The sequence below is a fragment of the Chiloscyllium punctatum genome, chromosome 8, assembly GCF_047496795.1.
Source record: "Chiloscyllium punctatum isolate Juve2018m chromosome 8, sChiPun1.3, whole genome shotgun sequence".
In the NCBI taxonomy this organism is placed as follows: Eukaryota; Metazoa; Chordata; class Chondrichthyes; order Orectolobiformes; family Hemiscylliidae; genus Chiloscyllium; species Chiloscyllium punctatum.
The window spans coordinates 23,183,497-23,305,392 of record NC_092746.1 but is presented as its reverse complement, the minus strand read 5'-3'; the positions used below and the strand labels follow the sequence as shown (position 1 = coordinate 23,305,392).

At 41.7% G+C, this 121,896-nt stretch overlaps 2 protein-coding genes across 4 annotated transcripts; one reads left to right on the top strand and one right to left on the bottom strand.

Moving 5' to 3' along the window:
• Positions 1-3,004: 3,004 nt before the first annotated feature.
• Positions 3,005-41,417, bottom strand: ngly1 (N-glycanase 1). 2 transcript variants are annotated; one of them, XM_072575234.1, is made up of 12 exons: positions 41,094-41,416; positions 36,561-36,675; positions 34,377-34,601; positions 33,689-33,851; positions 26,207-26,426; positions 19,363-19,484; positions 18,186-18,331; positions 12,374-12,484; positions 10,620-10,790; positions 5,127-5,312; positions 3,488-3,665; positions 3,005-3,391 (listed from the first exon to the last, which is right to left on the bottom strand). In XM_072575234.1, exons 1-12 carry the CDS (start codon positions 41,189-41,191, stop codon positions 3,207-3,209), a joined length of 1,920 nt encoding a protein of 639 aa, XP_072431335.1. In that variant the 5' UTR covers positions 41,192-41,416; the 3' UTR covers positions 3,005-3,206. The 2 variants fall into 2 exon arrangements, with proteins under 2 accessions (XP_072431335.1, XP_072431337.1); XM_072575236.1 differs by lacking the exon at positions 5,127-5,312 and having other exon boundaries at positions 41,094-41,417.
• Positions 41,418-41,467: 50 nt separating this feature from the next.
• Positions 41,468-69,966, top strand: oxsm (3-oxoacyl-ACP synthase, mitochondrial). Of its 2 annotated transcripts, none has more exons than XM_072575237.1 (3): positions 41,468-41,519; positions 50,445-51,462; positions 69,157-69,966. In XM_072575237.1, the coding sequence occupies exons 2-3, from the start codon at positions 50,480-50,482 to the stop codon at positions 69,557-69,559; spliced, it is 1,386 nt and encodes a 461-aa protein (XP_072431338.1). In that variant the 5' UTR covers positions 41,468-41,519; positions 50,445-50,479; the 3' UTR covers positions 69,560-69,966. The 2 variants fall into 2 exon arrangements, with proteins under 2 accessions (XP_072431338.1, XP_072431339.1); XM_072575238.1 differs by lacking the exon at positions 41,468-41,519 and adding an exon at positions 43,080-43,588.
• Positions 69,967-121,896: the final 51,930 nt, after the last annotated feature.

Here is a 121,896-nt window from a genome sequence, read left to right as displayed (position 1 = left end):
CTGTATTTTGCTTCAATTCTGAAGTCACTAATCAATGCATAAGGCTTCCAAGTTGGCTCAAAGGAAGGTGCACTTAATTGTTCTCAAAACATTCAACAATTCTTTAACAGTATATGCGAGAGAAGAAAATTCAACAGCCAGGTTCTGGAAGATTCTCAAAGCAACACTTTTTTTGCCTAAAAGTCCAGGCACAATCTAAGTTCAATGACTGCTTCTCTTTAGGACCAAAGAACCATAGAAATGATACAGCATAGAAGACGGCCATTTGGCCCATCCTGTCCATGCCACCTCAAACACACTAGATGCCCTTTCTAATCCCATCTTCCTACACACAGCCCATTGCACTGCAGCTTACAGCACTTACATTGAAGATCCAGATACTTTTTTAAAAAAAGTTTAAGATATTTTCCATCAGCACCAGCTCAGGCAGTGAATTTGAGACACCTACCACCTTCTGCATAAGGAAGTTTTTTCTTACAACCCCTCTAATCGTTATGTTAATTAGCTTGAATCTACGACCCTGGTTTCTGAATTCTGTCAAGGGAAACAGAGTCATAGAGTTGTAAATATCTCTACCCCTCAATCATATTATTCCTCAGCCTTCTCTGTTCAAATGAAAATAACCCCCACCTCTCCAATCTCTCCTTATAGCTACAATTCTTAGTTCTGGCAACATTCCAATAAATCTTCTCTCCACTCTGCAAAGCAATTATGTCCTGCCTCAAATGATGACCAGAACTGCACACAACACTCCAGTTGTGAGTTTCCAGCTATCCTCTATAATATCAACTGCCTGGCCATATTTGTCAGCTGCAGGTTTTCCAATTGTGCCTTCCAAGTTCAAGTCCAAACTGTTAATGTAGAAAACAAACAGCAAAGGTCTCAACACAGAGTCCAGCAGAACACCACTTGAAACAGCTTTCCACTCAAGGACACCCACTGACCATTACCCTTTGTTTCCAGCTATTCGACCAACCTTGGATCCATTCGACATGGGCTCGTATTTTTTGGACCAGTCTACCAGTGGAACCTTTTAAAATGCCTTATAAAGTCCATGCAGGCGACAAAAAAATTCAATCAAATTTGTAAGACATGACCTTTCCTTAACAAAGCCATACTATCCCCGACAAATCCATACCTTCGTAAGTGACAAGTTTATCTAATCTCAGTGTTGATTCTAAGTTTGCCCACTACTGAACACAGACTTGATGGCCTAAAATTGTTTGGCATTTCCTTTGCACCCTTTTAAAACAACAGAACACTTGTAAACCTCACTTCTCCAGCACCTCACCTGTGTCTAGTAAAGATTGAAAAATAATCCTTAGAGCATCTGCTATTTTCTCCGACCTCTATCAACAACCTAGGGAACAATCCATCCAGCCTTTTTATTTCTAACATTGTCTCAGTGATTGGCTGGCTAACATGAGCCTCCCCAGTGCAACATCCAATCAGCTGCCAGTCTTAAGCATAACACCTTTTGATGCTGAAACATCTGCAGCATTGTCAAAACAATAACTAACCTGCAATTATCTTTCCAAGCCAGTTCCCAAATATAAACGTTTGTTTGTTCTCCTTCTTAAAATCAACATGCTGTTTAAGTTAGATTCTCAACTTCAGCTCACAGTTCCAAACCAAAACTGAGAAACAAAAACGGAGATAATCTCAACACTGTTCAATGGTAGCCCTCAGGACGCTGATAGTGGGGTATTCAGTAATAGTTACGTGATTGAATGTTAAGGTACAATCGTAATTTTCTGACACTTGCGTGCTGCTGGCGTTACTTACCACTTGTCAGTCCAAACATGGATATTATAGTGAACTTTGTACGTTAGCAAACCCCCCTACCTCTGATCTTATAATTGAGAAGAGATAATTGATGTATCAGCTGCAGATGGTTGGGTCAAAGACACTGTCCTAAAGAACAAAAAAGGCTCCTGTAGTGCAGTTGTAGTGTCCCTGCATCTGGACCAGGACTCAATAGGTATATCAAATCATAACCTGCTCCTAAGGTAGATCATAACATCCCTGAACATGTTGATTGGAAACTACCGATCATGGAGAACTCCTGCAAAGACGTCCAGGAGCTGAGGTGACTAACTTTCTCCAACCACAACTGTCTTGTTATGGGCCAAATATGACTAATGAACAGGAAGCTTTTTGCAACCCACCTTTCTCTGCATCTGTCCACAACATCTTAAATAGCAGCGTTTGTTCACAGTATATTTAATAGCTCATATTTAGTTTATGTTAATTTTTTTTTACTTTTCTAATCTTATGTGATGATGTTTATTTTGTTTGTGCAAAACCCTAGAATTGCAGTTTTATTCTCTTACACAGTACCCGAGGTTTCAAACTTTATCCACTTTAAATAATCAGCCCTAAACAAATCATAACAAATTTAGTGATCTTGTCAGTGGTTAGCTAAACAGGAAGGATATTGATTTAATATTTCAGGAATGAATGCAGCTCAAAAGAATGTCAACTGTGAATGGGGGAAGCAGCACTTGCAGAATTCAAAGTCAAGGAAAGCTGTATAATATTATCAATATGCCATAATAATGGAATGCAATAATAATAGAGAATTTCTGTACGCTTCTATGTATCAATTCAAATTACCTACGTTAACAGTTGGTTAAAGATACAGTCAAGGCCATATGATTATTTTTTTCTCCACTAAGAACGAATAGGAGTTGTTGAATCTTTATGAAAAGAAATCCAGGAGAGATCCCAAAATACTCATTATTAATATATATATAATATATATATTTGACTAACATAGGTTAATATTATGGTGTAATAGTAATTTAAAAATGTAATATGAAAATAAAACCCTGTATTTCTATATTGCCTCATCATATTCTGAAGATAGCTAACCAAAGTCAATATCTAATTACTTTCTTTTAAGGTGTGGTCACACAAATATATGGAGAAGTTAATCTGTGCTGCAACATTTTTAATTTGAGAGGCCATTAGATACTTCATCAACACTTAGAATGGTACAAAATACAAGTTATCAATTTTTATTCACCACATAGTACAAGTATTTTTCTACAGGTGATCCCATCACAAGTTCTAATAAAGAATCAGAAAGTCTCAACAACATCCAAGAGTACGGTCATAAAAATATTGTTTTAGTGCAAATGCTTCTATTGAATAATATAAAAAATACATGGTTTGAGTAATTTGAAAACTATGCTAATGATAATTCACACAGTCGAAATATCCTTAAAAGTTATAATGATTTCCATGGGATATTCCTGACGATCAGTCAAACTTTGCCTGAAGAGTTGGGTGTGCTGCCATGCAATATCGCCTTCTCCACCACTTAACTCTGCCTCCAAAATTAATTCAGTCGATCCATCAAAATCAGGAAATGAATATGTATTTTCATCTAATTTCAAGAAAGACATGTAAAAATTAAGAACTTGTTACTGTACTGCATTTAAAAAAAATAAATTGTCAAACTCAATAATAGTGCAATACAGACCTCCATTTAGGTCTACGCTGACCAAATTTGAACTTAAATGCCATTGAACATTTCCAGTTTGAAATGTCTGGCTTCTGGATCGAATTGAGACATTGTCAATCCTTAGACCCACTGAACCACATTCAATCTTCCAACTCACTTTGGCACATGATGACCCTTCTGTGCGAGCTAAGTACACCTGGGCAAGACAAAGAAATATACTGCATCAAGTAGTACACAGCTTTTATAACAAATCAGATTATGCTAATATTACAGAAGGAGTCATGTTCAGCTATAGCAGTGATAAGCATCAACTGAATGACCAAATAATTCAAAAATCTTTTCACCAATCTATACCATTGACCTGTGTCTGTAAATAAAGAGGTCAATTTCCATTAACTGCCATTTAAACTTTGATACTACTTTGGTAAAGCTGAATTATTTAGTAATTAATTATTTAAGAGTAGGTGGTGGCTACTTGGCTCCACCATTCAAAACCTAGTGAATGGTAGCCATTAACTGATCTGGTAGTGGTCTCAAATTCAACTTTGTGCCTGCACCTCCACCCATGACCTTTGTCTATCAACAGTCCATCTAATTTAAACACACCCTCCATTCCTTTCTGAGGAAGAAAATTTCACAGAATAACAATGCTTGGAAAGGAGAAAAATTATTTCCATCTTAAAAAGGAGACTTAATATTCTTAAAACAGCATCACCTAGGTAAGTATGTAAGGGGATAGAGGTACCAGATGGGTGATTTTTTTTTTCCTCTTTTTTGTTAACACCTGAGTGGCCAGTGACAAGCAGTGGCCCTTCTTATCAAAGGGCAATCAAATCTCCTGGTTATTTTTTTTTCTTTTTTCTTTTTTTCTTTTTCTTTTTTAACCCCCACACTACCGCCTAAGTGCGGTAGTGCTTATTTTTTCCCCAGCACCCATGGTGTGTGTGTGTGTGTAGATGTGAGACACAGTGAAAGACACACAGTGCACAAATCTTTATTCAATTTCCAACCAGGTGGGTGATAGGGTACAGTTGCCAATTAAGTAAGTCGGAAGATTTTGAGGAAGAGGTGGGGGATGGGAGTTAGACTGGTGATGGCAGAAGAGTCAATCTTATAGTTGGCCAGGATCCAAAGCAGGCTTTAATCCCTACAACCTTTCCTGGTTAGCTAATAATAGTCAGGACTCTCCAAAGTCTGTACTGCTAACTCAAGCATTTGGGATTTTTTGGAAGTGTAACAGATGCTAGGAATTGCCCAGAGGTTTCCCAAAGAGTCAGCGGTGTCAGGACATGCGACATGGGACCCATCTACTTTGCTGCAACTATCTTTTCATTAGAAGATCTGAGCCAATGAATCCTTACAATAATGAGTTGCAGCCAGACTCATATGAGGAACTTTTGTTTTGTTCATATGCCCTCCACAACACTATTCCAATCAGACAAATCGATTTGCTTCAAAGGGAATTAATCAGAAAACACAAATATCCTTTCAGACATCCTGATGCAAAAATGCTCAGAATAAAGTTTATCATCAGAGACTCTAATCTGCTTCATCCACTGAGCGTGACCTTTGAATAGAATTCAAAATTTATCAGAATTTGCACTGAATCTACAAAGATATGCTCAAATGAAAAAAAAACACTGTTGCAAGCCCATACCATTTTCCAGTCTTGTTCCACTTTCCGAATCACAGAATCCATTTTCCATACACCTTTTTCCCAGTCATTAATGATTTCATTATTGTTGGAAATTCGAATATAATAATTTTCTACTACATTGTACTTAAGATGAAAAGACTTTGCTGATTTTTCTTTCTCAGTAGCAATGAAAGTGAATCCAGTATTCTGTTCAGAAAAAAAAAGTGGTGAAAAATCATGCCTGATACAGAGTCAGAGATGTACAGCATGGAAACAGACCCTTTGGTCCAACCTGTCCACGCCAACCAGATATCCCAACCCAATCCAGTGCCACCTACCAGCACCCTGCCTATATCCCTCCAAATCCTTCCTATTCATATACCCATCCAATTGCCTCTTCAATGTTGCAACTGTACCAGCCTCCACCACATCCTCTGGCAGCTCATTCCATACACGTACAACCCTCTGCATGAAAAAGTTGCCCCTTAGGTCTCTTTTATAGCTTTCCCCTCTCACGCTAAACCTATGCCCTCTAGTTCTGGACTCCCCCACCCCAGGGAAGACACTTTGCCTATTTACCCTATCCATGCCCTTCATAATTTTGTAAACCTCTATAAGGTTACCCCTCACCCTCCAACGCTCCAGGGAAAACAGCCCCAGCCTGTTCAACCTCTCTCTATAGCTCAAATCCTCCAATCATGGCAACATCCTTGTAAATCTTTTCTGAACCCTTTCAAGTTTCACAACATCTTTCCGATAGGAAGGAGACCAGAACTGCACACAATATTCCAACAGTGGCCTAACCAATGTCCTATACAACCGCAACTCCTGTACTCAATACTCTGACCAATAAAGGAAAGCATACCAAACGCCTTCTTCACTATCCTATCTACCTGCAACTCCACTTTCAAGGAGCTATGAACCTGCAGTCCAAGGTCTCTTTGTTCAGCAACACTCCCTAGGACCTTACCATTAAGTCCTGCTAAGATTTGCACAAAACATATTTGTTGTAGTCCACATGAAATTAGCAAGACTTTTAAAAATGCGTAACATGGTAGACTAAAAGCTACAGGAATCCAAGGCAATGTGAAAGCAAGATCAAAAATTGGTTCAGCGGCAGCAAGTGTAATGGGCAAAAGAGGTTTGTGTGGCTGGAAGGCCATTTTCAGTGGAGTTCCATGGTATTGGATCCCTATCGGTTTGTGTCATGTCATTTATTTTAAACAGAGGCAGCATCTTTTAAAAATTTATAACATGTATGAAAATGATTCGTGTCATTGATACTGAAGAAAAAAATTGTAGAATGCAAGAAAATATCAATAGACAGCCTATTCATGTGGCCAAAAATGACATTCAATCCAGAGAGATGTGTGGGGATACATTTGAACAGGTTAATTAAGAGAAGGAAATACACAAAAAAATAGGATATTGAGAAAGGTACAAAGACAGAGATTTCAGAGTTAATGTCCACGGATCCCATAGGATTTCAGGACAGGTAGATAAAAGTGATCAAGATAAATAGGACATTATTTCTTCTATGGATTACCCAAAATTCACAAACCAGGAGCCCCCCCCCCCCCTCAGACCCATAGTCTCGCTACCTGGAACACCAATTTACTGATTAGCCAAGGAGCTACACACCAAAGACAAACACTTAGAAGACTCATGCAACTCCATCCACTCCACCCAAGAATTCCTGAAGACCAAAGACACCAAAATAGAAGAGGTTGAAATAATGGTCTCCTTTAACACAACAGCCTTATTCACATCCATTCACATCAACCTAGCCAAGGAAACACTGACTACGTTATTAGAAGAAGCAAAGACACATACACCAAACACCACCAACTTCATTGGCAAGGACAATTGGCAAGCTAGTGGACCTATGCCTTTCCACCCACTTCACCTTCAACAAAACCTACAAACAAACCAACAGAACACCCATGGGATCTCCAATATCAGGGTTCTTAGCACAGGCAGTAATGCAGAAACCTGAACAAACAGCTCTGCCAACCATCCAACCCAAACTTTGGGTCATGTGGACATCACCTTTGTCATCACTAAATGAAACAAATTAAAAGAAACCTTCAAGACCATTAATAATACCCTTACTGGCATAAAATTCACTAAAGAGGAGGAAAACAACAACAAACTGCCATTCTCAGATGTCACAGTAGAGCGAACAGCCGATAGGGAACTTCAAACCAGCATCTACAGGAAAACAACACATATGGACCAAATACTGAACGACAGAAGCTATCATCCCAACATCCACAAACAAAGCTCCATTAGAACATTATTTCAATGAGTCACCACACTCTGCAGCACAGAGGAATTATGAAGAGCTGAGGAAACTCACCTATAAATTATTCCAATGTATTCAAAAAGAACGGGTACCCAACGAACACAGTCCGCCGAATTCTCAGCAACAAACCCAAACAAGCAGACAAGACATGTCCAGAAACTCTAGCCACCCACCTTGATGTCAAAGACACCTCAGAAATGACTGCCAGACTACTCAGATCTCTTGGCATCATGGTAGCCCACAAACCCACCAACACACTAAAACAGCAGCTAATGAACTTGAAGGACCCTATACAGACAACAAGCAAACCCAATGTCATTTACAAAATACCATGCAAGAACTGTAACAAACACTACACTGGACAAACAGGCAGAAAACTAGCCACCAGGATACATGAACATCAACTAACCACAAAAAGACATGACCCATTCTCACTAGTATCTTTGCATACAGATGAGGAAGGACACCACTTTGATTGGGACAACACATCCATCCTAGGACAAGACAAACAGAGACACACACAAGAATTCCTAGAAGCATTGCATTCCAACCAGATGTCTCTCAACAAACACATTGACTTGGATTCCATTTACCACCCACTAAGAAAAAGAACAGGAAATGATGTCACCACAGGAAATGACATCACCAAAGGAAATGCAATGACTAACCTCAGGAAATCAAAACAATAATAAGCGGGCCATACCACCAGTGCTTCATCCAGAGGCTCACTGATGTTACCTGGTATGGTGACAAAAAGGTCTGTAACTGAACCTTCCAGCTCAGCAAGCAAACCTACATCCAGAACCTCAACCTGAGCTACAAATCTTCTCAAAACTTGCTAAGATTTAAAAGTAGTTGGTAGAGAGACTAAAGCTGAATTAGAAAAAGAAAACAATTCATCCATAGGGTGGTCAGCATCTGGAAGTCAACTTCTAAAAGGGTGATAGAAGCAGAATCCCCAAATGCATTTAAGGAGTATTTGAAAAACACTTGAAATGCTGTAATTTACAGGTCTGTGGATCAAGATTGACAGCATTGATATGAGTGAGATGGCTTGGCCCAATTAAACTTGTAGTTGGGGAGAACAAAAATCAAGACAAGGGGCTAGTTTATATTTCTGTGTTCCTATGTGTGAGAGGAGCACATATCTTAATACAACTGCTATTTTTCATCCACAGTCCCAGCTAGGGAGGCTAACATCTAGTCAGAAGAACAAACACAAAGTAGATTTTGTTCAACTGATATCCTCACAGGTAGGCCACAACAGCAACCAAAAACAGCAACCCTTTTTTTTCCCTGACTCCAAGTCAAGGCATACAGACTTTTAAATCAAAATGTACAGCTTTTAATAGGGCAGCACTGCTGTCCCACAGTTTTTTTCTACCCACGCCCGACTATCTGTATGGAGTGTGCACATTCTCCCCTTGTCTGCAGAGGTTTCACCCTGGTGCTCTGGTTTCCATGCACAGTCCAAAGATGTGCAGGTTAGGTGAATTGGCCTAAATTATCCATAGCGTCCAGGGTGTGCAGGATAGGAAGGTTAGCCATGGTAAATGCAGGGTTACATGGATGAGCTGAAAATGTGTTGCTGGAAAAGCGCAGCAGGTCAGGCAGCATCCAAGGAACAGGAGAATCGACGTTTTGGGCATCAGCCCTTCTTCAGGAATGAGGAAAGCGTGTCCAGCATGCTAAGATAAAAGGTAGGGAGGAGGGATGTTGGGAATGCGATAGGAGGAAGGAGGTTAAGGTGATGGTGATAGGCTGGAGTGGGGTGGGGGCGGAGAGGTCAGGAAGGCGGTGCTGAGTTCGAGGGATTTGACTGAGACAAGGTGGCGGGGGGGGGGGGGGGGATGAGGAAACTGGAGAAATCTGAGTTCATCCCTTGTGGTTGGAAGGTTCCCAGGCAGAAGATGAGGCGCTTTACCTCCAACCGTTGTGTTGCCATGGTCTGGCAATGGAGGAGTCCAAGGACCTGCATGTCCTTGGTGGAGTGGGAGGGGGAGTTGAAGTGTTGGGCTACGGGGTAGTTGGGTTGGTTGGTCTGGGTGTCTCAGAGGTGTTCTCTGAAATGTTCCGCAAGTAGGCAGCCTGTCTCCCCAATATAGAGGAGGCCACATCGGGTGCAGCGGATGCAATAGATGATGTGTGTGGAGGTGCAGGTGAATTTGTGGCGGATATGGAAGTGTCCCTTGGGGCCTTGAAAGGAGGTAAGGGGGGAGGTGTGGGCGCAAGTTTTGCATTTCTTGCGGTTGCAGGGGAAGGTGCCGGGAGTGGAGGTTGTAGACCTGACGAGGTAGTCACGGAGGGAGTGGTCTTTTCGGAATGCTGATAGGGGAAGGGAGGGAAATATGTCCCTGGTGGTGGGGTCCATTTGGAGGTGGCGGAAATGACGGCGGATGATACGTTGGACATGGAGGTTGGTGGGGTGGTAGGTGAGGACCAGTGGGGTTCTGTCCTGATGGCGGTTGGAGGGGCGGGGCTCAAGGGCGGAGGAGCGGGAAGTGGAAGAGATGTGGTGGAGGGCATCGTCGACTACGTCTGGGGGGAAATTGCGGTCCTTGAAGAAGGAGGCCATCTGGATGGTACGGTTTTGGAACTGGTCCTCCTGGCAGCAGATGCGGCGGAGACGAAGGAATTGGGAATATGGGATGGCATTTTTACAGGGGGCAGGGTGGGAGGAGGTGTAGTCTAGGTAGCTGTGGGAGTCAGTTGGTTTATAATAAATGTCCATGTCAATATCTTAGCCTGCTGGACACACTTTCCTCATTCCTGAAGAAGGGCTGATGCCCGAAACGTCGATTCTCCTGTTCCTTGGATGCTGCCTGACCTGCTGCGCTTTTCTAGCAACACATTTTCAGCTCTGATCTCCAGCATCTGCAGTCCTCACTTTCTCCTCGAAGATTTTTACATGGATGAGGTAAGGAGTTGGATTTGGGTGGGATGAGCTTCGGAGGGTTAGTGCAGACTTAAAGAGCCAAAAAGAGGGTTTAGATCAGAGTGGTACTGGAAAAGCACAGCAGGTCAGGCAGCATCCGAGGAGCAGGAAAATTGGCATTTCGGGCAAAAGCCCTTCATCAGGAATAGACACTTTTGCCTCAAAAGCCAAAAAGCCTCTTTCTGTACTGTAGGGATTCTATGATTCTAATAATCTGAATACAATGCCTTGAATTAGAAGTTAAGCTTAAGCAGCAACTTAAATCATTACCAACCTGAACAAGGGCTCCAGTTTCTCCTCTGGCTACTCTCCAAAATACAGAACCTGATGTCCTCCCACCAAGTTCTCCTGGTTTTGGGGTCTTTGGTGAAATGAATTCTACAAGTTCAACAATCTGCCTTTCCAAAAGCTCCTGTTTCCTGTCTTGTGGAAGGAAGTGTTTTCTCTGAAATTATAAAACAATGTACATGGAACCAAGTTTCAACTTTATCAAACAGATTAGTGGTGTTTCCCAAACTGTTTCATTCATTTTATACGACAAATTTTATTAAATAAATCCCACTCAATAAATATCTTACTGATTAGGTTTAATGCAGGAACAGCAAGTAATTAGGAATGCAAATAGTACATTAACTTAATTGCAAGGGGGTCAGAGTAGGAATAAAGAAGTCATAGAGATGTACAGCACGGTAAAGATTATTAAGTGCAACTCGTCCATGCCGACCAGATATCCCAACCTAATCTAATCCCATTTGCCAGCACTAGGCCCTTGTCCCTCTAAACCCTTCCTATTCAAATACCCATCCAGATGCCTTTCAAATGTTGCAATTGTACCAGCCTCCTCTACTTACTCTGGCAGCTCATTCCATACATGCACCAACCTCTGCGTGAAAAAAATTGTCCCTTGGGTCCCTTTTATATCTTTTGCCCCTCACCCTAAATCTACGCCCTTTAGTTTTGGACTCCCTCACTCTAGGGAAAAGACTTTGTCTATCCATGTCCCTCATGATTTTATGAACCTCTACATGGTCACCCCTCATCCTCCGACGCTCCACGGAAAATAGCCCCAGCTTATTCAGCCTCTCCCTATAGCTCAAATCCTCCAAATGATCTAATTATGGGCTTTTGAAGTTAGTTTTGATATTTTTACTTAAGAATAGAAATATTTGTCTTAAAGGAAGTGCAACTGAAGTTCACTGGACTGATCCCAAGGATCGGAGGACTGGCCTCAGAGAGAAGTTAAAATGTAATTGTCTTCTATTCTCTGGTGTTCAGAAGAATCATAGGGGGATGTCATTGAAATTTTGTCAGGAAATAAAAGAAGGGGCCTAACAGGGCAGATGCTGAGAGGTTGGTTCCAAAGCTGGAACATGGTGTTGGCTATTTAGCACACCGATCTGGAGAAAATTTGTCACTCAAAGCATTGCAAATCTTTAGAATTTTCAATACTACGGGGCTATGGATGCTGAGTCGATGAGTATTCCAATCTCCGTTCTGAATAAATTTTTGGGCACTAAGGAAGTGGGGGCTTATTAGGATAGGAAAGTGCTGTTGAGGCAGGACTGAAGTTGATTCCTGACCATTTCCTGTTTATACAGAAGGCTAAATTTGAGAGATTTAAGAATGCATCTGTAAGAGACCTGGTTTGAGAGCAGGAAATGAAAGATGTACTTTTTGGAAGAGTATCATAAATAATTGAACTATTAGTAACATTACATTTACATTTTCTTAAGACATTGAATCAACTGAAACTGATTCAAACTGAGTTTAACAAACAACGCTGTAACTTATATTAAGCAACACAAACAGCAAATTGGAAAATAAATGCTCAAAAGTTCAAAGTCAGTTAATTGCAAGAATTGACTTTGAATCAAGAGTTCATTGTATATATTACTTGTAGGAACCGGTGGCTTGTTACCTTTTGCATAGACAATTTATATATCATTTCTCAAGAAATAAAATCATGAATACACATGTGCATTCACACATAGCATTGAAACTAGCATGCAAACAAAGTGAGACACTGACCTCAGAATTTAACTTATTAATAGTTTCTCGCAGTAATCCCTCGTGGAGTTTGGTTCTGCGAGTCAGAAGCTCTTTATGCTTGCAGGAGTATCTCCAGGTAACATCAACCAACTGAAATGATATAAGGAGCTGCATTGTCAAACAGGAAAGTTTTATTGAGAGACTTAAAGGAGAGAGAAGCTTTGGGAGGGAATTCTAGAATCCTGGGTCTGGATAGATGAGATCTGGCCACCAAATAGTAATGGTAAAGAAAGGTGGGTTGCACAAAGGTCTAGAGTTCAAAAGAATAAAGAGTATTCTTGGAGGTCTGTAGGGCTGGTAACAGTTACAGAAACAGACAAGGGCAAGGCCACAATTGAACTGAAATTAATTTGCACATGAAGATGAGAAGTTTAAATTTGAAACATGGTTGGACTGGCAGACATGACAAGGTGGTTGAAGACAGTAAAGTTTTCAATAAGCTCAAGTTTATGCAGGGAAAAAAAAGATGCGAGAATGACCAGCAAAGCATTGGAACAGTTGAATCTAGAGATGACAACATAGATAATAGCTTCAGCGGTAGATAAGTTTAGACAAGATTCAAACTCAGCAATTTAAGTCATGGAGATGGAGGAGATAAAGGTGTAGAAGTCACAAATGACTGCAGATTGCAAACTGTGTACGGCTTCAGACATTGCGAGTATGGTCAGGGTCGAGCATGTAATGAGTGAGACAGAACAGAATTTGCAGTGTGGTCAGAGCTTCCCAATATTGAAAAAGGAGGAAACCATAGCTCATCCAAGTCTACATGTTAAATACACAGGCAGTAGAAAAGTTGAAAATTGGAATTGTTGAGGGTGAGTCAAGTGTTACGAGTTACACTTGGAATCTTGCATCATATCTTGGCTGATGGTATGTAGCAGCATGTAACTTACAACTAGTATAGACAATAGACAATAGATGCAGGAGTAGGCCATTCAGCCCTTCGAGCCTGCACCACCATTCAATATGATCATGGCTGATCATTCCCAATCAGTATCCTGTTCCAGCCTTATCTCCATAACCCTTGACTCCACTATCTTTAAGAGCTCTATCCAATTCTTTCTTCAATGAATCCAGAGACTGGGCCTCCACTGCCCTCTGGGGCAGAGCATTCCACACAGCCACCACTCTCTGGGTGAAGTAGTTTCTCCTCATCTCTGTAAGAATAGATCCTTGGATAAGAGGAATGGATATAGGATCAGTATGAGAAACTGTGGCATTAAGACACTATGGTTATGATTGAAATGTGAAGAATGAAACTAGTCAAAGTCATCTGAAAAACAAAGAGAAATTAAACAAATATGAAGTAATTGACCATATCAAATTTAGAGAGGTGGAGAAGGACAAACAAAAAGTACCACAGTCACAGTCATATTATGACATACATAAAGGTGGCATCAGTGCTGAAAACAAGCTCTTAAACTGGATTTGTGAAAAGATAGTAATGGACTTAAGAGGCAAAACACACATGGATTTTTCAAGGAAAGGCAAGTTGGAGACAAGGTGTAATGGATTTTTTCAGAAAAAGCTGGTGTCAGCAGATTTAAAACGGAAGGAGAATAGGAAGTAGATCTAATGGACAAGATGGGTTTGAAAGGGCAGATAGGATGCAAATACAGAAATACACAATTCGAGGGCTAGAAACAGTGATGCAGCAGAACAGATAATTTTAGTCTCAGTGTCAAACTTGTGTCGGTAGAGATGCGAGTGGAAGGAAAAAGAATTTTGTAACATACGTAAGATAAGAAGAAACTAATAATTAACTGAGTATTTCAGGATAACCCAAGAACACTCAGCAATTTGGTAGAAGAGTCCTTGGCCTGGTAATTCTTGACATGGTCCAGACAGATCTGGCATAGATGGCTAATTGATTCTGTGCTATAAACTTTGAGGTCTGCAAACCTTTACCTTCAGAAACTGAAATTGAGATTGCAGCAAGACATTATGAGAGTAAATATTTGACAAGAGTCAGAGATATGTACAGTGCAGAAGCAGACCATTAAGTCCAACTTGTCCATGTTGACCAGATATCCCAACCTAATCTCATCCCACTGGCCAGTCCTTGGTCCATATCCCTCTAAATCCTTCCTATTCATATACCCATCCAGATGCCTGTTAAATGTTGTAATTTTACCAGCCTCCACCACTTCCTCTGGCACCTTAGTCCATACACGTACCACCCTCTGCTTGAAAATGTTGCCCCTTAGGTCCCTTTTAAATTTTTCACCCTCTCCCTAAACCTATGCTCTTTAGTTCTGGACTCCCTCACCCCAGGGAAAAGACTTTGTCTATTTACCCTATCCATGCCCCTCATGATTTTATAAACCTCTAGAAAGTCACCCCTCAGCCTCCGACACTCCACAGAAAACAGCCCCAGCCTATTCAGCCTCTCCCTATAGCTCAAGTACACCAACCTTGGTAATATCCTTGTAAATCTTTTCTGAACCCTTTCCAATTTCACAACATCCTTCCCATAGGAGGGAGACCAGAATTGCACACGGTTCTCCAAAAGTGGCCTAACTGATGTCCTGTACAGCCGCAACATGACCTCCCAACTCCTGTACTCAATGCTCTGACCAGTAAAGGAAAGCATACCAAATGCCTTCTTCACTATCCTATCTACCTGTGACTCCACTTTCAAGGAACTATGAACTTGCACTCCAAGGTCTCTTTGTTCAGCAACACTCCCCAGGACCTAAGCATTAAATGTATAAGCCCTGCTCGGATTTTCCTTTCCAAAATACAGCACCTCACATTTAGCTAAATTAAGTTCCATTTGCCACTCCTCAGCCCAGTGGCCCATCTGATCAAGATCCCATTGTATTCTGAAGTAACCTTCTTCACTGACCACTACACATCCAATTTTGGTGTCATCTGCAAACTTACTAAATATGCCCCCTGTGTTCACATCCAAATCATTTATATAAATGACAAAAAACAGCGGACCCAGCACCGATCCTTGTGGCACTCCACTGGTCACAGGCCTCCACCACCACCCTGTCTTCTACATTCGAGCCCATTCTGTATCCAAATGGCTAGTTCTCCCTGTAATTCCATGTGAGGTAACCTTGCTAATCAGTCTACTATGAGGACCCTTGTCGAATGCCTGACTGAAGTCCACATAGATCAAATTCTCCACTCTGCCCTCATCAATCCTCTTTGTTACTTCTTCAAAGATCTCAGTCAAGTTCGTGAGATATGATTTCCCATGCACAAAGCCACGGTGACTATCCCTAATAAGTCCTTACATTTCCAAACACATGCAAATCCTGTCCCTCAGGATTCCATTCAACAACCTGCCTGTCAGGCTCACCAGTCTGTAGTTCCCTGGCTTTTCCTTACCACCTTTCTTAAATAGTGGTACCACAGTAGCCAACTTCCAGTCTTCTGACACCTCACCTGTGACTATTGATGATACAAATATCTCAGTAACAGGCCTAGCAATCACTTCCCTGGCTTCCCACAGAGTTCCAGGGTACACCTGATCAGGTCCTGGGGATTTATCCACCTTTATGAGTTTCAAGACATCCAGCACTTCCCTCCTCTGTAACGTGGACATTTTTCAAGATGACACCATCCATTTGCCCACATTCTATAATCTTCCATGTCCTTCTCCACAGTAAACACTCTTGCAAAATACTCGTTTAATATCTCCCCCACCTTGTGCTGTTCCACACACAAGCTGCCTTGCTGATCTTTGAGCGGCCCTACTCTCTCCCTAGTTTTCCCTTTGTCCTTAATGAACAGATCTTAAAGCAAATTTCCCAACAATTATTCGATTACAGCGATGCTATTCGACTAATTTTGAGAGCTGTTTGAAGCTGTATAAGAGAAAATAAAAAGTCCTAATTGATACAGCAACCCTGGATATGCATTAGTGCATCAGAACTGAGATGGCTACAAAATGACACGTTGTAGTGAAAGTTTGAAATTAAGTAACCCTTGCACAATAACTTTGATGAAGTCTATGCCTCAGTGAAATGGTTCACAGTAATGCAGAATATCCTTAATGATTGACTCATTTATGAAAATTGGAGGGATAGATCAGTTGAATGGCACTAGGATTGTTCAAACAGATCTTCAGATAAAACAAAGTCCGTGCTATCCTACTCCAGAGGTGTGTCATAACATGTTTGAACAGGTTGTTTAAAAATATCTTTGTTGAACTGACAAAAACTACATTTGAGGCAAATAGAAATTGGTTGTGTGCTTTGCTGAGTTGCCATAATCCTTGTGTCAATGATGTCCTCACAATGGTGATAGTTTGGGAAATCCTGGGATGGAGGAATGTTAATTTATGTTAAATCAGGTTAGGGCATGGCTTGGAGATGAGGTGTTTCCCCAATATTAAAGTTCTTGTCTTACTAGAAGTCAAAATGTAGGACCGTGATGAAGTGATTACATTGAATACTGTAAACGATTCACTAAAATTTGTGTCCAGTAGCAGTGATTGAAGATATAGATATTAGTCAAATGACAAAGGCACCAATGAGTTACCCTACTTGGAACAGTTTTTGAAATGGTGCAGTTAAACCCACTCAGAAAATAACCAGTAGTCCACTACATTCCTGAATTGAGCCTTGTATATGATCAAGAGCCCTTGTGGTGAAATTAGAGACTTGCTGAAGCTTTTACCCTCCTTTTGGTAGTTATATTGATATGATTGGTACAATCAGGTCCTGATCAGTTGGGCCATCAAGATGCTAATGGTGACAATTTTGGACACCATGGTGCTATTGATATCAGGGAGATAAGTGAGCTTCCCTTTGTTAGAGCAGGTTACCTGTCATTCATGATATGAGCTTATCCCTCACTATATTGCTAAATGCGATAGCTAATAAATAGTTTAACATGTTTCCATATTCTCATAGTCTGATTGGGAAAGTCAACCAAGACTACACTTCCAGATACAATAAATGAAAAAATTTAGATGTAGGGTCAGGACAGAACAGATTTAAAATGTGAACATAAATAAAGATAGATAAATAGAGTCATACAGATGTACAGCATGCAAACAGACCCTTCGGTCCAACCTGTCCATGCCGACCAGATATCCCAACCCAATCCAGTGCCACCTGCCAGCACCCAGCCTATATCCCTCCAAACCCTTCCTATTCAGATACCCATCCAAATGCCTCTTAAATGCTGCAATTGTACCAGCCTCCACCACATCCTCTGGCAGCTCATTCCATACACATACCAACCTCTGCGTGAAAAGGTTGCCCCTTATGTCTCCTTTATATCTTTCCCCTCTCACCCTAAACCTATGCCCTCTAGTTCTGGACTCCCAGACCCCAAGGAAAAGACTTTGTCTATTTATCCCATCCATGCCTCTCAATTTTGTAAACCTCTATAAGGTCACCCTTCACCTCCGACGCTCCAGGAAAAACAGCCCCAGCCTGTTCAGCCTCTCCCTACAGCTCAAATCCTCCAACCCTGGCAACATCCTAGTAAATCTTTTCTGAACCCTTTCAAGTTTCACAACATCTTTCTGATAGGAAGGAGACCAGAATTGCACGCAATATTCTAGATAAAGTCACATTGTGAATATCAAGTACGTTATTTATTTAACTGCTAAATAAGATTTTAATCCACCGATGAAAAAGTAAACAACTGATTCAAATAGTATTTATTAGTACTTTGCTACTGCCATGTCTCCCCTTATTCCCAGAACCTGCATCATGTTAAAGACCAGAGGAACACAATTCACAAGTCCTTTAAAGTCATTGTTATCAAGCAATAGATTCAAGGGATTGTCATCTAATCAGGATTTATTTAAGCATAAACTTACCTCATCCTTTGAAAATGCAAAAATATAAGACAGCTTTTTTCCCCATCCAACTTCATACAGGAGTGGTTTATCACAGACATTTTCACAGGGATCACAATGCAACCATCTCTTCTGGGAGTTTGAGTATACCTCAGTCCATACATGATCTGAAAAGACAACGAATATCAAGTTACATTATCAAAACTAGCCTTCTGCTTACAGCTGCAATAACAAACTGAACTAGGTGAAAGGACTTTCGAATATTCCTGTTGTTTTCTTACTTCACACGTCCAATATTGTGGATGACCCCACCTCCGCAGTTCATTCGGAACAATGCCAAAAAGAACCTATCAACTACACCTGATTGAATTTAAATTGCAGTTAAAGCAGTTAGCTATTGAGCAATTATTTTATATTATCAGATTTTGGTTAATTTTACAAAAGGCTGATGCCAGGGATTGGAGTGCATTAGAATTTGCAAGTATTTGTGTAGTTTTATTCTCAAAATCTTTAAAAATATGTAATTAACATAGCCATGAATTAAACACAGTTTTAACTCAGAGGCAAACATGCTGAGTCAAAGTTGAATGGACATAAAAAAAAACCCATAACCAAATAAAGAATATAACAATTGGCATTAGACATTTATGCATAGGACATTTGTTTTTTTAGGAATGGTATCAGGTAAATCCAAAGGCAAGTCTATGAATAGAAGAAAGTGTGACAACATTACACATTATGGGAAAGAAGGGTGATTAGCAAAAAAAAAATCCATTTTCTCGGCACAGACTACAGCAAGATTAAGAAATGAGGAAAGTAGTGATTATGTTACAAGTCCATTTATTGGAAAGGTTAGAAATTAATTTTGAGGGTGTGGTGTAACTGTAACAATGTTATAATTAACTCTACATTAGCATAAATGATAACAGATGTTTGAGCTCTCTCTTTATTTTAGCAAGTAAATGTATATTTTTCAGCAAAATATGTATACAAAAGCTTGAAATGGCATGATGTTATGCAGAAAAGTGAAACATTATGTTTATCCTGTTCTGCCATAAATTAACTGTCTGAATGTTAGAAAACCACTACTCAGTTATTCTGATAATTTCTTGAAATTAGTACAAAATAGCTGTCATTTTGAAAAGTAAACACCATCTTCACTATTAAATTTGCACTTTACAAATACACAGTATTTTACCTGTTGTACACCAAACATATCTGGCTTCAAATCCCATGGCTCTGCAGCAAAGTGTGAAACAGTTGGCCCACTCTCCACAACGTCCCCTCCTGGTTTCCAATAACTTCTCAGCATGATTATACCTACATATTTGAGAGCATAAAAGACAAAGTTAACGTACTGTCAAACTTGTGTAAACAAATTTGACTGAGAATAAACTTTCAAAAAAATATTTTCACGTACACAAAAGCAGATTACAGAGGAACCTCATTATCTAAAGGACACTGGCAGGGAATATTTTGTTCAGTTAATTGAATACCAGATAACCAAATGCCAGGTAACATAGTTTAGCCCATCACCGGGACCTTGTGATCTTGCCGGATAATCCAATATTCAGATAATCATATGCCAGATAATCGAGGTTCCTCTGGATAACAAAAGTGAACGGTTAGAATTATTTCAACTTCCTGAAAATGGTGGCACATTGTGTCTATATTACTAGAGTGATCCAACATCAGTACAGTCAACGTAAATCAACATTCAATTTACTATGTGGGAAAAGCACAAGTAGTAAAATCAAAATCAACATGTAGCATGAGCAACTAATCTTCTGCAAATATTCTCTTTTTATGTACATTGTTCTGCTGTCCTTCCTGATCCTGCCTCTTCTTATAAAACTTCCTTGCCGCTGTTCATGGCTCCATCTTTAGCCTTACTATTTTAGTCTTGATTCCTAATTACAAGGAGGCCAATTCTAGTCATTTTCATACATCCATCCATTATTTCATTTCACATTTCAAACCCTGAATAAAATCCCTCCAAGTCATTAACTTCCAACTGTCTTGCCTTTGGTTAGGCCAGTTTTGGAATACTGTCTGCAATTCTGGTCTCCCTCCTATCAAAAGGATGTTATGAAACTTGGAAGGGTTCAGAAAAGATTATAAGAATGTTGCTAGGGTTGGAGGATTTGAGCTATTGGGAGAGGCCAAATAGGCTGGGGCTCTTTTCCCTGGAGCATTAGAAGCTGAGGGTGACCTTATAAAATCATGAAAGGCATGGATATGGTAAGTAGGCAAGGTCTTTTCCCTGGAGTGGGGGAGGCGAAGAGAAGGGAGTTCAGAACTTGAGGACATAGGTTTAGGGCGAGAGGGGAAAGATTTAAAAGGGATCTAAGGGGCAGCTTTTTCATGCAGAGGGTGGTGAATGTCTGAAATGAGCTGCCAGAGGAAGTAATGGAGGCTGATACAATTGCAACATTTAAAAGGCATCTGCATGGATATATGAATAGGAAGGGTTTAAAGGATATGGGCCAAATGTTTCTGTATTGTACATCTTTATAACTCTAGTTCCTCCATTAGGAATGATACTCCTGGAGTTGATGTATTCTCATTTACTTCCTTGCCTACTCCATTAATCCTATCACTCTCCTTTACCAGTCCCAATGATACTCTTTGCTCAAGAAAATTCCTGGTTAGCCAGTCAAGCTCAAGGGTTGCAGATTTCAATTTATCTTGCACACAACTAGTTTGATCATTCATCGAGAGATCTGTCTAGGCCATATCATGCGTTAGTGTTCCGTTGCCTTCACCAAAATCTAAGCACCATATATCATGGTGAAGTGTAAACATCCACCTGACTTTTCTCCACCAGTAACAACTGTCCTCTTAAACCCATCGCTCCCTGCCCTTTCAACAAATAGAACTTAGATTTATTTATAACTAAGATCAAGATCATCTACTCAGCTGCCTTCAGCACAATCAACCTTCCCATTACCAACAAAGCTTAAATTTTCTATAGATCCCCATCCTGAACATGTCCATCATTAGTTTTTCTCCAGTCTTCCTTAGCATCTTTTGGAGAGTACTGCCTTTCTGCGGAATCCACCCGACGCTTTCCTGAATTGGGGACCATTCCTGAATTTAAATAGCCAACAGCATAAACAGTCTGCTCATCTTTCACAGCATCACCTTCCCACACATTTCTATTATTGTCACCTCTTCCTCAAAAAAAGGTTAGTCCTCAGTTCATGTAAATTAGATGGAAGAAGGTTTGAGTGAAGCACTAATGGTGACATGTTAGTGAAGTGGTGAGTTTCTGTGCTGGTAAACAATTCTACGTAATCCTATTCCAGCATCCCTCTCCCACTGTGCATTGTTATGGGATGGAGTTTTCTCTGCTTTGTTCAATTCAAACTTATTTAATCATAGTTACAACACCTCATGTGGTAATTCAACTCCAACTCCATTATTCCTGAATCAATTTCTCATATACAGCCAATTCTTGCAACAGGCCCCAATAAAAATTCTAATGCCTCATTACTTTGAGCTGAATAAAACTATTACCAATCTCAACATCCTCGACTCCGAGCTGAGCTTCTGATCACATATTTTCTTCAGCACGGGGACTACTGAGTCATCCATAGTTATTCCCACTGCTGCTGCAACACTCATCCATTGTTTTTCACTTCCAAACTTGACAACTGCAAGCCTTGTCTCGTTGAACTCCCAAATTCCACCTTCCATAAAACTACATTTCATTCATTATTATACTACGAGTATAATAAGCTGCATCAAGTTCCTCTTCCCCATCCCCCCCAGGCTTGCTGACCTATCAATACCTCGACTCCAAAATGATTACGTTCAAATCCATTCAAGGTCTCCCTCCTTCAGCCCTACAACCTTAAGAACGTGATATTCCTCAATTTCTGGTATCTCAGCCCATGACATTGCTTTCTTTTCACCTGCATGGACTTTATTTTCTATCTCCCACTTCATGGATTTGGTTTGTGAATTTAGGGAACTCTGGAAGATCAAAAGCAATGTGTTCACCATTTCTGTAACAATCTCGTTAACAGCCTAGAATGTAGATAACAAGCTACGGGTGCTTATTGATAAGTTCACAATGAAGTAGCTTTGAAGTGGAAGTCAAAATTTAGAAATTCTATAGTAGACACGCTGGAATTGTGGTTCATGTTTGCATTTGGGCCGAAGGGCCTGTTTCCACACTGTAGGTAATCTAATCTAATCTAATTTTATTTGTGATACGAACAATTCTGTAGTTAGCTACAAGCTAATTTAATTGGGAAAATAGAGCACAACTGCTGTTGGAAACAATGATGCTTAACCCAATTAAATGCCAATTGCTTAAAAGCAGTTAATTCTTGGCCCACTTTAAAAGGCACTGAGAACAGGACAGAATAAAAACAAAAATCAAAATTACAGCACAGGAACAGGCCCTTCGGCCCTCCAAGCCTGCGCAATCCAGATCCTCTCTTTAAACCTGTTGCCTATTTTCTAAAGGATTTGTATCCCTCTGCTCCCTGCCTATTCATGTCTATGTTTAGAGACATCTTAAATGACACTTTCATGCCTGCATCTACCACCTCTCCTGGTAGAAGTTTTGGGCACCCACCATCCTTTGCATAAAGAACTTTCTTTGCACATCTTCCTTAAACTTTTCCTCTCTCATCTTGAACCTGTGACTCCTAGTAATTGAGTCCCCCACTGTGGGGAAAAGCTTCTTGTTATCCACCCTGTCTACACCGCTCATGATTGTGTAGATCCCAACCAGGTTCCCCACCCCCCAACCTCCATATTTCTAAGGAAAATAATCTTAATCTACTCAATCTCTCTCGATAGCTAACGCCCTTCATACCAGGCAACATCCTGGTGAACCGCCTCTGCACCCTCTCCAAAGCATCCACATCCTTTTGGTAATGTGGTGACCAGAACTGTACGCAGTATTCCAAATGTGGCTGAACCAAAGTCCTCTACAACTGTAATATGACCTGCCAACTCATACTCAATAACCCGGCAATGAAGTAAAGCATTAGTAATATCACTTAAATTTGACTGCTTATATACAGTCCTAAAACAACAGTGCAAATACAATCAGAAACATAATATTCAATTCAATGTTGTGAAATGATACTCTTTGAAGCAAGAGTTTTTAAAAATTTCTTCATGGGATATGGGTGCTGCCGATTAAGCCAACATTTATTGCCTATTCTTAGTTGCCCTGGAGGTGATGAGAGTTCTCCTTTTGAATCTCTGCAGTCCATTTGCTGTGGGGAGACTGTGTGTTTTTAGGGAAGGAATTCCAATATTTTGACAACTCGGCAGCATGGTGGCTCAGTGGTTAGCACTGCTACTTCACGGTGCTAGGGACCAGTGTTTGATTCCAACCTGGGGTGACTGTCTGTGTAGAGTTTACACATTTTCCCAGTGTCTGCATGAGTTTCCTCTGGGTGCTCTGGTTTCCTCCCACAATCCAAAGATGTGCAGATTAGGTGAATTGGCCAAGCTAAATAGCCCATAGTATTCAGGAATGTGTAGGTTAGGTGCAATAGTCAGGGGTAAACATAGGGTAAGGTATTGGTCTAGGTGGGTTACTGAGGGTTGGTGTGGACTTGTTGGGCCAAAGGGCCTGTTTCTACACTGTAGGGATTCTAAGTTCTATTCAGACTTAACTTCTAACACTGAAAGAATTATGATATTTCCAAAGCAGAATGGCGAGTGGCTTGAAAGAGAACTTGCAGGCAAGTAGTGATCTCATATCTGCTGCCTTTGTCCTTGTAGACGTTAGTGGTCGTGAGTTTGGCAGGTACTAAGGAATGCTGATGAATTTCTGCAATACCTCTTGTAGATACTACACAGTACTGCTACTCAGCTCAGTATTGGAGGGAGTGACTGGCACTGTATCCACAAACATTCAATCAGATTGCTGGGTCTTGGATAGCACATTAAAAACCCAGAAAAGGAAGTGGGCATCAGGGACAAGATGATTAGGCCAAGGAGAAGACAAGGGACAGCAAAGTTTGTAACCATCAGACTCAACAGAGGGCAGTCTCAGACAACAGCGACAATAGAAGATAGTTTCTCTGAAAAATGTTTGCCTTTTTCAATGTCAAACAAACAAACAAACACGAATAAAACAATATCTTGAGCAACTAACAAGTAATGAGGGTATTTTGGATCTAGCTTTGTGGAAGAGACCACATAATAAGTAATTTCACTAGTAACAATTCCTTAGTGAAGAATGATTGACATGTGATGAATTTCATAGAATTTTAGTATGATGTGGTTGAGACAAAAATTAAAGGTCTGGGATTCAAACAAAGCTGATTACAGAGGAGCGAGGGAAAACTGGGCAATATAGATTTGGAAACTGGATTAAAAGATAATGACATTTAAGCAGTAAATAAATCATTCATAATTTTTAAATAAACATATTCATTTAATGGAAGAAAAAAATCCATGGGCAAAAAGTGGTACAATCAGGACCAGCTAGGAGAAGAGTAGTTTTAGTTTAAATGAGCCTTACAATATTGTTACAAAGTGCAATAAATTTGAAGACTGCAAATTTTAACAAAAATAGCACGTTCAAGTAACACTCAGAGGAAACAGATTGAAAGCAAATTATGCAGTATTTTGAAAAGATCATGAGTTTTTACAATATAGAAAAGATTAGCGAAAATGTGGGTTCCTTAGAGACAAATACTGGAAGTATTTATAACAGGAAGTAAATGGTAGACATTAAGTATTTTATATCCTTTTTCATACCAGAAGACTCAAAGACATAATCAAGGGTACAGTGCCAGGAATGCATTTTGTAAACTGTTATGAGTTTTTTGAGAACAAACAGGGATAAAAGCTGATAAATCATTATAGACTGACAGCCTACATTCCATAGTTTTAAAAGCAACGACTTCAGTTTTAATGAATACATTGGTCCTAATCTTGAATTGCCTAGATTCTAGAACAGGTTCACTAGATGGGAAGATAGCAAAACAGCTGACAAAGATTACAGAGGTTCAAGAACATAGGTGACCACACCTTCAAAGGATAACAGGGACAGGAAATAAGTGCTAGCTTTGTCAGTAATGGCCGCATCCTGTGAACAAAAATTTAATCTCACTATTTAGGTCATCATCTGTAGGAAGTGTGTGTAAATACAGCAAACCTTGTTTTAACCAGCACTCAAGGAACCAGCAAAAATTACCTGGAATACCGGACATTTACTACATTATGATGATCCAAGTAGTCAGTTTATGGTCTGAATGAGAAGGATTTCTGCTGATAAGTTTTATTTAAATGTTTTATACTGTAAAAAAGTATGTATACTCCCTGTATTACCCTTTCCTTAGAATGTTTACATGGACCTTTTGATCAACTGGAATATTCAATCAACCAGTAAACTTCTGGTCCCATAGGTGCCAGTTAATAAAAAACTTATCATAGTTTGTTAGGGACAGTCCCAAGTCCAATAAGGCAAGATCTCATTTCTGAACTAACTACCTGTTCCCAGACCTGTTGAGTATTTTCAGAAGTTTCTGCTTTTATTTCAGATTCCCAGATGTTGTGTTGTAATGAAATTGCTGGTGGGTGAAACTCCAAGATTGTAATTATTTCAAAGACAAACCTACTTAAAAGCAGTGTGCAATACAGTGGAAAAGGTTTGCGTGTCTTATTTCTGAAACTACTGGGACTTACTTATATTCTAATCAAATAATCAAGGAATACAATAGATTCAGGAAGGGTAGCAAACTGCTTTTATTGTGAAAACAATCCATTCAAAAAAAGGTTCTTATTCCTCTCCCTAATATAAATAAGAACAAATGGAAACCGATTAATACTTGAAGCCAAATTTACATTTAAGAATTATTACTTGCTGCACTTTTTAGCTGAAGATTTGAATGGCAAGGAAGGCATTTTATAAAATTAATATCCAATGTGCCCTAAACAAAGTACAAAGTACACAGTGTCTCAGTCAGCTAAATGATTATAGTACACAAATCTGAAAGTGAATTCTGCTGGTTGAATTATGTTATTCTTCTACACAAACCTTACTTTATAGAGATGTGTACCTTGGAAATCGATTGGAGGTGTGACATTTATTGCAAAGATGATTTTCAACTCTTTGAGCACCCCATCTTAGATCTTCACTGGACGGTGAAAGTGAACCTGATGCCTGTGTTGCTCCTCCACAATTGTTACAGGGCAAAGCATCTACCCATTGGAAAAAGTCCTGTTTAAACCACTGCAGAAGCTCCAATAACAGAAAATCTTCCAGCTTTACTGTGGCCCCTAGACGATAGATAGATATTAAATTTATATGGGTTCTTCTGTAACCTCAATATTTTACAAGATAGCTCTACAGCAAGAATCAAGATTGGCTACAGGAGACACTAGGAAGAGGGCTCCCTGCAAAGTAAATCAGAGTTATGGCAGAAAGCAGAATTACCACATAGTGCTCCTCTTGCTGGTCCATGACAAATCAAGAAAACAACAATACCAAGCAGATAGCCAAATGTAATCCATGCAATTGCTTATCACACAGACAGGTAGATTCCCGGAAACAATGCCTTCGAAAAAAATTCATAAAAAAACAACACCTAGGTTAAGGTACACTTTCACAATACCTTTCTTTTCCTCTCAGGCTATGACTGAGCTAGAATAATTAGCTTCTCCGTTTCATTTAAGAAATTAGATAAGATTAAAAGTCCTTGGAAATGATTTAGTGCCAATATTGGCATAAATTTGTCAATATTTCATAGATTTTCTACACTATCACACTTTGGTGTGGCAAGAAGGTGTGCACTCTCATGACTCTGAAAGTGAAACTTGTAACAGCATAAATTCTAGACACGACCATCCAAACTACATAGGACCAAAAGTAGAAATCTGGAGAAAATCAGTTTACCAGTCTACCATTAGGGGGTTGAGATTCAGGCTAATGACATGTAGAAGGATTTTTTTTTAAAAAAGCGCTTCTTCCTACTGAAAGATATTGGAAACAAGTTGTGCCTGTTACAGACTTACAAATATGATCAACTGCAGAATATTATTAAATGCAGCAAAATCATACTGTTTCTCTGAAATATCATGCCTTTAGATAGACAGCAGTGGAAAAATGAAAAGAAAAAAGTGATTATCAAAATTGAAGGCCAGGCAACTAATGGTGCAGTAGCAGCTTTGATCTGAAATTGGTTAAGACCAAAAGAGTAATGGCGAGCATGAAAGAAAGTATACAATGATGTCCACCAGGGGTCAGCAACTGGACCACTTCTTAACAAATTATCTACAGTTAGGCAAATAGGTCTGAATTTAAAACATCACATTTGGCACAATGCTCAAAAATATAGCAAATAGTAAAAGGGGGAGAGCAAGAGATTCCAACAAGCTAGGCACAATAATGTAATGAGGAGAAACATGACTGAAGTGGCCTCACAGGCCACAAATTATATTCAGAAAAGTGGCTCTCCAACACACAAGGTCAATTAGGGACAGAAAACATATGCTGACTTAACTATGCATGCTGTCATCCAAAGAATGAATTATAAAAAGTAAAGTAACAGACAGCAGAAATAAGACACTCACTTTGTGGAGTTTTACTGAGCAAAACGAAATGGCAAAATAAGCTCAACCGTATAATTTTAACATGAAAAGAGCAAAAATACCTGGTTTGTATTTTTTCTATCTTCAAAGATTAGTGCAACTTGAGAAGGATGGTTTTAAAAAGCCTATAGATCTTGCCTTTAATACCAAAATAAACAGTACAAAAAGCAAACATTTTATGCTCAATCTTAATGAAACATTGCTCAGGCTCAACAGACACCCAGAATGGAGGGTGGGGTGTTTTATTGTACAAGGAGAGGTTGGATAGTTGCAGGCTGCATCCTTTGGAATTTCAAAGAACAAGAGGTGATCATATTTAAGCACATAAAACCCAAAAGGACTTGAGGGGGTTGATACTGAAAGGATGTGACCCCTTGTGGGAGAAAAAGGGAGGTAAATTTTATTCTATTAAGTCTCCCATTAAAGATGGAGATCAGGAGGAACCCTCCGAGGGTTGGGCGATTTGGAACTTGCTTCCCCAGAGAGCTGAGGTAGGGTCATTGAATACTTTTAAAGCACAGGTAGCCAAATTCCTGGTTAACACCGGAGTCAAAGACATGCAAGCACTCCCAAGGTTGTACCATCAGCACACCAAGCACAGCACTGACTTCTGGTTCCAGATGTTCCTACCATACATAGGCCTCAAACACAAAAAAAAGAGGAGGATACTGCTCCTGCTCCTAATTCATATGTTTAGATTTAATCTAATTCTTGTTATTGACACCTTAGACGGGGGTGCAGAGGAGATTTCCTAAAATGCTACAGGGGATAAAGGACTTTGGTGAAATGGACAGAGTAAACCAGGTAAGGTTGCTCTAAATAGAGCAGAAATGTTATGTTTAAGAGATTATTAAATAGTCCTGATAGTGTCAACAAAGAGAGACTCTATCCAGTGATAGATGGATTAAAATATCTAATTAAACAGATTTAAAATAATTGGTGCAAGTATTAGAAACTTTCTTAAAAAAACAATTTGGAATACCCTATCATATGGAAGCAAATTTACTTATAACCTTCAAAATGTAAATGTATAAATTTGCAGAGCTACGAGGAGGGAGTACTAATTGGAGAGCTAATTCAAAGAGTTGACATAGATAAATTGGGCCAGTTGGCCCTCACCTGTGTTGGATTATAAATCTCAATTCAGATAAAAGGAGTTTAACACCAAAATAATTAGATTGGTCTTGAATATATTATAAAATATGCATCCCAGTGCCAATAAATGAGCACATTCCATCATTTTGTTTCGTAAAATCATACACTAATGAATTAAATACACATTCAGGAAGGGGAAAACGACTTCTCTTAAATACAACCAATTTTACAAAACATTTAACAGAGAAACAAGACAGAGATTGTACAATCAAATACCTTAAATTCACTTGCCCATTTGGAAACCTTGGGATAGAAAACTGACATCCCAAGTGGCTGAATATCCCAGTGATGTTAAAAGGTGGCAGCCATGGAAACAGTGGATGTGTACTTTGTCAACTTCCAAACTTCTGGAGATTTTGGATGTCCCAGCAGGTTGGAGGGTGGCAAATATAACTTGACATTTAAAAAATAAAGGAAGAAAACTAGGTATTGTAGGTAGGTTAGCCTAACCTCAGTGTAAGGGAAAATGCTGGAGTATTATAACAGTGATACTTAGAAAATATCGACAGGATTACACAAAGTCAACAGGGTTTATAAAATGGAAATCAGGTTTGACAAGACTTGCTTAAGGATGTAACTAGAAGTCGATGCAAGGGGAGACCATAAGAAATAGGAAAAGGAGGCGGCTATTCATCTGTTCAAGTTCACTTTGCCATTCATTAGGAGCATGGCTGATCTGACTTTCCTCATTGTCACTTTCCTATATTTTCCCTATTACCCTTGGTCCCCTTGTTAAACAAGAATCTATCAGAGTGTTAAATATACAGAAGGACTCTGGCCCCAAGATGTTTTAGAGTTATACAGCACAGAAGTAGACCCTGTGGTCCAATTTGTCAGTGTTGCCCAGACATCTCAATCTGACCTGGTCAGATTTGCCAGCATTTGACCCATATCCCTCCTAACCCTTCCTATTCATCTACTCATCAAGATGCCTTTTAAATATTGTAATTGTACCAGCCTCCGCCACTTCCTCTGGCAGCTAGTTCCATACATTCACCACTCTCTGCATTACCCCTTAGGTTTAGGGTGAAAAGGGAAAAGATTTTAAAAAGGACTAATGTCCTCTAGTTTTGGACTCCCCACCCAAGAAGAAAAAAAAAGACCTCGTCTATTCCTACCAATGTTCTTCATGATTTGAAAAACCTCTATAAAGGTCACCCCTCAGCCTCAGACGCTCCAAGGGAAAAAAAAACAAACCACCCTACTCAGCCTCTACCTATAACTCAAACCCTCCAGTCCCAGCAATATCTTGGTAAATCCTTTCTGCACCCTTCCATGTAAAACAACATCCTTCCTATAGAAGGGCGGTCAGAATTGAAAGCAGTATTCCCAAAGTGGCCTCACCAATTTCCTGTACAACTGCAACATGACACCCCAACACTTATACCAAAGTGTTCTGACCAATGAAGGCAAGTGTGCCAATTGCTTTCCTCCCCACCCAATCTATCTGTGACTCCATGTTCAAGAAACTATACACCTGCACCCCTAGGTCCCTTTGTTCAGCAATACTAGCCAGAGTCCTGTTTGCCATTCCAAAATGTAACAGCTCACATTTATCTAAGTTAAACTAAATTTGCCACTCTGTGGCCCATTGGTCCCTCTGATCAAGGTCCCATTGTAATCTGAGAATCTTCTTCACTGTCCACAACACCACCTATTTTGGTGTTACCTGCAAATTTACTAGCCACACCTCCCATATTTACATCCAAATCATTTATATAAATGATGAAAAGCAGTGGACGCAGCACCAATCGTTGTGGCACACTGCTGGTCATAGTCCTCCAGTCCAAAAAACAAACCTCTACTATCATGCTAGTTTTGTACACAATTGATTATCTCCAAGAATCCCATGTGATCTACATGCTTTGATGCAGTCCATAGAGACAAGATCTCCTGGCCTGCCTTCAATTTTCTTTGTCACCTCTTCAAAAAAAAAACTGAGACATGATTTCATACACACAAAGCCATGCTGACATCCCTAATCTATCCTTGCCTTTCTGAATGCACATAAATCCTGCCCCTCAGAACCCCTCTAACAGTTTAACCACCATTGACTCCAGGCTCACCAGTCTATAGTTCTGGCTTTTCTGTGGCAAAGAATTCCAAAGAGACTCAACATTCAGAGAAGAAATTCCTCCTCATCTCAGTCTTACATTGACAGCCCTTTGACCCTAGACTCTCCATGACAGGAAACATTCTCACAGCATTAACCATTTCAAGCCCCTTAAGGTTCAATGCTATATGCTTCAATGAGATCACCTCTCATTCTTCAAAACTCCAGTGGGTACAGTCCCAATCTGTGTAGCCTATACTCATAGACAATCCCTCTATTCAAAAGGATCATTCTAGTAATTTTATTGACAGATTGCCTCCAATGAAATAATGTCTTTCCTTAAACAAAAAGGGAACCAAAACTGCTCAATACTCCACATTTGGTCTCACAAACACCTTGTATAGTTCCAGTAAAATCTCTCTACTTATATTCCAACTTCCCTGGAAATAAGGACCAGCATTCCATTAGCTTTCTCTGCATTCAGCACAAGTACTCCCAAGTCCCTTTGTTTTTCACCTTTTTACAGATTTTCTCCATTTAAGTGGCACCGTTCTTTTGTTCTCGCTTCCAAAATGAACAATTTCACATTTTCGTACATTATGCGCCATTTACCAAGTTTTTGCCCACATAACTTATCAACTGCTAGTATCCCTCCTGTAATATGTCTTTCTATTGGTTTTTTGGTGTTGTCAGCAAATTTGGCTACAGTACATTCACTTCCTTCCTCCAAGTCATTAATATTGTAAACAGATGCATTCCTAGCACTGATGACTGTGCAGCCCCACTGGTATAGGTCACCAACCTGGAAAAGAACCTCTTATTTCCACTTGCTGTCTCCTGCCCATTAACCAATATACTGTCTCCAACACCATAGGCTCTTACAACTTATCTTTTTGTGAAGTATCTTGTTGAACGGCTTTTGGAATTAAAAATACAACACATCTACTCGTTCTCCTCCATCCATTCTGGTCGAGAGACTCAAAAAATAAAGGCTAATAAATTAAACACACACTATTTCCTTTTCATGACGCCATGCTGGCTCTGCTTGTGTTATGATTTTCCAAATGCTGTATTACTCCCTTAATAGTGGAGTCCAATACTTTCCAATAATCAGCAAACAGATGCCTGCCTCCCTCTTGAATATCGGTGGCACATTGGCAGTTTTCCAATCCTCTGGTAGTTCCCCAGAATCCAATGATTTTTCAACACCAATGCATCCTCAACGCCATAACTACCACTTCTACATCCTAGGATGCAAATCATCAGTGCCACTAGATTTATCTGCCTTTACTCCCTTAGAAGGTAGAGGCAGTACAATGTGGATAAATAGTAGGGAAAACACTTGCAGAATATTATTTAAATCATGACAGATTGGCACAGGTAAATGTCTAAAGCCGCCTGAATGTCCTGTATAAAAAAAGTCATTGAAAGCAAGCATAAAAAAAAAGGTACAGCGAACAGCTAGGAAAGCACATGCCTCTATCCCAAGAGGGTTTAAGTACAGGAGCAATGACAACTTACTACCACTGTACAGGGTTTTGGTGAGACAACACTTGTCTATGTGTAGTTTTGGTCTCATCTATTAAAATATATACTTGCCATAGCGGAAGAGCAGTGAAGATTCACCAGACTGATAATTGGGAAGGCATTTTATCATATGTAGAGAGATTGGATCGACAGGGACAGTATTCACCGGAATTTTAAATTAAAATTCTAACAGGGCTGAACAGTTTGGATGCAGGGATGATGTTACCCCAGGTTAGGGAAGGCAGAACAAGGAGTCACCGTCTCAGTGTATACAGTAGATCACTTTGAACGAAGGAGGAGGAGAAATTGCTCCACTCACTGTCGTAAGCTCATGAAATTTTCTGCTCCAGAAGTATGTGGTAACCAAGTCACTGAATTCATTTAAGTAGATTGATTTTGGAAGCTAGAAATCTCAAGGGGTGAGAGTAGAGTGTGACAATATGACAGTGAGATACAGGATCATCATGTTGATCAGTAGAGTTAGCCCTTATTTTCTATGTTTCTTTCACAGCACAGAAACATTATTTTATAGTAATCACCTCAGAATGGATTGAATCATTTACGTATGGCCCAAAAGTAAAAACAGACATAACTTGGTGATTGACACACTTAGGACAAGCAGTAAAATGGTCACACAGATGATGCATGCTGGACTGTTAAAACACTGCATACTGTAACAGTAACATCAAGACAGAAGAATGGTATGTAGTAGGTAATTCAGCCCTCAAGCCTGCTCCACCACTCTAATATCATAGTTGATGCAATTCTGGCCTCAATTCCACTTTGTCTCTATCAACCCCTACCCAACAAGCATGAAAATATTTACTGACCCAGTCTCCATTCTTTGCAGAAAATAATTCTACAAAATATGCATCAGTAAGCACTTTGCAATTAAGATTAAACGGTGTTTATTTGAGACTGCCATTTTTCAATCAATTGTTACAGTCAGTTTTAAAATATGAAATCTTGTCAAAAATCTTTAACCTATAAATTCAGGGTTCTAAACTCTTATTTTAAAAAGTTATAAAGACTCTACTGGAATTGTAATAGTCATTTTCACATATGTTTTCCAATATAGAGATACATTTGCAGAAGTAGACTCCCAAACACTCCCTTCTAGCTCAAAGAATGTGGCACGGTACAGGAGTCATTCTTTCACTCAACCACAAGAAAAAAAAAAGGATAAAGTTGGACTTTATTTTAAAACAGAACATACCTGAATCCAATTTTATGGCATGCAACAGCTTTTCATTAGCTCTTTTCCTCAGTTCCTGAGAAGGAATACAGGCCAGGGCTTTTCTTTGCAATGTAGTGTCCTCATACGTTAAGACGTCCTGAAAATGTGTTTGTAAAGTTGCCAAGAAACTCCTTGATGATGGCTTTAGGGATACAAGTAAAATTTTTTAAAAAATTTATCTTGTATTCAAAATGCTATCAAACATGCAAATTAACTAATTTTAATTTTAAATTACTTTGTACACATTTTTCACTTTATTATTTTGAGTTTTGTCAAACACCCATCTTTTCAGACTTGCCATAATCATTGAGATAGCACTGATGTCACAAATGGCATTCTCTACAGCTGAGTATAGTATACTATTCTTCCATCCCTTTCTCTCTATAACTTTTGACAACCATCTTTCAAGAGATATCAGTTACCACAGCAATAGGGTTTCACTGACTTAAGAGGTCTAGATCAATAGTCACTAAGAGAACACATAATGAAAGTGAATACATAATGAAAGTGAGACTTAGCAGAGCAATTTCATAGATTTTACTTTACAGATGATTTACAAAGCATTCAGTTTTGCTAAATGACTCCTCAACTAGTGATTTTAAGTTATTCCATTAGTTTGTTCTAAACTATTCTAGCCATGTTTAATAATTTTGTTTAAAGATCTTACCACAGTCACTGGCCTCAATAGCGGAGAAGGAATTTCATTAAAAAATGGCATAGCACGGAAGGACGCTCCAGGCTCTCTTGGCTGGGCTTGGGCAGCTGCAGAAAGTGGTTGCGATATAGATTTATCAACAGTTGTCCTACGATTTCTTTCAGCAGCAATTAAGTCTCTTACTTTTTGCAGCTTTTCCACTGAACCATTTTTAGGAAAGACAAGATGGGTTTCCTCCTGCAGATTGAAAGATCATAAATAAATTTAATTTATAGCATGTTTCATAGGAATTCATTTTTTTGTTAAATGACAGTATTGTCATATACTAACTTACATAATTTGGATATTTATTCAAACCAATTAAGAGTACACAAACACAAGACAGTTCCCCACTTCCCCTTGAAGATTATCCCTTATGAAAACAAATATCAGTCAATGTATTGGACAGTAACTAATTACGGATTTTAAAAGCTTGCAATTTCAAAGTCATTCTCATTCCTTACAAAAATCTTCTATCGCATTAATATATTTATTCTGAATAAAAGAACATTATACTCAAAAGCACAATGCATAATGTATTTATGTTCTTGTCTTCTGTTAGAGTTTTGCAGTCCATTCCTGTCAGTTCACTTGCTACTGTGACTATACCATGACTAGTCCAATTTAAGCCATTTTCAAATTCAAGTTTCAAATGCTTTGTTCAGAACTGTACAAAGACTGATGCAGAAAGTTCACGTGAAGAAGTCTCAGAAATGCCTTACTCTGTCCTTCGTTACCATTTGTTAATGTGCGAGTAGGCCTAGACCAAAATGCAAATAAAGTCAGAGCTGTACAGCACAGAAACCAACCCTTCGATCGAAGCCAACCAGATTTTCTAAATTAATCTAGCCTTATTCGCCAACATTTGCCCTCTTAAACCTTCCTACTCATGTATCCATCCAGATGCTTTGTATTGTGTTGTATTACAATTATATTGTAATTGTACCAGCCTCCACCACTTCCTCTGATAGCTCATCCTGCATGAACCATCCTCTTTAAAAAGTTGCCCCACAGGTCCCTTTTAAATCTCTCCCCTCACCTTAAACGTATGCCCTCTAGTTTTAGATTCCCCTACTCTGGGAAAAAGACCTTGGCTAATCACCCTATCCGTGCCCCTCATTTTATAAACCTCTATAAGATCACCTCTCAGCCTCAGGCACTCCAGAGAGAATTGCTGTAGCCTATCCAACATGTCCTTGTAGCTCAAACCCACCAACCCTGGCAACATCCCTGTATATCTTTTCTGAACCCTTTCAAGTTTCACAACATCTTTCCTATAGCAGGGACACCAGAATTGCATGCAGCATTCCAAAATTGGCCTAATCAATGTCCTTGTTATAGAGAATGAAAAATTGAAATCACAGGTGCAATCTGAAATAACTCCATGGCAGCTGGTATGCTGCCACCAAGTCACCCTTTACTGACATGAGAAAAGTCCTTGACACTGAGCCAGCTCCCTCAGTGACAGAATGTCTGATAATCCTCTTTATCTGTCAGCTAGTGATTCCCGACTGCGGCTGTTAATCTGGTCCAATCAGGAAGCTTATTCTAGGAGGTCCACCTGGCTGACTTTGTTACAATCACTACATCCCTCCCCAAGTTAGGGGACACTGGCCCAGTTCTTTTTTTTGTAGCTCCTGCTGGGGCTTTTACGCAATAGGTCAGGTTCCTCAGACACGGGTGGCATGTAATGCATAATAAGTCACCTCTCACACCCACAGTATCTCAGAAATTCATTCTCTTCTTCAGGCTGCAAAAGGCGATGGAAAGTGAGTACCTACTGGTTCCGCCAGCTTTTGAATGTTCCGAGGAGCTCGGCATGTTTTGCTCCTGCTTTGTTTGCAGCTTTCACGTGGTCCACATGCTTTTTCAGGATCACCACATCTACATCACTGGACCAGACCTCACATCAACAATGCCTCTGGTACAAGTCTACAAGTTCTCTATCTCATTTTAGGTCTCTTGCAGCTTTTTAGCTGCCTCGAGCTCACATACTAGCAACAACTCCAATGGCTTGTAGCCCAGATCCTGAAGAAAATATTCCACATCTCAGTTACATCATCTTGACCTACTCCTGCTAGCTTAGTGTACTGCATCCTTAATAATACCTATTTTATTTAAGAAATTATTAGCTTTAATTAAAAAGTATTACCGCACCTCTTGAAATCCCATTTCAAAGAGACACTCAACAGCTCCCTTAACAGGAAGCAGTCTGTTTGAAAAAGTTTGATTCCCAATCTTAATTGATTTGTACTTGTCTTCATTCGGGTTCCTGTTAAAGAGAGAGAATATCATGTGACAAGCTACAGGAAGTATTGAATATGTACGTTCCTAATTTGAATAATGAATTATTTTTCAAAGTGATCAAATATCACTTATTCTCCTTTTGTGGAGAATGTTTCATGGTATTTGGTGCCAGAATGTGTCATATTTATCCAATAACCAGCTTCCTTTTAAAGGCTACTGCTCAGGTCCAGTATTCCCTGTGGGAATATTACCAATGTCTTAGCTCAGAAATGGTTATCATTCATTTTGACAATTTCTCTAGATTAACAGTAGTCTGCCTTCTTTTGGCAAGAGTATCTCCCCCACCCCCTCCCCGTAGAAGGGGGCAGCAGGAACCAATTTCTGCATTGTCTTGCATTTTGTTTTCAAGTCGTGTCAATTGTGATTCCTTGATGTTTTATGAAAGTACATCATTTGGAATGTGGTGGATGCAACAAACTGGCTCTTTTGTGGTGTGGCTCACTGTAAACTGGATAATATGCTGTTTGAAAAAATGCCTTGAAATGCATAATGCATTAGATAATTCATAAGAAAGACAAAATATCTAATGGGAAGGGAGACTTTTAGCAATTTGTTTTCACTTGCTCTCTCAAATTGGCCAGAAAAACTGTAATGAGCCTTCAAGGCAGAGATATGTTAGGTACTAACCAAGCAGCTTCCTATAAAGATGAAAGATGGGGCATTCAAAGTTATTGCTGTCTGGATGATAAAAGAAATAGTGGTTAAAAGGGAAAAGGTTTATCACAAATGCCAGCTAGGAAATAAAATTAAAATTGGATGAATATGGGCAGTAGAAGGGAAAAATAAAAAAAATCTAAGAAAGGCAAAATAGATAAAAAGGTTAGCAATTAACAAATTAAATTTTAAAAAATTGTATCAACATACTACAATGATCCTAGCTGAAGGTTATACTGGATAAAACAGATCCAAGAATGAAATTTGGCTTGAAAGATCAAAAGGTTTATTTTTGCAGTAGCTTACCATGGCGCAGTCACTTGAACATATTCACTCAAAGCCGTCAAGGTTCTTTTAATAAAAGAACTCAAACTTATTAAAATAAAATACCTATAAAACAACTTATTTTAAAAGTTAACATAAACAGCAAAACAACACTTCAAAGTTTGCCAGCTATTATTTACAGATATTCACCGTTTAATATAACCCCTAGCCTAACTATTTTCTTAGCTAACTCACTCCCTCCAGTTCTGATGGCCCAGGGGCTTCTCTCCAGCTTCAATGATAATACTAAAACTCCGAATGCTTGGAGACGTCACAAAATAAAAGTCAATCATTCTGCTGTGATGAAACTGAAGTCTGATACTTCTGAACTCAACTTAAACCCAAGCACTAGTTCTTCCAGATCATTTGCTTTCCTGCACGTCATAAACTCATCAGTGTTGACACCTCAAAAAGTAACATCACTGGTATCAGGCTTGGCACTTACTAAGCCACATGCTTCCTTAAAAATTCTACTTAGATCGCTTTTGCAAATGACTTTCTGACTTCTCAAAAAAAAACCAAACAGAACTGAAACCCAAATCCATTTGCCTCTACTTTAAGAATTCAAATTTCCAATTGGTAAAAGTGCACAATATTTTTTTTAAAAAAGCCAGTTGAAGAAATTATAAATTGGTTAAGGAGGGATAAAGTTGAAATGAGGCACACTCAAAAGAAAGGGATAACATTAAACTCGGAGTGAGAGGGCAGTCGAGATGCTGAATTAAGAAAAAAAACATAACTAAATAAGTTGGCAAAGTTACGGAGACAACAAAAGCTCTGATCACAATCAATTCCTCTTTGGATATGAAAGTACTGGCAGAAGGTTAAATGTTATGACTGTCACCTCTTGGTTCAACAACATTTGGGGAGAAACCTGGTTACTGCATCAGTGGTAGGAAAGCTAATAGAGACAATTCTCAAGACAAAATCAAAGCTAACTAAACTGGACTGAGTTACTTGACGAACTAACAAAGGACTGATGAAGCTGATGCGACATATGAACTTTCAAAAAGGCATTTGATAAAGAATTATCTAATAGACCTGCTTGGAAAATATAACTACACAGAATAAAGGGACAATGAATATAGGTTTGCTCATTGAGCTGGAAGGTTCATTTCCAGATGTTTTGTCTCCCTACTAGGTAACACCATCAGTTGGCGTCCAGACGAAGCACTGTTGATAATTCCTCCTTTCTATTTATATGTTTGAGTTTCTTTGGGGCGATGTCATTTCCTGTGGTGACGCCATTTCCTGTTCTTTTTCTCAGGGGGTGGTGGATGGGGTCTAACTCAATGTTTTTGTTGATAGAGTTCCAGTTGGAATGTCATGCTTCTAGGAATTCTCGTGTGTCTTTGTTTGGCTCGTCCTAGGATGCATGTGTTGTCCCAGTCGAAGAGGTGTCCTTCCTCATCCATATGTAAGAAAACTAGTGAATGAGTGGCTAGTTGATGTTCATGTACCCTGGTGGTTAGTTTTCTGCCTGTTTGTACAATGTAGCGTTTGTTACAGTCTTTGCATAGTATTTTGTATGAACATCAAACTAGCCACAAAACGACATGACCGTCTCTCACTAGTATCCTTACATACAGATAAGGAAGGACACCACTTCGATTGGGACAACACATCCATCCTAGGACAAGCCAAACAGAGACACGCACGAGAATTCCTCGAAGCATGGCATTCCAACCGGAACTCTATTAACAAACACATAAGAGTTTGACCCCATCTACCACCCCCTGAGAAAAAGAACAGGAAATGACATCACCACAGGAAATGAAGTCACAAGAAGTGACATCACCAACCCAAATAAACCCAAACATCTAAATAGAAAGCAGGAATTAACAACAGAGCTTCGGCCGGAGGCCCACTGATGGTGTTGCCCAGTATGGTGACAAAACATCTGGAAAATGAACCTTCCAGCTCAGTGAGCAAACCTACATCCAGAATTTCAAACTGAGCTACAAATCTTCTCAAAACTCACAAACGGGACAATGATAACTTGAATATGAAATTGGTTAAGAGATAGCAGGCAAAGACTGAGTTACTTTTCTGATCGAAGGAACCATGCAGGAGGGTGCCTAACCACTCACCTCTCCACACTAGGGTCAGTATTAGGACTGCCACTTTTTGTCATTTGCATAAATAACAATTTTGATGTTTGCAATTGCTACGTGTGTCAGTGCAATATACAGTAAACAGTAGAGCCAGATTTTATCAGGACGTTGACTGATGAAATGATCTCACCCAACTTAAAACCAGTAGGATGCACTTTGGCAGAAATTACCTGGACAGGTAGCATGATATAAATGATACGATTCTAAAGGATGCAGAAATTAGGAAATGCAGGTTCTCGGTGGCAGGAAAGGTCAATTAGGTAAATAAAGCATGGATGCTTGTTTTAATGAATAGTGAAAACGAATACAAAACTGAGGGAGGTTACTCTCAACCTTTACAAGTCTACAATTAGACCTCAGCTGCAGCACTACAAACTATTCCCGGAAATACACCTTAGGAAGAATGTCACAATCTTGGAGAGCCTCACAGGACGATTTCCACACTGTGGGTCTCGACGATACGCAGGAATGCGAAGGCAAAATATCGGGGGGGGGGGGGGGGGGGGGGTCTCCAAGCAGTCCTGGGCAGGAGGGATTTGAGCTGATTCCTGAGGAGACATTCCTTGAAACCCTCTCTAGAGTGTTTCCCCTCCCTCCCTCGGTGTGCACCGCATAATGGAATGGGATGGGGTGGGGTGGGGAGGGGAGGTCGAGTTCTGATTACCGCCGCAGAAATGAACAAGCCTCCGAAACCAGAAGCGTGTGTCCAAACACAGCTGAAACCTCCCACGTATTCAGCCCAGGACATAACATCCGAAACGTTTCCTTCGAACTTGGAGGAATTTAACAAAATCGGGAGCGCACTGACCAACCCGGGGTGTGGGGGGATGGGGGGATGAGGGGTGTGGGGGATGGGGGGATGAGGGGTGTGGGGGACGGGGGGGTGAGGGGTGTGGGGGACGGGGGGGTGGGGGGAATGGGGGTGGGGGGGGAGGGGGGGAATGGGGGTGGGGGGGGAGGGGGGGAATGGGGGGGGGGGGAATGGGGGTGGGGGGGAGGGGGGGAATGGGGGTGGGGGGGGAGGGGGGGGGAATGGGGGTGGGGGGGGGGGAGGGGGGGAATGGGGGTGGGGGGGGGGAGGGGGGGAATGGGGGTGGGGGGGGGGAGGGGGGGAATGGGGGTGGGGGGGGAGGGGGGGGGATGGGGGTGCGGGATGGGGGGAATGGGGGTGGGGTGGGGTGGGGTGGGGGGGGATGGGGGAAGAGATCATCTATTTTACCCTTGAACCCAACTTTCCCATCGCCGAGGGCAATCTGACACGCCGTGACTTTTATCTTTCCCCCGCCCTTACCTCAGGATGTTATCAGCATATTTCAGCAGCAGCTCCGAAGCGTCCAGGAAGATGTGCTCGGGGTTCTGGCTGAGCTCGCTCACAGCCACCGACACCATGGCGCCCCCGCACCCCAGGCCGGCCCAGCCGAGCGGGCGCTTTCACTACACCTCTTCCCTCACGTACACTCAAGACGGCGGACAACCCACAGCCCCAAAAACCGAAGACCACCTCTCAGCAAGAGACCTCAAACAACCCGCACGTCGATTCAGACGCGACAAAATGATGACGCCGCAGTCCGCCTTCCCCAGCCCCCGAACGCCGCTCTTGCCCTCTCGGAGTTGACGCTCTTTGGTGTTGGCGGGGAAGGACCTCCAGCCCCACCCACTCCCTAACGTCACGGCGCAGCGGCAGGTGAGTCACGCCTGCGCGTCAGGGAGCCGGCGGGTGAGTCTGTCTCCTGAACTGTAATGTTACCTCCGCTTCTCTGTTCACGGGTCCTGCTTCTGAATGTTTCCAGTGTTTTGTTTTGGGGTGTTTATGTTTCCTTGACAGGACGGTTCCTTCCCAGCCTTTCTTATTTTAGTAACTAAAAATGTTAGTGCTGACCCAGCTCAGAGGAGATTGGGGGCCCAAGTGTTTCTGTTGTTAACAAGAAGTCCACATTTGAAATCCACCATCTGGATTTAACTGGTTTTGACAACAGGTCACTGAGCAGTTTTTCTCTCCACTTGCTGAGCTTTTCCAATACTTCCGGGTCCTTTTGGAGCTTCCAATATTCTCCAATATTTCCAATGTATTGGTGGTCTTCCAAAAAAGTTCTCAGACTTCTTGTGAGCTTCTCTTTCCTCTTTAACAATGATCATTGCAACACCTACCTGAGATCTGTTTCGGGTATAGAAAAGGAACAATTTACCGAGCAAATTAATTAATAAAAAAATACATTGATTGTTTAAAAGTGTGTAATTCATAAAATGACCATTTAAACACTGCCTAGAAGATAAACAAGCCTTATTTTTTGCCTTTTCGCTTCACTTCAGAAGCAGAGCTAGAGAGAGATAGGCATGGCTCCAAATCGTGACCAATGAGGAAGGGAAGGAGACAGGGGATGACACTGGGACTGGTCATAGAGATGTACAGCACTGAAACAGACCATTTGAATCCAACTCATTCATGCTGACCAGATATCCTAAATTAATCTAGTCTCATTTGCCAATATTAGACCCATATTCATATATCCATCCAGATGCCTTTTAAATGTAATTTTAGCAGCCTCCACTACTTCCTCAGTAGACAAACAGGAGGCTGGAAGAACACAGCAAGCTGGGCAGCATCAAGAGGTGGAGAAGTCAATTATACCTGCAACGTTGACTTCTCCCCTTCCTGATACTACCTAGCTTACTGTGTTCTTCCAGCCTCCTACTTTTCTACCTTGGATTCCATCATCTGCAGTTTTTTGTCTCCACCAGTTCCTCTGACAGTTCATTCCATACACTCACCACCCTTTGTATGAAAATGTTATCCCTTAGGTTACTTTTAAATCTTTCCTCTCTCACCTTAAATCTGTGCGCTCTCTGATGTTGAGTTGATCTTGGGTGGCATGCACTCCAGACTAACTTTGGTGGGATTCATAGGAAAGTGTGTTGGAAGTGGTTTGTCTTTCATCCTGTCCTGGTTTGGAGATGTGGTATTGGACTGGAGTGTACAAAGTTAAAAATCACACAAAACCAGGTTATAATCCAACAGATTTATTTGGAAGCACTCTGTTTCGGAGCCCTGCTGCTTCATCAGGTGGTTATCAACCACCTGATGAAGGAGCAGTGCTCTGAAAACTAGTGCTTCCAAATAAACCTGTTGGACTATAACCTGGTGTTGTGTGATTTTTAACTTTGTAATCCTCTCCCAGTTTACTGTGTAAATAGACGTTTGTGGAGTGAGGCGGAGGTTGGGTGTATGTGTCTGCAACGCGTATCCTCTGTCTTGTGTGTGTGTCTGGGTCACTCCCAGCCTCCAGTATTTTCTCTCTCTCGTTCTCACGCACTTGCTGTCACTTTCTCACATACACCCGCCCCTGACTTGGACTTGGCGGGGGCGGCAAAGCATCGCACTGCTCTGATTTCTGATTGGGGACAAAGTCACACATGGAAGTAACTGGAAATAAAGCAACACACCGAACCATCTGAGGCAAAGTGTCTGACAAATTGTGATGACTGCAGGGAAAATCACCCTGGGTATATAAATTCAGATCTGAATTGAAACTGACGCTGCTCCTGCACAATAAATGGGAAAGATGAAGGCTGGGATATTTGAACTATTTGAGGAAACTGTCTGGTCACCCTATTGATAGGCTCATGATGGTATCTCATGCATGGTATCTTCTCTCCCTCCAAGGTGCACATCTGGGAGTTGGTGTTTAATATTTCTGGTCTACAGCAGTGGCAACCTTATTGTGGAGTCAAACTGATGGGAGCAAATTTAAGAATGCTTTACAGCTTGGTTACAAATTCACAACATAGGTAATGATTCCTTAGTTGTAATTTTGCATTCAAGAAACACAATTAAAAGGTGAAATAACAAATCACATTCTTACTATCAGCCTGTAGCTACTAAGTGGACAATTTGCTGCAAAAATTAGTTTTAATGAATAAATTTGAATAATCATTACAATTTGTTTAACTGAATCAGGATCAACCCTAAATAGCCATTCTGAATAATATCTATACCTATATTGTATTAAAATGTATTTTATTTATTTATATTACCAATCTAGTTAAAACTTTGTGTAAACTATCCTCATTATAAATTCCTATATCCTTGTTTATTAATGAGAATTATTTTTGTAAATGTCATATTTAAATTATACCTTTCATACAATAATGGCATTGTGGCCTCTCCATCATAAGAGTCATAGAGATGTACAGCATGGAAACAGACCCTTCGGTCCAACCCGTCTATGCCGACCAGATATCCCAACCCAATCTAGTCCCACCTGCCAGCACCCGGCCCATATCCCTCCAAACCCTTCCTATTCATATACCCATCCAAATGCCTCTTAAATGTTGCAATTGTACCAGCCTCCACCACATCCTCTGGCAGCTCATTCCATACATGGACCACCCTCTGCGTGAAAAGGTTGCCCCTTAGGTCTCTTTTATGTCTTTCCCCTCTCACCCTAAACTTATGCTCTCTAGTTCTGGACTCCCCGAACCCAGGGAAAAGGCTTTGTCTATTTATCCTATCCATGCCCCTCATAATTTTGTAAACCTCTATAAGGTCACCCCTCAGCCTCCGACGCTCCAGGGAAAACAGCCCCAGTCTGTTCAGCCTCTCCCTGTAGCTCAGATCCTCCAACCCTGGCAACATCCTTGTAAATCTTTTCTGAACCCTTTCAAGTTTCACAACATCTTTCCGATAGGAAGGAGACCAGAACCACACGCAATGTTCCAACAGTGGCCTAACCAATGTCCTGCACAGCTGCAACATGACCTCCCAACTACTGTACTCAATACTCTGACCAATAAAGGAAAGCATACAAAACGCCTTCTTCACTATCCTATCTACCTGTGACTCCACTTTCAAGGAGCTATGAACCTGCACTCCAAGGCCTCTTTGTTCAGCAACACTCTCTAGGACCTAACCATTAAGTGTATAAGTCCTGCCAAGATTTGCTTTCCCAAAATGCAGCAACTCATTTATCCGAATTAAACTCCATCTGCCACTTCTCAGCCCATTGGCCCATCCAGTTCAGATCCTGTTGTAATCTGAAGTAACCCTCTTTGCTGTCCACTACACCTCCAATTTTGGTGTCATCTGCAAACTTACTAACTGTACCTCTTATGCTCGCATCCAAATCATTTATGACAAAAAGTAGAGGAACCAGCACCGATCCTTGTGGCACTCCAGAGGTCACAGGTCTCCAGTCTGAAAAACAACCCTCCACCACCACCCTCTGTCTTCTACCTTTGAGCCAGTTCTGTATCCAAATGGCTAGTTCTCCCTGTATTCCATGAGATCTAACCTTGCTAATCAGTCTCCCATGAGAAACCTTGTTGAACGCCTTACTGAAGTCCATATAGATCACATCTACTGCTCTGCCCTCATCAATCTTCTTTGTTAGTTCTTCAAAAAACTCAATCAAGTTTGTGAAACATGATTTCCCATGCACAAAGCCATATTGACTATCCCAATCAGTCCTTGTCTTTCCAAATACATGTACATCCTGTCCCTCAGGATTCCCTCCAAAAACTTGCCCACTACTGAGGTCAGGCTCACCGATCTGTAGTTCCCTGGCTTGTCTTTACTGCCCTTCTTAAACAGTGGCACCACTTTTGCCAACCTCCAGTCTTCCAGCACCTCACCTGTGACTAACGATGATACAAATATCTCAGCAAGAGGCCCAGCAATCACTTCTCTAGCTTCCCTCAGAGTTCTCGGGTACACCTGATTAGGTCCTGGGGATTTAGCCACCTTTAACCGTTTCAAGACATCCAGCACTTCCTCCTCTGTAATCTGGACATTTTGCAAGATGTCACCATCTATTTCCCTACAGTCTATATCTTCCATATCCTTTTTCACAGTAAATACTGATGCAAAATATTCATTTAGTATCTCCCCCATTTTCTGTGGCTCCATACAAAGGCCGCATTGCTGATCTTTGAGGAGACCTATTCTCTTCCTCGTTACCCTTTTGTCCTTAATATATTTGTAAAAACCCTTTGGATTCTCCTTAATTCTATTTGCCATAGCTGTCTCATGTCCCCGTTTTGCCCTCCTGATTTCCCTCTTAAGTATACTCCTACTTCCTTTATACTCTTCTAAGGATTCACTCGATCTATCCTGTCTATACCTGACATATACTTCCTTCTTTTTTCTTAACCAAACCCTCAATTTCTTTAGTCATCCAGCATTTCCTGTACCTACCAGCCTTCCCTTTTGCCCTGACAGGAATATACTTTCTCTGGATTCTTGTTATCTCATTTCTGAAGGCTTCCCATTTTCCAGCCGTCCCTTTTACCTGCGAACATCTGCCTCCAATCAGCTTTTGAAAGTTCTTGCCTAATACCGTCAAAATTGGCCTTTCTCCAATTTAGAACTTCAACTTTTAGATCTGCTCTATCCTTTTCCATCACTATTTTAAACAAATAGAATTATGATCACTGGCCCCAAAGTGCTCCCCCACTGACACCTCAGTCACCTGCCCTGCCTTATTTCCCAAAAGTAGGTCAAGTTTTGCACCTTCTCAAGTAGGTACATCCACATACTGAATCAGAAAATTGTCTTGTACACACTTAAGAAATTCCTCTCCATCTAAACCTTTAACACTATGGCAGTCCCAGTCTATGTTTGGAAAGTTAAAATCCCCTACCATAACTACCCTATGGTACAGATAGCTGAGATCTCCTTACAAGTTTGTTTCTCAATTTCTCTCTGACTATTGGGGGGTCTATAATACAATCCCAATAAGGTGATAATCCCTTTCTTATTTCTCAGTTCCACCCAAATAACTTCCCTAGATGTATTTCCAGGAATAACCTCCCTCAGCACAGCTGTAATGCTATCCCTTATCAAAAATGCCACTCCCCCTCTTGCCTCCCTTTCTATCCTTTCTGTAGCATTTGTATCCTGAAACATTAAGCTGCCAGTCCTGCCCATCCCTGAGCCATGTTTCCGTAATTGCTATGATATCCCAGTCCCATGTTCCTAACCATGCCCTGAGTTCATCTGCCTTCCTTGTTAGGCCCCTTGCATTGAAATAAATGCGGTTTTATTTATTAATCCTACCTTGTCCCTGACTGTTTGAATCACTTCTGTTCTCAGCTGTACCCATCTCAGGTCGATCTCTTTCCTCACAATCTCCCTGGGTCCCACCCCCCATGATATTACTAGTTTAAATTCTCCCAAGCAGTTCGAGCAACTTTTCCTGCCAGTATATTAGTCCCCTTCCAATTTAGGTGCAATCCGTCCTTCTTGTATAGGTCACTTCTACCCCAAAAGTGATTCCAATGATCCAAAATAACACACCATTCTGCTTTTTCCCTGCTGGCCACAGAAATGTCTGTCTGTACCTCCTGACTACAGAATCCCCTAACTCAATTGATCTCTTGGAAGCCAACATACCCCTCGTTGCATTAGAGCCAGTCTCAATACCAGAAACTTGACTGTTCGTGCTACGTTCCCCTGAGACTCCATCACTCCCTATATTTTCCAAAACAGCATACCTGTTTGAAATGGGTATATCCACAAAAGAATCCTGCCCTAGGTGCCTACCTCTCTTACCCTTCCTGGAGTTAACCCATCGATGTGACTGTATTTGAGACTTGCCCCCCTTCCTATAACTGCCATCCATCACATACTGTTGCTGTTGCAAATTCCTCATCGCTTCTATCTGTCTCTCCAACCGATCCACTCGATCTGATAAGATTCGCATCCAACAGCATTTACGGCAGATATAATCTGCAATAACCCTTAAGCTCTTTAAACTCCCACATCTGACAAGAAGTACATATCAGTGCAAAGGCCACTTTTGCTCCTTCACAATCTACAGACCCAGAAAATTATACCGTCTTATTCCTCTACAAATACTGCCCCAGTTTAATTAATAGCTATGGCTTATATTTTAAGTTTAATCAAGAGACTTATCTCCAAAAACATATAATCAAGAAAGAATCCACTATACTCACTACTGCAGCCTTTCTCTTGGACAGACTTAAAACAACAATTAACTTGTAAGGTAGTTGTAAGGTAGTGGCATGTTTGACAACCTTAGAAACTTTAAAATTGGGCTAGTTTTGATAGTATCAAACATTGTATGACATTTGCATGTCAGAAAATGTAATGAATTAGAAGGGGCAGTTGAAGATGGAGGAATTAGAATGTTGATTTCATGAAAAATCTAAGTGGAGAGGTGAAATAGAAACCACAGTATTAATAAGGATTTCAAATGGGGTGAGGAGTAACTGGCACAGTGATGTTGAGTAGTGCCAGCATTTTAGATATTTGAATCCCATACACTTCTTGCATTCGATTGAAGTGAGCACAGATGAGCAGGGAATAAAGATATGATTTGTGATGGGCAAAGGCTGAGGGTTGTCATGTCTTCCAAGATGACCTTATAATGTTTTTTTTCCTTATTCTTTCATGGAATATGGGTGTCACTGACGAGATAGTTAAGAGTCAACCACATTGCTGTTGGTCTGGAGTCACATGTAGGCCAAAGCAGGTGGGGGTAGCGGATTTTCTTATCTAAATTACATTAGCGAACCAGGTAGGTTTTTATGACAACCATTTTCGCTAAGATTAGCTTTCAATTCTAGATTTTTATTAATTGCATTTGAATTCCACCAGCTGTTATGAAATTTATCTGAGAGTCTCCAGACCATGAGCACGTGCTTCTGGATTAGTCGTCCAGTGACATTATCACTGCCACCATCTTCATGAAGTATGAATATTTGGCTGAGGAGATTGGGGTAGATGTTCAATCAGCATTGTGCTATGTTCCCAATTGTGACTGATTTGCTTAAACAGAAAGAAAATTAAATATGGGGTCATAAATATTAAACATTATCCTGTATCTGTCAACAACAAGATATTAGGAGAAAATGAGGACTGCAGACACTGGAGATCAGAGTCGAAAAATATAGTGGTGGAAAAGCACAGCTGATCAGGCAGCATCTGAGGAGCAGAAGAGTTGACGTTTTGAGCATAGCAACAGATGAAGACCTTCTGCTCGAAGCGTTGACGCTCCTGCTCCTTGGATGCTGCCTGACTGGCTCTGCTTTTCCAGCACCACACTTTTCGACATCAATAAGATACTAAATGGTATTGGTATATCACAACCCCCCCCCAATTGATATGGCTAAGCAGGTGGAACATTGAAACGTACTGATCCTTTTTTCTTTAAATTACATTTTTGCAATATATTTTTTGAAAAAATGATTTATAAATTTGAAAATGAATACTATTCATATCATTGGAACCTAGGAGAAAGTGCGGACTGCAGATGCTGAAGATCAGAGCTGAAAAATGTGTTGCTGGTAAAGCGCAGCAGGTCAGGTAGCATCCAAGGAGCAGGAGAATCAACGGTTCAGGCATAAGCCTTTCTTTAGGGCTTATGCCCGAAACATCGATTCTCCTGCTCCTTGGATGCTGCCTGACCTGCGCTTTTCCAGCAACACATTTTTCATATCATTGGAACCTACCTGATACATTTATCCTGAAAAATATGCTTAAGGTGCTGTAACTTCAGAATTAATAGTTGGGATTTTAATTCACTTAAAATTAGAGCGGCATGGTAGCTCAGAGGTTAGTACTGCTGCCTCACAGCACCAGGGTCCCGGGTTCAATTCCAACCTCGGATGACTGTTTGTGTGGAGTTTGCACATTCTCTCTGTGTCTGCGTGGGTTTCCTCCGGGTGCTCTGGTTTCTTCCCACAGTCCAAAGATGTGCAGGTTAGATGGATGGCCATGCTAAATTGTCAATTAGGTGCATCAGTCAGAGGGAAAAGGGATTTGGGTGGGTTACGGAGTTTCGGTGTGGACCTGTTGGGTCGAAGGGCCTGTTTCCACACTGTAGAGATTCTAATCTAATCTAATCAAAATTCCTTCACTCGCATCATTAAAATCTGACCCAAAGTGATAAGGCAAACTAGCCTTGGGCAGACTGTACTATATGTTTCTAACAAATTATTTCAAAATGTTAATTTGCTTTAATAGTCTTTTTTTGCAGATTATAACAATACATAAGTATTTTAGACTAAACTGTATTCAAGTAAGAGAGCCTTTTATGCGTTCTGTCCTAGAATAATAAGACACAACACAACACCATGATCTGTTAGGACAGATACTGAATACAGATTAGGGTGTGGTCCACATATTTTCAATGTTAAATTAAAAGGTAAATTAATCAGCTGCCTGTCTCCTCCCACCACTACCATCACCTTAAAAAACTTGTTTTAAGGCAGCATTGAGGGAGGTCGAGGACTACATTTGAGTGCTCCCTAATTTTTGTCAGGAATGGTGATCTTGGGGGGGGGAGGGCGAATTTTAAAAAAGTTGCATAAAAAATAAACACAACAAAATAAATACAGAAAAATAAGAAGCAGTATAACATTCAAGGGTGACTTTATTTCAATGTTACTTTGAGTTGAACTTGAGCTCTTATTAAATGTTCTGTCACAGTTTAAAATGGAACAAGTTACTGCAGTTTGTAATTAAACATTATTGTCCAAAGTATGCATTCTGTCCACCAGAAAACATAAAGTGCAAAGATTTGAAATGTATTCTTTTACAATGACTACTTGCTTACCTCTTTTAAAATAGTGTTTCTGTGCACCTTTACTGTTTACAGTGAAATCAAGTGTATTTTCTTTCCAGAGTTGTGGATAAGTTGTGGTTAAAAGCTATCAGAAATGTTGCTGCAAAGCAACAAGCTGTTCATGAAGGTCTTCTGGTATCAGCTATTGACTCTCAAGAATACAAGACCAGAATTGAATACACGATGTTTCACAAGCACTAACCATCCAAAACGTCGAAGGCGAGTTGTGATTACTGGGGTTGGCCTAGTGTCTCCACTTGGAGTTGGCACTCAACTAACGTGGAGCCGCATCCTGAAAGGAGAGAGTGGTATTATTTCTTTGGATAAGTCACAATATAAAGACTTGCCTTGCACTATAGCTGCTTGTGTGCCTCGTGGTGACAAGGAGGGAGAGTTCAATGAAGAAATGTTTGTTTCAAAATCTGAAGGAAAGTCTATGTCAACTGCTACAGTAATGGCAATAGGAGCAGCAAATCTTGCACTTGAAGATTCTGACTGGTATCCTCGGTCTGAACAGGACCAGCTCAACACTGGAGTTGCTATTGGTATGGGTATGGTCCCACTTGATGAAATTAGCAATACAGCTGTGATATTAGCAACCAAAGGTTATAAAAGAGTGAGTCCCTTTTTTGTTCCCAGGATTCTTCCCAACATGGCAGCCGGACATATCAGTATTAAATATAAACTTAAAGGTCCAAATCATGCAGTATCGACTGCATGTACCACAGGAACTCATGCTATTGGGGATGCTTCAAGATTAATTCTCCACGGGGATGCAGATGTGATGCTAGCTGGTGGAACCGAGGCCTGCATTAACCCATTATCTATCACAGGCTTTGCAAGAGCACATGCTCTCTGCACCAGCTTCAATGCTACCCCCAAATTGGCTTCACGTCCATTCCACCCTGATAGAGAGGGGTTTGTAATGGGAGAGGGGGCATCAGTGCTGCTACTAGAGGAGTATACACATGCTACAATGAGAGGAGCACGAATCTATGCAGAGATACTTGGTTACGGACTCTCCGGGGATGCCAATCATATAACCTCTCCCAGCGATGGAGGAGATGGAGCAATCAGGTAAATTTTGATGTTCTGATGAAGAATATGGACACATCAGGATCAGAATTGGAGGTACTAAACTGCAGGTTTGGAAACTGAAGATTTTAAATATTCTAAATTCCTCAAAGATTAATGTTTAGATCATATGGCTATAAAATCAAAAAGATTGATTTATGGAATCAATAGAATTAAGGAAATTGATTCTCATAATATTGGTAAATATTCCTGAATTTATTTAACCAAAAAAAAACTCAAAAAAAGTTCCTTTCAATTAGCAAATTAAAATGTTGGGTGTAAATTTCTGAGCAGATTCTTCTGCTTCCATGGATGTCCCCAGACTCTATCATTAAGTATGATGAAGTCCAAGATAAATAGATTTCTAGTAATTTATGACATCAAAAGATATGTGGCAAAATCGTATTGAGGCAGCAGATCAGTCATTATCTAGTTGAATGGCGAAACAAGCTTGAGGAGTCAAATGGACTTTCCCTGCTCCTAGTTCCAGCGCTAAAATATTTCTGTGATACCACACTGGCCAAAGAAAATTATATAATTGCTAATAAACAATAAATAAACAAATAAATTATAAAATTGCACTGAGTTTCCATGGCTATTGTGCTAGAATTATTAGGAAAGACTAGAGAAACCTGGACCTTTCAGCTTGAAATTTTATAGAAGTCTACAATATCGAAACTTCAACCTAGTTTGTGATATGAAGGCAAGTGAATCCAAGTTCAAAGTTGTAAAGAGGAATGTTGGCAGAGAGAAAAAAACTCTGGATTGGGCAGTGGCATGGAGTGGGGGTGGTGGTGGTAACAGTTGGTAACCATAACAGCTAACTGTAGGATCTTTCCAGGCAGACAAATTAAGATAAGTTACTTTGTCTTGCTTGCTGATGTGAATTTTGGTGTACTGCAACAAGATCACCTTCCATTTTCATGCAGCAAAATGTCTGAAGACACTAGAAGGAAAGCAGAAAATTTAGGTGTGAATTATGGCATGATCATAGAAGTAAATTGTAAGGATGCAGTTGAAGGTGGGGAAAGATGTAGCTGCTTAGAAGTAAGTTTATAAAGGCAATTCCAGCAGAATAGGGGATGACAGTTCTCTTATCTATATCAATGTGAAACTGGAATATATTGAGTCATTTGTAGCTTGATGTGAGAAAGCACAGCAATAAAAAAGCATGTTAGAGAGGTAGAGTTGTGTGTAATCAGTGAACATATGGCAAATGTTCATTAACTGTGATGGTTTCTGCTTCTGGTCCTTTCAAGACTGGCATATGACCTACTGGTTTTCTTTTAACCATTAACTAGGCTCCATTAGTTATATATGGCATGGATGTTCTATTTATTACTTTGATGTTCCAACATGGTGTGATGCTGTATATGTGAACACTGTACTGTGGGAAACATCCATGGTTCCCCTTACTCCTGGTCTGAGGATAGAGAAGGAAGTTGGCAGCAGAGAAAGTCTATGGATCGGTGCAGTGGCCCAGTGGTTAGCACTGCTGTCTCACAGCGCCAGGGACCCGGGTTCAATTCCAGCCTCGGTTGGAATTGAACCTGGTTGACTGAATATGTGTGGAGTTTGCACATTCTCCCTGTGTCTGCGTGGGTTTCCTCCAGGTGCTCTGGTTTCCTCCCACAGTCTGAAGATGTGTGGTTAAGGTGGATTGGCCATGCTAAATTGCTGGTAGCATTAGGTGCATTAGTCAGGGGCAAATATAGAAATGAGTCTGGAAGGGTTACTCTTCAGAGAGTCGGTGTGGACTTGTTGGGCCAAAGGGCCTGTTTCCACAATGTAGGGAATCTAATCTAATCCCTCCTTGAAGCTGGAGTGCCACTCTGGATTCTCTGAGTTCAGCTAACAGAAAAAAAACTTAATGATCTCTTACGCCAGTTTTGCTACTAGACCAGTTGTCCTCTAAGCTGCAGTAAAAATAAATATCAATACTGCAAGAAGCGGTGATTTCTACTTTATGATTAATCACTGATCTGCTTGTGACAGTATTGTGACCCAGGGCTCGTAAGCAAACTTAACTAGCTTTGATCCCTCCTACATTTTCCACATGCTGAGGGTTAAAATTGACCTCAATGATTTAATTAATTCAAATGAGGTGCTATGACTATGAAGAGCTTGACATTGTCATTATGAAATAAACAACCTGTTCAGACTGCCCTAATGTAGAAGCACACAGGCTGCTGTCAAGTTCACACACTAATTATGCATATCCATCTGCTTAAATGTGTTGCCAGCCCAACGTAGCAAGCAGAATTTTTAGCTATCCAGTTGAAATTACTTCAGGGTGAGTGGTTGCATATGAGGACAAATATTGCCATTCTAGCCAGCTTCAAAATCCTGCGACAGCTCAAGCCTCTTCTCTCTGGAACAGATGATCTGGCAGAGGTACAACACCGGCATGATGATGATAAATCTGAAACAGTCCAGGATTTCTGTTTACAATCTCTCATTCTCAGCATCTGCAGTATTTTTCTTTGGTACTGTGCTAGATCGTTCATGCAAAGTTCCCGGAGTATAACTCGTTACTTGAGTTTGAAGGGCAAATCAGGGAATCAGCATGCAGTGGACATAATTGCTGAGATGCCATGTTTCATTTATTTCCTCAGACTTCCCTCCCCCTGTAATTAAGACAGCCAGCTCCATGTAGCAACTGACGCTGTGCTGACTACAAATTTTCATATTAGTTCAGCACAGCCTTCTCCTTAAAAAACAGATGTTGTCAGTATAATGATATAACATGAAATGCATCCCACAGACTGGCCGATATTACATTTGGTGTACAGTGCACAACAGAGACTGTGCGCCCAATATCTTCATTTTCGTTTCAGTAATCACAGTTTGATTTAGCTAAATAATTGGGATCTAAGAAAACAGTGAGAAGATTTGGTTCTGAATTCATATTATATTTCTTTGTCTGGTATTTTAGAGGGCAGTATCTATTGTATTGTGATACTAATTGCATCAGGTAAAAGAATTCAAGCACATTAAGTATTCATATGCTTAACTTTACACATTATGAATTCAAGATCTTTGAACATGATGAATGTAATTTACACACACACAGGACAGGGCCACAGAAGGTGTTCGGAATTTCCATGCTGGCTCTTGATCTTGTTTACTCATACAGGGGGTGTGAGCATCATTGGCATGGTCCCCATTTATTGCCGATCCCAAATTACTCTTGTGAATTACAGTGGTGTGTTCCTTGCTTGAACCACTGCAATTTATGTGCCCCAGGTACGCCTTCAGTTTTTTTAGGTAGGGAGTATTAGGATCTTGATCCAGTAATGATGAAGGAATGGCAATCTATTTCCAATTAAAGATTGTTTAACACTTGAAGGGGAACTGAGAGGTAGCGGTGTTTCCATTCACCTGCTGCCCTTGTACTTCTAAACGGTGGAGACAATAGGTTATTGAGGTGTTGTCTGAGAAACCTTGGTAAGTTACTGCAGTTTACCTTCGAGAGCATTCACATGGCTGCCACAGTGTAGCATTGGTGGAGGTGGTGAATATTTAAGGTGGTGAATGGATTTTTACCAAGCGAGCTGCTATTATGAGGTAAAAACAATGACTGCAGATGCTGGAAACCAGATTCAGGATTAGTGATGCTGGAAAAGCACAGCAGTTCAGGCAGCATCCAAGGAGCTTCGAAATCGACGTTTCGGGCAAAAACCCTTCATCAGGAATAAGGGCAGTGAGCCTGAAACGTGGAGAGATAAGCTAGAGGAGGGTGGGGGTGGGGAGAAAGTAGCATAGAGTACAATAGGTGAGTGGGGGAGGGGATGAAGGTGATTGGTCAGGGAGGAGAGGGTGGAGTGGATAGGTGGAAAAGGAGATAGGCAGGTAGGACAAGTCCGGACAAGTCATGGGGACAGTTACTGAGCTGGAAATTTAGAACAAGGGTGAGCTGGGGGAAAGGGAAATGAGGAAACTGTTGAAGTCCACATTGATGCCCTGGGGTTGAAGTGTTTCAAAAACACCAGCAACAGTTCTCCTTCAAGATCCTCCGCTCCACGCTTTCAGCAATGCGCCGGCACCTAACCTCTCTACAGTCAGCCCTGCCTCAGCTGAGGGCCATACTCTCTCAGAATTGCAAAGGACCCACTCTGTACTACATCCTCAGGAGAATTCATACTCTGAACAAAACAGTATTTCAATTCCATCTCAAACATCAAAAACTGTAAGTACAACAAACTTTTATCCACCCACCTCCATAACCAGTGCTCCTCAAACATTCCAGAAGATTCCCCTGGCCTCGGAATCTATTCCGCCATTAGCCATGCAGCTGATACAGCTGCCACCCCCACGCTGATTGATGATGTCACTTCCGCCCCCCATCATGGCACTCCCACAACCACTTCCACCCCTCACAATTCCTCATGCATCACACGTGACATCACTTCTGCCCTTCACATCATCGCTGATGCCACATGGTCAGAGACTTCCGCCACCCCTACTGCCGTGGTCACCACCATTTCCGCCCCCACCAGCGCCACTCACCTGCATTCTGCTGATATGACCCCCACAGACCCCACTGTCACTATCCCCACCCCCCAGAACCCCGAGGGGAACACTACCCCTGCTCATGTCTCCACCCCCATTCCCCCCACCATCACACCCACTCCAGTTACAGGTTCCGCCCCCACTCCCAGCTCTACACCCACACCAGATCCCAGCTCCCAGCCCTGCCGAATTTTCACCATCTCTCTCCCCCCCCCCCCCGCCCAGACCTCCCTCTCACTGAGGACGAACGATCAGTCCTCAGCAAAGGACTCCCCTTCATCCCCCCCTGTCCACGCATCAATGAATTTAATACCCGCCGTGACGTTGAACAATACTTCCATCGCCTCCGCCTCCGAGCTTACTTTCACAATCAGGACTCCCGCCCACCTTCCGAGGACCCCTTCGCCCACCTCCAGCACACTGCATCCACCTGGACACCCCACGCTGTCCTATTACCAGCCCTCAACCTCTTCATTTCCAACTACCACCGGGACATTAACCGCCTCAACCTGTCGACCTCCCTCTCCCACTCCAACCTCTCACCCTCACAACACGCAGCCCTCCAATCCCTCTGCTCCAATCCCAGCCTCACCATCAAGCCAGTGGATAAAGGGGGCGCAGTGGTAGTCTGGCGCACTGACCTCTACACCGCTGAAGCCAAACGTCAACTTGAGGACACCTCTTCCTACTGCCCCCTCGACCATGACCCCACACCCCATCACCAAACTGTCTCCCAGACCATACAGAACCTCATCACCTCAGGAGATCTCCCACCCACAGCTTCCAACCTCATAGTCCGGGAACCCCGCACTGCCCGGTTCTACCTCCTTCCCAAGATCCACAAGCCTGACCACCCTGGCCGACCCATTGTCTCAGCATGCTCCTGCCCCACTGAACTCATCTCTACCTACCTCGACACTGTCCTAACCCCCTAGTCCAGGAACTCCCCACATACGTTCGAGATACCACCCACGCCCTCCACCTCCTCCAAGACTTCTGTTTCTCTGGCCCCCAACGCCTCATCTTCACTATGGATATCCAATCCCTCTACACCTCCATCCACCATGACCAGGGCCTCCAAGCCCTCTGTTTTTTCCTCTCCAGATGTCCCCAACAGTACCCTTCCACCGACACACTCATTCGTTTGGCCGAACTGGTCCTCACCCTTAACAATTTCTCCTTTGAATCCTCCCACTTCCTCCAGACCAAAGGCGTAGCCATGGGCACACATATGGGCCCCAGCTATGCCTGTCTCTTTGTTGGCTACGTAGAACAGTCAATCTTCTGTAATTACACCGGCACCACTTCCCACCTCTTCCTCCGCTACATTGATGACTGCATTGTCGCCACCTCGTGCTCCCACGAGGAGGTTGAGCAATTCATCAACTTCACCAACACATTCCACCCTGACCTTAAATTTACCTGGACCATCTCTGACACCTCCCTCCCCTTCCTGGACCTCTCCATTAATGACGACCGACTTGACACCGACATTTTTTACAAACCCACCGACTCCCACAGCTACCTGGATTACACCTCTTCCCACCCTACCTCTTGCAAAAATGCCATCCCGTATTCCCAATTCCTCCGCCTCCACCGGATCTGCTCCCAGGAGGACCAGTTCCACCACAGAACACTCCAGATGGCTTCCTTCTTTAGAGACTGCAATTTCCCTTCCCATGTGGTTAAAGATGCCCTCCAACGCATCTCGTCTACATCCCACTCCTCCGCCCTTAGACCCCACCCCTCCAACCGTAACAAGGACAGAATGCCCCTGGTGCTCACCTTCCACCCTACCAACCTTCGCATAAACCAAATCGTCCGCCGACATTTCCGCCACCTCCAAAAAGACCCCCCACCAGGGATATATTTCCCTCCCCACCCCTTTCTGCCTTTCGCAAAGACCGTTCCCTCCGTGACTACCTGGTCAGGTCCACGCCGCCCTACAACCCATCCTCCCATCCTGGCACTTTCCCCTGCCACCGCAGGAACTGTAAAACCTGTGCCCACACCTCCTCCCTCACCTCCATCCAAGGCCCTAAAGGAGCTTTTCACATCCATCAAAGTTTTACCTGCACATCCACTAATATCATTTATTGTATCCGTTGCTCCCGATGTGGTCCCCTCTACATTGGGGAGACTGGGCACCTCCTAGCAGAGCGTTTTAGGGAGCATCTCTGGGACACCCGCACCAATCAACCAAACCGCCCCGTGGCCCAACACTTCAACTCCCCCTCCCACTCTGCCAAGGACATGGAGGTCCTGGGCCTCCTTCACTGCCGCTCCCTCACCACCAGACGCCTGGAGGAAGAACGCCTCATCTTCCGCCTCGGAACACTTCAACCCCAGGGCATCAATGTGGACTTCAACAGTTTTCTCATTTCCCCTTCCCCCACCTCACCCTAGTTCTAAACTTCCAGCTCAGTACTGTCCCCATGAGTTGCCCGGACTTGTCCTACCTGCCTATCTCCTTTTCCACCTATCCACTCCACCCTCTCCTCCCTGACCTATCACCTTCATCCCCTCCCCCACTCACCCATTGTACTCTATGCTATTTTCTCCCCACCCCCACCCTCCTCTAGCTTATCTCTCCACGCTTCAGGCTCACTGCCTTTATTCCTGATGAAGGGCTTTTGCCTGAAACGTCTATATCAAAGCTCCTTGAATGCTGCCTGAACTGCTGTGCTTTTCCAGCACCACTAATCCAGAGCTGCTATTATGGTCCGATGGATGATAACGAGCTTCTTGAGGGCTGTTGGTGTCACAGTCATCCATGAGTGTATTCCTACATGGTCCGTGTATGCTCTTTCCATATCTAGCCTGTCAGGTCCCCAAAGAATCTTGAATGTCTCAATAAGATCCACCTCTCTCCTAAATCCCAGTGAGTACTGGTCTAACCTACTCAACCTATTCTTGTAAGACAGTCCCTCCAAACCCTATATCAGCCCAGTGAACTTTCTCTAGACTGCCTCAAATGCCAGCATATCTTTGCTTAGATTTAGGGCCCAGGACTGTTCACAATATTCCAGCTATGGTCTGACTAGAGCCTTGTATAGTTTTAACAATACCCCCCAACTTTTAAACTCCACTTCCTTAAAATTAAAGGCCAACATCTTATTTATTATCCATATTAACTGCGGAATATTCAGCTCCTCTATTCTTCCTGCCAAAGTGCATAACCTCACATTTTTTTCCACAATATATTCCATCTGTCATATTTTTGCCCACTTGCTTAATCCCTCTGCAAACTCAGTCACCCTGAGCACTTGTGTTTCCATGTATTTTGATGTCATCCGCACTTTTGGCTATAGTGCATTCACTTTCCTGATGCATGTCATCAAAATATATTGTAAATAACGGTGGTCCCAGCACTGATCCCTGAGGCATTCCACTAGTTAGAAGTTGTCATGCTGAAAATGACCCCCTTTTATCCCAACTCTGTTCTGTTAGTTAACCTGTCCTCTATCCATCGTGATACATTACCTCCAGTACTCTTAATAAGTAGCTTAAAATGCCTTCTGAAAATCCAATATATTACACACAGAGATTCCCTTTTATCTATCCTGCCATTACTGTCTCTCTAACCTTGTTCTTTCAGGGGCCGACATTCACTTTGGCTCCTCTCTTCCTCTTTATAAATTTAAAGAAGCACTTGTTTTCCATCTTAAAATTACATGAAAGTTTATCCTCAAGTTTACCTTCTCCCTCTTGAATAATTTTTTCTTTTTTTTTTGCTGGTTTGCAAAACTTCCCCAATCCTTTGATTTATCACTAATCTTTGTACATTTTGTATTTTCTTTCCATTTAGTACTAGCACGAACTTCCCTGATTAGCCCTTCGTCGCCAGGATATGTCTTTGCTGTGAGCCCCAAACTATTTTTTTTAAACGTCAGCCATTGTTCTTCAACTGTCTTTGCTACTAAATTCCTTTCCAAGTCCACACCCAAGCAGCTCTGCTCTCATTCCTTTATAATGACTTTTATTTAAGCTTAGCAGGGTTGTTTCTGACCAACTTCCTCCATCTCAAACTGAATGGTAATTCCTCTCGTGGCAGGGTCACAGTTTTCTAAGAAATCTTTCACTCTGACATTATTTATTAAAACTGTCTCATATATCACCAGGTCTAAAGTAACCTGTTCCATGGTTAAATCCACAGCTTATCATTTTAGGAGACCGTTCTGAATAGACTCTGTGAATTCTTCCTTGTGACTACCTCTGCCAATCTAACTATTTCCAATCAGCATCCATTTACACCAAACCACTGAAATTCAGCTCTTTGTGTACATTTGAATCAAGTGTGGTGATGTCTCTGATTAAGTGGCTGAATCCTGCCATCACTTTCATTATGAGCACCCTTGGGAACGGTAATTGGCCCAATTGGATTTGTGCTTTTTGTTTATTTTTCATGACATGTTAGGTATCCCTGGCAGGGTTTGTTTTTCCACCCCAATTGCCCTTGAAATGAATGGCTTCCTAGGCCATTTACAGAGGGCAGTTCAGAGTGAACAACATTCCTGCAGTTCTGGATTCTCACAGTTAGTGAGACTGGCTAAATATGGAAAATTTCCGTGCCTGAAGGATATTCGTGAGCCAGATGAGTTCTTACAGCAATCAATGATGGTTTTATAGTTACCATTACCGAAACTAGTTTTCAATTCCAGGTTTGTAAAAGTTGAATTTAACTTGTATCAGCTGCCGTGCTGGCATTTGAACGTGTCCTCAGAACATTAGCCTGGATTTCTGGATTATTGTCAAAAAGTATGGCAGTGGAAAAGCACAGCTGGTCAGGCAGGATCCGAGGAGCAGGAGAGTTATGTTTCAAGCATAAGACCTGCGTCAGGAATGTTAGGTGGGGGGTGGGGGTGCGGCAGGGGGTGCTGAGAGATAAATGGAAAGGGTGTGGGCTACGGGGAAGGTAGCTAGGAATGCGATAGGTAGATGAAGGTGGAGAGTGATGGTGATAGGTCAGGGCTGAGGGTGTAGCGGATAGTTGGGAAGGAAGATGGACAGGTAGGACAGTTCCAGAGGGCAGTGCTGAGTTGGAGAGATGGATTTAGGATAGGATCAGGTAAGATAAGGGGAGATCAGGAAACTGGTGAAATGGATTATTGGTCCAGTGGAAGTACCTTTAATGATATTACATCCTCACAAAAATAGGTCACTACCTTTCACCAGAGAGGAGCCACTTTACATCAAGCGTGACTCACCAGGAAACCTTTCTCATAGAATCCCTACAGTGTGGAAACAGGCCCTTTGGCCCAACAAGTCCACACTGGCCCTCCGAAGAGTAACTCAGCCAGACCCATTCCCCTACCCTATTATCCTATATTTAACTCTGACTAATGCACCTAACCGACACATCCCTGAACACTCTGGGCAATTTAGCACGGCCAATCCACCTAACGTGCACCTCTTCAGATTGTGGGAGGAAACCCATGCAGACGTGGGGAGAATGTGCAAACTCCACACAGCCAGTTGCCTGAGACTGGAATCAAACCCGGGTGCCTGGCACTGTAAGGCAGCAGTGCTAATCACTGAGCCACTGCACCACTCTTGCCATTTACCACAGAAGGATTTACAAGTTGATGATAGAGCTCTTTAACCATGTTATCAATACACATTCCATGGTCATCAAGTCCTGGAGGAGGACTTGAACCTATAGTTTCTGGCTCAGAAATAGGGATACCATCACTGTGCAATCAGACTTAGAAATTTTTGTACTTATGCTTCAGTCTAGCTCTCATTACAACTAATTAATTAATGCAGTACCATCTGCCTTTGCTTGGAATCTGTTCAGTATATTCATTAGTTTGAGCAGAGGAAAAAAAACTCCGTTTTCTCCAGTATTTATACTTTGATATCTTATGTAGTTGAGCATAGAGTTCATAGATTAGAGAAATTGGAAACAGCCGAGTGACAGCATGCAAAAAGAACTCATGATTAATACTTGAAGAGGAATGATTTCATTATTGGAATTTAGATTCCCTGTTATCATATGGAGCCATCCAGTCTGAGAGCATAGCATCTTACAAACAAGAAAACTGTCCAGATGTCTTCAAGTATGATTCAATAGCACAGATCCCGAATGATTTAAACGGTCAGTGTATCGGGTTCTCTCTTTATAGTATGAGCTTTTAGGAGTGGGACAGCTAATGACATTTTTAAATTGGCTACTGCTTGCTGAGATCAACCTATCTAGACATTTTTAATTAACCTGTTCAGATGTATTGTGGCTTTAACCCAGGTCTTCTGGCTCAAAGGTAGGGACAATACCGCTGTGCCACAAAAGTGCTTAAAGATCAGCCGTTATATTTGAATATGCAGACTAATCAGCTCTGTTCAAGTAGACTGTTATAATTAGTGTCAAATACAAGGTTACTCCAGTTGTTGCTTAATGAAACTGCTTCCTCAGGCATTTGAATACACTGAGATGAGAAACTGAATTATCATGGTTCAACGATAATGTTTTTCTTAAATGTGTCTTCAGAATTTTAAGATTCTTACAACAACAGTGTATTTATGTAATATTTTAAAGCAGTATGAAAGTCCCAAATCTCTTCATAGAAAAATGATCAAACAGAATATAAAGGGCATTAGGACGGATATGCATGTAACATGTTTTACTATATTACAGACACTATATAAATGTAAATTATTGTTGTAGGTCTGGAAGAGAGAACTGATGCATGTAGCCCAGGAGATTTGTAAACTGTCTGTTTGATCTTAGAATCATAGAATCCCTACAGTGCAAAAAGAGGCCATTTGGTCCATTGAGTCCCTACCAACCCTTTGAAGAACATCCCAGCTCCACGCCCCCCCTCCCCCCCACACCCTATTCCTGCTAATCCACCAAGCCCACACATCACTGGACACTATGGATAATTTAGCATGGCCTATCCACCCAACCTGCACATCTTTGGACAGGGAGGAAACCTACAAATTTGAATGAGCAGACTCCACACGGACAGTCGCCCGAAGCTGAAATCCAACCCGGGTCCCTGATGCTGTGAGGCATCAGTATTAATCACTGAGCCACCATGCCACCCCACTACATTATTTAAAGCCTGAGATATTCACTTTGCCAAGTTATTATTTAAGAACATAAGAAATATGAGAAAGAGTAGGCCACATGATCCAGTGAACGTGATCTGGTATGCAGTGTGAACATGGCTGACAGTCTAATCAACTTCACTACTCAGTGCCTTCGAATGCTTGAGTTCATTGGGGGAGACATTTCCAACATTTTATACCCTACCAGGGAAGAATTGCCTCCTCATTTCAATCTAAAGCATTTGACCTTTTCTCTGGATTCTGCAGCTTGGAGAATCAGCCTCTCAGCTATCATGTGAAATATTTCAATTAAATATCCAAAATTCAAATCATATAACAGTTCAGATTGGGTTTCTGACTCCTGTTTTCACTGGACTTTATCCCACATGATCAGAGCTGATGAATAAGTCTGTTAATCAGAGATGTTATGAGGCATGTTATAGCATTGTAATTTATCATCCGTATAATAACTTAATTGTTTATCCTGAAATACAATAGGATACTAATTTGTGGGGATCAATGGCTGTTAGGAGTGGTCCTTTGTGCTGGATGTGGGGAAAATTGTCTGGTGACATCCCAAGCTGAGAACCATTAACAGTTTATAAAATCATTTGTCGTGCCAATTAACTTTTTCAATGTAGGCAGCTTATGTAAAATCTGGCTACCTGGAGAAACTGGAGCTGTCAGAAATCTGGACAGTTTTGGTCTCAATTCTAATTCAGTAAAAGTATTTTTTTTAAATTCACTTGAATAGTTCAATTAGGTGCTGTGTTTGGATTCAGACTCCTTATTCAGTTTGTGCACTGTTCTATCCTGTGCTGTAAGCCAGTTTTTCAAAGCCAATTGACTCAGAGTACAGGAGACTAGCATGTTCCTGTGAGGATGAAAGATAAGAATGTCAAGATCTCAGATCCATGGGTGATGAGAGATGTTATAAGTTTAGTTATAAAGAAAAAGGAGACAATGTAAGATTTAGGAAGGAGAAATCAAACAAGGTCCTTGAGCAGTATAAAGGAAGCAGAGAACAGGAATTAGGTGGGTTTGAAGGGGCCATGAAATGTTCTTCTCTAGTAGGATTAAGGAGAATCACAAGGCACTTTATACAAATATAAGGAGCAAAAAGCTAACTAGGGAAATCGTAGGTCCGCTCAAGGACAAAGGATGGAATTTATGCATGGAACAAGGGAAAGTGGGTGAGGTCCTTGATGAGTACTTTGCATTGGTATTCATCAAGGAGAAAGACATGGATGATGGTACGTTTAGAGAGGTGTTAGTCGGTACTCTAAAGTATGTCAATACGAAGAAGGAAGTGGTATTGGGTGTCTTGAAAAACATTGCGTTAGGGCCTGATTGGATCTATCTACTGAGGGAGGCAAAGGAGGAAATTGCTGGGGCCTTGAAAGATCTTTGTATCCAGTTTAGCCATGGACAAGGTCCCCAAAGACTAGACAATAGATACCAAGTTCCTTTGCTCAAGAAAGCAACAGGGATAATCTGACTGGTTTATAGACTGGTGAGCCTTACATGAGTAGTAGGGAAATCATTGGAGAAGATTCTTAGGAACAAATTTACTTGGATTGGAGAAGAATCAACTTAATAGGGATAATCAGCATTGCTTCTTGCAGGCAAAGTCTTGTCTCACAAACTTGATGAAGTTTTTTGAGGAAGTGACGAAGACTGAGGATAAGGCACTGTAAATTGACTATGTGGACTTTACTAGAGCATTTGACAAGGTTCTTCGTAGTGGGCTGGTCCAGAAGATCAAAGCACATGGAATCTAAATTGGCTGGGCCAGAAAAGATAGAGGGTAGGTGTGAAGGGATGTTTTTCTGACTGGAGGGCTATGATCAGTGGTGTTCTACAAGGATTATTGCTGGATTCCCTGTCATTTGTAATGTATATAAATGATTTGCACGAAGATGTAAGTGGTCTGATTAGTAAGTTTCCAGATGAGATGAAAATTGGTGAGTTGTGGATAGTTCGGAAGGATATCAAAGGATATGGATCAGCTAGAAAGTCAGGCAGAGAAATGGCAAATGGAGTTTAATTCTGACAAGTGCAAGTTGATGCATTTTGGGATGTCAAATGCAAGAGGAAAGTACACTGTAAATGGTTGGACCTCTGGAAGCATTGATAGACAGAAAAATCATCAGGTTCAATGCCATAACTCCCTGAAAGTGGCAACACAAGTGGATAAGGTGGTAAATAAGGCATATGGCATGCTTGCCTTCATTGGTCAGGCCATTGAATACAAAAGTTGGCAAGTCATACTGATTAAGGATAGTCAACATGGCTTTGTGCATGGGAAATCATGTCTCACAAACTTGATTGAGTTTTTTTGAAGAAGTAACAAACTAGGATTGATGAGGGCAGAGAGGTAGACTTGATCTATATGGACTTCAGTAAGGCGTTCAACAAGGTTCCTCATGGGAGACTGGTGAGCAAGGTTAGATCTAATGGAATACAGGGAGAACTAGCCATTTAGATACAAAACTGGCTCAAAGGTAGAAGTCAGAGGGTGTGGTGGAGGGTTGTTTTTCAGATTGGCGGCCTGTGACAAGGATCGGTGCTAGGTCCACTACTTTTCATCATTTATATAAATTATTTGGATGTGAGCATAAGCGGTATAGTTAGTAAGCTTGCAGATGACACCAAAATTGGAGGTGTAGTGGACAGTGAAGAAGGTTGCCTCAGATTACAACAGGATCTTGATCAGATGGGCCAATGAGCTGAGGAGTGGCAGGTGGAGTTTAATTCAGATAAATGCGAGGTGTTACATTTTGAGAAAGCAAATCTTAGCAGGACTTTTACACTTAATGGTAAGGTCCTAGGGAGAATTGCTGAACAAAAGACCCTTCATAGTTCCTGAAAGTGGAGTCGCAGGTAGATAGGATTGTGAAGAAGGCATTTGGTATGCTTTCTTTACTTTGTCAGAGTATTGAGTACAGGAGTTGTGAGGTCATGTTGCAGCTGTACAGGACATTGGTTAGGCCACTGTTGGAATATTGTGTGCAATTTTGGTTTCCTTCCTATTGGAAGGATGTTGTGAAACTTGAAAGGGTTCAGAAAAGATTTACAAGGATGTTGCCAGGATTGGAGGATTTGGGGCTGTTTTCCCTGGAGTGTCGGAGGCTGAGGGGTGACCTTCTAGAGGTTTACAAAATCATGAGGGGCTTGGATAAGACAAATAGACAAAGTGTCTTGCCTGGGGTGGGGGAGTCCAGAACTAGAGGGCATAGGTTTAGGGTGAGAGGGGAAAGATATAAAAAAGACCTAAGGGGAAACGTTTTCACACAGTGGGTGGTACATGTATGGAATGAGCTGCCAGAGGAAGTGGTGGAGGCTGGTACAATTGCAACATTTAAAAGGCATTTGGATGTGTATATGAATAGGAAGGGTTTGGAGGGATGTGGGCTGGGAGCTGGCAGGTGGGACTAGATTGGGTTGGGATATCTAGTGAGCATGGACGGGTTGGACTGAAGGGCCTGTTTCCCTGCTGTACATCTCTACAACTCTATGCTATAGGTATATGAGACTTTGATCAGGCCATATTTGGAGTACAGTTGGCAGTTCACCACCTGGCGCCTGGAGGAAGAACGCCTCATCTTCCGCCTCGGAACACTTCAACCCCATGGCATCAATGTGGATTCCACCAGTTTCCTCATTGCCGCCTCCTCCACCTCACCCCAGCTACCTGCCTATCTTCCTTTCCACCTATCCACTCCACCCTCCTCTCAGACCTATCACCTTCATCCCCACCCCCACTGTACTCTATGCTACTTTCTCACCCCCCCATTTATCTCTCCACTCTGCAGGCACCTGCCTGTATTCCTGATGAAGGGCTTTTGCCCGAAACGTCGATTTTCCACTCTAATCTAGGTTCTGGTCACCATACTATTGGAAGGATGTGGAGGCTTTGGAGAGGGTGCAGAAGATGTTTACTGGGACGTTGACTGGATTGGAGTGTATGAACTATAAGGAGAGGTTGGGCAAACTTGGATTGTTTTCAATCGTGAGTGTGGTGCTGGAAAAGCACAGCAGGTCAGGCAGCATCTGAGGAGCAGGAGACGCGACATTTCTGGCAGAAATCCTTTATCAGGAATGAGCCTGTGAGCCGAGGTGGTGGTGAGATAAATGGGAGACGGGGGTACGGCTGGGGGAAAAGTAGCTGAGAGTGCAAAAGGTGGAGCTGATGGTGATAGGTCAGAGAGAGGGTGGAAAGGAAGATGTTCAAATAGGACAGGTCATGAGGGTGGTGATAAGGTGGGGAGAGGGGAAATCTGGAAACTGGTGAAATCCACTTTGCTACCATGGGGTTGGAGGATCATGAGGTGGAAGATGAGGCATTCTTCCTCCAGCTGTCGGATGGTTACAAATTGGTGATGGAGGAGGCCCAGGACCTGCATGTCCTTGGCAGTGTGGGAGGGGAAGTTGAAGTGTTTGGCCACAGGTTGGTGGGGTTGGTTGGTATTGGTGTCCTAGGGATGTCCTCTGAAGCACTCTGTGAGTAGGTGACCTGTCTCCCAAATGTAGAGGAGACTGCATCAGGAGCAAAGGATACAGTAAATGATGTGTAGAAGTGCAGGTGAAGCTTTGGTGGTTGTGGAAGACTCCTTTGGGACCTTGGACGGAGATGAGGGGATCGATGTGGGCGCTGGTTTTGCAATTCCTGTAGTGGCAGGGGAAAGTGCTGAGCGGAGAGGGTGGGTTGTTGGGGGGGCATATACCTGACAAGGGAGTTGCGGAGGGAATGGTCTTTCCAAAAAGAGGATGGGGGATGGAGGGAAATATATCCTTGGTGGTGGGGTCCGTTTGTAGGTGGTGGAAATGGTGGAGAATGATGCGATATATATGGATGTTGGTGGGGTGGAAGGTGAGGATTGGGGGATTCTGTCCTTGTTGCGGTTGGAGGGGTGGGGTTTGTGGACGGAGGTGCGGGATGTGGATGAGATGTGCTGGAGGGCATCATAACCACATGGGAGAGGAAATTGCAGTCTTTAAAGAAGGAAGCCATCATCTGGTGTGTTGTGTGGTGGAACTGGTCCTCCTGGGAGCAGATGTGGCGGAGGCGGAGGAATTGGGAATAAGGGATAGAATTTTTGCAGGAGGCAGGATGGGAGGAGGTGTAGTCTGGGTAGCTGTGGAAGTCTGTGGGTTTGTAGAAGATGTCAGTGTTGAGTCAGTCCCCGTTGATGGAGATGGAGAGGTCCAGGAAGGGGAGGGAGGTGTGTAGAAGATGTCACTTGTTTTCACTAGAGCGTCGGAGGCTGACTTGATAGATGTTTATAAATTGAGAAGAGTGAATAGGGTAGATAGTCGGAGTTTCTTTCCCAGGATGGAAATGTCAACCACAAAGGGGCATAGGTTTAAGGTGGGGTCAAGGTAAGTTTAGGAGATGTGCAAAGCAAGTAATTTTTACACAGTTGGTAATAGATACCCGGAATATGCTGCTGGGGATTTAGTTGAAGCAGATATGATAGCAAAGTTTAAGGGCATTTAGACAGATACAAGAACATGTAGAGAATAGAGGGATATGGACTATGAGCAAGTAGATGGGATTAGTGGGCCAAAGGGCCTTTTCCTGTGTTGTACTGTCTATGTTCTTAACTCTTACCCAATGTGCCTTGAACTGCACCACCCACAACTCAATCACCCAAATGGAAATCTGAAAATATCTAAAATCTGGGAAGGCCTCGATCCTGAGGGTGCCAGACTTGAGGTGTCCTACCTGTACAGTTTTAAGAGATGAAAGTATAATATATTAGCTTGTCCCATAATTTGTTACCTAGATATTTTTAATCAATCTGTTCAGAGGTCATCTAACATCTCTGGAACAGATAGGTCTTGAACCCAGGTCTCCTGGCCGAGAGGTAAGGATATTACCACTGCATCACAAGAGTCCTAAGAATTTGTAACCTACATTAAACTGTTTAATGATAAATTAAAAGTATACCTATTGGGAAAATATAGCAGGTCAAGCATTTTGTAGAGAAACAAAACAGAGTAGCTTTCCAATAATGAGTCTTAATTTAGTGCATACAATTACATGCATTTCCTTGTAGGTTAATATTTTTAGTTTAATCTTATTTGAGGCTTGTGTGAATATAATTTGGTATTAACTCTGACTTTCCTCAGATGTATGTCAGCCGCAATAAATGATGCTGGAATAACACCAGAGGATGTTACATACATCAATGCCCATGCCACCTCCACACCACTAGGGGACGCAGCTGAAAACCAAGCCATCAAGAGATTGTTTAAAGAGCATTCACATTCCCTAGCTGTGTCTTCCACTAAAGGAGCCACTGGTCATCTCCTAGGGGCAGCTGGAGCAATAGAAACTGCATTTACAGCCCTGGCCTGCTTTCATGGGATCGTTCCTCCAACATTGAATCTTGATAAGACTGACCCTGATTTTGATTTGAATTATGTTCCTATAACAGCCCAAGAATGGATAACTTCAAAAAGGCGTATTGCACTGACTAATTCATTTGGATTTGGAGGCACTAATGCAACACTCTGCTTGGGGAGTGTCTGATCATGTTTTATATTAACAAATAATGGAAAGCTGTATTGTCTGGCTGTACGTTTCAGAAAGTTCGGAACATCTGAAAAAGCCGTGAAACGTTGGTCCCGGAATATCTATCACTGGGACTCTGTCATCATAACAAGGACATAGAGTCAAATGTTAACAACAATGAGTGACAATGCTATTCTGGATAACTTCATTCATTTTTTTTTCCATTGGCAACTGTAGACATCTTCATCCATGAATCAAAAAAACAAAAATGGAGTTCCATGCTTTGTGTTTATTATTATGGCACTTTTGTTAAACCCAGTGAGTGAAATTTGTAACTTAAAAATGTTTTGCTGCTAAAGCTTGAAAAAATACATTACAAAATATTTCAATTTGAATGTTATAAAAAGCACTATAGAATTAAACTATCTTTGATACAGCATGTTCCAGTCTGAGCTGTCTCAATAAAATTTCAAAGCCTTTGTTGTTCACAATCTACCTTCCATGTCTGACCCATAGCCCCGGAGGTGCTCTGCAGCTTCCAGACCCTCAGTGTACTATGGGTGAAAGCCTTAGACAGAATTTTGCAGCCACTGTCCCATGCCAGAACCATGAAATGTGTGAGTCTGCAACACTTTGTTGAAGACAATACGTTGGAAGACAAGCAAGTCTTGGGCAGAACACAAATTATGTTTGGACAGTTTGATGGATCTCCAGGCACAGTTATGTGTATCTTTGTGTGCCCCAGGAACAGCCAGTTCAGCGTTCACTCTTGCCTCAATTTATCTTGGCTCTCAAGGCCTGTTTGAACTGGACTCAGATGGTTGTCAGTCTGGGCAGAAAATGGTAATATCTTCCAGATACAGAGACTTTGACCTGCATGCCTCTATTGCCTGGATTACCCTTTTGATTGACTCGATAAAAGGTACTATGGAGCATATGAACAGGACAGTGAACGTGGGCAACCCTGCCTGACTCCAGATTTGATTAGACTGTTTTCTAATTAGAGTCATAGAGATGTACAGCATGGAAACAGACCCTTCAGTTCAACCTGTCCAGGCCGACCAGATATCCCAACCCAATCTAGTCCCACCTGGCAGCCTCCAGCCCGTATCCCTCCAAACCCTTCCTATTCATATACCCATCCAAATGCCTCTTAAATGTTGCAATTGTACCAGCCTCCACCACATCCTCTGGCAGCTCATTCCATACACGTACCACCCTCTGCGTGAAAATGTTGCCCCTTAGGTCTCTTTTATATCTTTCCCCTCTCACCCTAAACCTATGCCCTCTAGTTCTGGACTCCCCGACAACCAGGGAAAAGACTTTGTCTATTTACCGTATCCATGCCCCTCATAATTTTGTAAACCTCTATAAGGTCACCCCTCAGCCTCCGATGCTCCAGGGAAAACAGCCCCAGTCTGTTCAGCCTCTCCCTATAGCTCAAATCCTCCAGCCCTGGCAACATCCTTGTAAATCTTTTCAGAACCCTTTCAAGTTTCACAACATCTTTCTGATAGAAAGGAGACCAGAATTGCACGCAATATTCCAACAATGGCCTAACCAATGTCCTGTACAGCTGCAACATGACCTCCCAACTCCTGTACTCAATACTCTGACCAATAAAGGAAAGCATAACAAATGCCTTCTACACTATCCTATCTACCTGCAACTCCACTTTCAAGGAGCTATGAACCTGCACTCCAAGGCCTCTTTGTTCAGCAACACCCCCTAGGACCTTACCATTAAGTGCTGCTAAGATTTGCTTTCCCAAAATGCAGCACCTCTCATTTATCTGAATTAAGCTCCATCTGCCACTTCTCAGCCCATTGGCCCATCTGGTCAAGATTCTGCTGTAATCTGACGTAACCCTCTTCACTGTCCACTACACCTCCAATTTTGGTGTCATCTGCAAACTTACTAACTGTACCTCTTATGCTCGCATCCAAATCATTTATGTAAATGACAAAAAGTAGAGGACCCAGCACCGATCCTTGTGGCACTCTACTGGTCACAGGCCTCCAGTCTGAAAAACAACCGTTCACCACCACCCTCTGTCTTCTACCTTTGAGCCAGTTCTGTATCCAAATGGCTAGTTCTCCCTGTATTCCATGAGATCTAACCTTGCTAATCAGTCTCCCATGGGTAATTGAAGCTATGTCTTTAATACCTGTGCAGAGCAGTTGGATCTAAAAATGAGGCCCCTCTTCAAACTAAATCTTAGAAAGTACATCTGTTATGTAGATGTGGGAGATTCTATAAAAAGCCTTACCTTGGTCCAAGTTCATGAGCCAGGTGTCCAAACCACTGGCCCTTACAAAGCTGCAGACTGTCAGAAATCTGCCTGTCTGGTACAGTGGGTCAGGGTCATTCATCTGTTCCAGAGTAGGCATGACCCAATTGGCTGAAAATGTGTTGCTGGAAAAGCGCAGCAGGTCAGGCAGCATCCAAGGAGCAGGAGAATCGATGTTTTGGACATGAGCCCTTCTTCAGGAATGAAGAAAGTGTGCCAAGCAGGCTAAGATAAAAGGTGGGGAGGAGGGACTTGGGGGAGGGGCGTCGGAAATGTGATAGGTGGAAGGAGGTTAAGGTGAGGGTGATAGGCCGGAGTGGGGATGGGGGGCGGAGAGGTCAGGAAGAAGATTGCAGGTTAGGAATGTGGTGCTGAGTTCAAGGGTTGGGACTGAGACAAGGTGGGGGAGAAGGGGAAATGAGGAAACTGGAGAAATCTGAGTTCATCCCTTGTGGTTGGAGGGTTCCTAGGCGGAAGATGAGGCGCTCTTCCTCCAGCCGTCGTGTTGCTATGGTCTGGCGATGGAGGAGTCCAAGGACCTGCATGTCCTTGGTGGAGTGGGAGGGGGAGTTGAAGTGTTGAGCCACGGGTGGTTGGGTTGGTTGGTCCGGGTGTCCCAGAGGTGTTCTCTGAAATGTTCCGCAAGTAGGTGGCCTGTTTCCCCAATATAGAGGAGGCCACATCGAGTGCAGCAAATGATGTGTGTGGAGGTGCAGGTGAATTTGTGACGGATATGGAAGGATCCCTTGGGGCCAAGGGGGGAGGTGTGGGCGCAAGTTTTGCATTTCTTGCGGTTGCAGGGGAAGGTGCCGGGAGTGGAGGTTGGGTTGGTGGGGGGTGTGGACCTGACGAGGGAGTCACAGAGGGAGTGGTCTTTTCGGAACGCTAATAGGGGAGGGGAAGGAAATATATCCCTGGTGGTGGGGTCCGTTTGGAGGTGGCGGAAATGACGACGGATGATATGATGTACATGGAGGTTGGTAGGGTGGTAGGTGAGGACCAGTGGGGTTCTGTCCTGGTGGCAATTGGAGGGCCAGGGCTCAAGGGCGGAGGAGCGGGAAGTGGAGGAGATGCAGTGGAGAGCATTGTCGATCACGTCTGGGGGAAAATTGTGGTCTTTGAAGAAGGAGGCCATCTGGGATGTACAGTATTGGAACTGGTCCTCCTGGGAGCAGATGCGGCGGAGACGAAGGGATTGGGAATATGAGATGGCGTTTTTACAGGGGGCAGGGTGGGAGGAGGTGTAGTCTAGGTAGCTGTGGGAGTTGGTCGGTTTATAGTAAATGTCCGTGTTGATTCGGTCGCCCGAGATAGAAATGGAGAGGTCTAGGAAGGGGAGGGAGGAGTCTGAGACGGTCCAGGTTAATTTGAGGTCTGGATGGAACAGGTTAGTAAAGTGGATGAACTGTTCAACTTCCTCGTGGGAGCATGAGGCAGCGCCAATACAGTCATCGATGTAGCGGAGGAAAAGGTGGGGGGTGGTGCCAGTGTAGCTGCGGAAGGTGGATTGTTCCACATATCCTGTGAAGAGGCAGGCATAGCTGGGGCCCATGCGGGTGCCCATGGCTCCTCCTTTGGTTTGGAGGAAGTGGGAGGATTGGAAAGAGAAGTTGTTCAGAGTGAGGACCAGTTCAGTCAGTCGAAGGGGGGTGTCAGTGGAAGGGTACTGGTTGGTACGGCGGGAAAGGAAGAAGCGGAGGGCTTTGAGTCCTTCGTGATGGGGGATGGAGGTGTACAGGGACGGGATGTCCATGGTGAAGATAAGGCATTCGGGACTGGGAAAGTGAAAATCATGGAGGAGGTGGAGGGCGTGGGTGGTGTCCCGAACGTAGGTGGGGAGTTCTTGGACTAAGGGGGACAGGACTGTTTCGAGGTATGCAGTGATGAGTTCGGTGGGGCAGGAGCAGGCTGAGACACTGGGTCGGCCGGGGCAGTCAGATTTGTGGATTTTGGGTAGGAGGTAGAAACGGGCGGTGCGGGGTTGTTGGACTATGGGCTTGGAGGCGGTGGATGGGAGATGCCCTGGGGTGATGAGGTTATGGATGGTCTGGGAGATGATGGTTTGGAGGAGATGTCCGCGAGCTGGCGTTTAGCCTCAGCGGTGTAAAGTTCGGAGCACCAAACTACTACCGCGCCTCCCTTGTCTGCCGGTTTGATAGTGAAGTTGGGGTTGGAACAGAGGGAGTGGAGGGCTGCGCGCTCTGTGGGTGAGAGGTTGGAGTGGGTGAGAGGGGTGGAGAAGTTGAGGCAGTTAATGTCGTGGCGGCAGTGGGCTATGAAGAGATCGAGGGCAGGTAAGAGGCCAGCACGGGGTGTCCAGGTTGATGGGGTATGTTGGAGGCAGGAGAAGGGGTCGGAAGGGGTCGTCAGAGGTTGGGCGAGAATCCTGGTTGAAGAAGTAGGCACGGAGGCGACGAAAGAATTGTTTGATGTCTTGCCACATGTTGAACTCGTTAATCCGAGAGTATAGCGGAATGAAGGTGAGGCCTCTGCCGAGGACTGATCTTTCATCCTCAGAGAGGGGTAGTTCTGGAGGGATGGTGAAAACACGACAGGGCTGGGAGCTAGGACCGGGTGTGGGGCTGGAGCTGGGAGTGGGGGCGGGGTTAGGCGTGGGGGCGGGAAGGGAGATCGGGGCAGGGGTGGGGTTTGGCGTGCGAACGGAGATTGGCGTGGGGGCGGGGTTAGGCATGGTGACGGAGATCAGTGTGGGGGCGGAGACGCATGCGGCGTGGTCGTTGTGCCAGTGAGTGATGTCACTGGGGGTGGAAGTGGCTGCGGCGATGGCAACCCAGGGGGTGGAAGTGGCTGTGGCGATGGCAGAAACAGTGTTGTTCCCGATAGCTGTGCACCCCGCAGAGGCCGCGAATCTGTCGGTGATGGTCTTCCTGGCGATCGTGGAGGCGGTTGTCTGGGCGGCGATCGCGGAGGCTGCAAGGTTGGTGGGGGCGGAAGTGATGTCATGGTTCGTGGTGGCGGTTGCTGCCGTGGGCGTTGCAGCGGCCGCATGGTTAATGGTGCCCGAGTAATTTCGGAGGCCGATGGAAGATTCTGGAACAGTTGAGGAACCCAGAGTGTGGGGGTAAGTGCATGAAAGTTTTTGGTACTTACGATCTTTAATTTCCGATATGGCTAGGAAGAACTGTTTGTTTAGTGTATGGATTCTTCTGTGGATGAAAAACATAGAGGTCCTTTGCAGGTCTGTGAGAGTGTTGTCCTGAGCTGGGGTAGGGTTAATTGCAGGGAATGTAGATAGCGGCGCATGGCTGCAAGCGTGGAGCGGAGGATCTGGAGGGAGGTCTGTTGCTGGAGGCTTCGGGTTTGTTGTAGGTACTGGTTGTCCTGGTTGGGTCCAAATTTTGTTGGTCTGAACGTAGTCCGGAGTCCGTCCGGGGTCAGTCGGTTCCATAGGCAGGTGCTGAGGAAGGAGATGTGGCTGTGCTAGCGAGTCTGTTTGAGAACGTGCCTGAAGAACGTAGTCCGGAGTCCGTGCGGGGTCACCTAACTGGCAGTGATTTTGCATAGAATTTTCTATTGCTTGTTCAGTCGTGAAATGGGCTGCTGATTTTTATTTTCCTCCCATTCTCCCTTACAATTGTAGCTGGGATGTTGATGCCTTTCCTCCTGGATTCTGACATAATGCCAGCCAGAAATGAGCAGATCTGTAGCTGATCTAGGCTTATCTGGACTCAGAGAGCCAAATCCAACTTAGCAGGTGAGGTGTTATTCTTGGGAGTTTTGCTTTTCACAAAGGACTGGAGGATCATCTCGTGCAAAATTTGTGGTTCACCCAGACTCTTCTATATTCAGTTATCCAAGAAATTTATGGTAGAGGACAGGCATGACTGAGAAACTCTCGTTCGTGTCATATAGATCAGCATGAATAGATTTGCAGATCCTCAAAATGTCAATCGGTGATGATGTCACTGATCAGAGAGTTCCCTGTGTGAACCTTCTGAAAGGAAATGCAAGCATCTTTCATCTTGCTCTGTGGAACAACCACTAGATTGGAAGCCCCTTGATTATTTTGTCTCTCTCTCTCATCTTTTTTTTTAATAAAGCTCTTGCTGTCCATTTTTATCTTACTCGCTAGTTTGTTCTCAGTTTATTTTTTCCCTGTTTTTATTTTTGTTGGCCATTTTTCCAAATCCTGTGATTTACTACTAATCTTTATCACCATTCCTAGACTGAACGGAACATTAACAGAGAGCTTCAAACCACTGCCTACAGAAAAAGAACAAACACAGACCAAATATTTCAGAAGCAATCATCCCAACACCCATAAACGGAGCTGCATCAAGACATTGTTTCAATGAGCTACTTCACACTGCAGCACCCAAGAACTACAAACAGAAGGAAAATACATATATGCTTTCAAGAAAACTGGGTACCCAATCAACATAATCTGTCGATTCCTCAGAAACAAACTCAAACAAGCAGACACTATGCAACCAAAAACTATACCCACATTACCTTACATCAAAGACATATTAAAAATTACTTCCAGACTACTCAGAACCCTTGGCATCATGATAGCCCACAAACCACCAACACACTAAAACAGCAACTAATGAACCTAAAGGATCCATTAGATACTACCAGCAAAACTAATGCCATTTACAAGATACCATACAAGAATTGTAAAAAACACTACATCAGACAAGCAAGCAGGAAACTTGCCACCAGGATACATGAACACCAACTAGCCATTAAAAGACACAACTTCCTCTCACTAGTTTCCATATGAACAAAGAAGGACACCACTTTGACTGGGACAACATACACATCCTATGACAGGCCCTGAAACAAAGACACGCACGAGAATTCCTAGTGGCATAGCATTCTAACTGGAATTCCATCAATAAACACATCGATTTAGGCACCATCTACCCTTGGGAAAAAAAAACAGAAATAGCATCACCCATCTTAAGAAACCAAGGCTTATAAATAGAGAGGTAGGACATACTACCAGCTTTTCACCGGAGACTCTCACTGACGATGTTACCTAGTTATTGGTGATGAAATATCTGAAAACAAACCTTCCAGTTCAGCGAGCTAACTTACACACATATCATCAACCTGAGCTGCAAATCTTCTCAAAAATCACTAATCTTTATCACCTTGTATGGTTTTTCTTTCAATTTAATACTGTCCTTAAGCTCCCAGTTAACCGCGGTCAGTGTCTGCCTTTCCAAGAACTCTTCTACCTTACTTGGGTATACTTTTGCTATGAATCATGACCTTTTATTCTTAAACATCTGCCATTGCTCATCAAAAGGCTTTTCTCCAAATCCACCCCACCATCGTTCTTCCCTACCTGTGCTTTTGAATGGTTATGTATCTGTAATATTTAGTTCTGAGCTTTGGTTTTGTAAGCATGTCTCCATAATGGATATAAGATTATATGCATTAACCTTTACTTTTGCCATTTATTCATTTATTTTGTTTCAAATACTGTGTGCACTCAAGTAAAAACTCATTCATTTTGTCTTTTTACCTTTTATTCCCCCTTTTCTACTGTTTCTTCAAGCTTGTATACTTTGTCCCTTCTAGTCCCATTCTGGGTATCATTGTCAAAATAGTTGCTCGTAAATGCTGCCATATCTTTTTGCCTTGCAAGCTGAGCTTTATCATTGCCTCTCCTGCCCTGCCAATTATTTTAAGACCTTCTGTACAGCACTAGTTTATCAATTTGCTAAGACACCTGTCCTTGAAAGCTTCAAGTGAACCCCATCCAGTTACGACAGCTCCCTTCTACCCTAGCACTGGTGCCTGCGTCTCTTTCTTCCCATCCCAGTCTTTCAGCATACAATTAATTCCTTTTATTCATCATTTGCCAGTGGCTCAGGAAGTAATATGAGATTATTACCTTGAAGTTTCTGCATTTTATTTTAGCTCCTAACTTCAAAATCTTTCAGCAGAATTTCCTTTCTAGTACTTTCAATGTTGTTAATACTAAGTAGATGACTACTGGATCCCTCTCCCTCCTGCTCCAAGTTCCTCTCCAGCTGTGAGAGGATGTCCTTTACCCAATCACCAGACAGGCAGTTAGGTCACTTGTCCTTCCTACAGCCCCCACTGTCATTCACACAAGTTGCAAGAGCCTCATTATTTTGCCTCACCTACATTCACATTCTCCTAGCCTTGGTCATGGACCAAATTTGAGTCAATTAATTTAAAGAGTATTTAAAAGGTCCAAGTATCTTTTCCCCTTCCTTGATGTAGTGCAATGTCTGCAGTTCAGACTCCAGATCAATCAGTTGTTCAAGCTGCAAACACTTGCTACCAATTATTTTTGTTGTGGATCACCTTGGTTATCAGCAGCTCCCAGAGACTGCAGCTGCATGAAATTGTCCAACCTGCCATCTCTATCGTATTTAATCATTAATTAAAATCACTCTCGTGTCCCTGCTCTTCACGCTTCACTGTATTTTTCCCCTTTTTAATGTATTTGTATTAATTTTATACTTAACAAGCTTTTTTTTAGTAAAAGAAAATAAACTGGAGACCCGAACACAAACTGAAAACATTGCTTTCACTTTATAGACTGGAAATACTCACCAATCAGCTATTTTGTTTCAGCAAAAGTCAAACAAATGCCTCTCACCTTCCTCTGCTTAACTCCTTGAGACATTTAACTCAAGTGCTCTGTCACACGGTTGGCCACTTAAATATGTTCTCAATGCAGAGGCCCTAGCTCAATCAGTAAATGAGGATCAAGTTTCAGTTGGGAGGTTTGCTTTGATTGCTTCCCACCAAAGCATTGCGGACTCATAGAGGATTTTCATGGTTCTCCAGCTTTCATAATTGTTTGTTTCTAGCTTTTTAAAAATTTATCGTTGAATTTTGTTGTGGTGTGATTTAGAGTATCTGAACAATGGAATGGTGCACTTCTTAACTCAAATATCAAGTACCTCCAGGTCAGACATATTGCTGATGTGGTGAAGCACCCAAGGTTCAGAAAAGATTTACAAGGATATTGCTGGGGTTGGAGGGTTTGAGCTATAGGGAGAGGCTGAATAGAGTGGGACTATTTTCTCTGGAGGATTGGAGGCTGAGGGAAAAGTTTATAGAGGTTTACAAAATCATAATGGGCATGGATTGGGTAAATAGATAACTAAAACTAGAGGGCATAAGTTTAGGGTGAGAGGGAAAAGATTTAAAAGAGACCTAAGGGGCAAACTTTTCACACAGAGGGTGGTGTGTGTATGGAATGAGCTCCCAGAGGAAGTGGTGGTGACTGGTTACAATTATGACATTTATTAGGCACCTGGATGGGTGTATAAATAGGAAGGGTTTAGAGGGATATGGACCAGGTGCTGGAAAATGGGACTAGATTAGTTGGGATATCTGGTCGGCATGGACGAGTCTGTTTGGCTGAGTCGGCATGGAGGGTCTGTTTCCGTGAGGTACCTCTCTATGACTCAATGATTCTGCTCTGTCTCACAATTTCCTGCTTCCTCCAACTCGCACGAAATTTTTGCATGAAATCAGTACTTTCCAATTCCCCATCTACTATCATGTACTTCATTCTTAAGGATTATCAATTTAGTACAGGAATTCATCCAATTACAGATTTGTCTCTTATCTAAACTCATTTTACAATAGGTCCTTGAAGAGCTATCATTATTCATTTAAAGTGGTCACTAGGGAATATCCCAGTTTTGGGGAAAAATACCCTGTTCAATACTCAGGCTTTAGGCTCTGATCTTAAAATAAAGGGACAAAAGTTTTTCAGTTGCTCAGCTGAAACTAACCCCAGCCAACGGAGATATTGACCACTTTTTTGGTGCCATCAAACTGGCTAGGGAGGCAATGGCATCATCCAGTTAATAACAGAATCCATTGGAGGGCAGTTCACACATTGTACAATGTTCATAGAATCCCCACAGTGTGGAAGTATTTGGCCTATCTGGTCCATAACGACCCTCCTTAGAGCATCCCACCCAGACCAGCCTAATCCCTATAACCCTGCATTCTCCATAACTAATTCACCAATTCTTTGACTGTGGGAGGAAACCAGAGCACCTGGTGAACACTCATGCAAATACAAGGAGACTGTACAAACTCCATACAGTTACTCAAAGGTGGACTCCAACCCATGTCCCTGGTGCTGAGCAGCAGCAATGCTAACTACTGAGCTATCATGTTGCCTCGATCAGATGTTCCCATTATCCCACAGTACAATGTAGACAAAGGACAGCAAACAATACACTTCAAATAAAGCTTCTGTGCAGGAAATCAATTGGGTAAACGTCTGTTTTCATGGGCTGAGTCAATCAGCCAGTGAAAAGTATAAATGTGGCGACGACATGTGGAACAAAAAAACAGAATATGATGGCAGCCAGCTACAAGGTTGGGACTTCAGAGCAGCTCCCATCCTCTCTTTCTCAATAACCAGGACTAAAAGAAGTCCCCTCAAGTAATGAGTACACCCCGAGGACATTGATCAGAGAAGACATGGCAGGGTGAAGGGTTCGAAAGCAGGAAGTGCTGGAGAAAGTCAGTAGGTTTGGAACCATCTGTGAAGAGAGAAACAGAGTTAGTATTTCAAGTCCAATGGCTCTTCCAAGATCAATTGTGACCATTAAGGCTGAATGAACCTCACACAATCGGAAATGTCCTACATTCCATAATCTAGAATCTGCCCAAAATTGGTTATGATGCGGTTGAAAGTTTAAAATATCATGACGACATGTACACCACAGAGGGAGTGCACAGTTACCTTTGCCTGCTCATTTGCATTTCCCCGTTGCTGCAGGTATTGTGAAAAGCCTGTGTAAGCAAATGAAGCATATGGAAATACATGCACTCTGTAAGGATATTTCTACTTCCATACTTCAGTACCGAATAAAAAACAGTAAGAAACTTCAAATGAAAACAGAAATTGTGGGAAATGCTGAGCAGGTCAGACAGCATCTATGGAGAGAAAAACATTTAATATTTCAGGTTGATTATTTTTTGTCAGAAACTTAACCCTAAAATAGCATCACTGCCTGATTTATGCATATTTTTGTTCTATTTCATTCAATAAAGTTAACTCACAGTGTCTGTGCCTATAGTGTTGTGGGACAGGAACATACCCGGCAGAACACAAATGTACAGACAAATTATCTCGCATTCAGTGAAAAGGATGAAATTTAAGAAACAATATCACAAAATATTGACAACAGGTGGTGGCCAGGATTTTCTCAGATTGAATATTTCACAGTATAGGCAAAAGTGAGGACTGCAGATGCTGGAATCCAGAGTCTAGATTAGAGTGGTGCTGGAAAAGCACAGCAGGTTATGCAGCATCTGAAGAGCAGGATAATCAACGTTTTGGGCAAAATCCCTTCATCAGGAAGGGCTTTTGCCTGAAATGTCAATTTTCCTGCTCCTCAGATGCTACTTAACCTGCAGTGCTTTTCCAGCACCACTCTAACCCTGTCTCACAGTATAGACTATTGGACTTGTTCCGATGCCTTTAAGCTCAAGTGTATTTCTGGTCTGTACATTGTCAGCATTGTGTACTGTTAAAGGCATAGTCAGGACAACATGATATCTGGAAAGTTGGAAAAACACTGGAACAATAGGGTATCCCCTGAATGAGCTTAACAACTTAGGAAGTTAACAGCAGGATTGTGAAGAAGCAACAGAAAGACTTGCATGTATGTGCAAGTTTATATGACCAGCTGAACCAGAAACATTCCTCATCGCGATGGACATTTCAGCAACCTACACCAGCATCCCCCATAATGACGGCATCGCGGTAACAGCCTCAGTACTCAACACCAACAACTGCTCATTTACAAGCACCATCCTACAACTCACCCTCTTAATCCTCGACCACAACGTTTTCACCTTTGACAACTAGTTCTTCATCCAGACACACGGAACAGCCACAGGGACCAAATTTGCACACCAATATGCCAACATTTTCATGCACAGGTTCAAACAAGACTTCTTCTCTATGCAGGACCTCCAACCAACATTATATACCAGGTACATTGACGACATTTTCTTCCTCTAGACCCAGGGTGAGGAGTCATTGAAACAACTACACAGTGATATCAATGAGTTTCATCCCACCATCAAACTCACTATGGATTACTCTTTAGTATTTGTCTCATTCTTGGACACATGCATCTCCATCAAGGATGGGCACCTCCGCACCTCAGTCTACCGCAAACCCATGGATAACCTCACAATACTACAATTCTCCAGCTTCCACCCAAAACATATTAAAACAGCCATCCCCTATGGACAAGCCCTACGCAGGATCTGTTCAGATGAGGAGGAACGTGATGGACACTTGGAAATACTCAAGGATGTCCTCATAAGAATGGGGTATGATGCTCAACACATTGACCTCCAGTTCTGACATGCCACAGCGAGAAATCATAATGACCTCCCCAGGAGACAGACATGAGCTGCAATTGATAGGGTACCCTTTGTTCTCCAATACTTCCTGGGATCCAGAAAACTACGCCATGTTCTTCGCAGCCTGCAACACATTATCAATGAGGATGAACAACTTGCCAAGACCTTCCCCATACCTCCATTTCTCGCCTTTAAACAACCACCAAACCTCAAACAGATCTTTGTTTAGTAGCAAACTGCCCGGCTTTCAGGATGACACCATACAACCTTGTCCCGGTGGATGCTGCAAGACGTGTCAGAGTGTGGACATGGATACCACCATTATGTGTGGGGACACCTCCCATTGTGTATGTGGCAGATGCTCATGTAACTCGGCCAACGTTGTCCATCTCATATGCTGCAGGCAAGGATGCCCTGAAGCATAGTACATTGTCAAGACCAAGCAGAGGTTACGGCAACGTATGAATGGGCACCGCACAACAATCAACAGACAGGAGTGTTCCCTCCCAGTTGGGGAACACTTCAGTGGTCGAGGACATTCGACCTCTGACCTTCGGGTGACCATCCTCCAAGGTGGACATTGGGACAGGCAACAACAAAAAGTGGCTGAGCAGAAGCTGATAGCCAAGTTCGGTACCCATGAGGATGGCGTCAACTGGGACCTGGGGTTCATTTTACACTACAGGTGACCCCATTGCACTATACACCCTCTCACACACACACACACACACACACATATAAGTTTGTGGGGTGAATTTATACTTGCAAAATTACATTTTATTTTGTTCAAAAGCTGCATGAATCCATGTAAGATTCTGTAAATCCATTTTTTAGATCCGAATCAGTCTGGACATTGGGGTACAGACAGCCTCACACCTTCAATGCATTATCTGGGCCAACATGTCACCTATTGTTAAAGTTCACTTGAGAATGTAACTTTAAAAAATTTCTGGAAATTACGTATGTAAGGACTGAAACCAACATGTCCATTCTAAAAGATGAGAGACTTAACAAACAATCCAGGTCTTTTTCAATATATAATTTCAGTTACATCAAACTGTAAACCTTAGCTATAAACGCTGCGTCTTCCGATTTTAAACTCCACAACCAACTGATGAAGGAGCAGTGCTCCAAAAGCTACTGCTTCCAAATAAACCTGTTGGACTATAACCTGGTGTTGTGTGATTTTTAACTTTGCATTTATATTGTACTTTTCACAATCACAGAGGGTCTTATAACCAATAAAATATCTTCTTATGGAGGAAACAAGGCAGCCAGTTTGCAAAAAAGCAAGATCCCGCGACCAGCCACGTCAAATAAGCAGGTAATTTGTTTTTTGTTTTGTGTGATGATTGAGGGATAAATAGTGTTAAGGACACCAGAGATCACTTCTCATCCCTTCGTCAAAATAATTGAATCAGCTTTATTGTCACATGTACTCACTCATCTGAGGTACAGGGAGCCTAGGCATAAATTCATAAGTACACATCCTTAGAAAAAAAAGAGAAAAAAACAAAGAAATAAGTCCAGCATTATGGAAATTCAAAAGTACAAAATCATAGCAATAAATTAGAGGAAGGAAAGAAATAAGAAGTCCAGAATAACACTGCTTCCACCAGAACATAACGATGAAAAAAAAAGTTTTAAAAATTTTATACTGGCACGTACTAACTTCTATCTGCACCCACAGACAGCGCAGCATTCTTACACTTCAGTGCAAGAGTGTCGATCTTGATGTTGTGCTTCAGTTTTGAAGGGTGAGTTAAATCCACAATTTTCTGATTCTAGGAAAGAGTGTTGCAGGATGAGCCACAACCAATACTACAAATTGCCTACGGAAGGAAATTAAGAGAAAGGAAGAAAGGTTAGACTAAGAGAGAAAAAAGACCAGAGAAGGAAGAATTTATTTTTAAAACGTAGCATGTTAAATATATTCAACAATTTGTTACTTGTGGTTCATTTTAGAACTGAGCTCCACATTTTAAAATTATTTACCTGCTGGGCTTGAGAGCTTAATTCATGGTCATTAACAATTTTATGTCAGTAAAGTAATTCTTTGCTATTAGTTACTAAACTTAAACTTCTCTGGCGAGTTTATCAAGCAATTATTCTGAAATCCACCAGTGAAACTTACAAGGACATTAAATGTGAAACAGCATTTCTGAGGAACTGATGGTGGAATGGTGCACATCAATTACTTGCAGAGATTCACAAAGCATGGGATATCTGTCCTCCATTACAAGTCCCTATTTGATCTACATGTTGTTCGTTTTTAGACAAATCCCATCAAATAAGTTCAACCCTCTGTTAGTGTCAGGTATTAGCAAGCAGTTGCTATTGAGTAAATTGATCAGGTAATGTGTATTAAATAAATCATACTTAATTTTTCACAAGTTGTATTTTTATATATTACAGTAGCGCCTCGACATTCGAACGATCCCGTTCATGAACAAATCGGTTTACGAATAGGATTGTACGTAAAATTTTGCTTCAATGTACGTATGAAATTCAAGGTACGAACGCAAAAAGCCTGTGGTTTCATTGTCATTGTTCTGCTTTGCTACGCGCGCTTTGAATATCCGAACAATGGGAAAATTGATTCAGTTCGCGAACTTCTCGGTTCGCGAACCGGGTCCCGGAACGGATTATGTTTGTAAGTTGAGGTGCTACTGTTCTTATAATTTGTTACAGCTATATTATTATGAATGTTAAACTTGTCTATTAGGAGTGTCGGCTGTAGAGACATTAACTTCTCAATCCAAAGTGTACGCTTCCTTGAAATGTTAGCAATCATAAAACCTTGCTATTATTTTATTTTGCTACTGTCAGGGACACTGAAACCTTTACAATTGCTCTGTCTGAGATCCACTAATTGAACAGAGATGAGAGACTCTCTCCGACTGTATTGCAGACCGCAAAATGCATTGCTAGAGCCAGCTTTGAACCTTGCAGGCACTTGTGCATAATTGCAATAATATTCAAAGAACAATACAGCAAAGGAACAGGCCCTTCAGCCTTCCAAGCCTGTGCTGACACATTTTGTCCTTACAAACTAAAACTGTCTTCATTTACATGATCTGTATCCCTCTATTCCTATCTGATCCATGTATTTATCCAGATGCTTCTTGATGTTGCTATTGTGTCTGTTTCTATCACCTCCTTTGGTAACATGTTCTAGGCACTCATCACCCTTTGTGTGAAAAACCTGCATCATGCATCTCTTTTACCATCTTCAGTGATCTGTGGACCTGCACGCCCAGATCCCTCTGCATATTAGTACTCCGAAGGGTTCTGCCATTCATTGTATAATTTCCACCTGTACTTGACCTTCGAAAATGCATCACTTCACATTTGTCTGGATTAAACTCCATCTGCTGTATCCTCTGACAATCCTCCTCACTATGTGTAACTCCACCAATCTCTGTATCGTCTGCAAACTTATTAATTAGACCAGCTACATTTTCCTCCAAATCATTTATGTAAACCATGAACTATAGATGTCCCCGCACTAATCCCTGTGGAATACTGCTAGTCGCAACCCTCCATTCTGAAAAGCATCCTTCCATGCTACCTTCTGCCTGCTATGATTAAGCCAGTTCTGTATCCATCTTCCCAGCTCACCCCTGATACCACGTGACTTCATCTTTTGTACCAGTCTGCCATGAGGGACTTTGTCAAATGCTTTACTGAATCCATGGAGTCAACATCAATCACTTTTCCGTCATCAATCATTTTGGTCACTGCCTCAAAAAACTTGATCAAGTTAGTGAGGCATGACCTCCCCCTGCACAAACCATGCTGTGTGGTGTTAATAAGTCAATTTGCTTCTAAATGCGTATCGGTCTTGTCCCCGAAAATCTTTCCAATAATTTCCCTACCACCGACATGAGGCTCACAGGCCTATAATTTCCTGAATTATCACTGCTACCCTTCTTAAACAATGGGACAAAAGTGACTATTCTCCAATCCTTTGGGACCTCACCTGTGGCCAATGAGGATACAAAGAGGTCTGTCAATTTAAAAGAGACAACATCTCTTCCTTTTTAATAGCAACTTGGCTTATAAATTCTTTTCCCTGAGATCATCCTCCACCAATTCCTTCTCTTTGGTGAATAGTGACACAAAGTATTCATTTAGGACCCCATTTGCCTCTTCTGGCTTCACACATAGATTTCCGCCTTTGTCCTTGAATAGCCAATCCTTTCCCTGACTACTCTCTTGCTTTTTATATATGTATAAAAAGCCTTGGGATTCTCCTTAATCATGTTTGCTAACGACTTTTCATGACCCATTTTAGCCCTTCTAATTCCCTGTTAAGTCCTTTCCTAGTTTCCTTATATACTTCAATGGCTTTGACTGTTCCCATCCTACCATCCTCCCCCAAAGTGAGTCTTATATATGGCATCAGTTAGTAATTTGTATTGAAGAATATTTAGATACAGTAAAGATTTAACAGCACAAATAAAGAAATCAAGGCAATGCCATTTCTTCACAGGAACTGCCTTTTTCCATAGCAATTGCATTATTTAACATATGGATATTATTCCAGACATCTTAGAGCATTGTTATCAACAGCATATAGAACAGATAGGATACCACATGGGTGAATAACTGAGAATGGTCTAATGATATGAGACATAGTTTGTATTTGCCCACAAAGGCGCTTGTCATTGTCAGGAAAGCCCTAGATGGGAAGTTGTAAGATACACTGTTGTGCTCCAAATCATTTGGGAAATGCCAACTGCAATGTGGCCAGTTGACAGTTTTTAGGATCAGAGTCGAGAGTGTGGTGCTGGAAAAGCACAGCAGGTCAGGCAGCATCCAAGGAGCAGGAGAATCAACATTTTGGGCATTAACCCTTCATCAGTTTCCTGATGAAGGGCTTTTACCCTAAACATTGATTCTCCTGCTCCTTGGATGCTGCCTGACCTGCTGTGCTTTTCCAGCACCACACTCTTGACTCTAATCTCCAGCACCTGCAGTCCTCACTTTCACCTAGTTTATAGGATTAGTGATATCATGTTTTAGAAGAGTCTCTCTCATTCTTCACTGGAGTGAGTCAATACAAAAAGTCCAATAAATTAAAAACAGTTGAACATATTGACATGAGTTTGTCCCTTTTAAATGAATCCTGGTTTTAAATCTTTCCTGAATTAATTTGTCTTCATCTTCCTCAATTCTGATCTCAAAGTTTTTCGAAACATGGAAAGATATTCCCAAATACCATGCAACCACCTGGCATTCGGTTAATCAGCTGACATGAGGAATTACAATTATGTTGGTTCACAGTTATTGTAAACTGTGTGCCTGTGGCATTATACTTGCCAGTATTATATCAGAATAGACATCCAGCTTTAATCTGTGTTAAGCTCAATTCAGTTGGGCTCAATAGCATCAGAACAGAGGCTAGGAAGCCTCTTCTTCCTCAACACACATGCCTCCACATGTTACAGTAGGTCTCCAACAGCTGGGTGGGTTCTTGCCATCAACCCCATATCTTCTTTTATTTGGCTCTTGCTGGACCCAATGAACTGCTGCAGCATCATCAGCCTTTCTGAGGAATCTGTTTCAACGGGGGGGTCAAAAAGGATGTTTGAGTTTGTTCATCCTGACGTTTTGTGTCATTTTTGCTGAGATAACTGATTGACTGCTCTGATTAGAGAGATTAGAAACAGCTGAACGACAACACGAGAAAAGACTCATGATTAGTGTTTAGTAGTGGTTTCATTATCGGAGTTTAGATTCCATGTTATCATATGGAGCCATCTACTCTGATAGTATAACATTGATCAAACAAGCAAATTATCTAGATGGCTTCAAGTATGATTCAATAGCACTGGTCCTGAATGATTTACACGGCCAGTGTATCAGGTTATCTGTTTATAATATGAACTTTTTGGAGCTTCTGACTTTTTTTAACCATTTACTGGGATCAGCCTATGTATATGAATATGCAAGCTTTCAATTCAGGAAAAGTTGAATCACCTCTGTTCAGGTGAACTGTCAACAAAGTCCACTGGGTTTGGGTAGTATTGGCTACTTTTCATCATAGAAACTACTTCACCAGGCATTTGAATGAAGCAAGTGGGGAGTTCTTGGTGAATTTTCTCAGTCGATTTAAATTTATTTCCCTCAAATATACACCATCTATCTTGCCAGTAAGGAAGGAGGAAACAAGAAGAGCAATTTAAGAAGATTGTTTACAGTGGAGTAAAGAAACCAGGTGTCATCTTTACATTTTAGATCTGTAGATACTAATTGTAGGCTCTGGGAATTTGCCTTTAAAAGCCGAATGACCATGAAACCATTGTTGATTGTTGTAAAACCCTATTTGGTTCATTAATGCTCTTTAGGGAAGGAAACTGCTATCCATATGGCCTACATGTGACTCCACACCCACAGCAATGTGGTTGACTCTTAACTGCCGTCAAAAATGATCCAGCAAGTCTTTCAATTGTATCAAACTGCTAAAAAGTCTCAAGCACAAGAATGAAACCAAATAGACCATGGTGTCAACCTAGGCATTGGAAATGACAGCATCAAACTGAGCCCTATTAACATTGCAAAATACTCCAAATCAACATCTTCGGACTAGAGCCAAAACTGGGAGAGCTGCCTCAGGCCAGCCAATCGACAGCCTCATGTTGTCTGAGGAAGTACGTTTCTGTGAGTATGACTATGCCTCAGACAGCATCCCTGGGTATGTCCTGTACCCTGAATAGGACAGACCCAGTAGTGGTGATGGCACATGGCATACAGTTGGGACAACTGGAAACTTCAGCTCAGCACCTGCTCCAGAGGACATCCATGTTCACTACCATCATGTCATAGCACGATCCATGGGCATAGACCTCATACCCATCCACGGACACTGGTATTTGACATGTGCCAGCCCCTAAGAACTCTCAGAGCATATATCAAATCCACTTGCAGGATGCTTCTGCTCTTCAATACCACATCTTGGGCTGCACTGGAAATTATCATTATAGTGCTGCGACAAGGACACTGTGCAGTCAGGGACACACACACCTAGCTCATTGACTGGACCAGGCTGCATCTCTGGGATCTTTGCCTGGTCTCATAGCACTGACTCACTCACTCAGTCTGAGCCTACCTAGATGCTCACAACAACTCTGCTTTGCAATGCTTCTCTTGCCTTTTTGCATTTTGCCCCCTCAGCCAGAGATACAAGCTTCGCAGTACAGCTGTATTACTGTGCCATTTAGCACAGTCACAAAGGAAGGAAGTCATTTGTGGTCATCAGCAGTCACCCGTTTCAAGTCAAGATGAATAACCTCCACTCAGGGAATCCCTGCATAGCAAGGCCAGGGCAGCATCTAATACCAGTCCAGGGATCTGGCACAGTCAGTCAGCCACTCGGAGCAGTCAGAATCAGGATGCTCACCATGTAAAGGGGGAGGAGCTGAAATTTGGACTGCCAACCACCTGTTTGGACTCTTTTTGCACTAGTAAGGGGCTGGTTTTGTCTTGAAGTGTGAAAGAGGCAATAAAGGAGATAAAAGTGGGTGACACAGCCTTTATCCAGTGCAAATAGTGATGTGCCCAAGTAAGTGAGTGCACAATGCAGAGGGCATGTAGGGTTAGTGGTGTCAGGGTTGGGGTTGGTGTCGAGAGTAAAGCAAAGTGTTGCAGGCAGTAGTGAAAGTGATAGAGCATGGGCCTTTGTGGGATGTGGGTGCAATAATCAAAATAATCCGGGGGGAAAGTGCTGTCACATACTGGTGGAGAGAAGAAGGTCATTGGGCTTCTCCGACCTCGCTGTGCATTCCTCCCGACAGCTGAGATTGCACTGACCTCAGTGGCAATCTCATACCATGCTGGCATGATCTGGTGATGTAGCCTCCGCTGCTGGTTCTGGGGAAAGAGGACATCCCATCTGTGCACCATCCTGCCCAACAGGGCATCCAGGACTGTGCCCACAAAGTGGGATGGCCAGTTTCCTTTATATACCAGGTCTGGGCAAATGTTATGAACCATGCAGGGCAGTTCTGGACTGACAGCCCTTGTCCGGGGCACAACAGTGTTTTAAAGATAGCACCAGTATCAAAGTTGCCTGTCAATTCTGGGATATCCCAGTGATGGTGAGTTATTCCAGGAATACTGCATAATAAAGTGGGGACAGAATCAGCTGAGAGGGATTCCATAGGGCTGGGCTGGATGGTTGTAATGATACGATTTAGTGTTTGATGAGATTTAGGCTATTTTGCAGTAAATAAACCTCCAAAAAAAAACTCAATACAGTGGCACTTTACCAAAATAAAAGTAAGATGCTGTAATTTATGTTAATTCAAGAAAGCCTTAATTGGTTCCTTATATAACATAAGTTCATTTGAGTTTGGGAGAAAGGTATTTACAAAAGAAGAGTTCCTTTTTAAATTTGCCTTGCTATGAGTAAACGAATGACAGGCCAATAACCATGTGGAGGCAGTTCACACCTCCTCACCTGTGAATTTAGTATTTTGCGGCTTACCATTTGGTGTTTTGGGGAACTTAGCCTGGGGATGGGTTACATCAGCTGCAATTCTAAAGTAGCTGGACTTCACATTTTGGACAGAGCAGGGACAGGAAAGTCAGAGGCAGTTAGGCCACCTGCTGGATTTTACAAGCTCCCACATCTTTCAGACTCTGGGGGGAGAAGGTGCAGTGCGTGTTTCACTATAAAATCAGAAGTCACATGACACTGGGTCACTTCACCTGACAAAGGAACAGCGCTCTGAAAACTTGTGATTTTAAATAAGCCTGTTGGACTATAACCTGGTGTCGTGTGAGTTCTGACTTTGTCCACCCCAGTCCAACACTGGTATCTCCACAACATCACGATAAAATGTTCAGAGTTGACAGAATCAAAATTATTCTCTGACAGACATCGGTTCAATGGTTAGACAAGTGTTGAAAACATATCAAGAATAAATAAAAGTTTGAAATTTTCAACTCAAACCTTAATCAGCACTTTTCAGAATTAGAGAGCCCGCTGTGCTACCGTTTGTCACACTACAATGAGCAACCACAAGCTCTTTAATTACAATTCAATGTTCTGTGATTGATGAGGAATGTTATTAGTGCACTTTACTATGATCATTGGTAATTATTATTTCGGGTGTCTTTTCTTTTAATGAAACCACTGTGGGGGACCATCCCATGGGAATGTACAGCTACATTTTCATTAAATTAGATGCTAGGAAAGTTGTAAAATTGAAACAATATTTCACAGTTTCTGACTTGATGGATTTTTAATACCAATAATTAATTAATTAAGTATTTGCTGGCACAAACAGCAAAAAGGCAATGTCTGCTGCCAATTCTTAAAGTCCACACTGTACAGCTTCTCACAATTTCTGTGTCCATTTTGGTTTACTTCCACCAGCAATAGCCATCCATTAACTCCAACTATTGACTTTCTGAGGGATGTGAGTAACAGCATCAGGGGTGAGGCAATGGCCTAGTGGTATTATTGCTGATCTGTTAATCTGGAGACCAAGGTAATATTCTAGGGACCCAGGTTCAAATCCTGGGTGGAAGATGGTGAAATTTATAGAGTCATAGAGATGTACAGCATGGAAATGGACCCTTTGGTTCAACTCGTCCTTGCTGACCAGATATCCCATGCTAATCTAGTTCCACCTGCCAGTACCCAGCCCATATCCCTCCAAACCCTCCCTATTCATTTATCCATCCAGATGCCTTTTAAATGTTGCAATTGTACCAGACTCCACCACTTCCTCTGGCAGCTCATTCCATACATGCACCACTCTCTGCGTGAAAATGTTGCCCCTTAGATCTCTTTTATATCCTTCCCCTCTCACCCTAAACCTATGGCCTCTAATTCTGGACTCCCCCAACCCAGCGAAGATACTTTGTCTATTTATCCTGGACATGCCCCTCATGATTTTATAAACCTCTATAAGGTCGCCCCTCAGCTTCCGACGCTCCAGGGAAAACAGCCCCAGACTATTCAGGTTCTCCCTACAGCTCAAACCCTCCAACCCAGGCAACATCCATGTAAATCTTTTCTGAACCCTTTCAAGTTTCACAACATTGAATTCATTAAAAAAGAAATCTGGAATTAGGAGTTTAACAATGATCATGAGTCAATTGTCAGGAAAAACCCATCTGGTTCACTGATGCCTCTTAGGGAAAGAAACTTACTATCCTTACCTAGTTTGGCCTATATATGACTCCAAACCCACAGCAATGTGGTTGACTCTTCACTGTCCTCTGGGTGATTAGGGAAGGCAATAAATAGTCAGCAATGTCCTCATTCCGTGAAACTGAGCAAGAATTTCAAAATATCACTGTTAAATTGTAATGACTTTATAATACTTCACTCTGACATGCTGCAACCTTTAAATTGCATTTCTATGTTTCCTCAATATAAACCATAATTTCTCACAGTATTTCATTATTTACCCTCCACATATTTTATAACCTTCCATTGGTTCTTAACCAGATGTCCACCTAACTTAGGGGTGGCACAGTGGCCTCTGTGGTTTGCCCCTCAGAGTACCAGGGACCCAAGTTTGATACCACCCTCTGGTGACTGTCTGAGTGGAGTTTGCACATTTTCTCCGTTCTTCATGGATTTCCACCAGCTGCTCTGGTTCCTCCCACAGTGCAAAAACATGCAGGTTATGTGGATTGGCCATGCTAAATTGTCCATAGTGTCCAAGGATGTGCAGGCTAGGTGGGGTAGCCATGAGAAATGTGGAGTTACAGGAAGGTTTGGGGTGGGTCTGAAAGAGATACTCTTCAGACAATCAATGTGGGTAGTCAATGGGCTGAATGGCCTGCTTCCATGCTGTAGGGATTCTATGATTCTTATTTATATTCTGCATTTATTTGTCCTATCTATGCCCCTCATGATTTGTAAACCTCCATAAGGTCACCCCTCAGCCTCCGGCGCTCCAGGGAAAACAGCCCCAGGCTATTCAGCCTCTGCAAAACAAAAAAAAAACAATTATACTAATTTTTCTGTAGGGTCTCTGGGAAATGGTGTGAATGGCTGTTTTCACAGACGTGCGACGTTTTTATCTGCCTGCAAGCACAGATTCCAGGGATGTAAACCACATTGAAATGTACCATTATGCTAGTTGTATGGAATGACACCACTGCAAAAGATTGTGTGCAACGCTGGTGCTTTTTGCCATCTCAGCACAAAAATGTCAGGGATGTGCAATTTAAGCTTACGAATACAGATTATCCAGAAATGCTGAGTGCGAATCCAAGCTGATCATTCCTTACCTAACCCAGTTTTGCTGAGACTAACTGTCGTGCTCTGGCACTGTCTAAGTTAGAACAGTTAGAGTCATACAGTCATAGAGATGTACAGCAGATATCCCAACCCAATCATGTCCCACCTGCCAGCACCTGGCCCATATCCCTCTAAACCCTTCCTATTCATATATCTATCCAGATGCCTTTTAAATGTTGTAATTGTAAACTAAACACAAATCACAGATTGAAACTTGTGGGATCTAGGTGGCTCAGTACCACACCAGTGGATGTGTATACCTGAGGAACCTGTCTTAATATATCTATCCTCATATCTTTTTCTTTGGCTTCATGTCAGTTGTAATAAGAAGAGGCATGAATCCTCCCATTTTGTTTTAAGATGACGAAAACTTAAGAAGGGTATTTCTCTGTTATTTTAGGAAGACTGAGAATTTTAAAAGCCTCCAAAACATTCAAAACAAAGATTCAAGAGCTTTACTGCACAATATTAAAAAAAAGTTAAAAGTTTGTCTGATTTTACAAGAAACATTTTGAAAGGCAGCGTCAGGGAAAAAATACAAGAATTTTTTTTGGGTCAATACAAAGCAAAGGGGTAGTCAAAGGCACATTGTCAGAATGTCCACCAAATCCCCTTGTTTGAACTGAGTCGCAGGAGAGCCCTTAAGTTAGTTTAAAATGTTCAAACAACATTCAGAGCTATTGTTTTGAGACTTTAATATTTGCTTGGTAATTTGAAATAAAGATCTACACATCTTTGATACATCAGGGTTAAGAGCTGAAGACCTTAAAGATCCCTGAAAGATATGGACTTCATTAGATGACCAATAGTGTCATTTTAATATTTCATATTAATTGACTAGAAATCATGTAACTTACAAGTTCACAAACTCTATTGACTACTTTACAAGCTGATGCAGAGCTTTTTTTTGAGTTTTCACATGGGTAACTAGTAAACGTAATTCTGGAATTGGTGATCACACCAAACCAATAGAAGCTTTCCACAAAGATTTGCTTGACAAACTGAAGATTTATAGCATCGAAGAACTGCTAAAGGATGGACAAAATTACAATGTAGCAGGTAAGAACTGGTTTAACAGCAAGTGATGAAGCTAATGAATAGCAAATAACTTCCTTTGTCTCTCCCCGGATGGCTGAGGGAATGAAGCTAGGAGCTGAGGTCGGCCACGAATATCATGCCCAGTCCCAAGGTTTGACAATGATTCCTGCAAGTCCTCGTTCAGACTGCAAACAATTGGAAGAAAGTGCTCATTCCTGCAATTGGGAACAGGAGACCTCCCAGACAGACAAAACCAGCCTGGAGAGAGGTTACTGGGAAAAGTCAGAAGCCTTGAGGTCATCTAGTGTACCTGGTTGCGGTGCTTCAAAATGTTTAATGGCCTGTGTGTCACCATTCTGGGAATGAACACAGATGGAAGGATTTGATGTGGGTCAATTATTGCTTAGTCTCGTGTGTTTCCAAAGTGTATAAGATAGCATAATGCATAGGTAAGTTGGCACGTCAATAGGATTATGAAGTTAAGAACAAGGGGGAGCTAACATATCTCATAACTGGTAAAGAACATTGAGAAAAGTTTACAACTGATAGAGCACAGTATGTCCAAGAGATTTGGCGGCCTCTTTGTAGTACAGTATCATCATTCGTATTTCTTAATTGCAGGAGGAGAGGACAAATAGTGCAAGACAGAGCAACAGCACCTATTCTGGAGTAGACAGTCCATGAATGGAAGTGGGACTTATGGCCCCGACGTTCCAGAGAGAAGGCAGGACAATGGCATGAAATGGATTGTTCATTCAGCGAAGTCATGATGGGCCAAATTACATCATATAAAGCTGTAAAAATTCTGTGCTTCTTTAGAGTATGGGTCAAACACCGATTCACATCTCCCAATAGTTCTAGTATTTGCACTGAGGAACATATCTCAGTAAATGCACCCATAAGGTTGAAGATGTCCTTCAGTCTTCTTTGTGTTTCCTCACAGACGCAACATCAGCATCTGCAGGGAAAAGCTCTGTGGGACTTACATTAACCTCTGAGAGGAACAAGATGCTCACAAGATCCAAAAATGGCACATCCTTGCTCTGCACTAGCATAGATACATGCACCTCAGAGGGATTTGCAAGGGATACACATACACAAGTGAGATGGGAGAACCTCCCTGTGCAACCAAAGTACAAGATGCTGTAAGGAATCTAATAAACAACAAGGCTGCTAGTCCTAATGGGATTCCTGCAGGGATCCTAAGGGAGAGTGGCCCACAGCATCATGAACACAGACATGCTTTGCTCTTGAAGAACCTTCCTCGGAGCTTAGGGGTGCACTGATTGTGACCATATTCAAAAAGGGTGATATGGCTGACCGTGGGAATGACCAAGGCATCTCTCTTCTCTCAACCACTGGCAAAGTACTTGCACATGTCCTTGCTAATAAACGTCTGCTAGTATCTGAGGAAACACTCCCTGAATTGCAGTGTGGCTTCCACCTGCCCAGAGAAACAGCAGACATGATCTTCACTGCACCACAATTACGATAAAAATGTCAGGAACAGAAACAACCACTTTACACGGCCTTCATTGACCTAATTAAGGCCTCGGACACAGTTAACGGCCACACTGTCTGGCAGATACTGTGACAATGTGGCTGTCCTGATCAGTTCATCAGGATGTTGAGGCTGCTGCATGGTGACATGTCTGCAACAGTGTTTAGCAATTGTGGATTGGTGTCTGGGCCTTTCACTGTGGAGATAGGAGTCAAGCAGGACTGCATCATGGCACCCATCCTGTTCACCACCTTCATTGCCACCATCCTCCATCTCACTGGCCAGAACCTGCTCAAGGGAATTCAAACCATTTACTGTATGGATAGCAAGCTGTTCAACCTTAATAGGTTCAAAGCCAAGGGCTAGGTCTCCACCACCTCCATCTTTGAGCTCCAATATGCTGATGGCAATGCCATCGTATTGCACTCTGGGGAAGATCTGCAGTGTATCTTGGATGGCTTTACCAAGGTTTATAAGCTCCTAAGCCTTACCCTTAATGTAAAAAAGACTCTAATACGCCATCAACCATCATCCAACAGACCCTCCACAGCTCCTAAAACAAAAGTCAGCAACCATCCCCTTGAAAATGTGGATCGCTTCCCATACCTCAGCAGCCTTCTCTCCTCCACAACCAACATTGATACAATATTTTCTGAGCTGTGCCAGTGGAGTCTATGCCCAACTCAGAAGAAGGATGTTTGAAGACTAAACTTCTGGTCTATGAAATCGTTGTTTTCCCACACTGCTGAATGGAACTGAAATGTTGACTACCTGCAGTCGGCACCTTAAAGCACTTGAACAACACCATCAGAGATTCCTGCAAAAATCCTGCAGATCATCTGAGAAGTGGGCGGCATGGTGGCACAGTGGTTAGCATTGCTGCCTCACAGCGCCAGAGACCCAGGTTCAATTCCCGCCTCAGGCGACTGACTGTATGGAGTTTGCACGTTCTCCCCGTGTCTGCGTGGGTTTCCTCCGGGTGCTCCAGTTTCCTCCCACAGTCCAAAGATGTGCAGGTCAGGTGAATTGGCCATGCTAAATTGCCCGTAGTGTTAGGTAAGGGGTAAATGTAGGGGTATGGGTGGGTTGCACTTCGGCGGGGCGGTGTGGACTTGTTGGGCCGAAGGGCCTGTTTCCACACTGTAAGTAATCTAATCTAATATAGAAGATAAGTGTACTAACGCCAGGATCTTGGAGGCGGCTAACATAGTTAGCAATATCACCACCATAATTCAACAACAAGTCCAATGGACCAGCCATGTCATCCAAATGCCCAACTCACGCCTCCCAAAACAGATCATGATCCTATCAAATGAAGGAAGGTAAACGTGCACATGGTGGCCAATAGAAACGCTTTAAAGATAACATCCAGACCAACTTCAAGAAATTCCATATCAACATTGACAACTGGGAGGACCTAGTTCCAAAGCAGAATCACTGGGGAAATATCATTCAGCAGGGAGCTAGATAACATGAAAATGATATCTGCCACGCTCCTGAACAGAAACAACTCTTGTGCAAGGAGAGACGGCACATCAGGAAGGTCCACCCACTACCACCTCCAACTACCATTACACTCACCAATGCCACTGCAATCGAATCTGTGGATCCCAGATTGGCCTGTTCAGTCATCTCAAGACCCACAGATATATGCCCTTATGGAGGACAATCATACTCGACCCAAGTGACCGCCAGTGGATTGGCATGCACTGGTAAAAACACATCACTGTCATACACAAGCAAACTGAAATGGAGGAGTTGAGAGTGTGGTGCTGGACAAGCACAGCAAGTCAGGCAGCATCTGCGGAGCAGGAAATTGACATTTTGGGCAAAAGCCCTTCATCAGGAAATGAAATAGACGAGGCTTCTGGCAATGGCATTCATTTTGGTATTTTGTGTCACTTTGAAGGCTTTCCTTGTCTTATATTTGGATATTATTAATCATTCTCTTCAGATATGTTATGACATACTTTGGACTTGAACCCAAGCCTTCTGAATTTAATTGTGCCACTTGAGTCCTCATGATGTATTTGCACTTGTGTTAAATATGTGACCAGTTGGTGATATGGACTCATATACTGAGCTGAAGACTGCATGGGAGAAATCAATGAAGGGAGCAGAATGGGGGAGGTAATGTGTGTGCTAGTAATCCAGGGCCCCAGACTAATGTTCTTCGAGTAGAGGAGCAGGGATGCCTTTCTGCAATTGTACAGGGCATTGGTGACATCACACCTGGAATATTGCATGGACTTTTAGTCTCCTTTTCTGAGGAAGGATGTTCTGGCTATGGAGGGAGTACAATGAAAGTTCGCCGGTCTGATTCCTGGGATGGTAGGCCTGATGTATGAAGAGACACTGGATTGGTCAGGATTATATTCACTGGAGTTTCAAAGAAAAAGGGTTTATCTCATAGAAACTTAAAAATTCTGCAGCTGATTAAAAAAAACCCACCAATGGCAAAACAAGCCCTCAGCCAGTGGAAAATTAGATTTCCATGAAATCCCATCAACTGAACCTTAAATTCTAATTGCCACATAAGATTTGATATGACAGATTGAACTTTATAATGCTGCCAAAGACAAGCTGTTTAATGATGATATGTGCTAACCAGGGAGAGAATATTATTTGTACTGAAGATACCAATTTAATCAATAAGCCATTTATGATATTATATTTTGATGGTGGTATTTAAAAATTATTACTACTTCATCTTTCAGGGGGAAATTATCAGTGTAAGGTTGTGTTTTAAAATGTCTCTTTAACTCCAAGTTAAACGAAGTAATGAAGCGGATCTGCTTTGAATTCTGTCCGACAACAAGCTTGGGTGACTTGGTTATTTTGGGAACAGGGAAATCCAGGGCGACAGTAATGGGAGTACAATGTAAAATGTTCACAGCTGAAAGGCAAGAACAGCAGTCTTGAATGTGGGTAGACTTTCAGACTCCAACAGAAGGCGAAACAGAATATAATAGAAATACAATATATCTGTTGCCCACCTTTTTCAGTATTCTGAGGGAGCAACCTCAGAAACATTAGTATGCACGATTTGGAAATGTGGTGGAGACAGGTTCAAAGAACAAACAGCAAAGAAATTATAGCACAGGAATAGCCCTTCGGCCCTCCAAGCTTGTGCCGATCTGGAACCTCTATCTTAACCTGTCATCTATTTTCTAAGGATCTGTACCCCTTTGCTCCCTGCCCATTCATATATCTGTCTGGATACTTCTTAAATGATGCTATCGTGCCCAGCCCTACCACCTCCACTGGCAACACATTCCAGGCACCCACCACCCTCTGCATAAAGAACTTCCCACACACATCTCCCTTAAATTTTTTCCCTCTCACCTTGAACTTGTGACCCCTAGTTATTGAATCCCCCACTCTGGGAAAAAGCTTCTTGCCATCTACCCTGTCTTTATCTCTCATGATTTTGTAGGCCTCAGTCAGGTTTTCCCCCTCAACCTCTGTCTTTCAAATGAAAATGATCCTAATCTACTCAACCTGTCTTCATAGCTAGCATCCTCCATACCAGGCAACATCCTGGTGAACTTTCTCGGCACCCTCTCCAAAGCATCCACAACCTTTTGGTAATGTGGCGACCAGAACTGTATGCAGTGTTCAATTAAGGCAATTGAGAGAGCATAATGTGAATATTTCATTTGAAACAATTTGTAGGGTCATGCAAAAAAGGCAGGAAATTAACACTGAATCAGAGTGGTGGTGCAGACCTAGTAAGCTGAATGGTCTCCTTCTGCACTGTACAATTCTGTAATTCTGTGGGGTTTTTTCTGGATTATTGTGATTATTGTAAAACACATGGAAATGACCAAAAGAAACAATCTGAGGCTTTGTTTTGCTTTTTCACTTTTAGATAGATTTATAATAAATATTGAAGTATAATTCACTTTGTCATGCTATATTGGCCGTATTTCTGTCATGCTTGTTATGATTGTTTATCATATGTCTTTTAACTAACAGCATTATAGTTGTCTTCAACATTGACAACAAATATATTTGATGGTATTACTGGTTTTGCTTTCTAAGATAGCTTTTGCATTCACTTATTCTTGCACAGCATGCCAACTAACTCAGGAGAAATTTTCTCTTTGTAGAGAATCAGAATTGCACAAAGCTGCTAGCTAAAGAGTGTTATGTGCTGGAGACTCCAATTTAGTTATATGACTGATGCAGGTTGGTGGAAAACACAGACAAGTTTCTGTACCTAACAAGAGCTATTGCAAATAAATAGATTCTAATCACAGGAAAACATTATGAATCATAGATATATAACATAACTAGATGAATCACTAAGCTTCTTCTAAACACTCCCTACACACCCCACCACCCCTGCACACACACACACACACACACACAAACTCTCTTGATGTTTGAATGGAAGGAAAACGTACTGGAGAAACAGTTCAATGGCACCAGTTCTCAGAATTCAATGGAGTGTTCCTTCTGTTATCTGATCTTTACCTTCAGATTCTTTCACTACATCAGAGAAGACATCGAGAAGACTGGTTCATAAATGCTAAAGTCTCTGACTTATTGGTTAAAAGCAACATCCTACTGTAAGAGATGAAAGAAAGCAATCGATTTTCTGTAACTTCATGTATTTTGTTGGAGAGAGAGAGAGAGAGAGAGAGACCTCCTTTCTGAGGTCTGAAGGCTCTTCATTCTATTGTTCACATCCACAAGCTGATCAGCTAGTCAGGAGAGAATCAGAGAGTTGTGCCCAGGCTGATGACATTTGCATCCACAACTGATCACAATTTCACAAACCAATCAGCAACCTGTTGCTAGCTGACTATCACTTTGGACACATACCCCAATGTTGTGCCATCTCCTTTCATATCTTTCCCCTCTGCTAGCAAAACAACATGTAAACTTGTTTTTTTCCAGTTAGCTCAATTGGCTGGATGGCAGGGTTGCAATGTAGAGTGATGCAAATAGCAAAGATTCAACTCCTGTACCAGATGAAGGCACCATGAAGGTGCCACTTTCTCAACTTCATCTCTTCTGTGAGGCATGATGGTTCTCAAGTTAAACCACCACCAGTCGTCTTGTTGTCGAGAGACAGCAGCCTCTGGGACTCCTACTATGTAACTTTTAAAAAAATGCAACAATTCTGTCCTTAGTCCTTTGGTGTAAAACTGTCATTTTCCAAATTTAGTCCTCAATCCAAAATAATGAAAAATTAAAAGATACAATCTTCAGAGCAGTGACCACTTAATCATTCTTGAGAAGTTAAAATGTAATGATTGTTTGTCTGATGCAAAGGTTACGTTTAATGAGTTAGCCTCAGGTTATCTCTATTAATGGATTTTAATGATACCAGAGTTCATTTCAGCTGATGAGTAGAGTTACCAATATAGTGGACTCTGATTTTTGTGCTCATTCCTGTGCTGAACATCTAGCTGTGAAACTTGTAAATCCAACTTTGAATTTGCCCTCCGAAATTTTGTCAGGACCTAAAGGAATTTCTATCCCTTCAAGTCGTATGCAACAATGGACAAAAAATTGCCAACTGAAATGATAGTGTCAAACAAAGCATTCAGAAAATGGACAGGATGAGCAGTCCACTTTATGTAATTCCCCACCCTTCTCCACATAATCCTGCACTTTTGTCCTTTCCAAATAACACTCTTAAATCCCTACCGAATGTCTAATTTGAACATGCTTCCTCCAAACAATGTATTCCAGCTCCAGTGACTCGCTGTATGAAAAGGCTTTTTCTCATATCGCAGATGCTTCTTTCTCCAATGACTTTACATCTGTGCTGTCTCTCTTGAATGGAATCGATTTCTCCCTATATACTCTGTCCAAACTGCTCCTGATCTTGACTACCTCTACCAAGTCTCCTCTCTGCCTTCTCTTCTACAATGAAAATAATCCTAACTCCTCCAATCCATCTTTATAACTAGATGGGAAAAGCAATCATGGGGAGGAGGGGTAAGTTGGGAAATGAGGAAAGAAATTGCAAGGGAATAACCCGAGACAGCAGGTAAGCTGGAATGGCTTTGTTGGACAAGCAAACCTTTCCATCTCGATCTTTTCATATGCTTTTTATATTTATATGTATTCTTGAGAGCCACTATTTGTAAGCAGAGCTTAACTATTTGCTCACCTTCCAAACCCGATGGAGAAATAGAGCACAATAGTAATTTATTGTTAAGTCTGTTTCTGAAAATCCAGCAAAATCCAGCACCATTTTAATTACATAAATTATAAAAAGAAATAATTCACACAAAGTTAACACAAATTTCATTTTTTGTTTCGTCCATGGCTTCTTGATCTCTTAAGTGACTACAGATGCCGCCTCACTCCACAGCAGCCAAATCATTCCCTGAGGCCACAACACCATGGAGGAAGCACGCTGAAGCATACCTCCCCACTGCTGACTGGACCCAGAACACTGCTTCTGCCAAAGCCACCTCATCGCCACCAACTCTCCAACCACTGCCATAGCCAGGAGATTATCACAAGTCTCAAGGACTGGGGCCCATCTCAACTTTTGAGGATCTAGCTATCATTCACTCCACCGCCATTGCAGATTCTGCCAAAACACTAGAGGAAAAGAATGGACACCAATTCATCAATGCTGCAGCCCTTGCTCAAGCCACGACCACCATGGCCATGAGGAATGGACTGGATTCTCCTTTCAGCAGCTCCTGCCAACCTCTCCTCCACCACCGCAACTGTGAAAGAAAGAAAAGATGGATTTGATTCAAAAGTTAAATGAAGAAAATAAAAAAAAGGATGTGGTCAGCCATGCAAGAGGGAGCAGATGGGCCTGGGAACGCTAACATCTCCTATCCTGCCACCCCTACCATTTTCAGGCCAGGTATCCTGCTGTACTGGATCAGTGATGCTGGAAGAACACAGCAGTTCAGGCAGCATCCAACGAGCAGCGAAATCGACGTTTCGGGCAAAAGCCCTTCATCAGGAATAAAGGCAGTGAGCCTGAAGCGTGGAGAGATAATGCAAAGGACCCACTCTGTACTACATCCTCAGGAGAGCTCCTCTAGCTTATCTCTCCACGCTTCAGGCTCACTGCCTTTATTCCTGATGAAGGGCTTTTGCCCGAAACGTCGATTTCGCTGCTCGTTGGATGCTGCCTGAACTGCTGTGCTCTTCCAGCACCACTAATCTAGTATTTGGTTTTCAGCATCTGCAGTCATTGTTTTTACCATCCTGCAGTACTGTGGCTATTCTGATCAGATTGTTGATTTCTGTGTGTTGTGAAGACTCACAAGTAGGCCAAAGGCAGGCACTTTCAGATCTGAAAATTACTTGATTTACCTCAAATTACTGTGGAAGATGAAATATTTGAAACATTTGATCAAGAGGTTCAGGAAGCCATTTTGAGGTCCTGCTATGCAGTGTCTATATGAGTGGTAATTTTCACTAACAGGATTCTGCTGTCAGTTACCACACAATTTAACAATGACGTGTATGGATTTCCGGTTTGGTGTTAGGTCAGGTACTTAGACCTTATGCACAATGACTGCCTGACCATATCAAACAATATGTTCCTCTGGTTATTTGTAACAGGAAGCGTACATACAGCAATCAATCAGCCTGCACTTTCAAAATCCAAAATAAAACATTTACGATTAGATACAGTTCCATGATTGGGAAGCATTCACAGAACAATTCGGAGTCTGCTGGTAGCTTCACTAACAACCAGTTGAAGATGATCAGCTATTTAATAAGGAGATCATCTCATGTAGTTCAAGATGGAAATACTACCTTAAAACTCATCATTTAGATTAGATTACTTACAGTGTGGAAACAGGCCCTTCGGCCCAACAAGTCCACACCGACCCGCCGAAGCGTAACCCCCCCAGACCCATTCCCCTACACCTAACACTATGGGCAATTTAGCATGGCTAATTTACCTAACCTGCACATCTTTGGAGTGTGGGAGGAAACCGGAGCACCTGGAGGAAACCCACGCAGACACGGGGAGAATGTGCAAACTCCACACAGAGAGTCACCTGAGGCAGGAATTGAACCTGGGTCTCTGGCGCTGTGAGGCAACAGTGCTAACCACTGTGCCACCGTGCCGCCCACAATTTAGAATGAGGTGGTTACATTTAGAATGTAACCACCTCGTTTAAACCATAGTAAAACTTTGGCAACAAACAGATGTTCCATGATGAATTCAGTTGAGATCAAGTTTGAAATCGAATTTAAAACTGGTATCTTTGCTCTGCTACAGGAAGAGTATATCATAATCTAAAGATTTTGATAATGCCATCAACTACAAAAGAAAATGGCCACCTTTCTCTAGGTAATGTTATCCTACTTTGAAAATGTTCCCTTTTTTATTGTTTTAAATATTTTATTCCATTTGCGGACGTTGTTATATATACCTCTTGTGTATTTATGATCAGACAAACATGTACCTTTAGTGACGGTATCAGTGTGATATCATGTCACGTGACCTCCTTGCAAAAAGGTATTAACTCCAGCTCAGACTTTTTGACTATGTGATCCATTAGAGAAGTCAGACAACTAGTCTATTAAGAGATGGAGCCTAGACTATGCCAACATCTGTGATAGAGTAGGAATGCATTACTTGCTCTGTAAATAAATTTTCTGGTGCTTGTTCTCAGTAAGAGTCCAGGTTCAATGTTTACATTGACAGAGTTAACATAATAGCAAAACCCAAAGAACATAGCAGAATTTCCAAGAGGAAATGTAAAGATTCATCTATTGAGTTGAGAACTGATTTTAGTGAACATATTGAAATCCATATATTGTATTACATCGCTGTACCCTGCAATCTTTTTTAATCACTGTGGCTAATCAGGCTATTTGACATTCATGCAGGAATGCTAATGTCTTTGCTTGAAGTAAGAATTTTTCAAAGATGAATATTCTGTTTGATTTGTCAAATGATGGTGTTTTTGAAGTTGAGAATATTCAACAGATCACAGGAAGCAAAAAGCTTTCCAGTGCTTCTAATTCTGGCTTGCGTGACAGGACATCTACATTTGACTCAAAAATATCATTCATCATTTGGGTACTGTTTTTGTGGGTTGCTAATGAGCACAAATAAAATGAGAAACAGTCAGAACGCACTGCTCACCAGTTTACCCACGAATGTTATTCAGTGTGTTATGACCAGATTAATTAGCATCCTTCTTCACAAATCGTGTGGTTAGCTCCAACATAGATTTTAATACTTTTTAGCACACAGCTATATTACACTTGAATTAAATAATGCCTCACAAGCTCAAAATTAGAAAGCCAATCACAAGGTTTTATTGAGTGAAAGCATACTTTTATTGCTAATTAACTCTGAGAAAATAATGAGATACACACACAAGCACAGGTGTAAAGTTGAAAAATGAGAGAGCATCTAGTATGAAAAGAAAGCTGTTTAAAAATGTAGTTTAACATCCTTAGAGATCTTGAAATGTTAGGTTTGAAACTGAAACCATAGATATCTGATTGATGTCTTATATCCTCAGCAGCAGTGAAATTTGAGTATTCAATGAATGGATGTTTCTACAGTTTGCCTTATCACTGGGTGTTGTCTTTCAAGAGGCTGAGAGAAAGCAGAGGGAGGGAGAGAGACAGAGAAAGAGAAAGTTCCGGTTCTGCTGTTACAAATGAAAATCTCTAACACTCTGCCAAAGCATATCAGGCTTTCGTTGGGACAGATTTTCTGCTGGCCTGACAATTGTTATTCCAGTTGAGATGGCTGTTGTATATGGGAACCCTGTGGAATCTTCTTTGAAGCACGCTGAAGGAATTGCCCTGAAATTTAATTTTCCGTAGGGCAGTTTCTCTATGTCAAGATCCCTCTAATTATCTCCACTTCAACTGGATACTTTAGATGGTTCTGATGAAATGAAGTAAAATAATTAGTCAGGGAAAGTTAGACTACGTGGTACATAGACTAACTTCTGAGTAACTATTAAAAGGATGCCATAATTATCTCCCAAACACCCAATTATACTTCGCCCAGATTCTTTACGCACCACTAGCACCCAACATCTGACCCACTTGCTGCTTCCACTAGATGCAGTTGGCACCCTACCCCTGCTCCAGCAAGCACTCTAACCTCACCCCATCACTGTTAATTAGTATATGATGTACACTTAAACACTACAATCAAGAGGCTGCTGACACTGCATTCAGAAATGATATAATGAGCCATGCCATTTGTCATGTTATTCCTCAGCAGTTTCTATTATTGCTGGGAAGGACTCAAACCTGCATTTGAGAGTATTCCAATCACTTAATTGTGGCTATACTCTATGGACCACTACCTTAAATTGGGCTTCTTTGTGGTTGCATTAGTATTGGCTTGTATGAGAACCTGGGAAAGAGAAAATCAATTCTCCGTGGTGAACTCACCAACTGAATGCATAAACTCTGCAGGTCTTGGACATTGCAGGGCACTGCTTTTAGATTATCGGCCATCTTGCATAGTTAATATCATCTCAAGGGATAGATCTGTCAATGCAGGTTTTGATTCACTTTAGTTGTCCACAGTGCCCTGCTTAGAAGCAAACAGATGTACTGATTAATGCCTTTATTTTAGCCAGTATAACTCCAAACATTTGAGCTGCTGTAGATTAGCGTGTTGACAACTGAGTTTTAGACTTAGACTGCTGAAACATATCCCGACAGAGAGAATATGAGGATTCAGTGTTGGACAAGTAGAGTATCTATATTGTGTCCTTCAGTCAGCACCATGATTTGGTAATCCTCAATCACAGTGACCGCTTTCACAAATACAACATTCCCAATTCATCCAAAGAAAGAAAGTATGCTTTAAAGATGGTCAGACTGAATAGAATATCATCTAAGTGCTTAGGGAAATAGCCCTTGTGATTCTGGGATTGGGTTTCTTGTTGTTTACAGCATGTTTCAATGACTGGGAGATGTGTGAACGAATCCATTTATAGTTGTTATTCCTGTAGATGGCACTGTGACACACCTTGCCAGTTGTAGATTTGCTATTTTATGCAGCAATTATACCCTGACATTCTCCAATTATTCACATTAACTTTTTATCCTTTTTTTAGATAGTTTTCAGGTTGCCTTTAAGTATGTTTCATGATTCTTCTTCCTTCGAGTCTCTCTGGTCCCATTTTTCTTTCAATGAGCATCTCCTCACATGTTCTCTACCTTCACCCCTTCATTCTGTTCTACATTCCATCTCACCCAAAATCTCAAAACTAGATTTCTATTCTCTTTGAATTGCTTTCAGCCTACACCTCAACTTTACCTCCTCAGGTTTCTAACCCCAGTGTTAAGATGACCATAAGCCCCCAGTTTTGTAGGGACAGTCCCTGGATAAACCCTGAGCAAACAATAGTTAAATTTTAGCATGTGGTACCGGGTATGTGTGTTTGTGTGTGTGTGCGTGCGTGTGTGTGTGTGGGGTGGGGTGCGGGGTGGTGCTAGAATCTAGAAGTTTGCAGTGCAGGTATTTCCTTTCCCCTTTAGCTCAGCCATGGCGTGAAAGGTGACAACCCATGCATATAAGAGGGAAGGAAAGTTAACCCAGAGACACAAATGGGCTGGCTGTACTGCATAATCCTCCATTTGAAGTGCACAAGACATGTATGTCATGTTTACCAGTTTTACTCATTTTTGCTTCTGCATTTAATGCAATTAAACAAGCCAAAGTATATCACAGGAGCAATGTAAAGCAGAATTGGTTGGATTGTATGTGGACAGAAGTGCATGTCAAGGTAAAGATCTGTGATAAACTAACCTTCGCTTTGCTGGCTTATCCTGCTGTAATTGTTTTTGGCTGACAGGCCTTCAATTGTTTTGGGTTTGGACTTTTGCCCATCTCTAGGAGGAGATCCCTCCCTCTCAAACTGACAGCTCTGCACACCAGCACCACCACTGCTGGTAATATAGCTAGACCAAAGAAGAAGCATTCAGCATTGGACCTGGACCTCCAGGTAAGGTAGGTGAGATAGTAGTGTGTATGTGTGGAAAGGTGCTTGTGAGGAGGGAAAACTGCACTGGCTGAGAGCCTTCAAATACCACCGTGGACCTGAAAAGGAAGCCACCTCTAGTTTACTTGACCAGAAGCTAGCAGGATCAGGCCTACATGTCTCTTATGCCATTTGATAAATCTGAGCAGCAACAGGGTGAAGCCCTGGATTGCGTTAGAAACTTCAAAGTTTAACAGGGTCATGGGCAGGCAGCCTACCTGATGCCTCTCCTGTCACTCCTAAAATCACTTCAAGGGTAGGTGTGGGAAGATAGGCATGAACGTTTGTGACATGAAATTTAAATCTTGACATGGATCTAGTTCTTTGGGCAATCCATATCTTGTGAAAAGATTTGTCTAACATTATCATTTTCATTTTTGCTGTAATTTTCTTCAAAGGAGCTGCCTCAGGAAATCTCGCAGAAATGCCCCACAATTGTTGAAGAATACTGATTCCCACTCCTGCTTTTAGTAGAGATCTGACACAATCTATTAAGACTGTACGAAACAGTCAGGAAACAATCCAGGATGTTCCTCCAGTGACATCTTGATTTCTTTTATTTTAACTGTCGGTGAGGCCAATATTTTTAAACCAGCCAGCTCATTCCGAAATTAATATCAATCTCTTCTCTCGGATTTGTTGCACCACTACAACTACAACATCCCAATACCAAGCAACTTTATGCTCCATAGAATGGGACCGGTTTGTAATCTTCATTTAGATCTCCAATTCATAGCTTTTCTTTTACACCCCCTCTGGAAGACTGTCATATTATCATTCAGCATCAGTAATTGACTTGCTCCAGTATTGATTAATATCTTAGTTTACCTTATTTAGGAAAATAAGGAAAATGCCTCCCCCTTTGAGATAAACTGTTCAGAGCCTCTGATTGCCTGATGTTCTTTACCAATAACTGAGAAAGTCTTTGCTGGATTTGCCAGATCCAATTGCCCCTTCTTGGCAGGTTCTGAGGGAACAAGCACCCCCTGTAATAATGTTGCTGGATAACTGCCCATTTCCCTTCCCTGATATTCACTTTTTCTGAAGATTCCTCAGGGATTCCTACTTCGCCCATTTAACATCCAACATTAGGTTTTCTTTGTCCACTCTTATTACATCGAGAGCATATTCTTTTCTTTTTATCACTTTCAGATTCTAGACTTTCTCCTTTGTTATTTGGGCATCTCCTGTTTGCTTCCTGAAATTAATATCTTTTCTATTTCCAGATTCTCTGCTCCACCAAATGACCACTTCCCTGCATGTAATTGTCTACGGGACAAATGGGGTTATCTGTCAGAAGACCTTGTAGTGCAGGTACATAGCTCCTTGAAAGTGGAGTCACAGGTAGATAGGATAGTGAAGAAGGCATTTGTTATGCTTTCCTTTATTGGTCAGAGTTCCTTTATTGAGTACAGGAGTTGGGAGGTCATCTTGTGGCTGTAACAGGACATTGGTTAGGCCACTGTTGGATTATTGCTTGCAAATCTGGTCTCCTTCCTATCAGAAAGATGTTGTGAAACTTGAAAAGGTTCAGAAAAGATTTAGAAGGATGTTGCCAGGGTTGGAGGATTTGAGCTCTAGGGAGAGGTTGAGCAGGCTGGGGCTGTTTTCCCTGGAGCGTCGGAAGCTGAGGGGTGACCTTATAGAGGTTTACAAAATTATGAGGGACATGGATAGGGTAAATAGGCAAAGTCTTTTCCCTGGGGTCAGGGAGTCCAGAACTAGAGGGCATAGGTTTAGGGTGAGAGGGGAAAGATATAAAAGAGACCTAAGGGGCAACTTTTTCACACAGTGGGTGGTACATGTATGGAATGAGCTGCCAGAGGAAGTGGTGGAGGCTGGTACAATTGCAACATTTAAGAGGCATTTGGATGGGTATATGAATAGGAAGGGTTTGGAGGGATATGGGCTGGGTGCTGGCAGGTGGGGCTAGATTGGGTTGGGATATCTGGTCGGCATGGACGGGTTGGACTGAAGGGTCTGTTTCCATGCTGCCTTATGCTGCTTCTCAGGCTTTTGATCCTTGATGCCCATCTAAAGACATCCTAAGAATTGTTGGAATACCATTTTGGAATGCCCTGAAAATAATGGTATGCCTCCCATTATCAAAATGTTTCTGTAGCTTCAATGATCAAAACCACTAATCCCGTATCATTTCTTTCTCTTTTGCAAATACTACAAATGTCAGATTAGGATTCTTTCTTATTGTGCTAAACTTTAACAAATAAGCTTCAGGGACAAATTCACAAGGATTGAATATTGCTCTTTTAACAGTTCCATAGTCTGCAGATTATTCTTCTGACAAACTGGTTACACATTCACAGCTGTACCTGTCATATACTCTGTAACATGATATACATAACATAAGATCTAAACATCTTTTGTCCACTTCATCTCCCTACTATTTTTCCAGATTACATGAAATATCTTTCGACTCCATCCTCTGCAAATTTAGGCACTAAACGCAAATTTCTGTGTTAAATCAGATCCCTCATTGGAATCATAATCATCCTCTGAGCTACTATTTCTTATTTCTTCTTTTACTTGAAGGCTTCTCTCTCAACCATGTTTTCTGAGTTCTTCCTCTCTTTGTAGATGCTGATTTTTAAATGCCATTTCCTTTGTTCTTTTCTTCCTCCTCTCTTTCCTTTTCTCTTTGTTACTTTTTCCCCTCGTATTTCAATTCAAGCCTTATTTCCAGTTCTCTTTTAATTTCCTCTTTTTCACTTTCTATTTTTCTCCTTCTCATATAATCTCATTTCTTTTTCTTTCTTCTTTTCCTCTACTTCAGGTCTTCTCATTTTCTCTCTCTGTTTACATGATGTAACAGGCTACAAAGTGAAGTTGAGTAAAATCTCTGACAACAATGTATCCCTCCTCAGTAAGCTCAATGGCCCATGTACCAAGAGGTACTCTCTGCTCGTTTTGAACCAAAGGTCAGTGAAATGTTGTCGCCCGCCCCGATAGCCTTAGGTGCACCTGTACCCTCAGTCACCGCCGCAGACGTCAGATCGGCCTTTAGGGTGTAGGTTTGCTCGCTGAGCTGTAGGTTTGATGTCCAGACATTTCATTACCTGGCTCGGTAACATCATCAGTGGCAACCTCCAAGTGAAGCGAAGCTGTTGTCTCCTGCTTTCAATTTAGATGTTTGTCCTGGATGGGGTTCCTGGGATTTGTGGTGATGTCATTTCCTGTTCATTTTCTGAGGGGTTGATAGGTGGTATCTAGGTCTGTGTGTTTGTTTATGGCGTTGTGGTTGGAGTGCCAGGCCTCTAGGAATTCTCTGGCATGTCTTTGCTTAGCCTGTCCCAGGATAGATGTGTTGTTCCAGTCGAAATGGTGTTTTTTTTCCTCCGTGTGTAGGGCTACGAGGGAGAGAGGGTCACGTCTTTTTGTGAGTCTTTTGGCCTTCTTGAGAGTGAACCCACAGAAAGGGACTGGCCCAGATGGAGTTCCTGGCAGTGCACTCACATCCAGCTGGCAGGAGTACTCGCAAACAATTTTAACCTCTCCTTCCTCCAATCTGAGGTTCCCACCTGCTTCAAAAAGAACACTATCATCCGGTGCCAAAGAAAAACCAGGCAGCATGTCTTAATGACTACTACCTGGTGGCTCCGACAGCCATCATTATGAAGTGCTTCAAGAGGTCAGTAATAGCAGACATTGACTCCATCCTCCCAGATTGCCTTGAACCACTACAATTTACCCACCATGCCATTAGGTCCATGGCAGACACCATCTCCCTGCCCTACACTCATCCCCGGAACTTCTGGATAATAAGGATATCTATATCAGAATCCTATTTATTGAGTTTAGTTGCATCTTCAATACCAAACTCATCTCCAACCTCTAAGACCTAGGACACTGCTCCCTTCTGTGCAACTAGATCCTCAATTTCCTGACCCACAGACTGCAATCAACAACACATCCTCCACAATAATCCTCAACACTAGTGCCCCACAAGGATGCGTACCCAGCCCCTTATTATAGTCCTCATACACTCCTCACTGAGTGGATAAATTCTGCTCTAACTCTATCTACAAGTTTGTTGATGACACCGCTGTAGCGAGTTGGATCTTAAACAACGATGAAACAGAATGTGGGAAAGAGGTAGAGCTGAAAATGTGTTGCTGGAAAAGCACAGCAGGTCAGGCAGCATCCAAGGAGCAGGAGAATTGATGTTTTGGGCATGAGCCTTTCTTCAGGAAGGGAAAGAGGTAGAAAGCTTAGTGGCATGGTGTGAAGACAACAATCTCTCCCTCAATGTCAACGAAATGAAGGAGCTGATCATCGACTTCAGGAAGCAGAATGGAGGACGTGCCCCTGTCTATATCAATGGTGCTGAGATGGAGGTGGTCAAATTCCTAGGAGTAAATATCACCAACAATCTGTGCTGGTCCATCCATGTCGACACTATGGTCAAGAAAGCGCACCAACACATCTACTTCCTCAGAAGGCTAAGGAACTTCGGCATAGCCACATGACTGTTATCAATTTTTATTGGTGCACCATAGGAAGAATCCTATCAGGATGCATCATAGCTTGGTATGGCAACTGCTGTGTCCAGGACTGCAAGAAATTATCGGGGGATGTGTACACAGCCCAGTCCATCATGTAAACCACCCTTCTAGTTGTTCAGTCTGTCTATACCTCTTGCTCCCTTGGGAAAGCAGCCAACATAGTCAAAGACCCCTCTCACCCTGGATAAAATCTCTTCCACCCTCTTCCATTGGGCATAAGATACAAAAGTTTGAAAGTACATACCAACAGATTCAAGAACAGCTTCTTCCCTGCTGTTATCAGACTTTTGAACAGACCTCTCATATATTAGAGTTGATCTTTGTTTGCAGCTTCTCTGTAGCTGTAATACTATATTCTGCATTCTGTTCTATTACCCTGATGTAAGGTCTATAGCACCCAAAACAATACTTTTCACTGGATCTCGGTATATGTGACAATAATAAATCAAGTCAAGGTTTGTCATTTCTAACTGAACTTTAGCTCATTCTAATAGTGGCACATCAAGTATTGGTTTTCTTCCTTTTAACTCTAAATGTTGAGTAATAACTTTAGCATCTCATCTCTACGAGATTCTGCTTTTATTTCCAGCTTCAATTTATAAGCTACTTCTCTCAGCATAGCCTAAGTCAAAGATTTCAGATAATCCTCTGTTATATTTCCTACTCCTAGAAATACTTAGCAGCAGTCAAAACCACACTGAAAGTTCAATTCATGTATGTTACTTCACAACAACACTTCTGCATATATGTCCAATATTGTTATGTATTTGTTTTTTTAAAGGATTCTCTGATCCGTATGAAATGCAATGATTTCCTATCAGGCTGAAAACCGTCTATTTGTTATGATCCTAGTTGACGGTAATCAGTCAAAATTAAACCTGGCTTGATCGACCATATGGTTCATTTTTGCAATGTGGTTGTGAGTCACTGAACATATTCACGTGCGGCTGTCAATATACTTTTAACAAAAGAACCCAAGATTATTGCACATAAGAAAAAAAGTTACAAAATATTTTATAATAAACAGTGCAAAGAAAGTGTCAATATTTTATTCTCAATAACATGCCTTTAAAACTTCAAATTTGTAAACACTTCAACAATTATTTCATCAGGCAGCTCATCTCCTCATTTGGCTGAAGTCAATCCTTCCTTACAAATGGTCTATTGAACTCCCTGCTCAAAATGGCTTTCTGACCCTTGTTTTCTCAAAGGTCACCTTCACAGAACTAAAACCAAAAAAAAATGCATTTCCCTCTAGAACCCGAGTTCCTAAATAATCATAATTAATAAATCTTTATCACGCACCGCATGAACAAAATAAATACTGTAAAAACTAATTAAGGTTTTGTTGATTAACTCAGTTTAAAAACAGGTAAACTGTTAAAGACAAAGATTGAGAGTTATAGAGACAAATGTAAATGAAGATGATCAAATGTTTGATGGAATAGTGTGGCTCATGTGACTGAGATTCAGGAACTACTGGATCCAAAATATTTGGCCCTTCATATTGCAGCTGCCAAGGAATGAGTATTAGGTAAGTCCTCATACTTTAGGCTCTGGCCTGTGCTGGCATCTCTTCAGCTGCCTTTTGAGGGGCGTTGATCTCAAGGGAAGGATATCAGGCAGACCTTATAACAGGGCCCATTTTATGGATGTTTATTTCTCACTCTCACCCAAGGTGACTTGACTGTTGACAATGATGGTAGACAGATGGTTAAAATAGCCTCGATGTTCCTACCACCCTGGTGCTAATAGTCTATCTGTTCATCTGTTGATCTGTCTGATTTGGCACTGGCCCATATTGCAAATCCTTGACTTGGGGTCATTAGCACATAAAAATAAGGCAATGTCTGTGCAATTTGCAGTGTTTCCTGAGTTTTCAGTCTACCCTCTTGGGGATAATGATTGAGGCCAGTCTTGGTGCACTGCACTGACCAAACAACATGTCTGTCTTCAACTGTTTTTCAAGTGGGAATTGGCTCTTCTGAAATCAGTTCCTCTGCAGAAACAGCATTGTGAGCTGTACTTGTACCCATTATATTGCAGGTACCACAGACTGGTCAGAGATATGACCATAAGACCATAAGACATAAGAGGTATTGGACACACAGGCGAAACTGATGGGATTCCTGTTGGGGATTAACATTCCACCAGTACTGTAATTTCTTTGACTGTGGGTTATACATAAAAAAACATTTGCTGCTCTGTCATGAATAATTTCTGTATTGGAAGAGAAAGAATCATAGCAGAAGGAATAAGGAAGGGAGTCGATTGTGCTTGCACCAGTCTATTGTATCGTCTGGCACTATTATCCAGGGCCATTCTTCTGCTTTTTCCCCATATCTCTGCACTCCATTATTAGCCAAAAAAATTCAATTCCCTTTTGAATGTCTCAACTTTAGCCTGCCTCGCTACATTTACGGGCAGTGCATTCCATACCTTAACAACCCGCTGTGTGGATCAGGTTTTCCTCACTTCATGCTTGCTTATTTTACACATCTTTTTAAATCTATGCCCTCTCAACCTTGTTTGTTTTACAAGCAGAAACAACTTCACCCTATCTAATCTGATTTTGAATTTGAAAACTGCTTCTGATTTTGAAACCTTCAATCAGATCTCCTTTGTCTGTGGAAAAAGTCCAAACTTCTTCATCTTGCCTCAGCATAGAATTTTCTCATCCCTGGAGCCATTCTTGTAAATTGCTCTGCACACTGTCTAATGAGCTCACAAACATCCAGTAATGCAGTGCCAGAACTCTATGCAATAACCAGCTGAGACTACCTTCTCGCTCTTTACTCTACGCCCCTATTAGTAAAGCCGAGAACACTGTATGTTTTATTTACTGCTCTCTCGACCTGTGCTGCCATCTTCAATGATCTATGCTCATATACCCCCAGATTTCCCCTGTTCCTGCACCCCCTTAGAACTATACTCACTTTTTTTCATTGTCTTTCTATATTCTAACAACCAATATGCATCACATCACACTTCTCTTCATTAAACCTGACTCTTCAACTCTCTGCCCACTCCACTAACTTTGTCCTTTTGGACTTCCACACTGTCCACTTCATAGTTTACAATTCTTCCAAGTTTAATGTAATTCACAACTTGGAAATTGTCACATGTACACCAAAATCCAGATCATTAATATGTACCAGGATAAGAAGGACTCCAACACCAACTCATGGGAAACTCCACTCAAAACCTTCTTCCATCGGAAAGATATTCATTGACCATGACACTCTGTTTTCTATCATTTAGCCAATTTTGTATCCTCACTACCACCGTCCCTTTTATACCATGACTTGCAACTTTCTTCACAAGTCTCTTATGACGCACTGTATCAGATACTTTCTGGAAATCCATGTACACCACATCATAAGCATTAAACTCATCGATCCTTTCCATTACCTCTTCAAAAAAGTCACTAAGTTAAACATGATTTACTCTTTAGAAGAACTTTTCCAAATCAACCTGCCTTTTTTATGTGACTACTGATGCTATTCCGAATAATCGTTTTCAAATTTTTCTCCATTACCAAAATTTATACTAGCTGGTCTGTAAATGACAGGATTAACCTTGCAACCATTTTTGAACAAGACCATATTGTTGGCTATTCTACAGTCTTCTGGGGCCTCCCTGGAATACAGTGAAGACTGAAAGCCAATGCCTCCACAATTTTGATTTTCACTTCCTTCAAAATCTGTGGATAGATCTCATCTGGTCCCGGTGTCCTGTCAACTTGAAGTGCCAACAATCAATCCAAGTCTTCTTCCTTAATAATTTTGATGCTTTCTGATGACAGGGTTTCTTCCTCTGTCATCATAAATAGGAAGAATCTTTCTCTCATGTAAAGAAAGACATATGCAAAATGTTTCTTTAATACCTCAGCCCTGCCCCTTGCCTCAGCCAGACTCCTCCGTTAGCCACCTTTTTACTGTTTATTTACCGATCAACGACTTTGAGGTTTCCCTTCATGTTAGCTGCTAGACTTTTCTCACAGTTCCTCTTTGCATTTTTTATTTGCTTTTTCACCTCCCCCCTAAACCTGCAGTATTCCTGTTGGTTCTCAAATGTATTTTCTGCCTTGCAGTTGTTATAAATTTTTTCTTTCTGAAGTTATGTCTACTTCCTTGGTCATTCAAGGACTCTGGAAATGGATGGATATCCATCAATATCCTACTTCTCTCCAGTTTCCCTCCTCCCATCCATATCACACATTTCTGGCACTAAGACAAAGTAGGAATTTCTGTGCTATCAACAGGTTAAGAAGGCATTTAGCATGTTCACCTTCATTGCTCTGAACTTCAAGTATAGGAGTTGAGATGTCATGTTGAGGTTGTACAGGATGTTGGCGGGGCCTCAGCTGGAATACTGTGTGCAGCTCTGACCACCCTGCTACAGGAAAGATATAATTAATTGGAAGAGGGTTAAATAAAGACCTACGAGGATGTTGCCAGGAATGGACGGGTTTAAATTATAAAAATAGGCTGGATAGGCTGGGAGTTTTTTCACTGGAGTATAAGAGGTTGAGGGGTGTCCTTACAGAGGTTTATAAAACCATGAAGGGCTAGATAAGGTGACTGAGAAGGGTCTGTTCTCTAAGGTCAGTGAGCTCAAAGCTAGGGAGCATATTTTTAAGGTGAGAGGAGAAAGATTTAAAACAGACATGAGGGGAAACTTTTTATGCAGAGAGAGTTGTTCGTGTGTGTAATGAACTGCCAGAAGAAGTGGTGGCTGCAGGTACAGTTACAACATTTTTAAAAATTTGATAAGTACGTGAATAGGAATGGTTTTGTTTGATTGGCAGGTTAATTGTAGATTTTCAGATACAATGGTACATTTACATCCTTACCTATTAAAAAATGTTAAAGGCTGTAACTCTGCCTGGATTGTATTGCTGGCTGCTGTATGTGCAGCTTCTCATGTCTTGATTGTTTCCACTATCAGTTGATTTTACTGTAATTGAGTTTCTCCTCCTGCCCTTATTAACCTTTAAATCAAACACGTCTGTCCTTCGATGTAGGAGTTGAAACACAAACTGGCTTAGTTTTTTGATATTGAGAGTGAGGAAAGTTCCCAGTACCACAAAATCAAGTTGGGATTGGGTGTCCTGGTCAGACTTTGACTGGGGGTGTGGGGTGGTGAGCAGAAACTGGGCCTGCATTAGAGAAAGACATCCATAAAGCTCGTAGACACAGAGGCAACCTCAAACAATATCTGCCATGAACAGGTCTTAGGACATATGCTGAGATAAAGTCAGATAACATTCTTAGTGCCTTTTGATGAATTCATTCCTTCAATAAACACTTGTATTGATAAAATCCTACTCACTACATTGAACTTACTTCAACTATTTAATCTTTTATACAAAAAACCTTTTGTATTTATAGCTTGTAAGAATTTTAACACTAATGGGCACTTCACTTTGAGAATGACAGATTATGCAATTAGTTGTGCACCACAGTCTTATAATGGTGTCCCTCAAGCTTAGGTTACCAGACAGTGTGATCTTGCACTACAGACATTTATTTTCAAAACAGTCAAAGGTCTGAAGATGTAAATGCTTTGATACCTTAACAGTTCCAATGAGTTTTATAGTTCCCTTGATACCTTATCAATTAAAATATTTTGGCAGTTACAATGAGTTCATCCACGTTTTACACTCATTCACTTTTACTTTTAACAATTCCAAAAGACAGTAAACATTGCCCATAGGACACCTTACCTCTCCCAAAGGTTTCCCTAGAAATACTCCAAAGGGTACGTTCGCCTCTCCTAAGGGTGCCAATCTTTCTGAACTGTTCTGTCAACTCCAGACCTTCTCCACAAGTTATTCTGTGGACATTCCATGAGCCAAAATTGGGTCTCACTAAAGGCAACAATACTTTAGCATGTGCGCCTGCTTCTATGAGTCAAGGAGGTGCAATGTACAATCTTCCGCCATTTGCTATTCCAGGTGGAGGTGGTACATGCCAGATTTGGACAACATGGCACCACTTTAACTAATGTAGAAATTGGATTTATGAAAATTCAGGCCAGAATAATTTATGGGAGTTTTGTGTCTGTAAGAAGGATAAAATAGTGCATGAAATCAAGGATACAAACTGAATTTTAAAAAAAGTCTCATATGTTGATACCTCCTTAAGACAATAGGCGTAACCATGATTTGGGAAGCACCAATTGTTTGTTAATGTGTATTGAATGACAAGTAAACTCGAGTCATTTCAGAAACAAATGTCACAGAGAAAGAACAAAGAAATGCTGACTCAGCATCCAATAAGCCTCATGATGAGATACGATGACTCCGATATGGTGCACTTATAATCAATGTAGATCTTGCGTCACACCATAGACTTACTGAACTAACACCAGTTATTTTAGTGGTCTTGATTTATTCCTCCTTGATCTGTTAGAACCACAAATACTTATTTGGAATGAAAACTGGAAAATGCAAGTTTCAGACAATCTTGGGATTGCTATGGGATTTTTTTTTGGAACTCAAAATGATAAAAATGGAACTGTGTTGTCCTTCACTTTTTGCTTATGGAAGTCAAATGACCTTTTGAAAAGTGGAATTGTTCAGTGTGAGATAAGTTGAAGCTACTTTTGCTGGACAAACTAATGGAAGAAGCATTTGGCTGCAGAGTGCCCAACAAAGGTTTTTGGATTGTTAGTTCCTGTTTTGCTAACAGCTGAGGACACCTCCAGGAAGCCTCCATCAAGGCAGGTCTCTCTTCTAGACAACAGAAAAGTTGAGAAGTTTGCAAGAAAATGATGCTTTTTCCCTCTCTGTGAACAGAAGACAATGCTCAAAATCATAACTCCATAAAAGACCTAGGTCTAACTGACGAGCTATCTGAAATGAGGAACTTCCACTGCCCTGCAATCAATAGCAATATGATCTTGTCATTGGAAATTGAAAGAACGGTATGAAAATGACCTAATTTTGAACTGTTAATACATAGGATCTTCCTTTCTGGCTACCTTTCTCACCCATAATATCTCTGCAGAGCTGTATCTTCTGGTTCATTCTGTCTTTGAATGTGTGTGTGTGTTTGTGTGTGTGTGTGTTGGTTTGTGTGTGTGTATGCGTGTGTGTGTGTTGGTTTGTGTGTGTGTAATGGGTTTAAAGGGGGAATAGTTAATGTTTGCACAGTAATAATCCATTTTCCCATTTTTAAAAAAAAACTGAGTTTGTTCACAATAACTATGTTATTGTGTTTATTGATAAAAGTTGATGCGAATTTCTTTTTCGTCATATAAAATGGTAAATGTTATACAATGTAACTATCTTAGTGTTTCAATTTGACATTTACAGTTTGGGGTACCTCATGGAGTAGAGAGGCTTGACTACCGGTGCACTGTTCTTATCATATGTGCAATAAAGTCTGGGTTTGGTGGAGGATTCTTGAACACAGGCAACAGGGGCTTTGTATGTGGAGTGAGAGTAATTTAGGAAATGGTAGAAGGGACAGATGCCAAGTTCCTCATTGTTTAAAATAAAATTACATTGGAAGTTACAAGATCATGTGCAGATGAAGGATATATCCCCCAACTTGTTTACAAGAGTTAACTAAGACTAAGGGAAAGATGTTAAAAGTGCAATTACCTACAAAAGCTGAGGAGCAGAGTGAATTAACATATTGGCACAACATTTAGGACTGGTGAAAATACAAGAGAGACCAGATACTTCAAACAGTGAATAATCAAAGGTACTGTGATTGAATTACATTAAAAGCAGTTTGAACATGCAAGAGAAATTTAATCCAATTAAATTGGAGAATCAAAGAACCCTGGAAATGGAGGTGAAAAAAACTTCAAACTTGAGGGAAAAGAGAGAGAGAAAGATAACTTGAAAAGCTTGAACTAGAGATCCATGTGAGAGAGAAAAGGATAAAAGGAAGGAATTAGAAAAAGAATACCATCGCACAAAAAAAATACTGCAGCCAGGAGAACGAATGAGGAAAACCCTGTGATAATCTGGAAAGGAAATATTCAAATCTGTGCAGGCCCTACCAAAATTTGAGGAAAATGGTGTCATTCTTTATCTTGTTTGAAAAGATTACAACACAAGGGAAATGAGGAAAGGAAAAGTGGAGACTGTTCAAGCAGAGCAGGTTGACAGGTAGAGCTTATGATATTTGTGCATCATCGTCAGAGGAGATGTAGAGTCTTAGACTCAAAGAGTCAAAGAGGTATAAAGCACAGAAACAGATCCTTTGGTCCAACTCATCCATGTGACCAGATATCCTAAATTAATTTGTCCCATTTTCCAGCACTTGGCCCATATCCCTCTAAACTGTCTCTTCATATACACATCTAGATGCCTTTTAAATGCTGTAATTGTACCAGCATCCACCACTTCCTGTGGCAGCTTATTCTACACACACACCACCCTCTGCGTGAAAATGTTGCCCTCTTTAAAAGTTCCTTTTAAACCTTTCCTCTCTAATTTTAACCTATGCGCTCTAGTTTTTCTAATTTGTCTATTCGCCCTATCCATGCCCATCATGATTTTATTTTATAAATTTTTATAAGGCCACCCCTCAGCCTCTGATGCTCCAGGGAAAATAACCCCAGCCTGTTCAACCTCTCCCTATAGCTTAAATGCTCCAAATTTTGATTATGACACATTAAAAATATCTATTCTAGTACATATGACTTAGTTCCTTCAATATAAAGGCAAAAACTTTGAAACTTAAAGAAACAGCTTATACTGAATGTATTGCCACCTATATTGAATTTAACTGGGTAAAGCAAAGTAATTTTGTTCATTGGTTATGAACATTAGGAGTAAATACCACAGTTCACAGTCTTCTCTGGAACATTAGTCTCTCAATTAACTATATAGTCCTTTTACAGGGAGGAGCATCCAGATAAGGCAACATATATATTGATTGGGTGACTGTTACAATCAGTGATGTCAATCGTAAAGATTAAGCCATCTGCTGTTACACAATGAATAACTGACTTTACATAATGAATACTTTCCACCTTGTTAAACTGACCCCACATACTGAATGCTACCCCATCTTGTTAAATGACTCTACGTAATGAATGTTTTTCTACCTTGTTAACCTAATACCCTTGCCTCCATCACCTCATTGTTAACTATAAGATCTTATCTGATCTGAGTCATGCTCAGCTGAACCTCTTGTTTCACAAAGCTCAGAACTTAACTCTTTCCCTGTCAGCTTACCCTATACACATTCTCTATGGACTGCAGGAATTAACTGCTGTACCTGCGCCTATTTAACTGTCAGAAATTTGTATCATCTAGTTTCACAGAGAAGAATTAGAAATGGAATTTAAATCAAGCCACAACATGAAATTGCTGGAGAAACTCAGCAGGTCTAGCAGCATCTGTGGATAGAAAGCAGAGTTAATGCTTTAA

Coding starts and splice junctions, on each gene's coding strand:
- ngly1 (XM_072575234.1), bottom strand. CDS start 41,191: ATGGTGTCGGTGGCTGTGAGCGAGCTCAGCCAGAACCCCGAGCACATC. Junction 33,852..34,376: donor TATTGAGGCCAGTGACTGTG/GTAAGATCTTTA, acceptor GTATCCCTAAAG/CCATCATCAAGGAGTTTCTT. Junction 10,791..12,373: donor TTAATAAGTTAAATTCTGAG/GTCAGTGTCTCA, acceptor TTATAATTTCAG/AGAAAACACTTCCTTCCACA.
- oxsm (XM_072575237.1), top strand. CDS start 50,480: ATGTTGCTGCAAAGCAACAAGCTGTTCATGAAGGTCTTCTGGTATCAG. Junction 51,463..69,156: donor GGAGGAGATGGAGCAATCAG/GTAAATTTTGAT, acceptor GACTTTCCTCAG/ATGTATGTCAGCCGCAATAA.